At 40.0% G+C, this 144179-nt stretch overlaps 1 protein-coding gene across 1 annotated transcript; it reads left to right on the forward strand.

Moving 5' to 3' along the window:
* The first annotated feature begins 59238 nt into the window (after positions 1–59238).
* On the forward strand, positions 59239–118005 carry HTR2A (5-hydroxytryptamine receptor 2A). Its single transcript, XM_042917781.1, has 4 exons — positions 59239–59693; positions 60134–60871; positions 63660–63860; positions 117109–118005. The coding sequence occupies exons 2-4, from the start codon at positions 60460–60462 to the stop codon at positions 117906–117908; spliced, it is 1413 nt and encodes a 470-aa protein (XP_042773715.1). The 5' UTR covers positions 59239–59693; positions 60134–60459; the 3' UTR covers positions 117909–118005.
* Positions 118006–144179: the final 26174 nt, after the last annotated feature.

The raw sequence follows: 144179 nt of genomic DNA on the forward strand, positions 1-144179 counted from the left end.
TTGTCCCTCTCAAAATGCATAAATCATCTTAAAATTAAAAAAAGAAAATCCTAATAATTCCACTAAAAATAAATAAATGCATTCAGTGAAGTTACAGGATATAAAAATTACCATATAGAAATCAGCTGCATTTCTATACAGTATTTGAAAGAGAAACTAAGAAAGCAATCTCATTTGCAATAGCAAAGTCAATAAAATATTTAGAAATAAATTTAACCAAGGAGGGGAAAGATCTGCATGATACAACTATAGGACACTAATAAAAGACTGAAGACAACACAAATAAATGGAAAGATATTCTTGTGTTCTTGGATTGGAACAACACTGTAAATCATCCATATTACCCAAAGTGAACTACACAGATTCAATGCAATCCCAATGGCAATTTTTTTTAATAGAAAAACGTTTTACTAAAATGTTTTCAGGAGAAACTTAACAGAAACCCATGTGGGAGGGAAAGAAAAAAAAAATAGGTTAGAGTGGGAGAGAGCCAAAGCATAAGAGACTCTTAAAAACTGAGAACAAACTGAGGGTTGATGGGGGGTGGGAGGGAGGGGAGGGTGGGTGATGGGTATTGAGGAGAGCACCTTTTGGGATGAGCACTGGGTGTTGTATGGAAACCAATTTGACAATAAATTTCATATATTGAAAAAATAAAAATAAATAAATAAATAAACAAATAAATAAAATGTTTTCAGAACCACAAAAACTTTGAATAATCAAAGCAATCCTGAGAAATAAGGGCAAAGACAGAGGCATCACACTACCGTATTTCAAACCATATTATAAAGGCCTAGTAATTACAACAGTACTATACTGGCATTAAAACTGGCACATAGGTCAGTGGAATAAAAACCCCACACATAAATCTACAAATATCAGGTTAACTAATTTTTACAAGGTTGAAAAAAAAATCACAATGGGACTGAACAGTCTCTTCAAAATATCGTGCTGGGCAAGGTGGGTATCTGCAGGGAGAGGAATGAAACTGAACCCTCATCCTCCACTACTCACAAAAATTAACTTAAAATGGATCACTTAAATGTGAGACCTGAGATTGCAACACACAAAAACCAAAAGGAAACATTTCTTAACATTAGCCTTGTCAAGGATTTCTTGGAAAAGACACCAAAAGCACAGGCAACAGAAACTAAAATAAGTGGGATTACTTTAAAGAGCTCTGTACAATAAAACAAGTTGAAAAGGCATCCTACAGAATGGAAGACAATATTCACAAAATGTTTATCTGCTATGGAGTTAATATCCTAAATATATGACGAACTTATACAACTCAGTAACAACAAAGGAAAGAATCCATTAAGAAATAAGTGTAGAACCCGAATCGCCACTTGTCCAAAGAATATATGAAAATGGCCAACATGAAAAGATGCTCAACATCACTCATTGTCAGGAAGATACAAAACAAAACCATAATGAGCAATCACCTCACACCTGTTAGAAAGGTTAGTATCAAAAAGAGGTAAATGCTAAGAAGGATGTAGAGAAAAGGGAAGCCTTATACACTACTGGTGGAAATGTAATATGGTACAGACATTATTGAAAACAGCAGTTTTCCAGTTTGCATTCCCACCAATGCAAAAGAGATCCTCTTTCTCCACATCCTTGCCAACATCTGTTGTTGCCTGAGTTATTAATGTCAGCCATTCTGACAGGTGTGAGATGGTATCTCATTGTGGTTTTGATTTTTATTTCCCTGTTGAGTGAGGTTGAGCTTTTTCTCATGTGTTAGTCATCTGGGTGTCTTTTTGGAAAAGTGTCTATTCATGTCTTTTGCACATTTCTTCACTGGATTGGTTTTTGGGTGTTGAGTTTGATAAGTTCTTTCTAGATTTTGGATACTAACCCTTTATCTGATGTGTCATTTGCAAAAATCTTCTCCCATTCTGTCGGTTGCCTTTTAGTTTTGCTGATTGTTTCCTTCGCTGTGCAAAAGCTTTTTATCTTGATGAGGTCCCTTCATTTTTGCTTTTGTTTCCTTTGCTTCCAAAGACATTTTCAGTAAGAAGGTGCTGTGGCCAAGGTAAACGAGGTTTTTGCCTGCTTTCTCCTCTAGGATTTTGATAGCTTCCTGTCTTACATTTAGGTCTCTCATCTATTTTGAGTTTAGTTTTGTATATGGTGTAAGCAAGTGGTACAGGTTCATTTTTCTGCCTGTCACTCTCCAATTTTCCCAATACCATTTGATGAACAGACCGTCTATATTCCATTGGATATTCTTTCCTGCTTTGTCAAAAATTAGTTGGCTATACATTTGTGGGTCTATTTCTGTGTTCTCTATTCTGTTCCATTGATCTAAGCTTCTGTTGTTGTGTCAGTACCATACTGTGTTGACGATTACAGCTTTGTAATACATCTTCAAGTATGGGATTAAATCAAAACAAATAGTTATCTAGGAAAGGATATTTCAAAATAATGTTAGTTTCTTGTTTTCAACAATATTTGCCCTCTAATTTTAACATCTATTGATGTTATTCTGCTGGAGGTGCCAAGATAGAATAATGAAGTTAGAAAACCACTTTCTGCATTAACATGTAGTTTTTCTTTATCTCAATCCCTACATATAGAAACATCTACTTTTATGATAGTACAAATCTTCACCTAACTTAGAAGTCACACTATCTAGGCAGACACTAGACTTTTGACTACAGAGTGCTTAACTGTCCCACTTTCCCACACATTTTCCTGCAACAACACACAGGACAATTATCTGTTCACTTAGATGATCTGTTGATTGAGAGCACTGATGTTTGAATTATTTGCTCAGATTTCATTATTAAATAATGATCAATGGTTTTTGTTTTTATAAAAACCAGAACATAATTATTCCAGACACCTAGTATCAGGCTTTTAGAAAGTGGTAGGAAATAAATCAGGTTCTATCCATATATGGAATTAGTAAGCAAATAACTGTTCAACCCCTATTCTCTATACATGCTGAGAGCAATGCAATTTACCATTTGCTCTTTTATACTTCTTCATTTTCTTTAATTTCTGAGGTGTTTAATGCAAAGACTACATGGGGCCATATTGTTAAACTTTTGTGCAGGCACATTACTCTGTAATTTCTCATTTCCTGGGCTTTCTTGAAAATCAGCCAAAAATTGCTACAGGTGCACAATTCAGCAGCTTGAAAACTGCATTCAAGGAGCAGAGAGACAATTTAATTAAGTAAGAACACAGTATGTAGATCCTTCATTAGATTCACAAATAAGGGCCTGACTTACTTGACCTAAGCCAAGTCAAGAATCTGGCTGACCAGTTACAGTCTCGCCCCTTTGATGTTAACAGAAACATCAGTTAAAATAGAGGTTCCATTTCCTAGATATGCCTGTACAGAAGTGCTTAACAAGTTGTTTTTGTGAAGATTACTACTTAGTAAATTATCAAGTCTTCTAGTACAAATAATAAGAACCTCTTTACTGATCTGGGGTGATCTTCTCCAAAGCAGACCGACGGTAAGTATTTAAAATACAGCAGAAATCAGAGACTATTGTAGTCAATAGACCGTACCAACTTTCTGGATTATGCTAGGATTACTACTTTTGTTTTAATAAAATTTGAACGATAATAATGGAGTAAATACTTGCTTATAGGAAACACTAGCTTACAGGAATTATGGAAATTATTTAAATGAAAACCAATAATCCTTGGATGAAATTTAGGAATGACTGAAATTTGGGAAGGGATCATACAAAAGAGCTAATTCCTAAAACAGATGATGCTTTGTCCTTTTTTCAGAAAATCAGAATCAACACTATCCTATTATACATTTTATTTTCAAGTATATTACCATGTTTCCAACAGAATTCTTCTACCTAACAATCCAAATGTTGTCTAAGAAGTCCAGAAAATACATGGAAGTTTGCCTTGCTAAAAGCCAAAACACATTTCTTCTCTAAGTCTGTTGTTTGTGTAGCTATAAATGAGCATCATTCATTCAACACTAATATTCACCTTGGATCAGGAGAGTTATTACCTAAGGCTGTATCTATCACCTAGATTAAAAATACCCATGCTTGAGCACAACTCCAGACATTCTGGTTTACTCAAAATTTACTGGATTCAGGTATGTTCAGATTTTAAAACCTCTCCCAGGTGATTCTGATGCATACTGCCATTTGGAACCACTCAGTATAAAGTAGATATATATAGGTTTGCCTAACTAGTTATGCAGTATTGCAAAGGATAGTAATATCTCCAAACACTGCTTTATTCATATGTAATCATGCCATGTAAACATAGAAAAATAATGAAGTATCCTTTTATTTCATTTCTTATTTTTATAATGTTTTAGGTAAGAAAATCTATGCACACGTTTAACAGAATTCCGCACCCCCCCCCCCCACCACCAAAAGCTAGTCCTAAAGTCACAGTGAGTCTTAAGATGAATGATATCCTAGGATGAGCAAGCAGGGTGTGGATTCAAAGGCCATGGCCCAAAATCAATGTTGCCCTGGCAATGTTCTACCAGCCACATACTCCTCTACTATGTCAAGAAGGACCTTAGAACCTGAAAATTGAGTTTGCACAGTCAAATCAAACCATTTGAGTTCCTTCAAGTGTCAATCTCTATAGGTTGTGACAATTAAGTTTGGGTAATCAGGATCTATCATTTTAGTACCATCTCAGAATGTAAATATAACCTTAATAAACAAAAAAAGACCCACAATTAGTCCTAATCGAAACTCCAAGTGTCAATTTTAAGTTCTTATACAAATTCTTCCTCTCTTCATACCAACTTCAAAAGTCACATCTCTCTTGCTTCCTGGTCTTGTCTTTTTTGAATCACCCTTAGGGTGGATAACTATCCTTTCATGTGTTTGGGACCACCATTATTATTACTCTTCATCATTTCATTTTATTAAGGGAGAAGACCTAAGAACAGACCAGAATGTCTTGAGTAGGGGCCTCTCTACCACAGTAGGGGTTATTGAATTATGACCTATGTTAGTGTATTAGGAGTTTCTAACAAGAATTTTAAACTTTCATACCTCTCATCTTCCTTTCCATCCTCTCTATATCCTAGAGTGAAATAATGGTAAGCTTTCATGAAGGATAAAGTATCACACAGTACAGTGTAGGTAGGTAATCCTACAGCATTTTATTTTTTGTATCTAATCTCCTTCATATAGCCCTGAGAGCTTCTGATTTGGAAAACAACAACCCATAGTCCTTAGCTTTAGCTTTTATCAGTTCTTCAGTTATTCCATTATTGGTTTAATGTCTCTTCTGCAAGATAAGCTAACTAAAGGATTTTGTCTCATCATTGTGACTTGTCAAATGCTTAACAAAATGGTAGGTATATAACAGAGGAACATTACTACTGAATGAAAAAATTTTAAGCCTAATTATATTGAGTCCAGAAGCTACTCCTGAATCAGTCTGTGACTCTACCTTCCATCATATAAATATGAAGTAGCAGTTATTTTTGTTCCTTATTATAATATCCAAGCACCTCTCTCAAGCCATCTCCACTCTCTGTGAGGCTCTTAGGGGCCCACGTCCTCGTTCAAGATAGCAGCTGTGTCTGTGGTCAATAGAATGACTCACCAATGGTTATTTCTCATTTGGCCACATGAGAGGTTCTTTCTGAACTTGCTTCTGCCACAGAGTATCTGGGATTTTTCCTCCAATTAACTGGTTCTTCCATACTAACTGGGTGTCCAACAATTCAATTCTGATACCTACTCCTGGGATTAATTCAGACTCCACAGGTTAAGAGCTCAGTCCCACAAATCTAATCCCAATTCAGATACCAGCTGCAAATGGGTTTCCCAGGCTACTCACATTTCTGCCCAGCTAATATGAACGCATGCATTTCTCAGGTTTGATAGTTTAATCACAGAACTCGTCAAAACTTCAATTTACTATTACTGGTTAATTACAAAGGATATGCCTTAAAACAGCCCAATTGAAGAGATACATAGGACAGAGAATAGAAGAGGTACAGAGCTACTATGCACTCTCTGGGTCAACGATCCTCCTAGCACTTTTATGTGTTCACTAATCTGGAAGCCCCCCCACCCCAAGCTTCATTTTTAGGGGTTTTTATAGAAGTTCTATTGTGTTGGCATGAATGATTAATTGACCTGTCATTGAACTCTATCTCCAGTCTCTCCCTTCTCTAGATATTGAGGGGTAGAGTTGAATGTTCTAAGCTTCTAATCAAGGCCAGGTCTTTCCGGCAACCAGCCTCCATCCTGAAGCTATTTAAGGGACCCACCAAGAAGTGCCTTATTAACATAAACTCAGGTATGGTTGAAAGGAGTTCCTATCATCCTTTTGAGAAATTTCAAGGATTTCAAGAGGTCTATGCCAGGAATTTGAACAAAGTCCTACTATTTTTTCTTATTATATCACACACCATGGGTGTTGCCTCTCTGTATTTTACCTGTGGTCATACTGAAGGGAGAAATGCAACCCCCTGTCTGGGTTGAAATCTACTTTTAAGCTATAATATAGAACAATCTTACGTTCCACAGCACCAACACAGTCCTAAGACTATACATGGTTCTTTAACTTGCCTCCTTAAAGCTTTAATGTAGGTCCACCTCAGCAACCTGTTATTATTATCTCCCTAATGGGAATTTGAAAAATAACCCAAGGGATCGTATGTCCTGTTCGACATTTCTTCCTTCAAACTCACAGGGACTATCTCCAGACCAAATTTCTATGTTCAGACTATCTGCCTTACATGCAGCTCCTTCGGTATCCAGAAATATCCTTCACCTTGGTTGAAACCCAGAAGGCTGCCCTTGAGCTCCGTGTAACAAGATTTTTTTTTTCCCAAGTAGGTGAAACTTATATAGTGTCTACTACACAGCAGGCAATGTACTTAGTGCTTTCCTACACTAATTCAACCCTTACAACAATCCTTTGAAATAGGCACCGTTATCTTCTCCGTTTTCCAGATAAGGAAATTGAGGCAACAATATATTAAGTAATTTGTCCAAAGTAATAAAGTAGGGGACCCAAGATTCTAATCCTGAGACATTGGCACCACAATCTAAGCTCCTATCATCAATACTACTTTCATGCAAATTAAAACCCATACACTCAGGGTGCCTAGGTGACTCGGTTGAGCGTTCAACTTCAGCTCAGGTCATGATCTCGTTGTCTGTGAGTTCGAGCCCTGCCTCAGGCTCTGTGCTGACAGCTGGGAGCCTGCGGCCTGCTTCAAGTTCTGTGTTTCCCACTCTCTCTGCCCCTCCTCCACTCACGCTCTCTCACTCTCAAAAATGAATGTTAAAAAGAAAAAAAAACATACAGTCTACTGAGTGGTTGTAATGATTCAATGATACACTTTCAAGTATTAAGCTATTATTTTTAAAAGACATGTTGCTTTCTCAATTTCTTATCTCCACCTCTTCCTTCCTTCTCCCATTTCTTTTTTCCTTTTTCTTCTATCAGCTCCTCAAACAGTATTATGGCAAAACCCAATGCTCTTCAATGAGAGGTGCTGAGCAGAGGTAACAGAAATTCATTAGAAGTGTCAACAGGAACCCCAGGATACAGCCTCCCAACAGCTTCTTCTAGATGTGAAACCTTAGGCAGACCCAAGTAACAGAAACTCCAGGCAGGGATGCCTGCTTTTACCAGAGTAACCAGACTTCAGTCAGCAATACAGAATTGAAAATGGCAGTTCTGCCAAGAGGTCTTGTCTTCCCATACAGAAAAAAAGAAAAGAAAAAAAAGGACTTTCTGGGATAACACTTAGGCCTAGGGCCCATCACCCTCATAGACCCTCACATACATTTGTTTCTATACCTGCACGCTGGCTAAGTTTCTTTGGTCGAGATGTACTTCTAACTGGTTTGTGTAGCCTTGGAGAACGTCTAAGAGAAGGATTCTATTTAACCAGGAATAATATCAGCAATGTTTTGCATGGTAAATAGTAAAGCCTGTGCTGATATGCCCACTAGAGTTAGTTATACATGTCAGCCTTGTCCTATTAAAGCATCATGCCTGCTTGTCATCTTCTTGGCTGACACCTGCAGAGGTACTGCTGCCTTCAAGTATGTTTACAGAATCCAGTTCAGATAATGAGACCATTTGCCATCCCACCCTCATCCTGTCAAAAATCAACATTGAGGAAAGACATAGCTAACGAAATCTCAGACAAGAACTAAGTAGTTCTAAAGAACAAAAGCAAAGCAATGAGTGACAGGAGGAATGTAAGAGAACATTGTCTGTAATTCAGGAAGTAAATCTTCAACACTTTAATGCCCTACTTTAATGCAATGTACATTGCAACAGGTGGGAGTGTCATAGTATTTAATTCAGGATGAGGTAATTAACTTTTCAGAGTTATCATCCCTGCTAGATTTTCTCAGTGAGTTGAAGAGAGATTTTACATTTCCTATTATCATTCCACATTCCTAGTAAACATCCTTCCCTCAGTAAACAGTTCACTCATTATCTACAATGGAGATTGGCAAACTGTAGTCTACAGGCAAAACACCTGTTTTTATAAATAAATTCTTACTGGAACATAGTCATACCCATTCATTTATATGTTGTCTATGGCTGCTTTTGTACTAAAACCGAGTTCAGTAGTTGCAACAGAATTCATACAACCTACAAACCTAAATTGTGGCCCTTTAAGAAAAGAATTTGTCAACCTTTAATCTAAATTCTGGGCAAAAGTCTCTGGCCCTGGGTAAGATGGGGTAAAAGTACTCCTACCCCATCCCACCCTCAGCATTTCTCCCATTTGCTTCAGTTATAAAACGTGGAAAAAATGCACAGGGAAACTAGGAGAGGACTTTGAAAATTACCAGCAGGTGGATTGAGAAGAAAGAGCCTAATTCAAAGTACCACCAAACCTATGGTAAGTTTGCCATTTTTCTTCCCTCCTCTCAGAATTCCCATTTGTCCCCAACAAGTGGACACAGCTGCAGAAGACCATGGCCAACCAGGATAACTAAAGCCCCATGTATCTAGCCCGAAGACTGAAAAGGATATTCCCAGGAAGCTGGAAAGTACCGAGAAGATTTCAATGGAAGAGAAGTTTGTGACTTCAGCCAATAAATGAAGGAACAAAATAGAAATTTTACAACTTAATATAAGAAATTCAAGACAAATGACTAACAGATGAAGCTCTACCAGAGGCACTAGGATAATTTTTTTTAACCCGTATAAATATGCCTTCATCAGTGGGCAAGATGACAGAGGAGGAGAACCCTAAACTCACCTCATCCCAGATACAGCTAAGTAACACTCAGAGCAAACAACCCAGAAAAGGACCCGAAGCTAACCAAACAAACTCCACAACTAAAGGTAGATAAGAGGTCACAGCTAAGAGGGTAAGAAGGGTGAGGACTCATTGTGAACCTAAGTCCTGTAGGTCTGACTGCAAGAGGGAGCCATAGGCACAGAGAGAAGCCAGAAGCAGTATCCTACCAGGGATCCTGCAACGCGAAGAGCAATCCCCAGAGCATTTAGCATTGAAAATTAGAGGGGCTTAATTTTATGAATGCGTGTAACCAGCAGGACTTAAAGCCTAGCACTTTTAATATCAGCAGGCTTACCACTAAGAGCCTGAAGGGCAATAGGAAATTGAGTCCCTGCCCTTAAATAGACAGCACAGCAAACAGCCTGCATAAATACAAATACAGCTCACAAGCAGCAGTTTGAAAGGCACCTGGGGTTTAGGCAAGGGAGAGTTACTAATCTCAGAGTTCACTGAGAGACTTCTCCAGAAACCAAGGAGCTGGCTGGCACCATTTTCCTCCCCCGACCCCCAACATAAACACCCAACCACCTGCGGGAACCAGCAGGCCACTGGCATTCTTTACCTAACTTACTTACACCGTGACCCACACCCTCCGGCCAGGCCTCTGTCAGTCCCAGGGCTGAGGATCCCCTCCTCCACAAAACCGACACAAACCTTACCAACACTGGGTCTCCTGACCTCCCATGGAGGATGCCCTCACCTTGTTAGACCTATACTGCCCTGGGTGCTGTGAAGAGCAGCCCCAAATACCCCAGTCTCCGCAGTGGCTCCAAGTCTCCTGTGGAGGACCACCAGCACCATCTAGTTAGTAGTGCACATCTCACCCACTTTCAAGAGAAAGACTTGACTGACTTTCCTAACATGCAAAAACAGGCACAGGTAAAATGGGGAGACAGAGGAATAGGTCACAAATTAAAGAATGGCAAAACCATAGCAGGAAACCTAAGCAAAACAGTTATTAAAACTTCTTAAAAGCATAAAGTTGAACAAAAATCAAAATGGCTGTACTAATGCTTCAGTAAGGTTTCACTTTATACTAAGTATCCTTTTCCGTCCCTCCTGGAACCTCCCCTCCACCCTTCTTACACTTCGGTTTTAGGAATCTGGTACCAATCTAAAGACATGATAAATGAGGCTGGCAGCACTTTAAAAAAATCCCTGTGAAAAGAAGCTAGATACTTGACTTTCCCATAAACCTCCCAGCCCTTTCCTGTAGGTGGGCTTTAGTTTTCAAGTACTCAGCCTGGGGCAGTCTCCTTTGCCTGGGAAAACAATAAAGCTACTGGTCCTCTTTATACCCAACTCTGTCTTCACAGTAAGTATTTCAGCTTCAGAGCACAAAGGTCAGTTTTAGGCAACAATCTGAGTAACATGCCTGATAGAAAATTTAAGATAATGATCATAAATATAGTCACTGGACTTAAGAATGCAGGACCTCAAGAGACCCTCAAGAGGTAGAAAACTACTAGAGAGGAAAAGCACAATAAATAAGATTGAAAATACACTTGATAGATGGGGTGCCTGTGTGGCTCAGTTGGTTGAGTGATTCTTGATTTCAGCTCAGGTCACAATCCCAATGTATGGGATTGTGCCCCACATCAGGCTCTGCTGCACTGTGGAGCCTGCTCAAGATTCTCTCTCCCTCTCCCCCTAAACCCCACTCACACATGCTATCTCTGAAGAGAGAGAGAGAGAAAAAAAAATACACTTGGTAGAACAAGTAGACTGGAAAAGCAGAGGAATGAATCAATCAAATAGAAGACAGAGTAATGGAAAGTAATCAAGTTGAAATGAGAGAAAAAAAGATTATGCAAAATGACAACCATTTAAGCATCTCAGTGACTCCATCAAGCATAGTATCCATCACATTATAGGGATCCCAAGAAGGAGAAGATAAAGAAAATGAGGCAGAAATTTTATTTGAAGAAATAATAGATGAAAACTTTCTTAATCTAGGGCAACAAAGAAACATATCCAGATCCAGGAAGCACAGAGATCACCCAACAAAATCCACCTAAGGAGGTCCACACCAAGACACCCAGTAATCCAGATGGAGAAAACTAACGAAAAAAATTTTATCACAAAAGAAAAGAAGGTAGTAATGGAAAAGACAAACCACATAAGGGTACCAGCAGATTTTTCAGCAGGGATTTTACAGGCCAGAAGGGAGTAGCAGGATATATTCAAAGTGCTGAAAGGGGAAAATCTGCGACCAAGAATACTCTATATCCAGCAAGGCTATCATTCAGAATAGAAGGATAAATACAGAGTTTTCCAGGCTAACAAAATCTAAAGCAGTTCATGTGCACTAAACCTACAATAAATATTAAAGAGTACTCTAATATTTAAGCAAGAGCTTAAGTGACAGTATGCAAAGTAGGAAAAATAAAAGCAGTAAAATTAAGTCTGTGAAGAAAATCAGTCAAGGGATTCACTAAATAAAAGGATGTAAAATATAACACCATATACCTCAACTGTGAGGGAGGGGAGTAAAAAGTGGGTTTAAACTAAAGGAACTTAATATAGACTGCTATATGCAGAAGATTTTATTTACAAACCTAATGGTAACAAATCAAAAGCTACTAATAGGTATGCAAAAAATAAAGACAAAGCAATTCAAGTATATCACTAAAAGCCAGCATACCACGAAAGAGCAAGAGAAGGATCAGAAAAAAACAACAAAAACAAGCACAAAGTAACAAAATGGCAACAGATACATAACAATAATTATTTTGAATGTAAATGGACTAAACACTGCAATCAAAGGACATAGGGTGACAGAATGTTTAAAAAATATTTTTTAAAAAGGAACACCCATCTATTTGCTGCCTACAAGAGACTCTTTTTAGACATAAAGACATCTGCAGATTGCAAGTGAGAGGATGGAGAAACATCATGTAAATGTCAAAAGCACGCCAGAGAACCAATACTTGTATCAGATAAAATAGACTTTAAAACAAAACCTTTAACAAGGGACAAAGAAGGACAGTATATAATAATAAAAGGGATATTCCAATAAGAAGATGTAACAATTTTAAGTTTTTATGCACCAATATGGAAGCACTCCAATACATGAAACAGTAACAAAGAAACTAATTGATAATACAATAATAATAGGGGACTTTAACACCCCACTTAAATCAATGTACAGATCATCTAAAGAGAAAAAGCAAGAAAGAGTGGCTTTGAATGATGCTGGATCAGATGGATTTAACAGATATACTCAGAACATTCCATCCTTAAACAGAATACATATTCTTTCCAAGTGCATATGCAACATTCTCCACAATAGATCACTATTAGGACAAAGCAAGCCCCAATCAATTCAAAAATATTCAAGTCATATATACAACTTTTCTGGCCATACAGCTATGAAACTATCAACCACAAGAAAAAAATCAGATATAAAGACCACAAATACATGGACATTAAACAACATACTACTAAATAATAAATGCACCAACCAAGAAATCAAAGAAGAAATCCAAAAGTCCATGGAAACAAATGAAAATGAAAACACAATGGTCCCAAACCTTTGGGATGCAACAAAAGTGCTTTTAAGTTTGTAGCAATACATGCCTATCTCAAGAAGGAAAATCTCAAACAACCTAACCCCACACCTAAAGGAGCTAGAAAAATAAAACCCAAAAGCTGAAGAAGGAAGTAAGATGAGAGCAGCCATAAATTATACAGAAACTAAAAATCCATGAAACTAGGAGCTGGTTCTTTGAAAAGATCAAAGCTGATAAACCTCTAGCCAGACTCATCTTAAAAAAAAAAGGAGGGGGGCAAGAAGAGATGAACAAAATCACAAATGAAAGAGAACTATAAAAAACTGTATGCCAATTAGACAGCTTAGAAGAAAAGGATAAATTGCTAGAAACATAATCTACCAAAGCTGAAGCTAGAAAAAAATAGACAAGTTGAACAGATGATCAGCAAGGAGATTGAATCAATAATCAAAGAAAAAAAACTCCAACAAAAGAAACAGATGGATTCACAAGTGCATTCTACCAAAGATTTAAAGAAGAGTTAATACCTGTTCTTAAACTATTCTAAAAACATTGAAGGAATACTCTCAAATTCCTTCTAAGAGGCCAGTATCATCCAGATAACAAACCCAGATAAACATACCACAGAAACACCCTACAGGCTAATTTTTCTGGTGTAGATAGATGCAAAAATCAGTAAAAGTAGGAGCAAACCAAAATAAACAACACATTTAAAAAACCATTCACCACAACCAAGTGAGATTTATTCCTGGGATGCAAGGCTGGGGGGTTCAATATTTTCCAATCAACATGATACATCCCACCAATAAGAGAAAGGATAAAAACAGTATGATTATTTCAGTGGATGCAGAAAAAGCATTTAACCAAGTACATGCATGCATATTAACATCCCTCAACAAAGTAGGCTTAGACTGAACATACCTCAACATCATGAAGGCCACATATGAAAATCCAACAGCTAACATCATACTCAATGAGGAAAAACAGAGCTTTTCCCCTAAGGACACTGTTCACTTTCACTGCTTTTATTCAACATAGTAATGGAAATCCTAGCCACAGCAATCAGACAAAGAGAAATAAAAGCCACCCAAATTAATAAGGAACAAGTAAAACTTTCACTATTTACAGCTAACGTGATATTCCATACAGAGAACCCTACAGACTCCACCAAGAAACTACAACTGGTAAATGAATTCAGTCAAGTCACAGGATACAAAATCAATCTGCAGAAATATGTTGCATTTCTATACACTAATCATTAAGTAGCACAAAGAGAAATTGAGAAAACTATCTCCTTTACAATTGCAGCCAACTTAAGATACCTAGGAATAAACTTAACCAGAGAGTTGGAAGACCTGCATTCTAAAAACTATCAAACACTGATGAAAGAAATTGAACAAGACACAAAGAAATACAAAGACATTCCATGCTCATGGATTGGAATATATTGTTAAAATGTTTCTGCTACCCAAAGCAATCTACACACTTAATACAATCTCCATCAAAATACAGCATTTTTCACACAGTTAGAATAAACCATCGTAAAATTTGTATGAGGCCACCCAAGACCTCGAATAGCCAAAGCAATCTTGACAGAAAGCAAAGCTGGAGTTATCACAATTCTACACTTCAAATTTTATTCCAAAGCTGAAGTAATGACAAAAGTAGACACATAATCAATAATCAATGGAAAAGACTAGAAAACCCAGAAATAAACCCACAATTCTATCATAATATTCAATGTAATCAGTGGAAAAGAATAGAAAATCCAGAAATAAACCCACAATTGTATAGTAAATTAATCTTCCACAAAGGAGGCAAGCAAACCCAATTGGAAAAAGACAGTCTTGTCAACATATGGTGTTTGGAAAACTGGTCAGCTACATGCACAACAATGAAACTGGACCACTTTCTTACAGCATACAAAAAAAAAAAAAACCCACTAAAAATGAATTAAAGACCTAAATCCATAAAAATCCTAGCAGAGAGCAGAGACCGTGATATCTCTGTTCACAAGTGCTCAGTGATATCAGCCATAACATCATTTTCCTGAGGCAAAGGAAATAAAAGCAAAAATAAACTATTGGGACTACATCAAAAGGTAAAGCTTCTGCACAGTAAATAAAAAAATAAAACTAAAAGGCAACCTATTGAATGGGAGAAGATATTTGTAAATCACTTATGGAATAAAGGGTTAGTATCCAAAATACATACAGAACTTAAAATTGGAAGACAGGACCTGACATTTCTCCAAAGATGACATACATCCAGCCAACAGACACATGAAAGGATGCTCTGTATCACTCAGCATCAGGGAAATGCAAATCAAAAACACAATGAGGCATCACCTCACACTTAATGAGAATGGCTAACATCAGCACAAGTGTTAGCAAGGATGTGGAGAAAGGGCAACCCTCTTGGTGGGAATGCAAAGTGGTGCAGCCACTCTGGCAAACAGCATGGATGGAGGTTCCTCAAAAACTTAAAGGGGTGCCTGGGTGAGTCAGTTGAGCATCCAACTTTGGCTCAGGTCATCATCACACAGTTCATGAGTTCAAGCCCTGTGTCAGGCTCTGTGATGGCAGCACGGAGCCTACTTGAGACTCTCACTGTCTCCTCTTTCTCTGATCCTCCCCCACTTGTTCTTTCTCTCCCTCTCTCTAAAAATAAACTTTATAAAAGTTAAAAATCAAAGTACCTTAGGATCCAGTAATTGTACTACTGGCTATTTACCAAAAAAAACTCACAAACACCAATTCCAAGGGATACACACACACCCCCTACGTCAACAGCAGCATTCTCTACAATAGCCAAAATATGGAAACAGCCCAAGTGTACATCCACTGATTAATGGATAAAGAAGATGTGGTATACATACAAATGGACTATTACTCAGCCATCCAAAAAATAAAATCTTGCCATTTGCAACAACATGGTTTGAGCTAGAGTGTATAAGTGAAATTACTAAGTCAGAAAAAGACAAATATCGTACGATTCCACTCATATGTATAATGTGAGAAATGAAACAAAGGAGCAAAAGACAAAAACACACCAAGAAATAGACTTTTAGACAACAAATTAATGGTCACCAGAGGCAGGTGGTTGGGGGGATAGGGGAAATAGGTGATGGCCATTAGGGAGGGCATTTGTTGTGGTGAGCATTGGGGTGGTATGTGGGATTGTTGAATCATTTTATTATACACTTGAAACTAATTTAACACTGCATATTAACTACTAGAATTAAAATTAAAACATCCCTTCACCAAATAGCACAATTACAAGTTCTAGATCTCAAACTATATTTTCAAAAAATCTATCATTACTCCTTTGATCTACCTCTAAGATAAAGTTTTTGTAGCTGAGAAACTTAATTTTACAGATATATATATAGATAGATATATATATAGATAGATATAGATGTATATGTATATGTATATGTATATGTATATGTATATGTATATGTATATGTATTTTTGGCTTGTTAAATGAAACTGGTTTCACCGAGTTCAGTTTTCCATCAAATGCAATGTTTTCTGGCAAACACCTATCAAATATTTGGCACATTTACTGAAACACTTTGTACCCATTAACAAAAAAATATCAAAGACAAGTGTGTTGTGCCAAGAGGATATGGAAGCTTATCAGAAAGGGCTATCAAAGAATGAATGCTGATAGAAACACAATACTAAAACCCATGAATTCATAATGACAATTTAAAGAGAGCAAGGGAAAAAAACTGAACATCTCTGAAAGTAAGTAGGTCACCAGTGCCTTATTTTGGAGGTTGGCTATTGGAAATTAAAGAGGAAAGAATTTGACCATCAGGTTGCCTTCCCTACATGAACTGTGTTTTAGCATAGTTTTAGTTCATGATGGAAATTTTTATTTTATTTTTCTTAACCCAAATATTCTAGCTACAGTATGTAAGAGGGATACGAGATATAGAAACACACTACTATAGACCAATTTCCCTGACGAACATGGATGCAAAAATCCTCAACAAGATATTAGCCAACTGGATCCAACAATACATTAAAAAATTGTTCACCACGACCAAGTGGGACTTATACCTGGGATGCAGGGCTGGTTCAATATCCACAAAATAATTAACATGATTCATCACGTCAGTAAAAGAAAGGACAAGAACCATATGATCCTCTCAATAGATGCAGAGAAAGCTTTTGACAAAATACAGCATCCTTTCCTGATAAAAACCCTCAAGAAAGTAGGGGTAGAAGGGGCATACCTCCAGATCATAAAAGCCATATATGAACGACCCAACACTAACATCCTCATTGGGGAAAAACTGAGAGCTTTTCCCTTAAGGTCAGGAACAAGACAGGGATGTCCACTCTCGCCACTGTTATTCAACATAGTATCGCAAGTCTTAGCCTCTGCAATCAGACAATACAAAGAAATAAAAGGCATCCAAATCAGCCAGGAGGAGGTCAAACTTTCACTCTTCACAGATGACATGATACTCTACATGGAAAACCCTAAAGATTCCACCAAAAAACTGCTAGAATTGATTCATGAATTCAGCCAAGTTGCAGGATATAAAATCAACACACAGAAATCGGTTGCATTCCTATACACCAACAATGAAGCAACAGAAAGAGAAATCAAGGAATCGATCCCATTTACAGTTGCACCAATAACCATAAAATACCTAGGAATAAATCTAACCAAAGAGGTGAAAAATCTATACACTGAAAACTATAGAAAGCTTATGAAAGAAATTGAAGACACAAAAACATGGAAAAAGATTCCATACTCCTAGATAGGAAGAACAAATATTGTTAAAATGTCGATACTAACCAAAGATATCTACATATTCAATGCAATCCCTATCAAAGTAACACCAGCATTCTTCACAGAGCCAGAACAAACAATCCTAAAATATGTATGGAACCCGCAAAGACCTGAATAGGCAAAGCAATCTTGAAAAAGAAAACCAAAGCAGGAGGCATCACAATCCCAGACTTCAAGCTATACTACAAAGCTGTAATCATCAAGACAGTCTGGTGCTGGCACAAGAACAGACACTCAGATCAATGGAACAGAATAGAGAACCCAGAAATAGACCCACAAACGTATGGCCAATTAATCTTTGACAAAGCAGGAAAGAATATCCAATGGAATTAAGACAGTCTCTTCAGCAAGTGGTGCTGGGAAAACTGGATAGCAACATGCAGAAAAATGAACCCGGACTACTTTCTTACACCAGACATGAAAATAAAGTCAAAATGGATGAAAGACCTCAATGTAAGACAGGAAGCCATCAGAATCCTTGAGGAGAAAGGCAAAAACCTCTTTGATCTTGGTCCCAGCAACTTCTTACTCAACACGTCTCCAGAGTCAAGGGAAACAAAAGCAAAAATGAACTACTGGGACCTCATCAAAATAAAACCTTCTGCACAGGGAAGGAAACAATCAGCAAAACTAAAAGGCAACCGACAGAACAGGAAAAGATATTTGCAAACGATATATCAGATAAAGGGTTAGTATCCAAAATCTATAAAGAACATGTCAAACTCAACACCCAAAAAACAAATACTCCAGTGAAGAAATGGGCACAAGACATGAATAGACACTTCTCCAAAGAAGACATCCAGATGGCCAACTGACACATGAAAAGATGCTCAACATCAGTCATCAGGGAAATACAAATCAAAACCACAATGAGATACCACCTGACACCTGTCACAATGGCTAACATTAACAACTCAGGCAACAACAGATGTTGGCGAGGATGTGGAGAAAGAGGATCTCTTTTGCATTGTTGGTGGGAATGCAAGCTGGTGCAGCCACTCTGGAAAACAGTATGGAGGTTCCTCAAACAACTAAAAATAGAACTACTCTATGACCCAGCAATTGCACTACTATGCATTTATCCAAGGGATACAGGTGTGCTGTTTCGAAGGGACACATGCACCCCCACGTTTATAGCAGCACTATCAACAATAGCCAAAGTATGGAAAGAGCCCAAATGTCCATCGAAGGATGAATGGATAAAGAAGATGTGGTATATATATATACACAAGGGAGTATTACTTGGCAATCAGAATGAAATCTTGCCATTTGCAACTACGTGGATGGAACTGGAGGGTATTATGCTAAGTGAAATTAGAGAAAGACAAAAATCCTATGACTTCACTCATGAGGACTTTAAGAGACAAAACAGATGAACATAAGGGAAGGGAAACAAAAATATAAAAATGGAGGGGAACAGAAGAGACTCATAAATATAGAGAACAAACTGAGGGTTACTGGATGGGTTGTGGGAGGGCGGATGGGCTAAATGGGTAAGGGGCACTAAGGAATCTACTCCTGAAATCATTGCACTATATGCTAATTTGGATGTAAATTTACAATATAAATAAATATATATAATATAATATAATATAATATAATATAATATAATATAATATAATATATATAAAAGAAAAACACTACTTTGCAGTCCCTAAGTAAAATAATTGATTCTGACAACATTAAGAAGAAACCCTTAGACATATGCTAATGGCAACTTTACAATGGAAGAGTCAGGCTTCAGCAATTGACTCTTAATATCCCAAGGATTAAAACAACCAGACATTGCCTTCTGATGTGATACAATAAAAAGCACCCAAGATCCATTCTATGAAGTATTCTTGCCAAAAATGTTGAACAAAAGTCAGATCAAGTACCTAAAATTAGTATAAATAACAAGAAATATAGGTGATGGAAGCTATCATTTAGTTAAATGACACAAGGAAGCCAACTATTCTATACTTAGGACTTTTTACACGTTTCTTATAACAAGTCACTGACCTGGTGCTGTCACAAGTCAAAAGGTCATCCAGAGAAATAGGGAAGGAGTCAATATACATGAAAAGAGTCTTAGGAACCAATTATGAAATACAATGTATAGATCTTGTTTGGATTCTAGCTTTAGAGAAAGAGACCTCTTTGAGAACATGGTGCTGGGTTATAATGAATTATTAGGTATAATAGCATCGTAATTAAATTTAGAAGCACGAAGGTGTAAAATGACATGTCTGATATTTGTCTTCTGACACTTCAGAAAAGTTATGAAGTCAATATAGAAAAATCCTAACTCTTAAACCTTGATGTTGAGCATGTTCAAGTACTAGCCTGTGTACTATTGTATGTTTAATGTTTTTATGTTAAAAAAAAAAAAAACTTTTATTAAGAGTAGTCACTGAGATCATAAAGATATTTCCAAGTCTACCAGCTAAGTTCCAGAATTATCTCTGATAAAGTAATAGAAGATTTGGGTGCATCACCAGCCTCTTTTAAGCATACGGTTGTCTTCCCAAAGTGATTTTTTTTTTAATTTTTTTCAATATATGAAGTTTATTGTCAAATTGGTTTCCATACAACACCCAGTGCTCATCCCAAAAGGTGCCCTCCTCAATACCCATCACCCACCCTCCACTCCCTCCCACCCCCCATCAACCCTCAGTTTGTTCTCCATTTTTAAGAGTCTCTTATGCTTTGGCTCTCTTCCATTCTTTTTTTTTTTTTTTTCCCAAAATGATTATTTTAAAGGGACAACTGTCTTGAGTTGGAAATTGTCTTTTTTTAATGCAATCACTTGCATTTGTAGTTTCACATGTCTTGCTATTTACTGTAAAGTCAAATCATTCCGTCTCTGAAAAAAAAAAAAATTAAACCCCATATCTTCCATTGATAATGGAAAAGAAGGTCAGGTGGAAGAGAAAGCATCACTGGACCTCATAACCTTCCCTTTCAGAGATTTATCTTCTTACTGACCATAGCTTTCTCCCGGGGGAACACCACACCTTTAATATTTCAGCCTAAGACACAACATAGGAACCATCTCTTACAACTCAAGCTAAACTGAGGTAATGTGGCAAATTTACACACTAGATTTTAGTTGAAAATTGGGAATCAAAAGTGTACACTAAGAGTAATATAACCAGATCAGGGCTCCACAAAAAGTAGCCACTGAACCAGCATCATCACCACCACTTAGGGGTCTAATATACATGCAAACTCACGGACCCCACCACAAGTTACTGAGTTAGAGGATCTGAGGATACAGAGCACAATTCCATGCTATAAAAAGCTTTGATTTTTAACAATCATTAAACTTGATAGCCACCAGAGATTCTTATTTAGGTTGGTTTATGATAATCATTTTCTCAAACTTGACGACACATTAGAATCACCTTGGGAATCTTTCAAGTCCTAACACCCAGGCCTTACAATAAACCAGTTAAATGAGAAACTCTGGGAGTAGATGCCAGGCATCAGTAGTTTTTAAAACTTCCCAGAGGATTCCCATGTGCAGCTAAACTTGCGAATCATTGGTCTAGAATGGGACATAACCCAGCCATCGTTATTTAAGAATTCCCTTGGGGCACCTGGGTCTCAGTCAGTTGAGCGTCTGACTTTGGCTCAAGTCATGATCTCACCATTTATGAGTTCCAGCCCCGTGTCCGGCTCTGTGCTGACAGCTCGGAGCCTAGAGCCTGCTTCACATTCTGTGTCTCCCTATCTCTCTGCTCCTCCCTTGTTCAAGCTCTGTTTCTTTCTTGAAATTAAATAAACATAAAAAATTTTTAAGAATTCCCTAGATGACGCTGAAGAGCAGCTCAAATTAAGAACCAGTGAGTGGCTTACACACAAGATACATTCCATTCATCTTCAAAGAAGGCTCTAATGCATCTATTTGCTTCCATAGAACATTGATCCTTTTTTCCCTACACACCAGAAATACCCACAATCATGACTCAATGCCAAAGAAAAATCCAAGAAAACAAGAATGAAGGAAGTCATCAATTCCTTTTTCTAGCCTTAAGTGTGCTCCTTCAAAATTCTCATGAGCTTTTTCTTTAATAGATGGGTGACAGAAGCGATTTTATCCCCAAGACCTTAGTAACAACCATATCAGAATCTAGTACAATAATTTTAAAATGAAATTCTGATTTAGTATATTAGGTAAAACATGTAATCTGTATTACCAAAAGTAATTCAAGCATTTGAGCACCCAGAACAGACCATTAGAAGTCTGTTCACATGTGAACACATGTGAACTACTCTGGTTTCTAATTTGATTGTAGACCCTATGGCTAGAAATGACTTTAGATATTGATTTCCACGATTTCTGAAGGCTTTAGGGTTCCAAAGAACAATTCATCTGTTATTAATGCTATCCTCAACTACCACCAGAGGGATACTACCATGTTATGAACTTGTATTTGGGATTTAGACAGACCTGCATTTGAACCCAGATCCCTCAGTTACTATGGGATCTTGAACATGTTACTTTATTCTAACCTTGATTTCCTGATCTGTAAAAATGGGATTAACACGTGCCCAGAAGGACTTTTATGAGGATGCCTGGGACATGCTGAAATTTTGTAGCATATTTGTGTTCAACAATGGGTAGCTATTGTTTTCAGAACACCCCGAGTCCTTTTGATGCCTCCATGATTTTGCCACACTATTTCCTCTTCCTGGAATGCCCTTCCCTTATGTCAACCTGGTTCATTCATTCATCTGGTATTTATTAATTACCTGCTATGTATTGAACCTTTATTAGGCATCAAGAATAAACTAACCCACATCAGACATTCCATCTCTCATGTTAGCACAACCCAAGCTGATAAATGCTATGAGGCAAAATATAGAAATAAATTGAAGGGTATAAAAGAGCCTCTAGGGTATCAGAGAGCAGTACAATGTAGGGGTTGAAAGCATGAACTCTGGAGTCACACTCCCATTGCTGCTTAACGTGTGACACTGAGAAAGTTATTTCAGCCTCTGTGCTTGGTTCCTTTGTACCTACTACATAGTGTTGCTGGAACAATTAAATGCTGTTCAATCAACATAATACTTGGCATACAACAAATACTTAATAAAGCCTTTATCTGGTGAAAGCCATCTTGACTTAAGTGTTGTATTTTGTATGAAACCTTTCCTGTTATTGGCCTAAGGTACATAGCAGAAACACAATACTGTTTCTGGTTGCATGAATACAATGCACACGTGCTGCAAATAAGTCAGATGCTTTGATCAACTTATACTAGATTGTATTGCAGTTCAGCATGGCAGCATTTTAGCATCTAGTTTAAGGTTTGTCATTTTAACCTCTATGTAATAGCTCACATATTCCACTAACATTCCCTAAGATCTTCAAAGGGAAGCTGTTTTAGTATAGGAAATGGTTTATCTTTGTTAAAGTATAGCTTAAGTAAGTCTATCTTGGCAAGTATAGGAAATGGTTTATCTTTGTTAAAGTATAGCTTAAGTAAGTCTATCTTGGCAATTTTGCACCTATCCATATTAACTATAAGGTGGCAACTACAATACCCCCTATGAATAAAAAATCATATTAAGCACTTATTAATACAGTTGTATACACACTAAAAGATAATATTAGAAGAATAAACCCAGCTTGGAGGCTACTATGTCCATATTTGTAACTACTAAAAGATAGACACAACTCCTTCAAACATAGGCTTCCAAGCTCCATGATTTTTTACCTTCTTGCAGCTACAAACCACAAGATCCTTATTATATTTAAATCCTTTTTTTAAGAAAATGATTACCAATATCCCCTAGTAATTCTAAAGCCAACTGAGTCTGTGTCAACATGTACACAGAGGCCAATGTTTCACTGCAACCAAGCCCCACCTAATTCAATTTCTAACCCATTAGCTCCAATAGGTATTATAAACATTAGGAAGAGCGTACTAACATTTATGCTTCCTATGTGCCAGACACCATGCAAAGCACTTTACAGATATTATCTCATTTAGTTCTCTCAACATCTGAGATACCCAGTGCCACTGCCCTATTTCACAATGAGTGATTTGAAGGTTAGAACGGTTTATCTAGTCTATTTTCAAAGCTTTAATTTGTAGCCAGTTTTCTTTTTGGTGTTTTCAGCTCATCTGGGTTCTTGGTTATGGACAGGATACCATCTTAGAGTTTCCCATTCTTGTCTTCTCTGTTGCTTGGTATTATAGTTCTCTGCTTCAGGTTATTGTTCTTAAAGGTCATTATATCTCTGCCAAATTTTTCCTCTGAAAGGGTCCTCAACTAAGTCTGAGAGTCTGTGTTCAATCTATCAGCCTTCGTACCTACATGGAAGGATGTGGCAGAAGAGGAACGCTTCTATGCTGTTGGTTGAAATGTGAATTGGTTCAGTCCCTGTGGAAAACAGTTTCGAGTCTTCTCAAAAAATTCTAACTACCATGATTCAGCAATCCCACTTCCAGATATATATCCGGTGGAAATGAATAAAGGATATTCAAACAGTATTTCCACTTCCATGTATTTTTGTTTATTTTTATCTATAGCAGCATTATTTACAATAGCCAAGATATGGAAAAAAACTTATCAATGAATGAATGGCTAAAGAAGATATGGTGTACATGATAGGTATTTTTCTAATCATGACCAAGAAAAGGACATCCTGCCATTTGAAATATAAATTGGAGGGTATAACAACCAAGTGAAAAAAGACAACATACTTCATGATCTCACTTACATGTGGAATCTATAAAAGCTAAACTCTTAGAAACAGTAGAATGGTAGTTCATCAGGGCTGAGGGGTGGGATGATTGAGGAGATGATTGTTAAAGTGTGTAAACTTGCAATTATGAGTAAGTTCTGGAAACCTAATACCCAGTATCGTGTTTATGGTAATATTCCATTATATACTTCAGAGTTGGTAAGCATAGATTTTTGTCACACACACAAAAAAATTAACATGATCACTTCTTAGCTAATGGTAACTGTAATGGTTACCATATTACAACATAAAAATGTATTATAACACATCATACCCTTTAAATTTACAATGTTATAGGTCAGCTATATCTCAAAACAAAACAATACTGCAAACTCTATACATGGGTTCAAAATCCAGAGAACTTGGCAGCAAAGGAATACAGATGAAGCACTCAGAAGGTACTATCCTAGGGAGGTTCATGTGGAAAAAAATTCAGACTTGAGAGACTGAATTCGTGTTATCAGAAGAGCAAATGTGGGAAGCAACAGGGAAGAATTGGCTCCCTGAGGGAATGAGACAAGGAGTTTAAGGATAGCATTGAAGTAGAGAAGAGAAATGGCTTAGCCTCTTAAAAGATTACATCCTTGTCAAGTAAGGCCCTTGCGGTCAGGCAGGATTCCAAGCCACCCAGTCTGCTATCTTCACAAGGATGGTAACCAACAGCAAAGCCGTTACCAAGTATGTAACTACCAGCTCCTCTTAGACACCATTCATGTGGGGAAGATTCTAAATCAATTCTGGCACTGTCCAGCATATTGAGGGGTATAAACGTACACCTATTTCAGTTGTGATGAGAAGGAACACGTGCAGACTGCCACCACAAAGAAATATACTTAGTGACTTAGCCACGTGTCTTTATCAGAGGAAATCCTAAAAGAGATACCTAAGAGGGGTGGGAGGGAACCTACCCAGTGTTCCTTATCCTTTGCAGAGTAAGAGGAGGGTCAGATAACCCAGGTATGGTTGGATTCCATTTGAAGCAAACACAAAAGGCAGCCCAGATGGGGATTTCTGCCCCATCACTGGTGTGACTCAGTTTGACTCAATACTCAAATCCCCAGTCCCTCGTGTTCCCTAAGGCACCGGCTTACCTCTAAGGCACTCATCTGCCTGGGCAATGGCAGGAGAGCTGTACCCAGAGGTTAGAGCACAAATCTTCCCAGCACTTTAATGTCCAGGCTAAGGAGAGATACCTAATAAAGTTCCTCAGATTAGCCATGCTCAATCCTGAAGGGACAGGGAAGAGGTGGGTGGCTGGGCCTAAGAGATAGGGCTCAACTATGCATCTCAGTCAAAAGGGAAATCAAGGGACAGTGAATATTACATAGGATTTTTCCATCAATACTTCTGTCATCTTCCTCCTCTGCTACAAGGGGCTTAGCAAGAAGCGAAAGTTACTTTGTTTTGAAACTCAGAAGGGTAGGCAAACTAATGGGGACAGCCCATTCTCTTGAATAATAGGAGGGATTTTAGACAGATGGCAGGGCACACACATGAGAAAAAAAGAACATATTTGTGTAATGGGAAATGCTTAACTTTTTCTGTATGGTGTAGGATATAGAGGTCTCCTCTAATCCACTCCCAAAAAAATTACCTTCAGAAAAACTAAGCAAAGAGTACTCTGGCTGTTACGGTAACAATAGAGTGAGGTGAGGAAGTGCTAAGTCTGGCTGGAAGGTAGGAAGCCGTGAAGGTGAAACACATAGAGCCAGCCTCACCCAAGCTGTGTGAGGTCCTCCTATGGACCAATAGAAGGAGAGCTCACACTGTTTGCCCCTGTAAAATCAGACTTGTGTGCAGAACTGGCAGGGACATTGGCACTGAAAATCTGAGACCCTTTGGTTGCCAAAGGAAACAGAAGAACCAACACATCCTGAGGAAAATCAGAAGCCATTCCAGTTATAGAAATATCACTACATAACAACCTATGTCCAAAATTATGTGGCTTAAAACAACTGTTGTATCTCAATTTCATGAGTCAGGAATTTGAACGAGTCTTGGCTGGTCAATTCTGGACCATGGTAGTATCACCTTGGATCACTCAGCTGTATTTAGGTGGTGACTGAATAAAATGTCTAAAATGTCTGCACTCAATGTGCCTAGGCCTTTCAGATGAGGGAGGCTGGAAGGTTGGGCTTGGATGGGCCCCTCAATTTCTCCATCTAGACTCAGAGCTACTCCAGGGTACCTCCCAGCATGTTGATTTGACTGTGGACGTATGGCCCAGAACTCTCAAGGAGCACTCCAAGAGACAGTAAGTAGGAACTGCTATCCCCTTAGTAGTTAGGCCTACAAGTGACATAGCACTGCTTTTCCAAAATCCATTGGTAAAGCTATAGCAGGCCAGCCTGAATTCAGGAAAAGTAGACCCACCTTCCAATGGAGCATCCTTAAATCTGTCAGAGAAACAAGTTTAGCACACCAACAATTCTGTTTTCCAAGGAGAAGGATGACTGAATACATACAGTATGTGTTTCTCAGTCTGCACTGAGGCACCCAGGCATATACACCAGGTTTTACAAAAGGGAGCTGCAGTGCAGAGAGGAGATAAAAGAACATCATCTGAGTTTTAGTAGAAAACTGAGGAGACTGATTAGCCTGAGTTGGGGCAGATCACCTGTCAATGTCAGATGTGCACCAGGCCAGGAGCCACCAAGGCCCTGAGCCTCCCTTCTGTATCACAGCCTCAGAGAAGCCTCCACCACAGCCTAAGGAGAGGACAAGGGATAGTCAACACCCATGGCCACCACATACCCTCACACACATAATGTGCCTGTCAACTCCAGGGCATCAGAGAGAAGGGGACCAAGTCCCACGATACTGTAGGTGGAGAATGAGAGAATACTTGTCTATTCCTACTCTTGTGATCCCCTTTTTCTCCCGGACAAACAGATGCCACTTATTCATCCCATTTACTTGTGATCTGTTGCTGAGAAGGTGGAACGAAGGTTGGCCTCTATGGGGACTTCTACATACTGCATGAACACAAATAAGCAATTTCTGGGACACTTGAGTGGCTCAGTTGGTTAAGCATCCAACTTTTGATTTTGGCTCAGGTCATGATCTCATGGTTCCTGAGCTCAAGCCCCACATCAGGCTCTGCATTGGCAGTGTGGAGCCCGCTTCAGTCTCTCTCTCTGCCCCTTCCTCCCCACAACTCACACATGCCCTCAAAATGAACATTTACAGAAATAAGAGATTTCTAGTACATCATGACTTTCTTCCATATTTTGTCATTATTGCCAGTCCTTCTGTTCAAATACTGCAATAAATGTTAGGGATATAGAGTTTCTTGTTGCAGGACATTCCTTCATGTTCATGGCAATGCATCATGGTGGGCTTCCAAGAAGAATGTGAATATACTCACTAAACAGACATGGTCCACTTCCCTAGTCCCACAGACCCAATTACTTTACATACAACTCAGCAGCATAACCAAAATTGGGGCATATGCTGGCAATGAGAATGACAATGTAGTTTCTTTGTTAGAAGTAGGTGGTAAATAATCTGAACGAAGAAGCTCAACAATAAGATATAGGCAATGTATTTCTCCACTAATTTCCTTTCTTAGACTATCCACCCACATTCCATGCAGACATGGAAATCCTATCTGACAATCAAAAGATTTGATCATCATTGTTTTCCAATAGGCTCAGGATTCAGTATCTGAAAATATATAATTCTGTTACCTGTGCCATGTAGTATTAAGGATTATTACGACTTTTTCAGGTACAACTTGTAGAAATTCATCCAACGACCCTAAGCCAAAAAAGGGAATTGACTTAGGCAACTGGAAATTTCAAGGGAGGATACGCTTCAAGCACAGATAGATCTAGAGGCTTGAATGTGGTCATTCACACTGTCTCTCTCCCTGGGCTCTGCTTCTCCTTGTGTATTTACCTCATTCTTTCCTACCTCAAGCTTACAGATTATTCTTCAAAAGTGAGATGTTCTGTCTCCTAGAATCTGTAATTGTAATCTCACAGGACTCTACCTCAGTCTTCTTAGATGCTATGTCCACTCCTAGACCAAGCACAGTCCAGGAGTGTGAAGGAGATGGGCATCCAGATCACACTAGTTAGGTCCTGTTCTCACCCTAAAAGTGAGAAAGCCCTAACAACAGGTCTATCAGAACCCTGGACTTGAGAGGACAGTTTCCCCACTACTCAAAGAGGGATGCTGGGCTGAAAAAGGCAACACATGTCCATCTCACATGATCAATTGGGTTTGGTTAAACTGAAAAGCACGTGCTAAAAGCAATGATAAAACAAACTCTTGAAAGTAATCTAATATGCTGTTCTACTTTTATTGTTATATTTTTGTTAGATTTTAATTCCCATCTTATTCCACTTTATATTTAATGCAGTTATAGTTCTTCTTCCTTAGCACTTCCTGCTCCCTTGCTATAGCATTCTTTTTCTCTAAGCATAGAAACATACTGCAACATTTTCCATCACAGTCTCCCCCTTAAACCCCACCTTCTTTTCCAGCTCCCACACTGTTTCTCTGGTCCTATTTATGGCAAAACTCAAGAACTGCCTATTAACTACCTCTTCTTTTTCACCTCTAATCTTGTTCTCCATCTATGCCAATCAGACTTTCATCCCACTTCCTCAAACCTTTAGTCAACAAAGTCCTCAGGTGTTATCTCTTTTTTAAGACTTACAATCAATTATCAGTCTTCTCTTGATTCATTGCTCAGAAACATTTGACACTATCTGGTCACCTATGAAGATTTCCTTCTCTTGGCTTTCACAAGACTTTTCTTTCCTTAGTGTCCTCCCACCTCAGTGACTTCTCCCCTTGTTTCCTTTGCCAGTGATCCCTCATCTTCTGGACTTCTACCTCAGAGGTTGGCCTTTAGTTATCTTTTTCTCATCTATGTTCACCATTTAGGCAAGTCTGCCAATTCCATAGCTTCAAAGACTGTATACAATTTGAGGACTTTCAAATTTATACTCCAGTCTTAATCCCAATGCAAGACTCGTACATTCAACTGTATCACCATTTGCATGCCTAAGGGGGCACATCGAATGTAACATTTGCCCTACACCCCACAATAAGTTTCTCCTACAGTCTTTCATGTCTCAGTAAATGGTAACTCCATCCAATTGCTTAGGTCAAAAGCCAGAGTTGTCCTTGACTCCTGTCACACTCCATATTTCAATCCATCACCAAGTTTTATTGCTTCTACCTTCACAATATATCCTCAATCCAATGAGTACCTTCTCACTTTCACCAAAATCAGGTAGTCCAAGCTTGGATTATTTGCACAACTTCCATCTGGTCTTCCTTCTACCATCTAGCTTCCTACAATTTTCTACCCCACTGCCAAACACTCTTGTGTTCTGAAGCATCCACCTACTTGCCATGATCTGTGCAACCCTACATCATCTGATAGTTGTTTATTTCTCCCACCTCCTTAAACCATCCGCCTCTCACTTTCTCCCTTGTTAAACTGGACATTATTCTATTCCTCAAATATCCCAAATCCATCTCAAAAGGTCTTCACATTTACTTTTCCTCTGCCTGGAAAGCTCTTGTCCCAATTCTCAGAGCTCGATCCCCCTGGTTATTCAGATCTTAGCTGTAACATAGCATCCTCTGAAAGATGTTAACAACCCTCTCTAAATACTTCCCACCCACCTATCTTCCTACACTGTGTCATGGTCTTTGGCACTCACCATCACCTGGCCGAGTATTATATACTAATTTGTATACCGTGATTTATCTTCCCAAGTAGAATGGAATCTTTATACACATCTGTATACCCAGAATCTAGAGCACTGGGGAAAAAAATGGCAGACCCAGAATAGTTAGAAAGTGAGGCAAATGTCAGAGGCTGTTGGAGAGAAACTGGGGGAAAATGTTAGCTGTCAGGGTAACTGGAACTGGAAAGAGATTACAGAAAACATCTTTCTGTTTAATTAGAGAGTTTTTATTAGTGACAGAACATCACTAACCCAATTATGTTTGTAGGAATATAAGTGATTTTTAAATACTGTTAAAAAAAGTACCAACATTGAGAATGTCAAACTTCTGACAAGAAAATGACAGCTGAGATTTGTTAGGAATACATAATGAACATCTTCTGACTAAGTAGGTTATGATTAATAAATTGCATCTTAGAACTAGTATGTTTACGTAATGCATATGAAATTTGATAGTGTCCAGTTATCTTTGTAAATCCATATTGTATGGCATTTCTTCATTTAATATTAAAGACTATTAATATCTATGATTTATTTATCATTTAAATTTTGTCTCGATCTAAAATATTCAGTCCAGGGGTGCCTGGGTGGCTCAGTCGGTTAAGTGTCTGACTTCAGCTCAGGTCATGATCTCGCAGTCCGTGGGTTCAAGCCCGCGTCGGGCTCTGTGCTGACAGCTCAGAGCCTGGAGCCTGTTTCAGATTCTGTGTCTCCCTCTCTCTCTGACCCTCCCCCATTCATGCTCTGTCTCTGTCTCAAAAATAAATAAACATTAAAAAAATTTTTCAAAAAAATATTCAGTCCATTTTCCTATATCCATTCATACTTAATTTGTCCATTTATAAACAGTTTTCAGACTGCCCAAGTGGTGCTAAAGTGGCATCTTTTCTCACGAATGGCACACAATTAAGGACGAAGATAGTGGTTTTTCAAACCCTTAAAAAACCTATATAATAACTATCTCCTAGAGCAACAGCCTATTCTAATTCCCCTTTCACAAGCTCTGCTTCCAGCATGCCAACGGAGTAGGTACTAAGTCCCTAACAGTACTGCTCTCCTTATAGATAAATAGAACAGAAGTGGATAACTGGCCCTAACTGGGCCATTCAGATGGTCTTTAATTCTGAGATGGTCTTCAAAATCCTTCAGCAATAAAACTTCACTTCCAGGAACAGAGACATACTTTTCCTTATTAATTCCATGATGTTGTATGTAAAATGAATTTAAGACTATTCTGAATGGTGGAAAGGAGGCAGACCAGCTAGGGTCCTTGGAATCCAAGGAACACCACAGTGGTGAGTTCCTTGGGTTTTCTTTTTCTCTCGTCGATTCCAGACTGACTTCTAGAGAAGGCAGAAACCTGGAAACACCAATAGGACTCAACAAGAAAAAACTTTAAAAGCTTCTCTCTAGCCAAAGGATCAAAAAAAGGCAAGCCTAGGAAGATGTTTTTTCAACTAATAACAACTCTCCTCCAATCCAACATCAAAAGATTAAACTGTGGTCCCATCAAGCAAAAGCAGAGTGGAAATCCTAGACTTCCACTCTTTCCAGGCTATACTGAGGTACCTAAAGGACCTAAGATGTTATTAGAGAAGGCTGAGTAGGTTGCCAGGACACTTACCTCTACTGAGTGACAAACAGCCCTAACTCAGTGTCACTGGAAACTGCATGGGGAACCTGGACTTCTAATGTCCACACGGCAGTAACAGAGGCACTCCCCTCCACTTCCCTGCAAAAGCATGTATCAGAGGAAGCCAACAATAACAGAAGGTTTACTAAAGATCCCGAATCTCAAATCAAAATACCCAAATGTCAGATTTCAATTGAAAAAAATTATACAAAGCAACAAGATCTCTAATTGAAAAGAGATAATCAATAAACAGATAACAGCGTATTAGAATTTTCTGACAATGATTTTCAACTAGCCATTATAATAATTCTCCAAGAAACACAAACACACTTTCAACAAATGCAAAGTATCAAGTGTCAAGGAAGATATAAAGAAATGAATTAAAATTTCGTAACTGAAAACTACAAAATTTTACACTCTCAATGGGCTCAACAGCAGAATGGAGAAGATATGGGGCCAGGCAGTGAGTGGGCAGTATATGGAGAGAGCGAACAATATAAGTTAGCTAATATGAACACAGAATTTTTTAACATTAAAAGACACTGGTTGGAAATGAGGACAAGTCTCAAGTCAATAATCAAAACTCCCCTATCAAGGATCCAGAAAAAGCAAAAATAAACTGCAATATAGGAATGAAGTAATGAAATAGCATAATCAAGAAAATTGAGCAGAAAAAAAAAATGAGTAAAATCAATGAAACAAGTAACTGGTTCTTGGAAAATAAAAAAAAATTGACAATCCTCTGTCAAGATTGAAAAAAGACACAAATTACCAATGTCAAGGGAAAAAAAATCCAGCATATCACTAAAACCTTGTATATATTGACAAAGCATCCACTATGATAAGTCTACGCACATAAATTTGACAATTTAGATAAAATGGACCAATTCCTTGAAAAGTACAAACTACCATAACTCACTGTACCCTAAAAAAAAAAAAAAATGGAATCAAGGATCTGAACTGGATAGACATTCCATGTTCATAGAGTAGAAGTTTCTACATATTAAAGATGTCAATTCTCTCCAAATTTATGCACAAATTGAGTTAACTCCATCCCCACTTTCAACAACAATTTTATAGATACAAGTGAAGTTGTTGAACATTTCAATGAAAAGGCTAAGGATCTAGAATAGCAGTCATTTTTTTGAAGAAGAAAGTAGGAAATCAAGTTACTCAATTTCAAGGATTATTCATCTACAGTAATCATAATTGTGTGGTTTTGGTAGAGGAACAGGCATACCGATCAAAGAATAAAGAACTCAGAATTAGTCCCACACAATTATGCCTTTTGACAAAGGTGCAAAAACAATGCATGGGCAAAAGTTGCCTTTTCAATAGCACTGGAGCAACTGGTCATCTATAGCCAGAAAATGAGCCTCCACTTAAGTCCCACACCTTATACAAAAATTCCTTTAAAGCAATCCCGAATATAAAACTATGAAACTTCTTCTGAAAAAAACCCAGGTTCATCTTTGGGGTCTAGGGCTAGGTACAGAGTTTCTTAACTTGAAACCAAAGTAACAACCCATGAAAGGAAAACTATATAAATTGGATTTAATCAATTTATCAATTAATCAATACTAAAAAAGCTTTCTCTGTGAAATTGTGGATGAAGAGGATGAAAAAACAGTGTGGAATGAGAGAAAATGTTTATAAGGTGCACGTGTGATAAAGGGCTGGTTTGTAAACTATACAAAGAATCCTCAGTGTAAAATTAAAATTTTTTAAATTAAAGTTGAAAAACCCCACACAAACTGAAAATAGCCAACAGATATCCACAATTGTTTTACTGAAAAAGATATACAGACGGCAAATAAGCACTGGAAAAGATATTCAATGTTATGAACAACCAGGGAGCTAAAAATTAAAACAATGAGATCACTACATACTTGTCAAAACTCAATAAAGAATAGTGACAGCACCAAATGCAGGGAAGGAAACCAAACCAACTCACACCTTTCTCATGTGAATATAAGATTTTATAACTACTGTAAACATTAGTTTGGCCTTTTTGTAATAATCTAAACGTGCAACAACCTTACAACCCAGCAGTGTTATCAGATATTTATCCCATGGACGTTTATGTTTACACAGCTACCCGAACATCAATGTTTATAATTGATTCGAAACAGCAAAAAGGTGGAAACCTGTTGAGCAACAGGTCAGTAGGTAAACTACAGTACACTTTTACCACAGAACTCTATTCCACAATAAAATGAACTGCCAGTACACATAAAATCCTGATATACCTCCAGACAATTAGCTGAGTGCAAAAGCCCTTTTCAGTGCATCGCATTCTGCATGATTTCCTTCATGTACCATTTGAAATAACAAAATTACAATGAGGAACAGATTAGTGGTTGTCAGGGGATCAGGAGGAAGTGGAGACAGGAGAAATTGGGTGTAGCTATAAAAGGATAACGTAAGGAATCCTTGTGATGATGGAAATGTTCTGTATCCTGACTGTGCCCATGTCCATATCCAGGTAATATTGTCTTCCAAGAGGTTAGTTACCATGTTGAGGAAATGAGTAAAGGGTACACAGAATCTACTTCTCGAAACTGCATGTAAATCTACAATCATCTCAAATAAAACACAGCAAGTCTGTTGGGAGCTTGAGCTGAGAGTGGATTTAAAATGGAGGCTGGGAGGCCATGTTGGACCAAGTAAAGCAGGAAAAGAAGTTTGAAGTGATTGGAGAATAAAGCAAACAAGGCAGGTAAGAATGAGCAGCTATGAAAAAGGAGCTGTCTAAATAGACAGCTGCCTTGATTTCTCTTGACAGTGGAGTTCTTGGTTCCACATTAATGCAAGGCATAGCAGCACTTCCCAATTCTGAGATGTCTAAGACAGGTGTCCTTGTGTTTTCCCAGGTCAGGTTCCTTTGGCCTTATGCCAGTGTGGGTGGGTTGTATTACTTGCTATGAAACAATTCCTAACAAGACAGCCATGTTCAAATTACCTCAACTCTCCTAAGAAAAAAGAAATGTAAGGAAAGTGAGGATACAGGACATATACTTCCTTTTGTTTGGTTGCACCAGGGTTTTGTATTTTTAAGGCTAATAGAGTGTGAAGTATTAAGTGTATTCAAATATTGATGTTATAGGTTAATTTTAATTGTAAAAAGCCATCTGCCAAGTAACATATATAACCTTATAATGTCACTTATATGTCCCATTTCAGTGGGAAATTTTCAAATTGTTTTTCCACTAAAGCAAGGTGTTCTGATACGACCTGTTTTTCTCTTTAGATCAGCTCATATTCAATTGTTTTAAAACACAAAGAAATGGTTAAGAGAAACCACTGTTTGCTGGACATTTTTCAAGCTGGATAGCATAAACATTCATCAATTTATATTACAGGACTGTGTGCACTATGAGTGAAACATCATTAGGCTTATGTTCATTTTATGCTTTTAATGGGGACAATTAAATGCAACAGGTGATTCAGATCCCTTCTTAGCAAGCAGAGAAATCATTCAACTAAATAATCCTCTAAAAAGCACTGGTGTCAGATTTCTTTAAAATAGCAATTACCCTTCCATCTCCTAAAATTCAGAATTAGTAAAGTTAGCTGGAACTGTTTCAGAACACTTTTATTATAATGAGGATCCCTCACCCACCCATTTATCATTATTTATCTATTCAACACAATTATGGCACTCAGTGTTACAACCTCTCTCAACAGCAGAGTATCTCATGATTTCGAGGAAGCATATTCTGAGATGTACCGATATAGTCAACAGAAATTAGTCCATCCCAAGTAAAACCTTGCATTTTGTGTGTAAATGTAAGCACATTATGAAATTGAGCACAGAACCTCGGAGGACATGTCTCCTAACATCGTGGTGTGGCAACTAAAGGTATGGTGGAGACTTTACACAAGTATCAGAAACTATTTCTAAGAAGAATGAAAAATTCAAACCAAGATCAACACTGTATTTTAGAAATTAGACACTTTTGACCCTAAAAAGCACTTCTGATAGGGACAAAGTAAAATGCATTATGCCCACACAAACCATGAATTTAAGGATGAAAACATCATTTTATCTCCAACAGTCACAGATTGTCCAGACCCCAGAAAATATAACTTAAAGCAGCTTGGCATATTTTTAACTCAGCAAATTACAAACACACCATCCTTATTTTCTTTGAATGAGACAAGCTTTTAACTTGTCCTCTGTATGTGGAAATACGATTCATATAGAGTGAGCAAATGCTGCCTGAGAGTAAAACCTGAAGCACCTTCCTGACCTTCATCTCTCTTCACAGCAAAGCACTTATTGACTCTCATAATTCTAGTCCTAATTGTTCCATTTATTGAATGTCTGTTACGTGCCAGGTACCATACTTTGTACTCTCCAGAAACTGCGTTTATTCCTCACAATCTTCAAAGGAATTACTACCCCATCTTATAGAGGAAGAAGTTGAGGCTCAGAATGTTTGGGCTAGCCTAAGGCCACCATATTGCCAACACAAGTCCAACACCTCACATATGCTTGGAAAAACGAAGATGGTGCTCGCTTCTGGGAACTGAGCCTGACAAATGGTGGCTAAACAAGAGTTTGTATCTGCTGCTTTTTTTTTAAACAAGGAGAATGGTTATCTGTTATAATAAAAGCTATTGAATTCCTTGATCTGTTCAAACACATGCTGTACGAAAATTTCCAATCCCTGGAGAGCTGAACACAGAGCAAACACGAGGTATAAATAAAGTGGGTTAAAATGGATTCCTCTTAAAAATTGAAGATAAACAACTATACATACATCTTTATCATTTATGACGTATCATTATACTATATATGAATATACATAAACCCTTATATCAAATATAGTTAATGTGCCCAAAGAATATTTAACATTCTTCTCTCCTGAGTATGATTGATTCTCAACTTTCAATGCACAAGGGCATCCCCATGGACTTTGTTTTAGTGAAGAAAATTTGGCCCCACTCCAGAGGAGCTGAATCTCAACCTAAGGTAGAATTCAGGCATATGCATTTGTAAAAATCTCCACATATCTGTTGAATGGACCAGTGACTCAGAATCCCTACAAAAACAGAAACTCAGCAATTCCTCCTTCTAGGCATATGCCCGACAGAATACTCATGTTTACCAGAACACATGTAGTAGATTAGTAACAGCACGATCAACAAGAGTCCCAAATTAGAAGCTAACCAAAAGCCTGGTGACAGAATAAATAAGTGCTGTGGTCTATTCACACAATGGAATGCTATAAAGCAGTCAACAGCTACATGCAGTAAGGATCAATCTCACAAAATGTTGACAATAGCCAGACACAAAAAAGTACACCATGTGTAATTCCATTGCCCTAAAACGCATATCTGAGGAAACTCATTTTTGCTGTCAGAAGTCTAGATGGCAGCCACCTGTAAGGCTGCAGGAAGTGGAGAGTGACAGGGAGATTAAGGATTTCTTGTATGCTGCTACTGTTCTGTTTCTCCAACTGGTCACATGGGTACATTCAGTTTAGGAAGGTTAATCAGATGGTACAGAGACGCTATGTGCACTTTGCTATATTATATAGCACCTTAATGATAAATACAAAACACCCATAAAATAGCAGTCATTTGGCAGTTTAGAATTTAAGAACCAAGACCATTTAAAATATACAAAGAAAATGTGATGTGAGTAATAAATAGGGGTTCAAGTCCCAACAGGACCATCAGCCTATTGGACTTCAATGGACTATCATCCCTAAACTTCTGAAGACTCAGTCACATATTATATTTCACCTCTTGCAAAGGTTGTTTCTAGGATTATGTAACTCTAACAAAGCTTAATATTTGGCACTTGGTTCACCATACACATTCATTTCTCTTCCTTCCTTGATTTTATAACAAAATTTAAGCTTCATAAAAATCAACTCTTACCATTCTTAACTGTAGTAGCAATGCAGGAAAAACTACCAAGAAATTTTAAGCCAGTTCAGAAGTAAGTAATTGCAGAGTATTTTTAGATACAGTAAAACATTGGTTTGAGAGCATAATTTGTTCTGGTAACATGCTTGTAATCCAAAGCATTTGTGTATCAAAGCAAATTTCAACAACCATTGGCTCAGTTATGATCATGTGGCTTTTGGCATCATGTACTACTCAGATTGCAAGAAATCACTCATTTCTCAAATTAAAATTTATTAGAAATGTTTGCTCGTCTTGCAGAACAGTCACAGAACAAGTTACTCACATTTCTAGGGTTCACTGTAATTCTAATTTTGCATGCTTTTCTGGGGTGGGAAAGCAAATGATAGGTGATGACTAAGCTACCAGACAGACATCTCCAGCAACCAAATCCATGGAGTGCATAATGTGCTATCTGAAACACTGACAGTTTTCAACAACCAGGAGCTGTGATTCTAACTCAGTGGGATATCGCTAAAATGTGTCACTGAAGGAAAAAAATGATCAAATTCCAGCAGCCAAATTCAAATGCAGCAGAAAAAAAAAAGAGATCTGGGTATTGAACGATTTTGAGTTGAATGGCAGTTAGCACTAGCATGTTTCCATTTAAAAGGCAAATCATCAGATGTAGCACGAACTGGTCTATTGTTAGTCACAGCACACTGACAGAACATTTGCTGTGTATGGAGACTCTGGTCTCACCACCCAGTCCTCATCTGGGCTTTAGGGAAGGGCTGAAGATGCTTAACACCGGCAAAGGTTGATGACTAGGACATACAAGCACAACTCCAACTGACCAACATTACTCAAAGAAGAGAAAAGCAGGGGACAATTCAACAATCTGTGTTTGAATCAAAAGATCAGATTGAGAGAAGTTACAAATACATGGTCAGTAAGATCAAACCTATTTGTCATTCAACCTTACTGCATGTTTTTAGCACCATGCCTACTGGATCCCTTTCTGCCCCCCAGACAAAATGATGGCTCCTTCACTGGCCTTGTTTTAGAGTAGTATGTGCAGTTAGGATATCATCCCTTTAATTTCTGATTACAATAATGAACCCATGCCTGGAAATGGAGGAAGTAGAACGGAAGGGAAAGGAGTGACTGGGTGAATAGGGTGGTTTTATATCCCACTATCTTTATGTTACTTGGCTACCAGGTGAATTGCAAATGGCTTTGTAAGTCATGAATCATGAGCACCCCAAAATAGATCGTAACTAAATTGAGGGAATTATGGCATGTTATATAGCCATGAGAGATTGATATATGATACACACCTGAGTATCACAAAAGGTAACTCAAGAGTAAAATCCTGTAACTTTGCTCTTTACCCTTTAAATCTTTAAAATCTAGTTTTCTGTCCTCTCCCCAAAAATGAATGATGGCTTACAAATATGGGATCAGGCCCATGGCTAAGAAATACTTTAAAAGCACTGTTTATATGCCAAACTTTCACATGCCATCTACTCAGATAGGAGAGGAAGAATGGAAATTTGATTTATTGTTAGAGTGACTGTAATAGAAAAAATAAAAACTGAGCCTTGTAAGATGGAAGACAACTAGTTCTTCTCAAGTAGGGATCAGTTGTGTTTTTTTCCTGTAAAAAAAAAAAAAAAAAACAACAAACACTTTAGAATATGTAAGCTAAATGGTTTGCCACAACTATTCAACTCTGTTGTAGCTCAAAAGAAGTCATAGACTACATGGAAGAAAATGAGCATGGCCATTTTCTAATAAGCCTTGACTGAAACAGGCAGGGGGCAGTATTTAGCCTGAGAGCCATACTTTGACAATTCCTTCTTTTTTTTTTTTTAATTTAATGTTTGTTTATATTTGAGGGAGAGAGAGAGAGAGAGTGCACAAGCAGGGGAGGGGCAGCAAGAGAGATGGAAACAGAATCTGAAGCAGGCTCCGGGCTCTGAGTTGTCAGCACAGAGCCCGACGCGGAGCTCAAACCCATGAGCCCTGAGTTCATGACCTGAGCTGAAGCTGGACGCTTAACCGACTCAGCCACCCAGGTGTCCCTGTTTTTTTATTTTGAGAGAGAGAGAGACAGAGAGAGAGAGGGCGAGAGAATGAACACTCAGCAAGGCAAGCAGGGGAGGGACAGAGAGAGGAGAGAGAATCCCAAGCAGACTGTGCTGACAGCACAGGTGGCCCAACCCTTTCTTTAAAAAAAAGAAAAAAAATTAATGTTTATTTTTGAGAAAGAGAGAGAGAGAGAGAGACAGAACATGAGCAGGGGAGAGGTACAGAGAGAGAGAGAGAGAGAGAGAGAGAGGGAGACAGAGAAACCGAAGCAGGCTCCAGGCTCAGAGCCGTTAGCACAGAAGCTGACACAGGGCTGGAACCCACAAGGCAGGAGATCATGTCCTGAGCCAAAGTCGGATGCTCAACCGACTGAGCCACCCAGGCACCCCCAACCCTTTCTTTAGAATATTAAGATCTAGTTAGCAGAGGGGAGATGTTAAGTAGGTGTTGGGGCTTGAGAAATGCACTTGTGAGGAGCACAGGGTGATATATGCAAGTGCTGAATCACTATGCTGTACACCTGCAACTGATATAACACTGTATCAACTAAATAGGATTAAAATAAAACAAAAAATAGAGGCACCTGGGTGGCTCAGTCAGTTAAGTATCCTACTCCTGATTTCAGCTCAGGTCATGATCTCACAGTTCGGGAGTTTGAGCCCCACATCAGGCTCTGCACTGTCAGTGGGATTCTCTTTCTCAAAAATACATAAAAAATTTAAATAGAAAGATGTGGTAGAATATGGCAAACCACCCTTTTCCTCAAACTGGCCATGAATAGATAACAGTCCTCAAAGCCTTGGCCAAAAGCTTGAGCACACATACTTTGGAAGACATTAAGTTCTTCAAATCTCCTTACACTGAGAAAAATAAGACGACCTTCTCTTCTTGATATTTAAACACATTTCACCTGTTTTCATAAGCTCAGGAATTATAGAAGCAAAACTTTAAAACATAAGGCTTTGACACAATAGAATTGGTAGGAAAAGAGAATTCAGTCTGACTCCAACAGAATTCATCCAGTGCAACAAAAAGACAATTCCAAAATATGTACTTAAGACAATTTTGCCCCTTTGTTTTTTCAGTGGCACCATACAAACTCCAGGAGTTAGAAGCAAATACAGGCTGTATAGCTTATTGCAACCTTGTAACGCATTGCAACCATATGTGAAAAAAGGCTGCCAAATTCAGGAGAAAAGAGGTATGGGACATGCCAAGAGAATGCCTGTGGCTTCATATCTCAAAGCTGGCAGCATAGACGTTCCCAGGAAATGGTCCACTATGAGACAGAGGACCAACAAACCATTTTGGTGTTTGTTTTTTGTAATATGCAGGATAGAATAAGCATGTTAACATGAGCTTTCCTAATCCAATTTGGGATAGAGAAGGCAAGGCTGAATGAAAAATCTTCAAGTAGCAGTGAGGCAGGGTATCTACGGCCAATATTTGCATCATTGTCCTGCAGTATTCATCTCTCACAGCTAGAGAGAAGTAAGCTGTAAACCTCACAGTGTATGATCAGCAACTTGAGCAAACAAGATGTAAATTGCTCTAGACCTATGGACAAATTCTCTAAGCAAAGGGGAAGAATATAAGGGGAGTGGTTGAGGAAAAACTAGCAGACCAAGACTATATGCTCTTCTCAAAACATTTCCGTGGAGAATATTAAAATTTTGACCAAACATAGGTCATGAATGTAAAGGTATTAATCAATCTCCTCTATAATCAAGAGCTTGAAACAGTGATTCTAAGATCATGGGCGGTCTCAGGTAAGATTAACAGGGAAATCAAGAAATATAGCAGGAGCTGGCTCATGGCAACAGAAAATACGAAGTAGTTTCACAAATGTAGACCATACTGAAAATAGCAGAAATAGACACTGCTAAAACACTAAAATGGAGGACAGTCAAGATTAATCAAATTAAATACAAAGATGCATTACAAAGAAAATGAGGGCCATGAAATTAAAGCAGTAAGACAAACTCATAATTGGTGTCCTGAAGGGACAAATACTAGGAAAGTTTTTTAAGGATTCTCTCCAAGAGCCTTTGGAAAGATCACGGCCCTGTCATAACCTTGGTTTTAGGCATCTGGCTTCCACAACTATTAGAGTATTTGTTGTTTTAGGCCACACAAAAAAGATATTAAGCTATAATTCAGGAAAGTTTCAGGAGGACTTCAAGAAGAATTTCATCTATACGTTGAAAGGGCACAGTATGTTCCAGGAAAAACTGACAAGGATCAATAGCAGTACATCTCCAGGTAAACTTACTCGACATCAAAAAGCTTTAAAAAAAAAAAAATTTAAAAAAACACACCTAAGCCCTTTGAGCATTCCAACACGAGGAATCAAACGCTTAAAACAGTGAGAAAAATCTCACTAAACTCATATTTCTACACAGCCATATTCAACAGAAGATATTAAGAATATACATGGTGTCCTTTTATTGGCAATAGCCAAGACATGGACGCAGCCTAAATGTCTGTGATCGATAAATGGATTAAGAAAATGTGATATATACACAATAGAATGTTATTCAGCCTTAAAGCAAATCCCGCCATTTGGGATCACTTAAGTGGACCTGGAGGGCCCTGTGCTAAATGAGATAAGCCAGATACAGGAGAAATACTAGATGATACCACTTATGTGAGGAACTCTAAAATAGCTAAACACAGAAGCAGAGAGTAGAATCACGGATGCTACGACTTGGTGTAGGGCAAGGGGAGAAAAAGAGGGAGATGCTCAAGAGGACTAACTTTCAGTTATGCAAAATGACTAAGTCCTAGAGGTCTACTATCTGGCATAGTTCCTACAGTTAATAGCATATCGCATACTTTAAAATTTGCTTAGGGGGTATATCTTAAGTGTTCTTTTTTTTTTTTAATTTTTTTTTCAACGTTTTTTATTTATTTTTGGGACAGAGAGAGACAGAGCATGAACGGGGGAGGGGCAGAGAGAGAGGGAGACACAGAATCGGAAACAGGCTCCAGGCTCCGAGCCATCCGCCCAGAGGCCGACACGGGGCTCGAACTCACGGACCGCGAGATCCTGACCTGGCTGAAGTCGGACGCTTAACCGACTGCGCCACCCAGGCGCCCCATGTGTTCTTACCACAAATAAAAAGTGAGGAAACCTTTGAAGGTGATAATTATGTTTATGACAAAAATGTGTTCAGAGGTTCCTAGATGCGTACTTATCTCCAAAGTCATCAAGCTGTATCCATTAAATATGTACAATTTTTTTTTTTTTTTTGGTCAAGCATACCTGAATTGAGTGATTAAAGACTTTACGTACAATGTTCAAGAAAATGGCAAGAATCTGACTAAGCGTTTAAGTATACTTACAGAGGTGTTTTTTAACTTTTCAAAGTCAGGTCATATAGTTTTCAGGTGTCGTTTTTGAGTAAACTACTACAGAACTATCTTCTATCAACCAAAAGATAACTAGACAAATGATCAACTACATGGTGGTACATCCCAGCAAACCATAGGATTAAGCCTAGATTAGATATGGGGATTATGGTCACAAAATAGTATTTAACATTATAAACCCCAGAAATTCTTAGTATTGTTATTAACAAAACCGGAAGGAAAACCGGGGGGGGGGGGGGGGGGGGGGTAGTAATATAAGCATGCTGATTTTCTCTTTTTATAGTTTATTAAAGCTCTCTAGGAAAGGTATACACATATACTTAAAAGTTACAAAAGATGTAAAAACCTCAATCACAGGCACAGATCTTCACAAGTACTAGGTGTCACATTTTTACGTTGCCTGAGTAGGTTAAGTATTTTCTCCTGTCTTTGACTTTTCTTTGTGGAAAATGATCTAGAGAAAGACATTTGACCTTTGTTAACAAGTTATCTGGAACCAAGTTACTACAACAGAGTTAAAATTAACTTTGATGGAAATGGTACAAGCAGAGAATCCCCAACTAAGGAACAGAGATATTCCAAGTGAAAGTCAGGGTTTTTCAGTTACAAAGATTGCAGGTTCCCCAAATTGCTTCATTTTTAGGCCTTGAAAGTTTATATATAAACGAAAAAAAAATTGTAGGTACAATAAACATTTCTTAAATATTTTTATGTGTCACTTAAATTTTTTTGTGTCTAACAGTGAGGCACAAGTTTTAACAACTGGTGGTTCATAAGATGTATAAAAAAAAAAAGGTTTTAAAAATGTAAAAATGTTAGAGCTAACAATTTAAAGGAAACCTGTGTTTTCATCAATTCCACACTACATTTAGAAAACTAATACCTATCCTTCTCAAACTATTGCAAAAAATAATAATAACAATAAAAGGAGGAAAAAGAATGATTCCAAGTTTATTCTACAGAGCTAGCATTACCACTTCTGGGTGTTTGTTTGAAAAAAATAAAAACACTAATTGAAAATGATACATGCACCCCTATGTTTATTGCAGCTTTTTTTTTTTTATAATAGTCATGACATGGGAACTACCCAAGTACCTATCAATAGATATATGGATCAAGAAGATGCAATACACACACACACACACACACACACACACACACACACACACACACACAGGATTATTACTGAGCCATACCAAAGAATAAGATCTTGGCATTTGCAAGGGCATGAATGGACCTAGAGGGTATTTTGCTAGGTGAAATAAGTCAGAGAAAGGCAAATACTGTATGATTCCACTTACATGTGGAATCTAACCAAAAACAAACAAAAACAAAAAACAAAAAAAACAAGTGACTCAACTACAGAGAACTGGTTGTTGGCCAAGGGGTAGGAGTGAAGATGGAGTGAAACAGATAAAGGACATGAAGACATACAAATTTCCAGTTATAAAATAAGTCATGGATGTAAAATTTACAGCATAGCAAGTAGTTAACAATATTGCAATAACTTTAAATCTTGAGATGGTAATCATACTTATCATGAGCATTTTAGAATGTATATTATTGTCAAATCACTGTATTATACACCTGAAACTAACAGGATATGTCTATTTCAAAGAAATTTTGAATGCTTACAAAAACCTTTAGAGAATATTAAAAAAGGCCATAATTAGATATAAGAACATGATGAATGAAAGGATGTAAAATCTAACAGCATATACATAAAATGTAAAAGGAGTATGCAAGTTTTTTACAATGTGTTTAAACTTAAATGATAGTCAAATTAACACAGACTGCTATGTACTTAGGTTATTACAAATAAACCTCATGGTGACCAGAAACTCACAACCTGTAATAGATCCACAAAAAAAAAAAAAAAAAAAAATCAAGCCAAATGTAACACTGTAGAAAGTCAATCCCCACAAGGTACCAGAATAACTCAAAAAATAAACAAAAACTAGAAAACATAACAAAATGGCAATAAGTACATACTTATCAATAATTAACTGTAAGAGGCCTAAATGGTCCAGTCAAAAAACAGTTTGAATGGATTAAAAACAAGACTCATCTGTGTGCTGCCTCCAGGAGACTTACCTCAGACCTATAGACACATACAGACAACAAGTGAAGGGATGGGAAACCATTCACCCTGAAATAGAAGCAGAAACGTTTTGTTTTTTTCTTGGGGAGAGGGGAGGACACAAGCTATACTTTTAACCAATAAAAGAGACTTCAAAACTATACTAGAACAAGAGGGAAAAAAAGAGCACTACACAATGATAAAGGGATTGATCCCACAAGAAGATATAGCATTTTTAACTGGAGCTAAAAAAATGCATTTTTAACTGCATTTTATCTGGAGCACCTATATACATAAAGCAAAAATTAATCAACAGGAAGAGAAATGGATGGTAATGAATAGTAGGGGACTTTAACATCCCACTTCTATCAATGAATAGATCACCCAGCCAGAAAATCAATAATATAACAATGTCTTTGAATGGCACACTACACTAGATGGACATAACATGTATACAGAACATGCCATCCAAGAACAGAATATATTTTTTAAAAAGGAAATTTTTTTCATGTTTTTTTTATTTTTGAAGGAAACAGCATGAGCAGGGGAGGGGCAGAGCACTGTTTTTGCTCAATGAAGTTGCTCAGTGCTGATGGACAAGATGAAAAAGACATCCCCAAGCTCGTTTGTCCCTGGAGTGGGAAGTGTGGGCCACCACTCTTCAGGAAGCCCTCACCTCTCTTGTGTTCCCAGCTTCACCAGATCCCTGCCTGCATCTGACCGGCCCACCTGCCAGGTGGCACAACATACCTGTGTTCTGTCTCTCCAAATTTTAGAGATTCCTGCAGCACAGACCACATTGATCCTCTGGGAGAGCCTCTCACTGAGCTGTGCCAAGTGTTGGCTTGTCCAAGAAATCAGCTGTACAGCTGTGCAGTGGGTCAGAGTTTATGGTAAAGCACAGAAGGCTTACTGCCCTCAGCCAGTGTCCCTGGTACTGTGTTGAAGAGGGCAGCTCAGTGACACCTGCCGGGTCTTTTGCTCTCAGAGAGGCTGTGTCCCATCTCCCAAATGTATCCCAAACAGAGGAGCATCTCCCCCATGCAACCCAGGGGAGCCTCAGCCCATACTACCCACTCCCAGGTCTCTGCCCTCCTTCCCCACTGGAACAACACTAAACCCACCAGACAACATCCTTGATGGCCCAAACCTCCCCAATTTCAGACTCTGCACTCCACTGTTTATAGAAATTTGTGGTATTTAGCCCTGCTTTTTCCACAGTTAATGGTTTGGGGGAAGAGGCTTTTTTATTTATTTAGGAGGGAGGGAGGGAGGGAGTCAAATGAAAGCAGGGGAGGGACAGAGACAGAGGGATAGAGAGGGCGAATCCCAAGCAGGCTCTGCACTCTCAGTGCAGAGCCCAACACAGGGCTCAGACCCATGAACCAAGAGGATCATGACCTGAGTTGACATCAAGAGAGGGAAGCTTAACAACTGAGCCATCCAAGCGCTCAGAGGAAGATTTTCCTTGTGCAGTTTCCTTCATGTGCTTTTACTCTCCCTTTCTCTGATCAGGGTTCCCTCCCCATTACAGCACCTACAGCTCTTCTCTCCCCCAAATCAACTCCCTGTAGTTCCTACCTTCCACAATGGGTTATTTTCACCTTTAGTTGTACATTTTTGCTGAGCCCTCAGATCAGTTTCTTGGGTGTTCAAAACGATTTTATATTTATCTGTGCTCCAGGAACCAGACAAAACTAGGGTTTCCATACTCCTCTGCCATCTTAAACCCTTCTCTCTTGAAGGAATAATTTTAATGTACAGTAATATTCTTGTCCATTTCAATAATTTCTGGAACCCCATTGGAGGTTTTGATAAAAGACCCTGAGGGGTTTAACTGCCAGAAACAGCAATGTCAGATGGACAGAAGGGATATTTGGATTTAAAAAGTCACAAATTATACAAATTAAAAATGGGCAAAAGACATGAATAGGTATTTTTCCAAAGATGACAAATGGCCAACTGATATGTGAAAAGCTGCTCATTACCACTTATCAGAGAAATACAAATCAGTAACTCCAATGAGATATCACCTCCTACCTATCAAAATGATTAAAATCAGTAACACAAGAAACAAGCGTTGGCAGGGATGAGGAGAAAGGGGAACCTTCTTGCACTTTTGGTAGAAATGCAAAGGAATGCAACCACTCTGCAAAAACAGTATGGAGGGTCCCCAGAAAGTTAAAAATAGAACTTCCCTGCCATGCAGCAATCACACTAAGTATTTACCCAACGAATACAAAAATACTATTTCAATGAGATACGTGCACCCCAATATTTATAGCAGCATTATCTACAATAGCCAAATTATGGAAGCAACCCGTGTCCACTGACTAATGAATGGATAAAGAAGAGGTAAGATATATGTAAACATACATACCACACATGCATACATATACATACAAATAGTGGAATATTACTCAGCCATCAAAAACAATAAAATCTTGGGGCCCCTGGGTGGCTCTGTCAGTTAAGGATCCGACTTCAACTCAGATCATTATCTCCCAGTTCAGGTATTGAGCCCCGTGTCGGGCTCTGTGCTGACAGCTTGGAGCCTGCTTCGGATTCTGTGTCTCCTTTTCTCTCTATCCCCTTCCCCATTCATGTTCTCTCTCAAAAATAAACTTTAAAAAAATAAAATCTTACATTTTCAATGATGTGGATGGAGCTGGAGTGTATTATACTAAGCAAAATAAGTCAGACAAAGACAAATACCCTTTGATTTCACTCACATGTGGAACTTAACAAATGAGCAAAGTGGGGGGGGGGGGGAAGAGTCAAAGCAAGATTTAAGGTCTTAACTATTCAGAACCAATGGTAACCAGAGGTGAAATGGGTGGGTGAATGGCTTAAATAGGTAGTGGGAATTAAGGGGTGCACTTGTTGTGATGACCATCAGGAGATCTATTCAAGTTTTGAATCACTATATTGTACACCTGAAACTAATACTGCACTGTATGTTAACTGTAATTTACCTAATTTAAAAATAAAAATAAAAATAAACAAGGGCCTCATGAAGGTGAAAATTTGGCTTTTCTGATATACAGTTTTACTCCTGAGGAAGGTCAATAATTACTATTCACATTCACTAATCTATGATTATTGCAGCCATTAGAATACAGAGGAACCAAGGATATGGTCTACCCATCTTATTCTACCAAAATTCAAGATGAGGTAGAGATCCAATGTGGGTCAAACCCAAGGGCACAATTAGGCTGTAATGTGAAAAGATACAGCCTTCCCTGAAAGAAGCCAAGACATTAAAAATCTATCCTCTGAGCAATGAGCTGTCATGATTTGCTTTTTAGATGCATTTCCTCTAATAGGCTGCTTTTCTCATAATGCTCCTTCAGTAAAATTGTCCCCAAGGGTTTTTCCCCCTTGGAAAGTACCTCAACCATCAGCTACCATATTCCCTATTACCCCAAAATTGGAAATGGAATGGGGACACAGAAGGGAGGTCTAACAGGCTGTTAGGTGTGGCTCTGATCACACAAATAGAACCCTCACAGCTCACAAGGTCCAATGTGGTTCAGTACATGTCCTAGTTAGGAATATGTGTATTTGCCAGGAATATTCCTCCAGCACATATCACAAACTACCACCAGGGTAGCACCACCCTCAGTTGGTGCCAGAACAAAATTTGGGATCCTGCCCAAATGTCTTGGAGATTCACTTAATAGCATCTGCAAGATTTTATGAGGCAATCCTTTGGAACCGGCAAAAATATTTGCCTTAAATAGTTCTGTGCTCTTCATATAAGAGGTTATCCCCCTGCCGTATAATTAGTCTAAAGAATATATATATGTTTATCCCCAAACCTGCATTGTGTCTAGTTGTAAATTAGGTATTTCAGGAAGCACATCTAGTAAGAATGTACCAAGTGGATTCCTTATGACTTGAGATAAAGGCAATGCACCTTGAAGCACCTCAGTTAATCTGACTGAATAAAGACGAAATTGGCAAATCAAGTGCGCCATTCAATTAATAGGCTAGATAGTCATTTTACTAGTCTGAGTAGAAGTCCTTATTCAGGAAAGGGGTCCCAATGCACTGGTTGATCACATGTCCTGGTATCTCTGCACAAGGATGGTCGGGTGGCAGGACCCATACTGGCCAGTTCAAGTACTCAATTCTTCCAGCCACCATGATTGGTTCAGAGATGGGCATCTGAACATCAGGTCCAATCAGGATCTTCCCTCCGTGTGATAAAACGATTATGATAGTTAAATCCTTTTCGCAAGCTTCAATAATGCAAAAATTGGCATTGTCAGCAGCTATCTTTCACAACTATATGAAGGAAGCCATCTCAGTAAAAGAAAATCAATTCAGCCCAAAGGAAAGCCAGTTCTAGGGATAGAAATATTGTCTCCATCTTTTTAGCTCCTAGATGTTGCCATGCCTTAAGCTCCAGTTCTATTCCTGGACTTGTCAATTAACTGACTCTCTTTCTGAGGTTTCTTTGACTTAGATATTTTCCCCTTGCCAATAAAATCCTGAATACCACAACTACTATGTCTTAAAGGTACAAGCTATTTTTAAAAAATTTCACCTTAAAGTCAGTGTATCCCATAGTAAGAATGTAAGATCATCCCCAGCTCTCTTCCTAGGACATTTGATCATTAAGTAATATTTCTAGGAGCATATACATGGCTCAGAAAGCTTGTAAAGTCCAAAATATGATGAACTTCTTGGCCCAGATTGTTTTGACCATTTTAATGTGTTTGCTTTAAATTTAAGAAAGGCATACATGTTCTCAAAAGTAACAATAATATTCTAGAGAGGTCTTTATATCCTACTCTTGTTTAATGTTAACTTATGAGTAGTTTTCCACATGATGAAATACTCTTCAAGTGCATGATTCCTAGAAGCTTCATAGTATTTCACCTTCTTTTTTAAGGAAAAAATTCCATTTACCATTACACCAAAAAGAGTTCGATACCTAAGAATAAAATTAACTGAAGAGGCCAAAGACCTGTTATCTGAAAACGCAAGCACTGAAGAGGACACAAGTGGAAAGCTATTGCACATTCATGGATTGGAAGAACGTTGGGAACATGTCCATTCTACCCAAAGTAGTCTACAGATTCAATGCAGTATCAACAGCATTTTTCGCAGAACTAGAATACTAAAATTTATATGGAACCACAGAAGATCCCAACTAGCCAAGCAATCAAAGCTGGAGGTATCACAGTTCCAGATTTCAAGTCATACCACAAAGCTGAAGTAATAAAAACAGGATAGTACTGGCACAAAAACACATATGGATCAATGGAACAGAATATAGAACCCAGAGATAAAGCCATGCTTATCTAGTCAATTAATCTAGGACAAAGTAGCTAAGAGTATCCAGTGGGGAGAAGACAATCTCTTCAATAAACAGTACTGGGGCAACTGAACAGCTACATGGCAAAGAATGAAACTGGACCACTTTCCTACACCATATACAAAGAAACTTCAAATAGGTTGAACACCTGAAACCATCCAACTCCTTGAAGCAGGCAGCAGGCAGTAATCTCTTGGACATCAACGGAAACTTATTCTAAAGGTCTCCTAAGGCAAGGGAAATGAAAGCAAAAATCAACTGTTGGGACTATACCAACATAAAAAGCTTTTGCAAAGTAAAGGCCAACAACAAAATAAAGGAACATAGTGAATGGAATATATTTAAAAACGATGTATTTGATAAGAGGTTAATATCTAAAATAAAGAACTCCAACTCAACACCAAAAAGACAAATAATTTGATTAAAAGTTGGGCACAGAACCTGAATAGACCTTTCACCATACAAGATATACAGAGGACCACACATGAAAAGATGCTTAACATTACTCATCATCAGGTAAATGTAAATCAAAACCACAATGAGATATCACTTCACACCAGGCAGAATGACTAGCATCCAAAAGACAAGAAATAACAAGTGTTGGTGCAAATGTGTAGAAAAAGGAACTCATGCACAGTTGGTGGGAATGCAAATTGCAACAGCCACTCTGAAAAACAGTACGGAAGTTCCTCAAAAAATTAAAAATGGGAATACCCTATGATCCAGGAATTCTACTACTGGGTATCTACCCGCCCCCCCCCCCCCACAAAATGAACACACTAATTTGAGAAGATCTATCATCCCTATGTTTATTGCACCATTACTGACAATTGCCAACAAATGGAAGCAACTCACGTGTCCATCAATAGATGGACAGTGTTATATGTATTCAGTGGAATATTAGTCAAAAAAACTGAGATCTTGCATTTTCACCATGTATGGACCTAAAGGGTATAATGCTAAGCGAAATAAGTCAGACAGAGTCTAAAGACAAACCGTATTGTTTCACTCGTATGTGTAATCTCAAACAAAAACATAAAGATGGTTACAATACAGAGAACAAACTGGTGGTTACCAGAGGGGAGTTTGGGAGAGGGCTGGGTCAAACAGGTAAAGGAGATTAAGAGTACATTTATCATGAGTATCATTTATCATGAGCACTGGGTAACGTACAGAATTTTTTAAGTATTTTTTAAAGTTTATATACTTTGAAAGACAGAAGTGCATGCAAGCAGGGGAGAGGGGCAGAGAGAGAGAGCGCGCGCAAGCACGCAAGAGAAAATCCCAAGCAGGCTCTACACTCAGTGCAGAGTCTGACACAAGGCTCAGTCTTACAAACCGTGAGATCATGACCGGAAGCCAAAATCAAGAGCCGACGTTCAACCGAGTCACCCAGGTGCCCCTACAGGTTTTAAATCATACATCAATGTAAATAAATTTTTTAAAAAATATGTTCTATTGGGGCGCCTGGGTGGCGCAGTCGGTTAAGCGTCCGACTTCAGCCAGGTCACCATCTCGCGGTCCGTGAGTTCGAGCCCCGCGTCAGGCTCTGGGCTGATGGCTCGGAGCCTGGAGCCTGTTTCCGATTCTGTGTCTCCCTCTCTCTCTGCCCCTCCCCCGTTCATGCTCTGTCTCTCTCTGTCCCAAAAATAAATAAAAAACGTTGGAAAAAAAAATTAAAAAAAAAAAATATGTTCTATTGTCTTAGCTCCCAGGACACCACACTCTTGCCTTTTTCTCCTTCGTCATCACCTCCACCCCACTGTCCTTTGTGGGTTCTTCCTCATTTCCCTCACCTCTAAATGTTAAAGAATCTCTGGATTCTGTCCTTGGACAGCTTCTTACTCTCCTTAGATGGGATGATTTCTCAAGTATTTCATGACTCTCAACACCACTTACATATTCACAATATCCTAATTTGTATCTCCAACTTCAATCTCCCTCATTCTCCTCCAGACCTTTACATTCACTTGTGTTTTAAGACATTGTTATTTGTTATAATTCATCTCCAGTTTAACATGCCGCAAGCTGATCTGAAATTTTCTAAAAGTTGTACCTCCTAAAGCCTTCCCCACTTCGGTTAAGGACAACTCCACCCACCCAGTTGCTCAGATCTAAAACCTCATAGTCACCTTTAGACACTTGGTTTTCTCACGTGTCACATGCTATCCTTCCACCTCCCATTCACCCCCTGCTATCAGCCCATGTTGTTCGTGTATATTTTAACATTTTCAATGAAAGGGCTCTTATCAAGGTTATCACCAAACTCACGTTGCTAAATCCAATGGACTCTTCCGTGCTTTCATCTTAATAGACATCTCAGTATTCATGGACCTCTTAGCCTCTTTCTTGAGAAGACTTTCTTGTTTTGGGTTCCAAGACACCATACTCTCCTAAGTGGTCTTACCATTTCTCTAAAGATTTTTTGTTGAATCCTCTACCTCCTTAAAATCTTTAAAATCCATCCCTTGTCTCTAAATCAAAGCTGTCATTCCAGCAATTATTTCCTGCCTCTATTGCATGGTCAATTTCTTCCTTTCTTCTGGATCATTCCTATCACCACAAAAACACAGTATAATTCATCTTTATCTTGAAAAAAAAAATTCTCTTTGCCTCATATCCCGTCATTTGCAATTCCATTTAGATTATCAAAGTAGTTATCTCTGTCTATATTTATCACTTCTTCCCGTCTTCCTATTTTTTTTTTTTTTTTTTTGTATCCACATAGTTGGGCTCTTACTCCCAACTATTCCAGTTACAGTCAAAGCCAAAAGTTTCCATTTTGGCAAATGTGATTGTCATTTCTTCTATCTCATACTCAGCTAATCAGAGCATTGGACAGTTGAGTATATTCCCCCCTCACCCCTTTTTTTATCTGACTTCTGGGATAGTACTCTTTGTCCCTCCTAATTCACTGAGTGCTACTCATTCTGCTTGAGTAGTTCCCCCCTAGATTGCTCCAACGTCAAAATATTGGAATAATCCAGGGCCCATTCCTCAAACCTCTTTTCCCTTATGTTTCCACTCCTTCCCTCAGCGTTCCCACCAAGTTTCATACTTAAGTACCACCACAATGCCACGGATCACTAAGTTTATACCTCCTCCCTATACCCCTGAACTCCAACTTGCTGCCACCAACTATTTAAGTTTATGAATTAAGGCAGGAATCTTATCTTCAATATTCTACTCAGCACTACAACAGGGCTTGACATAGCACTCAAAGATTGTCTGTTAGGAGTATTGTTAAACTAAACACCACTGTGCAAATATTTAACAGAGAACAGTGATTAGCTAATTCCAAGTAATTGCTTCTTTTGACCTAAGTCAATGGTGTAAGGGAGGACAATTTAAGACCTTGCTTTTCAAGCATGCAGTCATCAAGTGGTCTGGTTTGTTCTAAACCTGAGAACTAGAGCATCCAAAGGAAGGGATGGATCATTTATCATTTGGGAAATCTTCTGTTAAAATTTGTTCTCGGGGCACTCGGGTGGCTCAGTCCGCTGGGCAGCCAACTTCGGCTCAGGTCATCATCTCATGGTTCGTGGGTTCGAGCCCCATGTTGACAGCTCAGAGCCTGGATCCCCCTTCAGATTCTGTGTCTCCCTCTCTCTCTGCCCCATCCCTGCTCACGCTTTGTCTGTCTCTCACTCTCAAAAATGTTAAAAAAAATTTCTAAGTAAAAATTTAAAGAAAATTGTTCTCATTCTCAGACTATTAGTAGGATTTGGACAACCTAAATCTCAAGGATATATTCTTAAGAACAGAGTTGAAGAATTCTAGGCAGCCATTTCAGAATAAAATCGGACATAGTCCACTGAGCAGAGGTGAAGGTTGACATGGCCCTGAAGAGAAACCTATGAAGACTGCAACAAGGATGTGGCCTAGGTTTCTTTGAACAAGAGGAAATAAATGACTTCCCAAACATACAGGTCATTGAACAGTTTTTCAGACTACGATCCACAGAAAGTTTACAGCAACATGGGTAAATCTCACATACTACTGAGCAAAAGAAGCCAGAACGAAAATCAGTATATACTACGGGTTACCATTTAAATCAAGGTGAGAAGAGCAGGAGGAGAGAAATTTCAGAAGTGATGGCAATGGTGGCTTTTTTATTTGTGGGATGGTCACACCGGTGGATGCTCGTCAAAACTTGAACTAAATGCTTAGGATCTTTACATTTTAGTTTTACATTCCTTAAATGAATGAAAGGGGCCTGAAATGAGTGTTGTGGGGGACAGATCGGAATTGAGAAAGGTAATTGTGAGCAAATCTCTTCACTGCACAGTCCCTCACTGCATATATTAGGTTTATAGTGCACTGCAGATATCTAAGAGGAGGCAATAGGATGCATTCTACTCCCGATTTACTTGCTCAACAATTTCCCTCACACATCTACTAATATCTGTAACGCACTCATGTTTCAGAAGCCACTCACTTTTGACTGTAGAAAAATTCAAGGTTGCAATACCACTGCAACCATTAAAAAAAAAAAAAAAAAAGTCAACATCTGATTTAGGCAATCATCTTTTGGTGAACCCTCCCAGAATAAACAGAACATTGCAAAACATATCCTGAAAGAAGGTCCAATTAGGGACTCAAGTAATTGTGCCCCAAGGAAGTTTCTTTTGGGGAGTATTGGCCTTAAATTCCGTGTGGAAGTATATAGTAAAGCCAGTTGTCCAATAAAGAACTTCTAGATTATGAGAATAATGTATTTTTATAATGTTTAATTTCTGAGAGACAGCACAAGGGGGGGAAGTGGCAGAGACAGGGAGACACAGAATCTGAAGCAGCTCCAGGCTCTGAGCTGTCAGCACAGAGCCCAACGTGGGGCTGAACTCACAAACCGTGAGATCATGACTTGAGCCAAAGTCGGAGGCTTAACTGAGCCTCCCAGGTGCCCGGAGAATAGTATATTCATCAACATACTTTTTTTTTTTCTATTTTCTCTAAGATATTAAGCTCATCCAGAGTGAGCATTAGAAACACAGGTTTAAAAACATAGGCCTTTCTTCCCCCACCCCCACCCATGATGGGCATAGAGGACGGCACTTACTGGGATGAGCACTGGGTGTTGTATGTAAGCGAATCTGACAATAAATTATATTTAAAATAATAAAATGGGATGACTAAAAAATATAAATAAGTATTAGAAAAAAATATAGGCCTTAAGGGGGTGCCTAGGTGGCTCAGTCAGTTAAGCGGCCAATTTGGGCTGAGGTCTGGTCTCGAGGTTCGTGAGTTCAGCCCCATGTCAGGCTCTGTGCTGACAGTGTAGAGCCTGGAGCCTGCATTGGATTCTGTGTCTCCCTCCCTCTCTCTGCCCTTCCCCTGCTCACTCCGTCTCTCTCAAAAATAAATAAACGTTAAAATTTTTTTTTATTTTTTATTTATTTTTAAATTTTTTTGTTTATTGTTTATTTATTTTTGAGACAGAGAGAGACAGAGCATGAACGGGGGAGGGTCAGAGAGAGGGAGTCACAGAATCCGAAACAGACTCCAGGCTCCGAGCTGTCAGCACAGAGCCTGATGTGGGGCTTGAACTCACGGACCGTGAGATCATGACCTGAGCCGAAGTCGGACACTCAACCGACTGAGCCACCCAGGCACCCCCCCAAAAAATTTTTTTTTTATTTTTTAAATATAAGCTTTAGGTTCCCTAGGAAGCCACACTTGTGTGCAAAAGACACACTTGTGTGCAAGAGAAGGAATGCCTAGAGCTCCAGATCCGTATCTGCAGGGCAGCGAGGGAGGCAGGACAAGGGAGAGGGAGGAGATTAACTATGGTGTAGTCCCTCAGCAGATGCCATGGAGGCTCTGGTATAGCAGGATGGTCCCTCAGCATCGTCCAGTCCCGAGGCAAGGGAGCCAGACTTTTGTATCCTCACAGCAGACCCCAGGGGAGAGGCAGGACTATGGGCAAAATGGCCTCTTTGGTGGAGGTTAATTTTCACAACGAGAATCCACTGAGAGCCATCAGTTATCAACACTTCCAGCAACAGGGAAAACGAGTACCTCTGAAGGAGAAGCCGGGCTGCACATCAGTGTTCACCATAGCAGCCAACCTACACCCCTCTTCCCAACTCAACAGTGTCTGACCTTTAAGAAACCATTCCTACCAAATCTCACTCCCACCCTATTAATACACAAGCTCTGCTTAAGCACAGTAGCCAAGGCTCTGAGTTTTACACAAGTGTTCATACAGTTGTGAATAACCCCAAAGGCTACTGACAATTATTTTGCAATATAAACCGTACACCAAGAAATTCATGGACTGGCTTTGCCATGATTGCAAACCTACCTATTCGTGAAGGCATGAAGCCTGAGATCAGATTTCCCCAAGAAAAACACAGTAATCCATAAAACAAAACGTATCATCAGAAAGCTTTAATTTTGTAACAAAGTATTTTTCAGTCACACTTGTCTTTGCCTTCTTGAGTAAGATTAAATTAGTATCTCATTGGACAAAGTAATGAAAAAGGAACTAGAGATTCTTCATTTCCCCCTGATTCTGCTTTTTAATACAGGCTGTCAATTCATTTATTCTTTCAAAATTCAGCGGGAGATACCATGCTTAGCCTTGAAGGTAGGTAAGAAGTTCACCCTTTAATAAAGACAGACGTGAACAGGTGTTTATCAGTCACATGTTTCTTTCAACAAACAAATCTAAGCACTATGTGTACAGCCATCAACAAGACAAACCTAGTCTTTGCCTACATGCAACGTGAGACCTGATAAAATAGAAAGCTGAAGGGGCCTACATATGGGAGGAGAGCCATGGAAAGCTTGCTAACCGTAAGCCAACAACTAGCCTTTACAGAGCTCTTAAGTTTACACGTGTCTGGTGATTTTTTGTTTAGAGAGAGCAAGAGTGCACGCGCACAAGCATGCATATGTACACATTTAGGGGAGGGGGCAGAGAGAAGGAGAGAGAATCCCAAGCAGGCTCCTTACCATCAGCACAGAGCCAAAGCAGCGTCAAACTCATGAACTGAGAGGTCACGACATGAGCCCAAATCAGGAATCGGATGCTCAACAGACTGAGCCACCCAGGTACCCCATGCCTGGTACATTTTAACTCTGACATCAGTTATCTAAGGTAGATACTATTTTTCCCCATTTACAGATGAGGCAATTCAGGCACAAAGATGAAGCAGCTTCTCAAGGTCACACAGGTAGTGAGTGTCAAGAGTGGGATTCAGAGGACTTACCTCTGGAACTGAGCCTTGACAATGGAGTAGGAATTTGCCAGGTGGATACTAGGAGGGGGGTGGGGAGCATTCCAGACACAGGGAACTGCAAGTACAAATGCTTCAAAAGGATCAAACCTGCAAGTTCACTCGCACTCAGGCTGCCTAGAGAAGAAAACAGGAATCCAGGCCCGGGAAGTGGGAACGGTGGGGGCAGAAGAGACCGGAGTTGTGCCTCACAAGGGAGAGACTGAACGAATGGAAGCACAAGTTGATTGGGAGTGAGGTCAATTTTGTTTTAATAAAGTCAACACTAGTATTAATAGGAGCCACTGACATTAACAACATCCTTTAAGCATGTTGGGTTAATTATTTATATGAATGACCTCCTTTTAGTTTCATTGCCACCTTGAGGGAGGTACTACAATTATCCCGTTTTTACAAGGGAAGATACGGAGTCTCCAGGAGGACAGCTGGATTGTCCAGGGCTCTGCTGTTTGAATCAAGGAGCTGGGATTCAAAACCAAGGAGTCATGACCCAGAGCCCAGGCTCTCCGCTGCCTGCTCTAGGTGCCCAGCATCACCCCCCTCCTTCTCTGAGGAACGCAGAGGGGGAGGAGGGTGGCAGAAAGGGAAAATTCCCACTAAGGAGACGCTCCAGCCCAGCAAGCTTGTAGGGCATGGGCCGGAGGATAGGACATCTGAGTCCACCCAAGTGGCATTGTGGACAAAGTTCTGGCAGTGAGAACAAACGAAGAGTCTTGCTAACAGCCAGCTGTCTGAAGAGATGCTGATTCTGTGACTAAGAGAATGGGTGGAGATAAGCACCAAGAAGTGGGCACGGGGTAGGGAGAAAGGTGCAGAGTCAAGGTCTTCTAGGGCACAGACGAAGGGGGTCAGGCAGCTGAATGTCTAAGTCAAGAGCTGAGAGAAACCATCTGCTAAGAAGGTACAGGTTTGTCCCAAGACATGTTGAAGGGACTCAAGTGATGGAATGTGTCCAGAAACAATGTGAAGACAATGGACAGAAACCGAGAAAACTGTGCTATTCAGCAAAGACTCATGTTTTCTTCTGTAAAAATAAGCAGATAGCGTGTGTATGCATATATACGTTTCTGCGTCTGCCATATAGCTGCTTTCTTTAGAAACTATAGAAGGCGCTTTTTTGTTTGGTTTACAAGGAAGGCAGGAGGCCTTCACAATTCTCTGAGAAACTAACTCTGTCTTCCACATGTGAGATTTTTAATTACTTCTAGGCGGTACAAGTCTGGACAAAGTAAGTTAGTTGAATGGTGTTATGCTTTTAAGAACTAAAAATGCTACAAACAGTTTGAGTATCGCCCAAGAGGTGCTTGGCCACTCTGAGCCCAAGTCACTGACGTCAGTAACTGCGCTTCGGGCATAAGCACTTACGGGCTCTGGACGGAAGCATGGCATGCTTACAGCGCTCCCGGGATATGCCATTTTCTAGCCTTATTTATGTTAGCTCTTCACCCTAAAAACACCACAGAGCAGCTTACCTGCTTTAGCCATCTGTACAGAAGGCGATTTCTCCCGTTTCTAACAACAGAAAACTTCCCAGTGTTAACATGTAGCAAAAAGGAGAAACAAGAGAAAAAGAAAAAAAAAAAAAAGCCTCTTTGGTCCGCCCTCCCTGGCTGTTGCTACCTTGCAGTTTATGACATGCAGATAGAGGGAGGTCTGGTGAAGTGAACAAGGCAGCCGGAGAGCTGGTCCATTCCCGTGGAAACCACGAATCCCTGGGCACAGGCAGCTCTCCCTACTTTCCTGCGGGATTTCTTTTGTGCGACTTTGAGAGGGGCTCATGAATGATCTCTCAACGTGTGCCTGGCTCAGGCAAGCCGCACAGGGAGGGAGTAACCCAGCTGAGTGGGGGCAGAGCCAGCAAACACAGACCGCGCAGCGCTGGAAGTGGTTCTACTCGTGCATGCAGTTTTTGAAGTCAGCAAAACAGAAATCAAATTACTATCCTATTATGCTGGTCGATGCTCAAGAAGGGACTCTATGCTCGCTTAATTACCATGAGAGATGCGGCAAGTCACAGAACAGCAAAGTATGTCTAACGTGGGGACCCTGAAGACAAATGTAAGTTCTCATGCTGCTGTATTTTACTGCCGTGCAATTTCTTTCTGGCTTGAAATCGTGCTTGGCCAAAATGTTACCATTTCCATGAGAATTGCTAGCGTGGAAAGTTGTCTGATCTTTGCTTAAGACTTTTTTTTTTTTCCTTCTTTTATTAACTAAGAATAATGCAAATGGAAATTCCCGACAGCAGCTGGGAAATTCCCGACATTCAGCCTCAGACTTAGAACTATAACCCCAACTAGATTCAATTACTATGGGATTAACACTGGATGTATTTTTAATGGATTTTCTTAATGTAGAATGCCTCCCGCCCCACTGTTTTGGACTGCATGCTATTTTAATACTGCTGTGGCTAAACTAGTGTGATCAACATAACCAACAGAATGAGATAGAGCTCAGGGAGATTCCTGGTAATCACCAAACTTTTCTTTTCTGGCCAGGATCACCTCGTTTCTTCCTGAATCCTCAAAACTCTGCAACCTCTGTTAAAAAGTTCATTCTGCTTTTTTGACCTTGCTTTGAAGGAAAAAAAAAAAATGCAACCAACAAGACTCCCCTAACACTGTGAAGGAAAGAAACAGAAGAAGCCACTGCAGTTCCTCAACAACCATTGTGATCATGAGGGGAAAAAAGGCAACCCCAAGGAGCCCAGCATGTACACCAGCTTCCGTGTGACAGAGCGTGAGGACAGAAAGATGAATGGCGGGCTGAGGCTCTGACTTGTTAGTTTTCCTTTACTTCAGCTGCTACAAATTCCGGCTTAGCAATGGATGTTCTTTTTGAAGAAAATGCTTCCTTGAGCTCCACTACAAACTCCTTAGTGCAATTACATGACGACACAAGGCTCTACAATAATGACTTTAACAACGGAGAAGCTAACACTTCAGATGCATTTAACTGGACAGTGGACTCGGAAAATCGAACCAACCTTTCCTGTGAGGGCTGCCTCTCACCACCCTGCTTCTCCTTACTTCATCTCCAGGAAAAAAACTGGTCTGCTTTGTTGACAGCTGTAGTGATTATTCTAACCATTGCTGGAAACATACTCGTCATCATGGCAGTGTCCCTAGAGAAAAAGCTGCAGAACGCCACCAACTATTTCCTGATGTCACTTGCCATAGCTGATATGCTGCTGGGTTTCCTTGTCATGCCCGTGTCCATGTTAACCATCCTATATGGTGAGTGGCGTTAGTTTCCCAGCTATACCCACCCTGGAAATAGCATGTGCATGTGAGGAGCAGATGAGCTGGGGCTCAAGGGACAAACTCAACACCAGGGTTTATTTATAGTCAAGGGTCTACGGTGTCAAACTCGTTAAATTTAAAGTGAACTTTCACATATTACACGATCTGACAACCTATTATTGGAGAGTTTGGGGCTTTGGGACACGTACATTTCATCTAGTAATTTTAAATGCCCCCAAAGAAGTCATAAAGCAGTAATCTGTCCTTCTGAATCCCCTCGATTTTCACTTCTGTAGATTCCCAAGTATTCCAGCCTCCAGGACAAAACACAGTGGTATCTTTGTCACAGTTTTCAGCACTTCTAATGGAGTGGTAAAACCTTCCCAGTTGCCTTAGAATATGTGCAGAGACAATCTCAGTGGTGCAGCGAGAGTGAGGTTAAAATATGCAGATTCTCCTTTAGAATAAATGAATTACTCCAGTTGTCAGTTGTTCCTACCCAGAGAAGCTAATTTGGAAGTATGCCTCTGAATTATGCCGTCCGCTCTTTAAAAACACAGCCACACCAACTCCTCCCGTCTGGTTTGGAGGGTAGAAAACAAACGGGAAGACATTAATCCTGCTGTCTCCAACAGTTTCAAAGAGTCAGACCTCTTAGCAAGTCAGCAAACACTGGGACGGCTTCAGCGGAAAGCAGAATGTGAGGTTTCCAAGTCAGGAGTAATACAGCCGGATTTCTCTTTAAAATAACATTTAGACTGACATAGGCACACAGTCACTCAGAGCTGGAAATACATTATGGTCAGTGTAAGAGGGGATTTTTCTGGCCAGGTCTTAGGGGCTATATATGTATCACCCCAGCGCCGAGTCTGGAGGAGGAGGGAGATGGGCAACGCAGAGCAGGCGCCGGTTTGCACAGGGTCGATAATGCTTCCTTGCAAGGCCAGCCTCCTTTTGGCCACTCAAATGTCACACCGGGATGATTTCGTTAAATTCGCAGTCATTTCCCAGACAGGCTGCAAAGGTTCTGGCTTCCTCAAACCCCACCCCCTTAGAAGGCGAACTCCGGGAGTTGCGCACGACTCCCAGAGGTTCTGTCAGGGAACCAAAACCACAGCGCGTGGGGGCGGGGGGGGGGGGGGTGACCCCAGTGGCAGGTGGGGGGCAGGCACCCGCCAGCTGGGTTAAGAAGCTAGGACCTGGCCAGGGCCTCCGGCTCGGGATCCAACTGCGCCCCCTGGCGGCGGCCACTCCGCGTGCAGCCTGTTCCAGCAGGAGTTGGACCTCTCCCCGAACCCATCACCGCAGGGTGAGGAAATGCTCCCTTCCTATCCTTGCCTCGGAAACCAGACTAGGCCCGCCCCAACTGCCTCCTCCCTGCAGAGCAAACTCCAGAGGCCAACATCAGTTCCGACCAGACGGAGCGGGGCTTCCCTCCAGGCACTGCAAATGAAGACGCTCCTGTTTTAGGTTTTCGTTGTTGGTTTTTTTCCCCCTCCAAATAATCAGAGTGAAAAGCATTATGTCAGGCTGGTATCCTGCACCCTTTACTTTCCTAAATATAGGTGATGGCATTTTCACAGAGTCTGTTTGCGAATGTAGTTCATTCAGCTTTGTCAGTCTGGAATATCGCAAAGAAAGGCAATCTTGAGGACTTGCCTTTTCACAAGCACACAGATGCAACATCACTGCTTACACAGCTATCAAAACTAATACAGGTTAACCTGTTTGAACCCCTCTCCAACAAAGACAGGGCACTTCAAATATGCCTTATGGACCCTCCTCCCGCAGAGCTCCTCGTATTGGAATCATCAGGGACAGATTTGCAACACTTTGTTGGGGGCCCACCTCCACCCACACCCGTAGGCCCCGGGGACGCTAGAGAAAAGCTCTCCAAGCTGATTGCAAAGTGCAGCGGGGGGCTGACAACCACTGCCGGCAGCAGCTGCTGCCCAAATGTGATCCTTCGACCAGCAGCACCACCTGGTGACTTGTTAGAAATGACTCTTCTGCCCCACTGCAGATTCACATCATCAGGACCTCCAGGTGGGGTCCGGCAGTACCATTTTAAGACCCCATCTAGGAAATTCTGAGGCTCCCTCAAGTTTGAGAGCCACTTCCCTGAAACAATGGTCAGGGCAAGAACACCATGCTTTTCTGCAGGTTTCCCCTACCCACAGGCAGGTCCCAAACTGGAGTTAAACATCCCCAAATATTATGTAATTACTTTGTCTTTCCAAATAAAAATATTGTCCATCTGGACCTTTTAATCATTTATTCATTCACACCAATAGCATTTATTGGGAGACCACCAAATGCAATCACTGTGGAAGACTGAGGGGTTCTAGTGATTCGCAGGTGGGTAGAACCTCCGGGAACCTACAACATGTGTAAGAGGTGAACTGAAGGCAGTGCACTACAAGAGGAGCTTCAATAAAGGGGCTCAAAATACATCGAGGCTGCTAGCTCATTAAAGACAATAAAGGTCGATTCCGTTAGGCAGAGGAGATAGATCAAGAGAAACCCTGAAGACAACCCACATTAAGCACAACACCCTGGCCTAACTGCAGCCACAAGAAATTTCCAAACCTTGTGCTCCTCAGCTAGTATGGGCTTATTGTAAACACAATTTTTTAAGGCTTTTTAATATATTGAAAATCTGTGGTATTGCCCTTTGCCAGCACCGGTGCCTTTCCCCGGAATGGAAACCCTTCCGGCACGGTAGGTGCCACCCACCAAGAGGCCTGAGGTCCCTTACTAACGCTAACCTTCTGCATCACAGGCTATCGGTGGCCTCTACCTAGCAAACTCTGTGCTGTCTGGATCTACCTGGACGTGCTCTTCTCCACGGCCTCCATCATGCACCTCTGTGCCATCTCGCTGGATCGCTACGTTGCCATCCAGAATCCCATCCATCACAGCCGATTCAACTCCAGAACTAAGGCATTCCTGAAAATAATTGCTGTTTGGACCATATCAGTGGGTAAGTTGGGTACAGGATTTCAGGGTCTCATTTGAAAGGACAGGTCACACCTTCCAGAGGGACTGGTCCTGTTTTGTTGCCCTGAAACCTGACACCCTGAATCTCTGGGTGTTTTTTGCTGCTGTTGTTGCGAGAGAAGGTATAATGTAGTCATTATCAGGTTTGCTTTAGGAAGCAAAGTCTATTAACGTCACTGGCTGACAATGTCAAGCTTTCACAGTTAAGACCATACATACCTACGGCGCCAAAATTAGACCTAACTGTGCCAAAGCCACTTCCAGATGCTTTTTCCCCATCTCACACTTTCAAACTCAGTTCTCTACAATTCCCCCGGAGACCTCAGCATTTGTCATCACCAGACTGTGGTCAGTTTAAGACTACAGATCCCCACGCTGAACAACACACAGCTTCTGGAGACTGGGGAAAGGTGCTGGATTCTGTAACTCAGAGGCAGAGGACAGAAGACTTGCAGAGGCAGTACTTGCTCAGGGTCAACACGTTTCTGCCTGCCTCATGCCTCTGTAAACCCTGGTCCTGTTATGTCACCACACCCCCAGAAGATCTCAACCCCCTTATGTTGATCATACACATTCACCGCTCACCAGGATTGATGTTCTGTCACACACCCAACAAACAGGAAAGCCCGGGTAATGGAAGCCAGAGGGACAGCTCCCAGGTAACTAAGTCAGTTGCACCTGTCACCTCAGCAGACTTGGTTTATAACCAGATTCCCCCGGGGTTTGCTTTAAAGCTGCAGAACTTTACAGGCAATAACACTGCACCTGCTTATGGTCACATGGGTACCAGCATCTACTAACATGAGAGACTATGGGATTTGATAGCAGGCTTGAGTCTACCCCATAGCGTGTAATAGAAATCCTAGTTCATAGCTAACACGAGGATGGGTTTTTTTTCAGTTCCTATTGTTTGCCTTGCTGCTACAGATTCCTCTGCAGAATAGGTAACTCCATCTTATGGATGAGGGAACTAGGGTTCAACAAGTGAAAAGACTCCTGCACAGCTAGCCAAAAGGACTCCCACAGCTAGCACATAGGACAGTGCCAAATTATGATGGAAATGCTAACAATCTGCATGATTTTTTAAGTTGTGTAGAGTCTTCTATTTTCCATTTTAAATTTCCTATTGCAGTTTGAACTAGATAGATCTCATTAAGCTTATTTGATCAATTAGGGAGCCAGAGCAATGAAAGGTCTTGTGGGCTTGCCGGATCAGCTCTCCAACTAATGGCGGGACTGGGACTCCCAACCTTCTGGCACCAAGTCCTGCACTTACTGCTGAATGACCACCTTCTTTATAAAACCATATTTGCTTTACCAAAGTTTGTTGTTTCTGCATCTATGCAATCTTAGACTCATTCTCTTTCAAGAGAAAGACTAGTGACTCTCAATCCCAGATGCACCCCTGGGGAGCATTGTGATTTAATTCTTCTATGGGAGGGTGATTCTAAGAGTACAACTAGGGTTGAGGAGGACCGAAACAAATAGCAAGAGGTAATTAGCAAAAGTAGGCAATAATGCAAATGAAGTAAACCATGCTATAGTCAAGTTTTACCCTTGTACACTGTCCCATTGGTGAGACAGACACTAGGAGCACTACCCATCTTTTACCTTCTGCTGTACTAACAGCCCTTGCCCCATCTTAGTCAAGCTCAATAGCCCTAGAAGTAAGGGCTGTTTCTGAGCAAAGACTACCAACCGGGCAGTGTGTAAAGCACCTTACAGGAAATCAAGTGCAGAGAGGTTGCACAGGACGACATCATTCCATTCAGCTATCACTCCAGGAGGAAGGCAGGCTGCAAAGGTGTGGGAGTGCTAGTAGGGGTCATCATCAATGAAGCCATGCTTACAGCATAGCTACTATGTGCTTAGCACTGAATGGACCAAGTTATGTATTTGAAGACCTCCAACAAGGTGGTGGGGGAAGGCAGGTAAGAAGACAAAAATGGAGTTTACCTAGGCTCTAGATCACAGGTCTGAGATGTAAGGCTGAGTAGAGGACAGTTGGGGAAAAAAATTCTTAAGAACCCAAAGGAGCTTAGCCTAACTATTCTGAATTTTCTTGTGTTTCCATTTCTATTTTATATTTAGATACTTAGTTGAGATGGAATTTTGTGTATACAAAATAACGGGTTCTTTGACTAATTTCACTTAGCATCATACCCTCCAGTTCCATCCACGTAGTTGCAAATGGCAAGATTTCATTTCTTTTTGATTGCCAAGAAATACTCCATTGTATATATATACCACATCTTCTTTATCCATTCATCCATCGATGGACATTTGGGCTCTTTCCATACTTTGGCTATTATTGATATTGCTGCTATAAACATGGGGGTGCATGTGTCCTTAGAAACAGCACACCTGTATCCCTTGGATAAATGCCTCGTAGCACAATTACTGGGTCATAGGGTTCTTGTACCAATGAACATAGCCTTTTCAGCATCTATTGATAGATCAATAAACTGAAGGGAAAAAACTGGTATCTTGTTTTCTTCCTAGATTTGAATTTGAACTGCCCTTGCATTCCTGCAATACATTCCTAAATGAAATTGTTTTTGGAGGACCTTGTTAGTGAGTTTTTCTTAGATTATTTTTCTAGCTACAGTAAGTAAATTTGGGGTATTACTCCCCCCTTCCACCATGGTCTTTATTTAAGTAGGAACATTCTTCAAAAGTTATATAGAATTTAATTCTAAATCTCTCTTCCTGCTACCTTTTCAAATGTTATCTTTAATTGCAACCCTAACCTTTCTTCAGTGGTTATTTACATTTTCTACCTTGCCTTGGGTTAGTAATTACAAAGTTAAAATTTTCTTTCATACTGATTATTATTAAATGCAATTCTTGCCTTAACATCAAAGTCAACTGATCTTAGTATAGCTATGCCAGTTCCCTTTTGGTTATCATACTCTGGATCTATCTTATTCCATCTTACTACTGTTACTTTTTTGATTTAATAAAGTATATTGCTTTTAAGCAGCAAATAGTTTTCTTTGTAATCCAATCTTTACCTTTTAATTGGAGTATTTACTCCATTTATATTTCGTGTAACCCATATATGCAGCATTTGGGTTTAAATTTACCCAGTTATTTTTCTTTGTATCTTCACATTTATTCTAAAAATATTTTTTTATTAGTTTTCTTTATTTTTGAGAGGCAGAGACAGACAGAGCATGTGTGGGGGAAAGGCAGAGAGAGAGGGAGACAGAATCGGAAGCAGGCTCCAGGCTCCGAGCTGTCAGCACAGAGCCCGATGCAGGGACCGAACTCACGAACCATGAGATTATGACCTGAGCCAAAGTTGGACGCTCAACCAACTGAGCCACCCAGGCACCCCTATCACATTTATTCTATATTCTGGTTTCTAACCTTGCTTCAGTGGCCTCATCAAGAATTATTCATTCATTATTCCCTTTATAAGCTTGTTATTTCTTTTAAATCCTTTTAGTGATTTAATATTCATTTTTTACCTAAAAGAGTACAACACAAATTACCTTAGTATTTGTTGGATAGTGGAAAACCTTTGGAATAGTTTAACCCACATACCCCTAGATTTCCTATTATTTTTTCCTATTTCCTAATTTTAAGAATCCTTTTAAAACCCCTAGGACTTAAGTGTTCTTCTCCCTACTTCCCATATACTAACCATTTCTGTTGCTGTTCATTACTTTGGTCATTTCCATGATTCTGCTGGCCTTCATATTCCTTACTTCTGAGGAATTTCTTTTAGCCTAAGTATGTAATTTTCTTTCAGTTTATTATTCTCAACACCTTTATTTTGCTGTCTTTTTTTAAGCAGGATTTTTGCCCAGTCAATAATTCCAAGTTTCTAGTTTTCCAGCAACTTAAAAGTGGCATTCTCAAATTCTAGCTTTTAGGATTTTGTTTGATTGTGAGAACTCAGCTGTCTGACTTAGCGGTGTTCCTTAGAAACCACCATATCTCTTGCTACCCTTTGCTGCTTTGGGATTTTTTCTTTGTATCTTAGCAATTTTACTATGATGGGCGTACATGAGATTTAGCTTTGGTTTTGTCCTGCTTGGTCTTTTTATCTATTCTTGTATTTGTTACTCAGTGTCTTTTGTTAATTTAGCAACACTATTGGCCATTGTCTTTTCAAGTACTGCTTCTGCCACATTCTCTCCCCCCAACACATTTCTTGGACTCCAGTTTCATGGATGGTGGAACTTTCATGGTTAGGACTCAACTTTTCTACTTTTCATCTTTAAGCCTTTAGTCTGGGCAGTTTTACTGCATTTTCTTCTGGATTATTAATCCTCTCTCCAGCTACTTCTAATTTGCTGTTCAACCTACGTATTATAGCCTTAATAGTTCAGTGTGTTTTTAGTTTTGATATTTCCAACAAATTCTTTTTGTATGTATTTAGTTCTCTGGAATAATTCTCCATGTTTTTAACAGTTTTCTTAAATACTGAATCACAGGTGTCTATATAGCTGAGTTACCTGGGGATTTCTATTTTCTGGGATCTTTTTTCCCTTTGGCTCTTAGTATGCCTGGTAATTTTTTTAATACTGGACACTGAGAAAAATTGTGAATATTCTCTCTTGATAGGGGTTCTTTAGCTTCAGCAGGCAGTTACAATAATCTCCTTAATCCAATCAGGGATTGAGTTTATTTTAGTCTGACTTCATAAGCACTTATTTTTAGTTTACCCTTATACCTAAGGGTATAGTCCTTCATGACCTCAAGTGAAAGCCTCAAGCGTTTTCCATTTTGCGCAACTCTGATCACCTATCTTCTCAGCACTTTAAGGACTGCTGCTGACTCTTCAACTACTCAGCCTCTCAGTCTATCCCTCTAACTAACTGGTATATGACTACTTGGCAGAAGTGGATCACGTTAATACATTCTTTGTGCTCCCTTCACTCCTGAATCTTAATTCCTGAAATCCTGGCTGCCTTGGTAGCCCTAACTCCAATTTTTGATCTCCCTAACTCCTGAGACAAGGCTTTGGGCCTTGAGTTCTGCTTTATTTCAAACTATTACCATACCTTTTCCTCATTTGAAATTGTCCAGTGCATCTTTTCTCCTCTCATTTTTGTCGTTGTTCCTTTTATATTTTCACAACTTGTGTTTAACACACCATCTGCCTACCTCTGCCTTTTGAGGAAGAAATTCAGCCTATGTTACTGTCACAATTGACAATTTTATTCTTCTATTTCACATGCTTTCCTTTGTAGTAGCTCATTTTCCCTATTTCTCAGGTTTACTCAATTGTACAAGGCCTTCATTTCCTTCACCCATCCCAGCAGTTTGGATTAGCTGGTTTTTCCATTCCTTTCATTATCCCAAATCATTTCACTGATATTTCTATTAATATATCATAAATAATCCTTCTAAGGTTGTTTCATTTCCTCGTTCACCCTGAGGCCAAAAATCACAGACTTTTCCATAACTTTAAAAGAACTTAGTAGTGAAATAGCTTTTTAAGTCAAAAAATGCACAAACTGTCAATATCCAGACATACCTGACTACCTGAGAAAAAATTTTATGGCTAAAAAATCAATATGAACAGTCAAAAGAAAAATTTGTGTATATGAAGAGACCAAGGGTTGACATTTCCAACCTACAGTAAGTACCTACATTTTGAAAAACAAAAAGACAACCCATAAAAAAAAAACTAGGAAAAATATAAACAGGAACAGGAACAAAATGGACGATAAATGCTGGGGAAAAAAGGACAATAAATCGACTGGAAAATGCTTAGCTTCTATAACAGTCACGGAACTGTAACTTAAAACAATGCATTACCATTGTTCACCTGTCTCAAAGTTAAAATGAGTAGGGCACCACACTAGGTGTCTCCACGTGTACTCACATTTGTGTGAATATGAATCGCTCTTGGACAGTCTAGCCAAAGTTATTAGAATTTTACCTACTTCAGATCATCTGTTCTACAGAAAAACCAAAGTAGATGTAAGAATCTATGCCTATAATATTAAGAGGTGCAACAGTCTTGGGAAGTAGCAGAAAAGAAGGTTGGATTATGGTTTGTTGTATTGTTTTTATCCTAATTACAGAACATTTTGTAGCTCTTAAGAATACAGAGGTGGGGTTATTGGATATTCAACTGGAAAACTGGCCATGGTTCTAAGTGAAAAAAGATTTCAGCATGGTGTGGACGATATGAGCCCCTGCTGGTAAAGTAGGAATTTATGGAGATCTATTAGCAAGGAGAATCTGAGGACTTCACATTTGCCAACAAGGTGAAATTAGGGAGAAAAAATGGCAGGATTATTGTATTTTCCCTTGTATTTTTCTGTATAGTTTTGTCCCAAATATTGTTCTGATGATCAAGAATGAAACATTTCCACCTGTGGCATGGGAGAGGCTTCATGGAGACGGTGGCGGACCTTCCAAGTTGGCTTGAATCTAGCATACGGCAAGCCTTGGGGACCACAGCCTAGATAGCTTGTTTTCTCCTGCACTTGGCGTTTCTGAGATTTGCTGCTGCCTCCCCTGCTTACTGCTACCAGCTTGGTCATTTTGCCGTTGCCAAGGCTTTCATCCAATTCTGAGGCAAATGAACGTAATTACAAATCAATTGCACTTTCTATTTGTGAGCTTCTTTGAGTCAAGAATTGATGACAGAAAAGATTGAGGCATTAGATTAAGAATGATCCCAGGGTTCTTTGGATTTCATCATCCCTTCATAAACCCAATTCCCATGATCAGAGGCAACCATGACTTCGCTACAATGTATAAAATAAGCAAACCCTTTCCCCTCAATGATTGCCTTGCTAATGTCATGTAACAAGAGAAAATACTTTATTCCCCAACTGTCTTTAACAAGTCTAAGTTAGATGGAAAAAGTGAAATAGACTCTTTTTCACAGTCATTCACGTGACAGGCAAAGACACCTATGTAAATTTTTTCTTGCATTTCAGAAATCTATTTGCAGCTCATGGAATCATTTTTTAGTATCATGGGTCCAAAAAGAAAGATTTTTTGCCTCCCTCCTCAAGGCTATGCCTGAATATGTATTCTCTACATTACTACTTTTATAGTAGGAGAAAGGCCAGCTGTGTCACATGTATTCAGAACCTGTGTTTTCACAAACTGACAGCAGGCAGAAATCCTCAAATTAAATGCCTCGGCCACTAGGTACAACCTCTTGCCTTCCAGCAAGTCAAAAATTTACCTTCTTAGTGCAGATTGATAAAGAAACTGAGGGACAGTGGAAGTATCTCGGTGTAGCCTTAATATTTTGTATAGGACTTTGAGTATCTTTAGACAATTTTCTATCTTGTTCGGTATGGTCGGTCGGTCACAGATCTGGGTTATAAGGTAAAAGCCTGGAGTATCGCTATCTGTCACTCCTAATCTCTGTGACAGAGCAAGTTTACTAACCTCTCTGTAGGTTCCCCAAGCACGATGACAGTAATAGTACCTATGTCCTGACATTTAGGGACTGAGTCAATATAGTGTTTGTGTTTTAAGTGTTACAACATGTAAACCTTTCTGTAAGGTTCTTGGGTTTTTTTCCTAACAAGTTATCGGGATTAGCATTTTGTTTCTTTTCAGGATTGATCTATGTATTCCCAGTACGTTACTACTGGTCACTTGACATTGGTGGTTTTTACCACAGGGATTTTTGGTTTTGGGTATGTTCTTTTCTTCTTTAGGTCTTCTGAATTTTGAGTTACTAAAATTGCCTAAGTTATTAACAATATAAAAATCAATAAAAGTAATGGAAGATTAAGTCTTTGAGCCATTTAGAGAATTTAACCTGCAATTTTATTCTTTCTACATTGCTACTTATGCCTTTTTTCCCCTTATTTGACATGCCACTTTATCATAATCTGAGTTCCCATATATGTATTTGGGTTTATTTCTGGACTTGTTTTGTTCATCTGTTTGTTCTTTTACCCAAGGTGTATTTTGGATTAAGAATACATAATAGCATTTATTATCTTATATCAACTCCCTCATCCTTTCAGACTTTCCATGACCATTTTCACTTGCTTTGAGTTTTAGAAATCACATCTAGCTCCAGGGGGAAAAAAAATACTTTTACTGAAATTGCATTTAGCTTAATCAACTTTCTAGAACTTTTGGGTGGTATACTTGTGTATCTTTTGGGTCTTTTCTACTTTTCTGTGTTTTTGTAAGCAGACTCCAATTCAATATGGAATGAACTGAACATATATAAACAAATATAACTATCTAAAATTCTAGCATTTGGCATTTTAAAAAGCCATATGCACATAGGTCCAAGAGAAACAGTAGTGAACTATGCTTCATTTTTCTATGAGATCCTATCTTCTGGGGGAAAAAAAAAAGTTGCAAAATACAAACTGAATTAACTGAATCAAATGAGCTCAACACCAGTGTTCTGCTGGCCTTTATGCTGGGGCCAATTCCCAGCTCCACTGCCTGAAACCAAGTATCTAAGGAGTCTGCCTGGGATTCTTTCCTCTGGAATCTGACGGGTTTATGCCCAGCTCCCTTACTGCCAGGAGTCAGCCCAGGAAGTGGGGTCCAGAGACTCAAGCAACCAGGACAGGAAGCCAATGGGTCACCTGTTCTGTCTCCCACTGCTGGGAGATCACAATGTAGGCTAGCACCCACCAGGACACAAAGGCAAACCTGACGAATTAATCTACATCTTCCTTCCCGTTGGTTTCTGCAGTCATTTCATCTCCTGGGTGAAGTGAAACTGCACCCCCCCCCAAACTTTTTTTTTTTTTTTTTTTTTTTGCCTCTGCCATCCTGCATTGTCTTAATCCAGGAGCTCTGGGCACCACCTCAGCCTGCAGGTGAGTGGGCCAGTGTCCATGAACAGGGATGCTCACCGCCACACACAGATGGCTGTCCTTCCCAAGAGGAGCACAGTGCCAGACAAGCTGCCAAGTGGCCAGCCCCCGCAGGGCCTCTACCCACTCAACCCACCTTCTCTTATCCCTTGAGTTCCACAGTCCTTTCCCTTTCTGCCCACAGGTGCAGAATTTAGGGACCTCTTCCCTGCTGACCAGCGCTTCTCATACTCAGGAACACCACAGAAAGGCTAGGCTTTTGGAGGACATGTCCTTGATTGTCCTCCAGGATGCTCGCCCATGGATAGGAAGCCATTTAATGGTCCACGCAGCTCAAAACCTGCCAGACTGACAGCTGACTTCTTTCTGCATGGCAGACTCAGCCATAGCTATGGGACAATATGCTCAATAAAATGGCACTTAGCATATACTCTCCAGGGTTACTGGAAACTGGTGAGAACATTAACAACTGATTTTGGTGGTAAAGAAGAAGGGCTTATACTTTGTCTGTCTGCTGCTGTGGCCTGCTTATGGACTTTGTTGCTCTTTTTAGCACTCCCTCAAGGAAAATGAGGAAGGAAAGGAGGGACAGGACTCAGACTTTTGTTGTCTCTGACCATTTTTTAAGTTTTACTTAGCGTGTGCACGTGGTGCGGGTGGCCTAGAGCAGGGGGGAAGATCCCAAGCATGGAGGCCGACACGGGACTTGATCCCGTAAACTGTGACATCATGACCTGAGCTGAAATTAAGAACCGCTCTGCCTTGGGTGACTGAGTCACCCAAGCACCCCACTTCTGGCCATTTAAAGCAGAGGACTAGCGTCCATTTACTGCCCCTCCATGCCCATGGGCTGTGTCAGGAAACTTCAGGTTATGGAGGCTTTTACTTTTTCCACATCTAACCATTCCTTCTGGGGTAGATGGTAGGAAGCCTCCAGTCAGAGACTATGGTAGATCATCTGATTGATAGGTTATCACCAGCCCCCTTCATGTCCTAGTACCTGCTTCTTCGTTGGCCCAACAAAACTCCAACCCTGGATCACTCAGACCACCAGCCCTCACTGTTGCTGCACCCACGTAACCAAGAGCTTTTGGAGAAAGTAGCCCACTGAATTTCATGGCACCATAGATCCCTGGTTTCCAACTTTGCCTGGACCCTCACTCTGGTCAGTGCTTTGGTTTGTCCCTAGTGGATCTTTCAAGTCTTTTCCTATTTAAGTTTTCTCAATCTCAGACATTCATTTTCCATATAGATAACCTTATCCCATCCTCCTCCAAGAAAAGGCCATCAAGCTCAATTCCCCCTTTCCCTACTTCTACTTCCCATTTCCAATTTCCAAATAGGCATTCTAGGACCATCCATGTTCTTCTGTACTTTGTCTCTACTTCCTGTCCTTCTCCAAAGTGTCTTCAACGCCTCCCCATCCTCTCTGATTTAGCTCCTTAACAATTCCACCCTTGCTTGTTCCATCTTGTCACATTGTTCACCCTCAAAGCACCATCCAGCTTTGGCCGCCCTCCTTTTCATTGTTCCCAAGGTCACCAAAGCCTTTCTCATTTCCCGTATCTGGAAGGCTTTAATAATATACTCAAGTAATATGTAAATACCTTCTCAATGTGAAAGTCAAGCAGTTCGGACTACGGAGAACACAAAGTCGCTTTCATCTCTTCTGCCTTTCCTGACCAGAACCCACTGAGGTAACCTTGAACCTCACCTTACCATTCAACGCAGAGCACAGGCATGAGAGGAGCAAGTGAGTAGTACCAAGCAAAGATCCCTCAGATTTCAGCCCTTTGACAATGCCCCTCAGTCCCCTTTCATCTGTCTCTCCTTGGACTCTGCACTTCAAGCTGTTCCTTCTAAACCCTGCTGGCCTTCGCTGCAGTTGCTCTGGTTTGGCCCTTTCTTCAAGTTCTGCGTTTTCTAAACCAGATCCCATCTGCTGTCCTCCATCATTTGTGAATTACTAATGAGTGTACATTCTTTACATGGGTTATTCCAGTTAATTTTGACCTGTGCGTTTTGTTTTTTAACCAAAGGAATTTTAGGGTTGTCTACACAACCCTGATTCAAAGAGATTTCTCATTCCTTGTCTACTCTTTTATGTATTTAATTCAGATTAATCTCTCCTTCAAAACATTCCTCTGTTCCTTTACTACCTCCCAGAAGAATCACTGTGAAGGTTTATATGAGGAATCATATTTACAGGCTACACTCAGATAGTTAAGACATGACCAATTCCTACCACATTTAAGGATACCACTTAGTTAACACATTTGATATTAGGAACTTTGGAAACCACCCAGGATATAGGAACCCAAGATCTGATTACTCAGGGATCCTTTTTGCTTCCGATACAGCAATTACCCCATCTAGTTTTGTTTTTGTTTTTTTTTAATTTTAATTAAAATTTCATTTCATCCAATGAAAGATACTCCACCACCCTATCTGGGAGAAAGTTGATGCTCATTGGTTGTCTTATTTGGCCCAGTGGTTAGTGTCTGCCTTACGCACTGGCTAATGAACCCCTCATAAATGCCCATGTTGTACTACAAACCATGTACCTGTGGTTTCTCTACTCAGAGGGAAAGGAGAGGGTCCTCTTACATTTCCCAACTACCTAAGTTCCCAGCACCTTCCTGTACATTCCTATCAGCATTCTATTGTGGCTCCCATCACTATTCAGGCATCACCATTCTTAGATGTATATTGAGGCATTACCTTTTGGATGCCATGATGAAAAGTCACCATGTCTGCCCTATCATTCTGGCTTAACACACATGCTCCCCCGACGTATACCTGAAGACATCATTTCTTTTGATTGGTCTCCTAAAGCCACCTATCAAGGAATCAAACACCTAGGAGACAAAGGCAGAGTCTATTTAGCCATATAGAGGAGCTCAATCATGTTGTTTCAACTAAGTAAATCAACTAGAAAAGGATGGAGGAAGACCTGGAAGAATGGATAGGGAAGCAAAGGGAGGGAAAGCAATAGGGTTTCTTCAGAGGCCCTTGTAGTTTTTCCCTGATACCAAGTCATATTTAAAGTAATAGGTCCCCTATGCCAGCTGTTTTACATACAGGACCTCAGTTAGCCAAGCGTAGCTTTTTTCAGTATTCAGATGTAAGATCTGTTACCATAGAAACAGGTTTGGCAAGCCGGGTCAAAGCAGCAGCAGAGACCTACCATGAGCATTACACTAACTTCGGGCAAATGTTAAAAGTCACACTTTGGTCTCTTCTTTAACTTGGTGCTTTAAACTCAGCAGGAGAGCTTTATTAAGTCAAGCAAAAAATAGTTATTAATGAGGTTTCATTTTTGACTTAGATTTCTCATAAAATTGATAGCAGTCACACAACAGTGTGACTTGGTAATGTTCCTCTAGGGAATGGAAAACTTTCAGATTCTGGGTATGTGTTCAGAACCGCCCCCCACCCAGCCCTTTTCTCCATGAGCTGTCATAGCCACCACTTGCTCATCTGCATATTTTGAGGTATTTTATGGTTTAGCTAAACACTTGGATTGTTAGAGAAAACTGAAAGACTCAAAGAAGATGACTGAATTGTGAAAGTGAAGTATTTCTCTAAGCATCCCTAGTAGCCATTCTCAGACCAGTTTCTGAAACTATGTGCAACAAAATTGACAACCCATAACTGAAGACCATTTCCACCCTTGGAGGAGAACTTCCTTTGTGTCTGAAGGAGGACTTTTCTGTAACCATGGAAGTACCTTAAAATTACTGTAAAATGCACGTGCTTGGGGCCCATTCCCAGATCGTCTGGTTCAACAGGAACAGAGAAGCCCAGGAATTGGTATACCTCAAGAAGCACTGCCCGGACTATCAGTTTGGCATTTGAATTTTTTTTAATGTATATTTTCATGTATCATACTGCATGTATTAAGATTTCAGATTGTATGTATTTGTCAAGAACCAGGTCAGCATTTCCACTGGTACACAGCCATTCAACCATGAAGAACATACGAGGCTTTTAACAAGGTGGGGGAGGGGCAGGGTCAGGTCTTACTGGTCTGTGTTCTTTACCAATAACAGTAGATAGTCACTAATTTCTTGCAAAACTGACCAATAATGAGCCAATCCCGATTTCCTCAGTTTTCCTTTCAAATCTGTCAAGGTAATAAAGTACTTTCTCACATCTAAAGGAAGATCATGATATTTTACAGATATCACGACCCATCAGTAATATTACCAGAATTTAAGAGGTAAAATACAATTAAGACCTAATTTCCCTGGAGCTCTTTTGAAAGGGTTTAGAAAATCTTACATCTTACATGGGATTTGTCTAGAATTAAATTACATTTTGATGATCCTAACTTTCTAATTCCACTTTCTACTCTTGGGTCTCAATACCTAGAATGGTCAGCAAGCCTCTGAACAAAGATGCTTTGGTTCCTGTAGCAAAGAATTCTATTTCTAGATCTGCATTCAACCTTCAGAATCATGCTCAGAACAAGTTGTGTGTCAAAATATGGAGGAGAGCACTGAAACCACTTACTGGCCTGCCCAGACAGTGTTACCTCCAACTATCTGTTCCCCTATTTGGAAAGTGTGTCAGCTCTTCATAATTATTTTGAAATGGGGATGGTTCTTGGGTGACTAATATACAGACCCTATTGAAAGAGTAATGCTAAATAGCCTAGCTTCAGAATGATTTGCTTTTCTTTTTCCATAAAGATTGAAGGCAGAGAAGACATCGCTTCTTTAGCAACCCAATCAGTGGCCCAGCAGCCAGAATATAAACAGGATATAAACAGAATTAGAGCAGGTGAGGAGTAACGAATCTAAAGGGGTTTTTTGTTTTGTTTAGCCCAGATCCAGTTTCAAGTAGAACTCAGTAGAGAGCAATCATAAAAGATAGGGTCTTGGGGCGCCTGGGTGGCGCAGTCGGTTAAGCGTCCAACTTCAGCCAGGTCACGATCTCGTGGTCCGTGAGTTCGAGCCCCGCGTCAGGCTCTGGGCTGATGGCTCGGAGCCTGGAGCCTGTTTCCGATTCTGTGTCTCCCTCTCTCTCTGCCCCTCCCCCGTTCATGCTCTGTCTCTCTCTGTCCCAAAAATAAATAAAAAACGTTGAAAAAAAAATTAAAAAAAAAAAGATAAGGTCTTACGATTGACATCTCTTGGTTTGTCAGGTCAAAATTGACTGGTCTAGGGGCTCTTAACAGATTTTTCCCAAGGATAAAATAAGAAGTCAGAATCAGATTGCTTTCAGAGTTCTTTAGGAAGATTGTTCCACATTAATACATGCTAGAAGCTTAAGGTCCAATTACTCTAAGTTGAAATAATTCTCACCACATCAAAGACCCCTACAAGTTAAAAAGAAGGAGAGTAGGGATGATGGGTGTGGCTCATAGCAAGAAGTTCAACATTTTATTTTTATTTTTTTTTAATTTTTTTTTTCAACGTTTTTTATTTATTTTTGGGACAGAGAGAGACAGAGCATGAACGGGGGAGGGGCAGAGAGAGAGGGAGACACAGAATCGGAAACAGGCTCCAGGCTCCGAGCCATCAGCCCAGAGCCCGACGCGGGGCCCGAACTCACGGACCGCGAGATCGTGACCTGGCTGAAGTCGGACGCTTAACCGACTGCGCCACCCAGGCGCCCCAAGAAGTTCAACATTTTAGAGCGGCCTTGCAGCACCAAGCCCATCTGTCCATGGTACATTGACATTCAGAGTTGAGCACCAACCAGGTAGGGAGCTTCACCGGCAGGATGAGCTGGGTATGGAGACCCAGGAGACCTAGGCTACCATCCAGCTTTCATCAGCATGTGAGCTGTGTCCATGTACTCGCGAAGTGCCAAGTTTGGACTACAGTCCTAAAGTCTGTAAAATTGAACCCTGAAGTCTTGGTATCAAAGGAAAATATTTAGGGAGAGCCCAAGTAAAGCTTAATTAGAATTTATTATCTCTAAACCACCGGTTTGGCTGTTCTTCACATTTTAGCTCAAATTAGATAGAATTCACCAGATTAAAATCGAGTATAACTGATATAGCTCTAAAATATGGCTCAAAACTCCAATAGGTAATTAACAGGTCATTATTAATATACACAAGGATTTGAGCCAGGCAATAGCTTTCCTCTTTAAAGAAAAAAAAAAAAAAAAAAGTTGAAAACAGTTGCAATTTTAATCCTAGAACTATTTTCATTGGTCTCCCACGTAGAAAGTATTTTAGCAAAGATAATACCCTTCATGCGATTCTATATCCTAATACTTTCATAATGTTGTTTTGAGGTTTTTCTTTTTTTCCATTACAGACTCTGTTATAGGGTTTTAGCAGAGACAAGTTATTCCCTCATGTTGGTAACGCATACTGTGTTGGCAATCTCCCCGTAGTTTCTAGTTTTGACCAACAGTAGTAGATTCAGGACATTCATTTGGCACTTAATAGCATTTACTATATTCTGTCCTTATGGTTGTCTACTTTTTAGTTTAGTACTTTCAGTTTCACTTGCCCATAATTCCTTCAGGTGCATTTACTCTGGTCCAAATGATTTCTTCACTGTTTTCCTATTTAAGCAAATCTGACCAAGGGTTTTTTTGTTGTTTTCATTTTTTTAAGGTCACGAAGGCATGTACTTTTCGAAACCAAGTTTTAACAACCAAGGTGCCATTTCACTATTAAGCATCTAATCTCACAGTTTCCCCTTCAGAATCTTGTGCAACCATCACAGCTTTCCATTTCCAAGCTTACCATGACAAGCAGAAACTGACCATTAAGCAATTATTCCACATTCCCTCCTACCCTAGCCCCTAACTGCTAACCTACTTGGTCTCTCTGAATCAGTCTCTTCATTTCATAGAAGAGGAAGTATATTCGTCCTTTTGAGCCTAGCTTACCTCACTTAGGTTTTCAAGGTTCATTACACTATGTATCTAGAAACTATATTCCTCCTTCTAGCTCAGTAGCCTATTGTAGGTACATTTTTTGTTGATTTATCTGGCGGTGGACACCTAGGTTATTTTCACCTTTTGCCTATTGTGCCAACTGCTGTAATGGACTTTGGCATTCAAGGTTCTGTCGGAGTCACATTCTCAATTCTTTTGTGTATTTACCAAGGAGTAGAATTGCAGGTCTTATTCTAGGTTTACCTTTTTGAAGAATTGCTACACTGTCTTCTACAGCATTACATTTCCATCAGCAACATGTAAGGGTCCCAGTTTCCCCATATCAAAGTTACCTTGTTTTTTATTGTAGCCATACCAGTAAGGGTGAAGTGGTATTTCATTGTGGCTTTGAAGTTTATTTCCCTAACGACCGATGTTTTTTCATGTGTTTGTTGACTTTTGTGTATCTTTGATGAACTGTCAAGTCCTCTGCCCATTTTTTAACGTTTTAATGTTTATTTTTCAGAGAGAGAGCAAGCACACATGAGCAGGGGAGGGGCAGACAGACACAGAATCCGAAGCAGGCTCTAGCCTCTGAGCTGTCAGCGAGGAGCCCAACATGGGGTTCAAACCCACAAACCACAACCTCAACAACCTAAGTTAGACACTTAACCAGCTGAACCACCCAGGCACCCCAACTCTTCCCCTTTAATTGGGATGCTTAGCGGTATCTGAGTGGCTCAGTCAGTTAAGTGTCCAACTTCAGCTCAGGTCATGATCTCACGGTTCGTGGGTTCAAGCCCCACATCAGGCTCTGTGTTGAACACTTGCTCAGCCTGGAGCCTACTTCAGATTCTTTGTCTCTTCTCTCTGCCCCTCTGCCGCTCACGCTCTCTGCCTCTCAAAAATAAGTCAATGTAATAAAAAAATTTAATTGGGATTCTTATCCTTTGATTTCTAGGAATTCTTTACGTATTTTGGACATAAACCTTTCAGGCAACACTTGCAAATATTTTCACTTATAGGTTGTCCTTTTGACAATCAAAATTACACTTGTGCATGGAAGGACATTAAATCCAATTTACCTTTTTCTTCTGTTGCTTGTCCTTTTAGTGTCCTGGTTTAATCACTTTTTATTCCTTTCATCTAGTTTCCTTCCTCCCTTCATGTTCCCTAAGGTTTATCACAAGCTATACTATTGTTAGTCAATCAATTATCAAGGTTTAAATAGATTTGCAAAAAGTTGTTTCCTAAGTGTTGAAATTGTGTGTGGCACTGTTAATAGAAGTGAACCCTTCCATTTTCAGACATGGCAATATGTCAGCAGTTGTCAAGTGTTGATGTTGGTTACAGAGCACTTTTGGATGCTTCAAGGATAAAGAGCCACCCTAGATTTCTTTGGGGAAGTACCTCATGATAGATCATGAAAATAAGGTATAGACAATGAAATACCCATGCAGTCAAATATAGAGAATTTAAGATATTCTACACCTGTGTGAAAACACTCTCAAAAGAACTAGGTATAATTACACATTTGATGGTGCTAATTCCTTCATCTAAGAGATAAAAAGAATCGAGCAATATTTTAGTCAAGTGTTAGGTAGTCTAATTCCTTCAGTCGGAGTTTGATTCTTCCCAATACATGATCTTCTGAACAGCTATTTGTTCTTGGCCATGGCTTCACCCTCCAAGACCTTATAGGAAGGTTAAATCTCAATACCAAGCTGTCAGAGCTTTGCCATCTAGTTCATCTACAGATTGCATTTCCAGCCACACCGCAGCCTTCAGTGATTCCATTCGGCTGGACTCTGACCCAGCTCTGGCAGCTTTGCACATCCAAGGATGCTGAGCTTTCAGATGATGCAAATGTTATGTGCTTCCTGAAGCCTGACCTCTCGAGGGAGAGGACATCCCCATGGCTTTAGAGATGGGAAGAAAACATTTTAAAATGGGAACGATTTCCACTGATCAGCTTTTAAATTCACAATTTATATCATTTAGGTTTCTAATTGCCTAAGGAAACAAACTACCTAAGAATTGACCATCTCTCTGCAATACTGAGACAATTAATGAAATATCCTCTTTATATTCTACTTTATGATCTGGTTATTTTGTACCTCAGGACAAATGAGGTGTAGATTCTTCTGTAACTTCAAGTTTATTATTTCTTCAATTTAACTATTCTGTTCTAGCAAAATCTAATTAATTCAAATAATAGATGTGAAGAATTAATGTGGATCTTAGGCTTACCTCTACGTACAAAGCTAACAAATTAGCTTGCCAATTTTATAGATGCTGGCAGAGGATATCAAACTCTTGGGTCAGAGATTCCTCGCACAGAGTATCCGAATATTCTTATACTAGTTGCCCGAGCCCTAGTTCCCCAAAGGAACTCAGGTTCATTTCCCCCATTACAGGAAATGAACCTGAGCTTAAACCCAAATCCTTCCTTGTGAGCAGTAAGCAACCCGCCCCTTGCTCCACATGAAGAGGTTAGCTCTGTCATCCAAGGCTGTTCACTTTTCAGACAGCCTTGAAGAGACGCTCTGGAGGAACGACAACTCGGAATTCTGTGGAGAATGGTCTCCCCAGTTTAATTTTTTTCTCCCTTTAAAATCTTAATTCCAGGGTAGTTAACACACAGTGTTAGATTGGCTCTTTTTTATGCTATATTGCACATCGTATGTACCAGGCAGTCGCAAAGTTGATCTAAATTGGCGAGCAAAAAAATGCTAAAACAAGACAGATTTCAAATTAAAAACGGCAAATTACCCGTATCAGGGGACAAGAGAGCTGCCTTCACTTTCTAGGACGAAGGTCACTTGGTACCAGCTTGTAAGCAGATCTACACTATTTTAGCTGTCATCTATGCCAGGTACTTCTGGGCCCTGCATGTAATAAGCATCTTGGAGGAGCTGTTTTCAAGGTCATTAGGTCCAGGAAAGTGTGGTTTAATACATTAAACTATATATAAAATACAGAAGCTATGAAAACTCATTTGTATACAACAAACTAGGTTTTGTATTTTCCTGTTTCTGGATCCAGAACTGTGTTACTTCGAAAGCTCCTCCCCAAATAGGAAATGAGCCAATAGGACGTGTACCTTCAAGCCTTTGCTCCCGTGTTCATTTTCTGGAGAAGCCTACCTGACCCCATCTGGAGAACTTCTCACATTCTTTCCTGCCTACCCTTCCATCCACCCTACCCAGCTTATTACCTTCTTTTTATGTGTATTTATGTTTATCTTCAGCTTCCCCCACTGGAATCTATGTTCCATGAGGGTAGAAGTTTGTAATGTAGTACCTGATCAATCTCCAGCCCCCAACAATGTCTATCCACCCACAGTTGATGCTCAGTTTGTTCAAGGAGAGAACAGAGGCACAGGATTTCCTAAAGAGGTAGGATTGGGACACAGATACAGATCTTCTGGCTCAGTTACTATCTCTACCTCTCCCTGTCCTCAGGCCTCTAGGCATGGTCTGTGCTAGCTGGACCTAGGAGCTGAATGACCCCAGGAAAAGGGGGGACTAGGAGGCGGCAGAAGGATAAGTCAGCTTTCCGGGTAAACAGACTACTTGATCCAGCCGTATGTATGCGTTGGCCTCCTGGGTTAGTAACAGATGCACATCTCTGAAATCTACAAAGGTGAGCTTTCAGAAGTCTAATCTCTCCAAGTCAGGACTGCCCAGAGTAATAAACACTTGATATTGAATTTTAATCTACAAAGCAATTTCTAAAGCTCTCCCAAGCGAATCCTCTTAGGATTCTCAGGATGTAGACAAAATAGCAGAACTTGAAAAGAATGAAGTGAGACCAACAGCAAAAAGGCCTCATGAGATGGCTGGAAAGCCCAAAGGAGTTTACCTCAGTCTGAGCATCCCAATATTCCCATCACTGCTAACAACTTTTAGAACTTCCACTCCAGTGTCTACATATCCTGCTGTCATTCATAGATCCTTACCAGTATCCTAGACTTATTTCCCCCTCATAACACAAGTGATGTATATTTTCACATATGCCCTAAGTGAACCCAAGATTTCCATTAAATCAAATAGTTCCATAAAGCTACCCATGAAGGAACCACTCGACCCGTGCATTGCTATTTAAACTTGAAAATATAAGAGGTAACTATTCACATTGCTACATTTTCAATTTTCAGTAGACACATATGGCCAGTGACAACTGTGTAGGACAGCAGATATAGGACACTTCCATCACAGAAAGTTCCAATGGACAGCACCATTCCAGGTACAGCCCATGTGAACAGGTATACTCTGCATGTCAACCTGGTAGAGCTACGATGGTTTTGTATGGCAGTCTGTGGGAAGTCCTGGTGCTAGAACTTGTGCCCAATAGTCCCTTCAACACTTTTCTTATCAATTTTGGGGCATTGCTTGGTCTCATACAGTCTTATGAGGCCAGCAAGAGTTTTACTCTCCATCAGGGTTTTCTTGTTGACCTTGAGTCCTCAACAGCTGAGACTGTTCCCTCCCCACATGCACTAGTTTTTGTCAGCCAGCTGGCACTTCCTGGCCACATGAGACTTAGGACAATCTAGTTTGTTATTCACCTTCTTTGATGCATCAGGGTCTCCATGCCCAAATTACAGGATTAGCTGTAATCCCAGAATATGGGGAGGGGTAGCAAAATCTCTTCCAGTAGCAAGTAGCCAGATATGGAAATAGGAGAACTCAAGTTTGGTACTCATGGTTAACCCATAGGCCAGTCTCCTAACATCTCTCGAAATCTCTTGTCATTTAAGTATTCACATCTGCTGGAGGCCTGGCAGAATATCTTAACAGCAGGAAATAGAACATCAATTTTAGATCTTGTTGAGAAATTAAACACAGATTCTCCCAACCCAGAAAACCTCTCCACAAAACAACCGAGAGTTCTTAACTAAGAAGCATTGGTCAGCACATACTCTGCATCACAGGCAACTTAAGACTGAGGAGACAGGGTGAATTTTCCTTTATTTAGCCAGGCAGGGACAGCCAGATACCCATGTGGTCTGAAGCAACTGGTCCTTAAGTATACAGGATTTGCCGGCAACACTTGTCTCACAAAGTTCATCCTAAACTTACCTGGTAATTGGCATGACCTGACTATCTGTGTTAGCTAATTTGTTGTATACAAATGTGAATTTCTCATCTTTACGACAGGAGGCAGTTTTGCAAATCAGTGGGAGGTATTGGCCAAACTTAAGATTCCACCTTCCTACAGAACCTGGTAGATGTAGCATCCCTCTTGTAAGATCTCCTTTAATAATTACATTTCAAAAGGATGGCTTCCTGATCCTTAAGATATCCCCTAGTTTTAAGACTCACAATAAGCTTGTAAGATGACTTAAAATTCAACAAGGCCAAGAAAGAATATACCATTACAATTTGATCAAAGAAAATGCCTTAAGAAAAGGAAGGGGAAGGTCTCTCCCCTTATTAAGGGGAATTAAGCCTTTTTTCACTTGTATTTGTCCTTCAAGTCTTCATAAGCAATAGGCTATTTCCAATTTGTATCTTGACTTATAATGAAACCTTATCTAATCGTTGGGAAAGCAAATCTGAATTAAAGCATCTTAAGTGCCTATTAATTTTACCCTCACGTGCACATAGTAAACTAGGGTTATACCAAAGAGAAGGCAGTGAACATAGGTCCTTGATATCTTCTCCCACTGAATTAAACAGTTGTGTAAGTAGTGAATTCACACCAATGCGGACCATGTACCTAAAAGCAGTGTAGACATCTTAATATTTCCCCCAATAACTTATTTGAGGTTATAGAAATGTCATTTTGTAGATTGCATATATGAGAAATGCTTGTGTGAAGTAGTGATAGTTTTATTATAGGAACTGAAGAACCTAATTTTTCTTGGATGGGTTGCATGACAGGCCTTACTATAGGTCTGACTTGTGTTATTGAAAATGTCGTATGTAAAAATGATGCACTCCTGTCAGCTTTTTCATTGTGTAGGCAAACTCAAACAACCCTATTTCTTAACAGTTGATTCCAGTACTTGATAAACATCAGTCAGGAGTCCTAGCATCATTCACCTCAAGAGCAGTCAGCTATGGTCCACATATTTCATGCTCCTAGAGATCTTAATGACAATCAAGTGGTCAGAACAGTACCAAGATTTTTATATACTCTTTAAATACATACACCTATTAACCCAGTTAATTTGTGGTTGAATAGTTAAATGTATAAACACCCAGAGGTTTGATTCGTCATTTTAGGTACTCAGAATTGAGAGGGAGGGGTTCTGAAAGAGCTTTTAGTAACTTTTCCAATGGCTTACCAGCCTTTAGGAGGAGTTTGAGAGGTGTTCACTAGGCTTAGATGCTAAGGAAGCCCTTCTGCCCCCCCGCCCCCCTCCCACACACACACCTGCTCATGTCTCCACCCTCTTTTTACCCAACTTGTTCCGTATCTCCCTTCAGACCTGCCTTGACTTTCCCACACCAGTCTTGCTCCTGCTTCAGAGGTCAAGGACTTCCTCCCCCACCCACTATTCACTTCACTTCCTATTCTTCCTTTAGGTCTGAACCCCAGATTTTTTAAACTACTAGGTTTTATTACTGGAGCCACTACTAGTTAGAGGACATGGAGTTATGAACCCAACGTAAGTCATCATCAGTTTAACAGAAACCAGTCACAACTTTACTTCCCCTCACTGGTCAGCCAAATTCGCATTCTTCTTCCTATTTCTGGGGTTTCTCACTAGGGGCTTCTAGGTCCCTGTATGCCACATTTAAAACCATAGTCAGTTCTACTTCTTTTCCAGCTAATTTTCTTTTGTTTATATTAGACTGTATAGTGAAACAGTTAATCTTCCCCATTTATTTGGATTGAACTGATCTTATGGTGGTTACCTCTAGACTCTTTGGTTGTGATACCTACCACAGTAGGCTCGAAATGATCTAATACACCAAATCCCTACCACCACTGCCCCCTAAGAACTGCTTGCCGCGAGTCTATTTCTTCCAATGTGTGATATGCTTGAGCTTTGAGCTGCTTGGTTCCCAACTCTATATGTAGTTCCTACATGCTGTGTAGTAACTGTTGAGTTTAAGTATACTTTCAGAAGGTACAGTAATTTCCTTCATTAGAACAGAGTCAGACAAGAAACTTGCCCATCTTCATCCAGTACTCTGTTGCATGCTTGGATAGAGATCATTTAAACCCCCAACTCATTTCTTATGAAATAAACTAGTAGGTCTTAGACCCCTGATCCAGAAACTAAAGGACAGGCAACAGCAACACAGAATCTTGTCTGTGAGGTTGCCTCCCTAATAAATTCAGTATTTACCATCTTAGGCTCTTCAGTAATATATCAAGGTATGACAACTGCCATCAGTAAGCCTGCGTGGCTCAGTTGTGTGTCCCAGTCTTGGGAGGGCTTGGGAGTTTTGGGAGTTTGAGAGTCTTGGGAGTTTGTGGGTCTGAGCCCTACATTGGGCTCTGCATCGACAGTGCAGAAGCTACTTGGGATTCTCTCCTCCTCCTCCTTCCCCTCCCTGTTCGTGCCCTCTCTCAAAGAATGAAAAAAAAAAAAACGGAAATTGACTTGAGTTGGGCAATTAGTGATTGGGGAAGTTGGCAGTAGAAACAGAGCCAGAGAAGGAGCCTCCTCTTCAGAGGAGAGCAGGTAAAACCGAGTTCTTTACACATACACGCACAGGAATACAAGAATAATTGTCGGTAAAGGAATCTGAAAGCCCAGGGTTGAATAGTGCCTCTCCCCACCCCACATTCACCTGCACCGAGCACTTCAGAATGTGACGGACTTTTCTGAGGTTGCTGTAACACACCATCACTAGCAGCTTTCTTGTGGATTCTGTGGGATTTTCTAAATATAGAATCCTGCCATCCATGAATAGACGTAGTTTTAATTCTCTCCAATTTGGATGTTTTTTCTCTTGTCTAATTGCTCTGGCTAGAATTTTCTGTACAAATATTGAGTAGCAGCAGTAAAAGCAGGCATCCTTGTCCTATTCCTTATTTTAAGGGGAAGGCTTTTGGTCTGAATATGTTAAGTGTGGGGTTTTCGCAAATGTCCTTTATCTAGTATATAATCATCATTTAAATATTTTGGTCCACACTGGGATACCGTTTATGCAGAATGCCATAGTTAAAAAAAAAAAAGCCAATGTGTTATGATACCAATAAAAAAGATTTTCATTGTATAAATAAATGCTCTTTACCATGAAAAGGAAAAATCCACTCTTCTCCCTTTGGAGTGTATTACTCTCCCCCTCTTTCATATGCTGATTTCCCGATCATCTATTCTACCTGCTTCAGTCCCCACAGGACTTCTATTTGGGTTAAGGTTTTAGTTGAGCTAGTAGGTTCCAAGTTCCTACCTCTTCCAGAAAGGAGCATCCAGGAACAAAGAACTAGGAAGTGGGGGGGGGGGGGGGGGGGGGGGGGGGGGGGGAATCAAGATGCTTGATACAATGAATCAACCTGATTGAAAAATTGTAGGAAGGTGAGAGAGCTCATTTGAGAACAGGCCTTTCCATGGTCTCCCAAACTATATCCTAGAAGCAGGTTCACTCCTTTGTCCACAGCTGACTGTGGGTTGTCCATGGAGGGAGGAGGCAAACCCGTTTAAGTACTTGTTGTTGCCGGTCATGTGCCTGGAGATAATCCAAGTTTAATAATGGCCTGGGGGATAAGGGAAGAAAAATTTTTACCATCTCGAAATATGTCAGGGAGGAGGAAGCTGCTTAGGAGAAGAAAATCGCATTCTTGTGTACAGCAGCCCAAGCTTCCGGACTTCAGAAACGCTAACACTCCACAGGATTTGATTTATTCTCCTTCTCACTTCTAAGCTTTTCTCCTCCATTTCCCTCTGAACGTGATTTCAGTTCAGTTTCCTACCAGCTGTTATGAAATAACTAGGACCTTTTGAAAGGATACATTCCTATTCCCCCCCGACTCAGTCAGCTCCCCATTCCTGCCTCCAACAAAAACATCTGGCAAGTCTAATTTTAAATCAACCTTTCCAATATGGTAATTAAAAGATATATATCTGAATTTGCATTCGTTTGTAGGAATTCTTCCTGCAAGCCATTCATTTTTCATCAAGCTCCCTGTGCTTTTCATTACTTCCTTCCTCACCTCCTCCCTGTGGGTTAACCTGAGTAAGCAGATGTATTTCACTCCAGGCTCGTGTGCTCTGCACAAGTCCAACTATTAGCATATGTTAATAGTAACCCATCATAGTTCATTATTTCAGTAATGGAATCTGTCAGTCAGCCCCTGATGGCCATTAATGACCACTTTGTTGATAAATAGGGGATAACTTCAACAATATTAATTTTAAGCAAATAAAATATGTTCTGATTAAGAACTCATTCTGCCCAGTGGGGATCCAATTAAGCCAGCTTCTGGAGGAAGGTTCATTCAGGATCTCTCAGTCGTAGAAACTTAAGCTTGACTGGGCTGCCTGGGTGGCTCAGTCCGTTAAGCATCTGACTTGGGCTCTCGTCATGATCTCGAGGTCCAGGAGTTTGAGCCCCACATGGGGCTCTGTGCTGACAGCTCAGAGCCCAGAGCCTGCTTCAGATCCTGACTCCCTCTCTCTCTGCCCCTCCCCTACTCACACGCTCTCAAAAATGAATAAACCTTAAAAAACTTAAGAAACTTGTACTCCATACAGCTCTCCTCTTTGAAAGCAAGGCAACTTTGTCCTTCTTTCAAAACAAAGGGTGATAGCTCTGCAATCCTCCCTGGCCACAGACCTCCCCATCTCCGACCTTAACACACAGACCCACCCACTTACCATATCTCACACTACAGGTTTTCTTCCGTTTTTCATGTTACCATTGCCCATCTCAAATTCTAAAGGTTTCCATGTATCATAAACCAACATAAAGCAGATTCTGACCGCAAATTAGGAGTGTAGTCACAGGGGACCGTCAAAAGATTTCACTGACCTATTCAACACAGACACCAAGGACTTTTCAGTAAGAATGACAACTATATAAACAAAAAGCAGGATTTGAAGCTGATGGAAGTGCTCTGAACACATAGTCCATAGTTCCCACTATTAGGATACTATTTAGAGAAGGTGTTCAAGGAAAGCTTTTCACATTTCAGCTGAAACTTTAAAAATAGATCAGCCATATAACATCTTGAGGCCTTGGACAAGTTATTAAAAAGCTTTTCTTACTGATATCTGTATCTGACTTGGGAAAGAAATCCGTCCTACCAATTCTAAGTCCTAGTACTTTTCCCTCTACGTGTTGAATACTGATACCTCTTTAGAAAACAAAGTAATTTGGGGCACCTGGGTGGCTCAGTTGGCGTAGTGTCCGACTTTGGCTTGGGTCATGATCTCGAGGTCTGTGAGTTGGACTGGAGTCTGTTTCAGATTCTGTGTCTCCCTCTCCCCCTCTCTGCTCCTCCCCTGCTCACACTCTCTCACCCTCTCTCAAAAAAAAAAAAAAAAAAAGAAAAAAGAAAAAAAAAGTAATTTTGCAGAGTGAAAATTCCTAAGCCTCAATATGGATATAAACAGGTAAAAAGGGACATCACTGCAAATTCTTTACTGCAGATGGAAGTACAAGTGGCTTTTTCTCATAGTGACTGCCACTTCTAATCCTTCAGTAACTCATGACTTGAGTCAGACGAAAAACCGAGGTTTGTGACCCATCTACACTGTTTTCCCTAAAACTCCCTCTTATCATCACCCATCTGGTGTCCTTACCAAGTGACCTGCCATCAGCCAAGTCAGAACCCGGAGCACCATTCTTGCCTTCCTGCCTCCCTGAGTCCATGGCTCCATCTACCATGTCTGTCTCAGTAGTGCCTGGATTCACCCTTTCTCCATCCCCTCTGCCTCAGTTTGTAACTTCTTTTTTGACAGGAGTAGTACTGTGTTCTAAGTAGTGTGACTTATTCCCATTTCCTGTACTCCTGCTAGTCACTTAGGTTTCTAAAGCACAAATAAGAGGAGGTTTCTCCCCTGTCTTAAACCTTACTGGCTCCTTCCTAGTCCCTTAGGCATAGAACAGGCCATGGAAGACCTCATGATTTCCTGCCTTCCTACTCCATCTCAATCCCCTATACCATGTACAGTTCCTCGATGCATTCTGGTCTCTTTCCCCAAACTGCTCCTTTCTGGAGCACCTTTACCTTCTTTACCACCCAACTACTACTATTCAGCCTTCAAAACTCAGCTCAGTACTGCTTTCTGGGGTCCTCCTCCAACAGCAGTCTGAGCGACTCCTCCTCCTGCAAGAGTCTCTAGCACCTTCCCTCTCCAGGTCTCATGAATCTGTTTACCTGAGAGCTCTACTTGGATATGCCCTGTCTCCCAATTAGTGTGTCTCAAGCTAACTTCCTTTCCTTTTCTCTAAAGCTGATCCTTCTCCTGGAGTTCAAGTTCCATGGGGGGGCGGGGGGGGGGGTACCACTCTATTAACCTTAACAGAAACACACTTCAGTCTTCCGCTTCTCATCCATACCCACTAAATTCTACCAGTTCTATTTTTTAGTAGCTCCCGTATCCCACACTGCCACTGTTGGTCACTTCTCCCCTTGTTTACTGCATCAGCCCCATTACGAATCTAATTCCTTTCTAATCCCTTTTTTTTTTTTTTTAACACTGCCAGGCAACTCCTCTGATCCTTTTCACTAAGATTTAATGGCAACCGGTTGCTCTCAGGATAAAAGTAAAACTTCAAATGGCTCACAATGCCCTTCTTGCATACCTCTCCAAGTTCATATCTCTTGAGGATCCTTCTAGTGAATTACTTTCAGTTCCTATTTCGTGCTGTGCTTTTCTGCCTCTAGGCAATTTGTCCGGTTTGCCTGAATATATACCCTTCTTATTTAGAGTCATAACTTAGAGTCCCTCTCTATAGAAAGCGTTCTTGATCAGTTCCCAAATTCAAGTCAAATGTGCTCCATGGTTTCTTCACAGCACCAGTTACCATGAATTCTTAATGCCTCCTACTGAATTATAAACTTCATAAGGCCAGAGACTGGCTGTTTTGGCCAGGTATCCACCCTGCTTAGCATCATGCCTGACACTTAGTTGACATCCAGAAAGTATTTGCAGGATGAATAAGTAATTAGATCATGAAATCCCTTTAACCTAAGTTATGAGGATTTTAAGAAGAAACTGATCCCAGGATCAAAGTACTTAGATCGTAAATATAACCATCACCATGGGGCACCTGGGTGGCGCAGTCAGTTAAGTGTCAGACTTCAGCTAAGGCCATGATCTCTTGGTTCGTGAGTTCCAGCCCCAGGCCAGGCTCTGCTGACAGCTCAGAGCCTGGAGCCTGCTTCAGATTCTGCATCTTCCCTCTTTCTGCCCCTTCACACTCATGCTCGGTCTCTCAAAAAATGAACATTAAAAAAAAAAAAAAAAAAAAAAAAAAACCACAACCATCACCCTACTATTCTAAGGCTCCTTTCTTCCTTGTGTTTTGTTACTAAGAGTTGAAGCCTGCTAAGAAAGAACACGTTTATCTTCCCTTTTACCAGCTTTAGGGTCTCAGACTCCTCTCCACTTAAAAGATTTCTATTCCATAAAGGAGAGGGATAACCAAGCTTCATGTCTACTTAGAGGACTCCTATTAAAAACTCTGCTGCATTTTAACTTCTTGTGTTTCAGAAGCTTGGATCAAAATGAATGAAGGAACACCTTACATCTTTACTTCTGACTTGTCTGCCCAGGAAAAATAGAGGCTACCTCCACTTATTGAGGGTTCACTGTCCGCTTAGGAGATAGTGCCTATATATGCACTTTCATTTCATGTCTTTTCTAAACTGCATATTTGATTACAAAGCCACAGGGGATTGCTGGGTTTTTGTTTAGTGAAAATTTTATTAATGGAGATCGACTACTTCAAGTGGGGACTCTTACAAAACAAGGAAGCACTGGCAGGGAGAAAGATCACCTGAATCTTGTTGCCAGCCCACTGTCACAACAGTCCATTTTCCCCATGTATCAGATTGCTTTATTCCAAGGATTGCTTTATTCCAGGTCTTTTGTGCTCCATTCACAAAGTCTCTCATCTCAGAGGTCAGTGTACGGGGGGGGGGGGGGGGGGGGGGGGGGAGGGTGTGGTAAGTGGTAGACAGCAGCAGCTAGAGGAGGAAAGACCACTTGCCCCGATGCCCAGGGCTGTTGAAGATTTTTGCTTACTGTTACATTTAGAGACTTCACCCACATCATAGCTTAAATAGGATTTCATGTGGTCTACTGATCTGGAATTATCTGAACCGATCTGGCTGGGTTATAGTTTAGATATTCAAGCGTTTGAGGTTCCATATATTTTGGATATTTTTTTCCAAGTCTTAAGATTTTCTTAGGCCCTTCAGAACACCAAAAGGTCCCCACCTCCCCACCCACCTCAGGCTCTTCCAGGGAGGGAAAGCTTTAGAGTTCTGTTCCTCCTCCCTTATCCCACCAGATTTTTACGTCACCATATGGGATAGGAGAATCCCACAAACAGGGAAAGCCTAAGAAATAGGTGGCCAGGATGTCCCCCAGTTCAGAGCACTTCCTTCCTTCACCCCACAGGAAGTGAAAAATCCAGAGAGCGCCCCCACCTACCCTGAGATTCTCAGGTCTCACAAAAGGGTCCCCCCACTAGAAAAGTCTTTAAGTGGATCATGGGATACTACCCTTCCCGAAGGTCAAATACCAGCCTTTTCACTTCCAACCTAGTTGTTCACTGAGGGTCTCTGAAGTCAACCAATTCATGGCATCCCTGCTCCTGAGAGGCAGACAGAAATAGCATGTTGGATTCCTAGGGTTGCCATAACAAAATACTACCAACTAGGCAACTCAAACAAGAATTTACGGTCTCAATTCTGGAAGCTACAAGTCCCAAGTAAAGATGTTGGCAGGGCCAATTCTGGATGGCTCGGAGAATCCATGTCATGCCTCTCTCCCCCAGCTCCTGCTGGTTTGCTGACAATCTTCTGCATGTCTTCAGTTGAAGGACATCATCTAACTTCTACCTTCATCTTGATAGTGTTATCCCTGTGTGGTCTCCATCATTTCACCTCTTGTAAGATCACCAGTTATATTGAGTTAGGGCTCACCCTAATGACCATATTTTCACTTGTTCATCTCCAGAGATCCTATTTCCAAATAAGGACACATTCAGAGGTGCTAGGGGTTAGGATCTCAACATGGTAGGTGGGGGGGGGGGGGGGGGGGGGGCAGAAAGGCATCTATGGTCTACTAGCCCCAATCAGTTTCAGCCTCAAATGTTCTTATCACATCTCCCCAGCTAAGTGTCCGCCGAGTTCTGTTAGGTCGACTAATAACCTCAGGGCAGATTCCAGCCTGCAAAGGCTTGAGGTCAGATAGGGCCAGACCTGGAACGGTGAGATTTTATTCCAATATATCCTAATACGGACTCAAAAACAAAAACCATTAACTCCAGACACAAAGTTTTATCAACTTCTACCAACAGCCAATCCAAGCCTGAAGTTACAGGAGCTTTAATGCCCCTCTTGTAGCCTAACAGAGGAATCTCATCAGCTAAATTCTAGCCAATTCTAATAAGCAATCTTAACAGAAGGAAGCACTGAGGTGTGGCTCACAGCCACTGAGGAACCCCTAAGTGTGCTTTTTTACCACCACCTACTAGATGGTTCTTCTCTTCTCAGATAGCTGATCCCTGGTCACTCATCAGTTAATGTTTCTATCCTATTCCCACCCCAACAGTTAACCTCCAGCTAATGTCTAGGATTACCTCCTGAGAGCCCATTGCTGGTGCATACTTCTCTGTTTTATCCCATTTAATCCTCACAAGAACTCAGGGATAAATTTGTTTTGTTAAGTATCTAATCCCAGACTTGGCACTATGTGGCCTGGGTCTTCTCCAATAACCCCTCAATTGGATAATGTTCTGAAGCAAAATATACAGGACACCGAAGACCAGGACCCTTCAGGCTGGTTTCCCTTCAGTTCTCCAGGTGCTGTCATGTAGGCAAGTGGATCAGGTTTACAAGAGGCAGCTGGCAATCCTAAGAGGGAAGTTGGTGAATCTTAGAACATAAAAGCTTTGGAAAAAAACCTTAGAGAAGGGGATTAGATCCATGCATGGCAGACACATAACCCAGATGGAAAAGCCAGAGAGCCACAGACAGGGTGGTTGGCTCCCTTCTGGAACCTCCACAAGGCCCTTGGCAGGGGCCCACCAGCCCAGGACCAAACCAAGACAAACAACAGTGGTGGCCCAGGTCCTCCTCCAGCTGGTTGAGCAACTTCAGGATAGGCCCAGAGCCACCTAGATAGAGCTTAGGCTCTGTGGCACATTAGCATCACCTGTGGAGTTTTAAGGCCTCCTTATGCCTGAGGCCTCACCTGCAGCTCCTAAGAGACTCGGTTCATTCTAAGTATCAATATTTTTAAAGCTCCCAGGTGGTCCCAACATGCTCCAGGGTCGAGAACCACAGAATTAAGGCAAGTGGAGAGTGAAAGTCCACCTGTCTGGTCTTAGCTTTCTCTCCTCCTAGCCCAAGAAATTGGAATCTAGAGTAGCAGCCCAGACAGGTGTCCGTAGAGGGATCTGGGAAGGATGCAGGTAAATGGGGAGTGCGGAGGTGGAGGGAGCCTTAAGCCCACATTTTAACTCTAGAGGTTCTCTGCCCTCATTTCCTCCTTCCACTCCAGCCAGAATCACCAGGAGGTGGACAGAGTAGGGCTTCAGCTGCAGCCCCTTCTTCGGTTATATAGACTTGGTTGTGGTAGCTTATATCCCCAGAGCAATATTAACACACAAGAAAAAAATATCTCAGCATAGGAAGATCAAGTCTCTACAAAAGACATGTAACAAGTAGACCAACCTCTACCCCACAATTCAGAAGTAATACACGACACAAAGGAACAAAATGAGCAAAAAGAAAAATGCAGCAGTACTGGATGTAAAGACAGGTTAACATAAAAACTTACAACATCTTTTTGGGGGGGAAAACAATGAAACCTTAAGATTATAGGACATCAAAGACTTAGCCTTTTCAATACAACACGTTTGTACTGGGATAGTTTAGTGTTGTATGTTACAGGACTAAGATATTTGTTCTCCCCCAAATTAGCCCACGGTTTTGATGGTGTCAAGTCAAATGCCGGTAGGACTTGAACTTGATGAAATTCCTGTAAAGATGTTTCTGGGAAAATAACCACAGCTTGCATGGGGCAGAGGAAGGAACAAGGGAAAAGCCAGGGCCCTCACCCCCCAGACTGGGCCTCACTTTACCCTACTTGTCTACAGCTCTGAGTTACATTTTAATAGACTAGTAAAAGTGAAAAACATTGCTTACTTACAGCTTGCTCACAGAAAAATTGCAAAGTTAATACAGAAGTCTGAAGGTCATAAAAACCCACCAAGTCCATCCCTTGAAGGATTCTCAAAGTGAAGATCACTCCAAACGCAAAGTAATGCCATTAAAAACAGTGGGAGCAGGGGAGCCCTCCACACAAGCAAACCTAGTCCTCCCAGGCCGAAGAGCACCCCCCCACCCTCTCCAGGAGTGTGCACACCTACAGCAACATCCAAACGTTGGAGCAAGAATGGGGCCAGCCAACATACATTTATTTTGCTGCTCTAAAACACTAGCACTTTTGTTAGCTAAAAAAACAAAACAAAACGTAAATTCAAAACTTACAGTTTCAGCTCAAGGTCCGAAACTGGTCTCACTGGGCCAAATTCAAAATGTCAGCAGGGCTATATCCCTTCCGGAGGCTTTAAGGGAAAAAGCGTCCACTTGAGACTTCCAGCTTCCAGAGAACACCCTCCACTCTCTGCAAAGACAGAAGCACTCTGACATACCTCTCGCCCTCCTCCTCCTCCACTTTTAAGAACGCTAGTGATTAAACCAGACCCACCCAGAAAACCCACGATCCTCGCCCTATTTGAAGGTCAGCGAATTAGCAGCCTTAATTACCCTTTGCTGTGGAACTCATCGTATTCAGTTTCCAGGAGACAGATGGAAACTTTGGGGGGGATCGTTATTTCTACCACAAGATGCATTGGGGTCAAATGTTTAGCGGGCTGAAGTTGGTTAAACAATGTCCCTGTTACTGTCACAAACTTTAGAAAAGTGATGAGTACATCATGAGTAAGTCCACAGCTTATTTAGCTGATCCACAACCATCCCAGGTGCCTAAAATACTGTTAAAAGGAGGACTTCTCTCCCAGTTGGCTTAAAACCATCCTAACTTTATAAGGCGAGGTGGAGAGCTGAACCAATTTTTCACATGTTCCTATTCCCATTAGATAGATATCCTGTGTGAAAGTATCTTTTGGGTTGACTTATTCTAAGTGCTTCAATTTTAACATGTGTCTAGCCTGGCAAGTTAACTTCTCCACAGGATACCAAAGTGAATGAATTAATGTGTTTTGTGGAGTGTGTGTCTGTGGATTTTAACCTGAATACACGACTCATAAAGGAACTCATTCTTTACCACTTTCCCACATTTCCTTGAAACTATCTGGCTCATTATATTTTGACTGTGAGTTGTCTCCTTAACGTCTTGCAAGGCTCCAGACTGCTTCCACATTTTCAGAAATGAACTATCCAGGGGAAGTAGAACTCTGGAGATGGTTTTTTGTTGTTGTTGTTGTTTTTTTCTTGGACACACACAACATAGCCTTTGTACACCCAGGCTCAGTGATTCAGAATCAATTTTGTTTTACAGAGTATTAGGGGATTACCTGTCTAATGAAAATTTTACACAGTCACAACAACATAAATTTTCTATTCATTCTCAGGGGGTTTCTGCCCCACTCTTACCCCTGAATTCATATAAAGGTTAAGTTGGAAGAAAAGCATTCAGCATCAGAACGGGTGTAGGACGCTACTCCTCTGGAACCCATGAAAAGAAAATAAGCATAGTAAGAAATCATGCCAACAAGTCTTATTCAATATGCCTCAAAGATATAGCATAAAATTCCATTAAAAAAAGAATATAATGGTTAAAATAGTAAATTTTATATTATGCATATTTTACCACAATAAAAAAGAGAATGCAGAGTGCCTTACGGGTATAAATTTCCATTTCTTCCAACACTTAGTGCCTGTAAACTCTCATTATTTTCTAAAATACCTGAAACCATAATAAGAGCGAGTTTAACACTTCGCAGATGTTTAAAAACATATCTTCCAAATATACTGCTAGTGAAAAGCCAAGCACAAAACAATACATGCTGAGTGACTCCAATATAGAGAGTTTACAAGCACACGAAGCTAATCTATTGCAGAGGAAGAAGACCCGGGATCTTCGGGCAGGGGGAGGGGGAGAGGAGGAGTGGCCACCGGGAGGAATCTCCAGGGTGCCTCTGAGGTGCTGGTAATGCTGTGTGTCAGGTACATGGATTCACTCACCTTCAGTAACTCAGCTCTACCCTCTGGTTATACACTTTTCTTTGTGGGTGTTACACTTCAATAAGTTTTAAGTGTCCACTTTAAACAAGTGGGGGAGGGGTGCCTGGGTGGCTCAGTCAGTTAAGCGACTGACTTCAGCTCAGGTCATGATCTCACAGTTTGTGAGTTCAAGCCCCGCTTCGGGGCCTGTGCTAACAGCTCAGAATCTGGAGCCTGTTTCGGATTCTGTGTCTCCCTCTCTCTCTGTCCCTCCCCTGCTCACTCTCTGTTCCTCTCTGTCTCTCAAAAATAAATAAATGTAAAAAAAAATGTTTTTAAGTGGAGGAAGTTATAATTTTTTAAATGTTAACATTGTTAATACTAATGTAAAAATGCTAAATTAGGGGGAAAAAAAAACTCCTGAGGGGTGGATATCAAAGGCTTACAGTACATAATGACTCCACAACCATGAGCCCCGCAACAGCACGTCCCATATCGTATCTCATTCATGACTCAGGGCCATGACTGGCCTTCCCGTGGAGAGCACCAATGTGACTCTAAATGTGAAACGTGTGCCCAAACACAGGAAGAAGGAGACTCAAGCTAGTTGCACTCACTTTATCAGTAGAGCACGGCAGGGATGTCAGGATCCAGACCTGAGGCTGCAGGGTGCAGGAACCAGGCCTGACTGATGGGGCTCGTCAAGCAGCAGATTCTGTGCATCGGGGTAGTTTGATCCCCCCGCCTCCCCCCCCACCACCACCACCACACACACACACACACACACACACACACACACACACAGGCCTGCGGGCCTGAGGGCTAAGCTGGGCTGAGGCCACACAGCAAAGCAGCTCACAGACTGTGGAGCCAGGCCGAGTGCATCTCAAAGTCCTAGTTCCTACCTAGGGTTGTGTGTCTTTAGGCAAGTTACTGTGTGACTTCAGGAAGGAAACTTCACTTCTCTGTGCCTCAAGTGTTTCATCAGCAAATGAAGAGACTGTAGTATGTACTTCACAGGGTTGCTGCTAAGGATCAAGTGAGCTAATTGGTATAAAGTGCTCAGGCTAGTACTTGGAACATCGGAAACATCACACAAGGATTTGCTGTTACTATTTTTACTATTCTTATCACTACCACCACGGCATAGTGTCCCTGAAGTAGTTAGGTTGTAAAGATCAAGTATTATCAACTCCAGGATATTAGAGAAAGAGTAATATCTGTAGAAAGCCCTCATATTTAATAACTTTACCTTTCACCTAAAAAGCCCTAATTTACCAGAATTTTTCCTGGCCCAAATGACCTCTTTTTTGGGCAAACTCTTACCCTTACCCCTATAACCAAGATAATGAAGATGTGTACCATCTAGTCACAATTTCTCTTTTTATTTCCCAAAGGCCTCTGAATTTGCCTGTTCACTTTTTCCACAGATCTTTATTTAGTATTTACCATTTAAACACTATGTGCCAGGCAGCCCTATCTTAGGAGAATGCCTTGATTTTATGGGGTTCACATTCATGAAACGAGACAGACAACAAACAAGCAAATAAATAGACCAACAAAAAATGTCATGGAGTCACAAATGCTATGGAGAAAACAAGTCAGGGAAATGTGCTATCGAGTGACTCGGGTAGGGGTGAGGAAGGACTAATTTATGTGAACGTCTCAAGAAGGGCCTCACTGAGGAGAGGGCATTAAAACTGATGCTGAAGAATAAGAAGGAGCCAGCCTTGGGATTGTCAGTGGAGGGCATGTTCCTGGCAGTGGGATCAGGAAAGTCTAAGGCCCTACTGTGGAAACCAGCTTTTGGGGTTGAAGGATCAGAAAGAAGCTAATGCGGCTCAAGCAATTCATCAAGAAGGGATAAGCGTAGGAGACAAGGAAGAAGAGGTAAGCAGAGCCTTATAACCAAGTAAGGAGTTCGGACATTGTTCTGAGTGTAGTCGGGGACCTCTGAGAGTTTTAAGCAGGGGTGGGGGTACATAGGTAAAGGTAGAAACAGTGAGGGTAGCTCAGGTTAGAAAAATGAGTTGCTAGTTGGGGACTCTCTGTGTCCCTTCCTCCACAGACACTGTCAGAACAAGAGCTTATCCACCCTCTGTGACACCTGTGTGACTGGATCTGAATCCAAGGGGATTGCATCTTGCTATAATCCAGTTGTGAGTCTTAATGGCTTGGAGTACTGAGACGGCAGTGGAGATGGAGAGAGGTGGACAGATTTGGACAGAAAATATATTTCAGAGGTAGAATTAATAGGATGTGGGTGAGGTTTTTCCAAGGGGAGGCTAACGGAAAGAACGACTTCTAAGTTTTTGAGCCGTGCACCTGGAAGGATGCTAGCACCATTAGCTAAGATGGGGAAATGATGGGAAGTGGGCATTCAGGGGATAGGGAGGCAGTGTGCATTCCAGAGTTCTATTGTGACCGTGAAAGGTTAGGGGTGCCTATTCAAGACATCCAAGCTGAGAGGCGACATAGGTAGCTAGATATTTGTTTACTCCTTATTAAAGAGTTGTTTGTGACCTTGAATAGAATACTTTTATTGAAGAGCTTCATGAGCCCTGCGGTGGAGGTTTGATTTGTTTTCCATTCCTTATCTCCAGTTTCTATTCCTACCTCCCATGTATAAGATCTCACATAACGTTCAAGTGCATCTCAACATCTCAAGTGTTACAAATAAACACTCGTAATCCTTAAAGCCTAACGAAGTATTTGTTATAAAATGAAAGCAAATGCAAAAGCTGACTAAACGCTGAGGTAGTCAAAGGCCCTCTAGACTAGGGATCACAAGGCCAAGGTCCTAACACAAAGCGAGGTACAGAAGAAAACCAATGAGGCCTATGTTGGAATCCTAGTCCATTCATTCACTAACTGAAAACCTAGAGCCAATTACAGAATATTTTGGAAACACAGTTTTCTCCACCTGAAAATGGGGATAATAACTCTTGCCTTACGGGTACCTTGTGGGGATGAAATTTGTTGAAGGCTTACACAGTGTCTGACATATGGCAGATACCTGTAAGTATAGGGTTTGTCACTCTTTTTGCCAGTACACTACTCTTTTATCAGTGTAAACTTGCGCAAAGCATTTAATATCTCTCTACCTTAGTTCACCAACTATGAAAGGAAGATGCTTCACCAGCTGATCATTAAGCTCCATGTTAGGTCTTTGAAAACAACAACAACAAATGATCATCTTGATAACAACCAGATAACACTTCTTGGTGAAGGCTGCTTTTTAATCTGATATCACTGCATCTTTCTGCAAAACCACTTAGACCAAAGAAGACAGGGCATTCAGAAGCAGAAATTAGACCAGAGAACTGTATCTCCGATGTCACAAAAATGTTCTCCCCCCAAACCACTAAAATTTCAGGATACAAACGACTATGCAGAAGATGGAGTAAATGAAATCTCACCACACAGTCTGAGAGGAATCAAAACCCAAAGCTCTTCATCTCAGGCTTCCTAAACTGGATGGGAAGTTTGGAGGTCTGGGCCAGACCATGTGGGAAAGGTGGAACTGCAGAGAAATTTCTAGAATCCTAGCAGCTCAAAGAGATGGTGGCTAAGACAGGAGGGAGATCCTGAAGTTTAGCTCAGGTTAGAAAAATGAGTTGCTAGTTGGGGACTCTCTGTGTCCCCTCCTCCACAGACACTGTGAGAACAAGAGCTTATCCACCCTCTGTGACACCTGTGTGACTGGATCTGAATCCAAGGGGATTGCATCTGACACCCATGCTGAGATCAAGACCCTGCTTGATCGATGGGCTTAGGAACCAAAACAAAAACGTGATTGAGCCTTGTGATAGAAATAGTGTCAATCTATCAATGCAGGACCAGTGACCCCAAGAGCAAAGCCAAGATAAGAAGCCCATAAGATATATGAATAAAGAAGAACCCCAGATAAAGTTTATTTGAAGTTCCAAACCTGTGCCAAGCTAACTGAATAATGAAAAATTTGTCTAGCCCAGAGATATGTGTTCTCTGGCTTGTATAATGTGTATTTTTTTTAACTGAACCTGATTGGCCTTAGACACTTCCCAGTTTACCAAGTACTGTTCTATCACCTTATACCCCACAACATGGCTCAGTTATATGACCACGCTAGCCCCACAAACATTTCACAGATACTGGTAGGTAATTTCCAGATTGGTTTATTTTAAAATATTAAATACTTGAACGTATGCTGACCACAGAGATGGCAGAGAAAAGAGAACAATCACAGGAAAAAAGATGAACATAGGAAAATGTCAGAAATTCTAGCATCGCCATCTTTGGGAGAAGCATCTCCCAGGCCCAGCTCAGTTACAGCAGCTACAAATCATGCCATATAAAGGTCAAGTTAAATGGGTTCTTGACATATTTGTGGCTGCCTGTCTCTTTCAACTAACCTTTCTATATTTAGGGAAATTCCCAAGTAGCAGAACTCAAATTCCAAGCCTTCCCTATAGCTAGAACATTGGCTCATCGCCTAGATTCACCCAAATAGCAGTACCCTGGCAAAACTGTGATGTAGAAAAGAGCAAAGTGAACAAATAGGTGAGCAAACCACCTCTATCTTTGCCAGCATGGAGGTGGCTGAGGTGTCCGGCTTCCAGCAGTTGCGTAATTGAGTCCCTGATGTAGAAGTGGCATTGGTGAGGCAGGACCTTCTGTTGTTGTCGCCTCTGGTGCTCAGAGGACAAGGAAAACAGACGTTTCCTCATCAAACCAAATTTGTAATGCAATTTTACTCCTGGAATTTCAGCCTGGAGCCCAGCCCTGTCAAGAATTCTTTGAACTACTCCGTATCATTTTATTAAACTCATTTTCTGCTACATCAGCCCAAATCAGCTTCTGTTGCTTCAAACCAAAGTACCCTGACTGATAAAACAAGCGACGGCAGACCCTCCTTTCATTGGGGGTGCCTTGGGAGAAAGCCAATCACGCTGATATCTGTGAACCCTAACACCTGTGAAAGAAACCCCAGATTTTGTAAGGCCATCCTTGTTCCCACAGAGGAAGTACGCAGTAGAAATCTCTCTTTATCCTTGCTCTGTGAATCCTAGCATGTACTTTCTAAAGCAATATCATATTACACACCTGTTACTCAGTACTCCTGGCAGTTGACTTAATTGTCACCATTCACAGAAGAGGCCATTAAATTTTCATCATTTGCTAGTCAGCTATGGAAAATTACAGCTTTGAGGAGTCCATTATCAACCATTCTGGGCAATGGTCTTGCTCTACGAGGCCTCTAGGTAAGTGATAACCAGGTTCCATATTAACAGACTTCTACATGAGCAAGCGAGGCACAGATTTTTAAGCTAAACTGTAAAGATGACATCAGGCTGGTTTGGATTTCTATGACATCCAAACAAGGGGCATTGGAGGTCTCAGCTACAGAAGGGATTTTTAGACAGAATAAAGAACTCAGCACATTAAGGAAGGCTGTGGAGCATTCTTCTCTATGATTTCCATCTACTAGACAATACTGTATTTATTACCTAGAGAACAGCAATTTTCATTGTCCCTCATGATAAGTTGTTAAAGGGGATACTATTAAATAATAGAACATTCCCCATTTTAAAGGTGAAAGATCTCACAGGGATTAAGTGGCTTGCTTAAAAGTCATAGGGAATCCAAACGTGGGTTTTCTGATCCCAAGCTGATAGTTTTCCTCCTACATCAGTGGGATTTCTGAGGATACCTGAGATGCTTTCAAGATGTCCAAGAAATTGATACTATTTTCATAACAACAAAAACAAGAACAACAATACTAATATCCAAGGAAAAGAAATCACTATCTCAAAGAGATATCTGCACCTCAATGTTTGTAGCAGCTGTATCACAATAGTCAAACATGGAAATAACCTAAGTGCCCAACGATGAATGGATGAAGAAAATTGGCTTGTATATCTATATCTATAGATAGATAGATATGTGTATATTATGTAGATATAGATATAGATACAGATAGATACAATGTGACATTATTCAGCCACGAAAAAGAAGAAATTCCTGTCATTTGTGACAACATGGATGGACTTTGAGGCCATTATGCTAAGTGAAATAAGTCAGAGAAAGACAAATACCGTATGACCTCTCTTGCATGTGGAATCTAAAAACATCAAACTTATAGGAACAGAGAAGAATGGTAGTTACCAGGAACTGAAAAGCGGGGAAAATGAGGAGGTGTTGGACATAGGGTACAAACTTTTACTTATAAATAAGTTCTGGGGTTTCCGAGGTACACATGGTGACGACAGTTAACAAAACTGTATTGTATATTGGAAAGTTGCTGGGAGAGTAGAGCTCTAATGTTCTCACCATAACAATAACAATGAAACGGGAATTGTGTGAGGCGAAGGATGTGTTAACTAACCTTATTGTGGCAAATACGTCTCAATGTATAGGTGCTTCAGATCATCACACACTACAGCTTAAACTTGCACAATGTTATATGTCAATCATATCTCCATAAAGCTGGCAAGAAATCAGGTGTTATCTTCTCTTTTCCCTTTCATCCTTTTATAAGGGTACAGTGGAGTTTTCTGGAGGATATGTTGTATGTGATATAACAGACTAAAACAGAAGCGTCTGTGAGAATCCAGCTGTGTCCTATTAAACCAGCCATAAGAGAAACTTTCAAAACTACAAAACAGTGCCATTCTTCTATTGACATTTGACATTTGCCATTCTTCTATTGTTCTGGAAAATATAATTCTTTTCCATAAAAATGTTATTTATGTTGGGGCGCCTGGGTGGCTCAGTCGGATGAGCGTCCGACTTCAGCTCAGGTCACGAGCTCACAGTCCGTGGGTTCGAGCCCCGCGTTGGGATCTGTGCTGACCTCTAAGAGCCTGGAGCCTGTTTCAGATTCTGTGTCTCCCTCTTTCTCTGACCCTCCCCCACTCATGCTCTCTCTCGCTCTCGCTCTCTCTCTGTCAAAAATAAATAAACATTTAAAAAAATGTTATTTATGTTAATATGGAATGGGTTTATTAGTTTTCTTTTTAAATGAATTGATACATCATTATTTTAAGTGCCCTCAGTTTTCATTTCTAATACCACAAATATTTATAGGTATAATCCACAGAAATAAAGATTCTTTAGAGTCCTTTATCATTTTTAAATGTGTAAAGGAGTCTTGAGACCAAAACATTTGAGAACTGCTATCTCTCATTATAGCTGCCTTTAAAAAACAAGAACCCAGGGGCACCTGGCTGGCTCAGTCAATTAAGCATCTGACTCTTGATCTTGGCTCTGGTCATGATCTCACTGGTTCGTGAGTTGTAGCCCCACGTAGGGCTCTGCATTGACAGCATGGAGCCTGCTTGGGATTCTCTCTCTCCCTCTCTCTCTTCCCTTCCCCTGGTCATGCTCATGCACATTCTGTCTAAATAAATAAATAAACTTTAAAAAAAAAATCCAGGCTAAATACAGATTTCCCTTGATTGTATTATTTTTAACCAACTGATGCCCCTGTTAAACCTAGTTTTTCTGCTTGCATCTCTGTGCCGTCTTTCTCCCTAGTCTTGGTTTGGACTGAGGAGTTCATGTGTGACAGCAAACAGTCTTGGAATGGAAAGCAGCGATTATAGACTCAAGCACCTCCTTCCTCTCAAATCCCTAAAGTACCTACTTCACTGTATATTCAATTAATATTTGATTAACGGGTGGATAACTGAAACTGATTGCTAACACAGAGAGGCCTGCTTGATGCCTCTGAGAAGTAACATGTGTAGTTCACAGGTGCATGCCAAACACAGCAGAACGAACCTAGCAAGGCCAGGTGCACCGGGGTCCTGGGTGCATAGCAATCATACACCTGTCTCCCCCATCCAGATCATACTGCCATCCAGATTCTGTTCACTCACAGGACGTGAATCAGCAACTCGTCTCCTACACAGCTTTTTCCCCCCGGAGACGGTAACCCACAATGAGCATCACATGCTGAGCTCACACATCCATCCATCTTTATCCATGTGGCTGCTTTTGTCCCTTGATCTCATTCTCTTTTTTTTAATTTTTTTTTAATGTTTATTTATTTTTGAGACAGACTGCAAGTGGGTTAGGGGCAGAGAGAGAGAGGGAGACACAGAATCCGAAGCAGACTCCAGGCTCTGAGCTGCCAGCACAGAGCCCGACATGGGGCTCGAACTCACGAGCTGTGAGATCATGACCTGAGCCGAAGTCGGACACTCAACCGACTGAGCCACCCAGGCGCCCCCTCTTGATCTCATTCTACTCCGCACCACTGTCTGTCTAGATTAGGTGTGTGTATTTTATCTTAGGAGATAAAGATCTTAGGCTCCATGAAGGTTCTCAAAGGCCTTTCGAGGTACCCAAGAGTCTAGCATAACACTAAGTAAATTATAATCACTGTCATCTCAAAAGTTTACAAAATAGTTCAGACACATGACCCTACTGTTTTCTCACCAAAGCCCTATATGTAAATTACGGAAGGTCCTCTGTTTATGTATCTGCACCTCACAGAGGGAGGCTTCAAAGTTAAGCAACCTAAGGTCACACAGTCGGTGATTGTCAGCCAGGGCGCACACGTGCCTCTTGGGGTGGCCCAGTCTGTACTTACCTCACTGCATCAGGCTCTTATTTGTCAACACACACTCATTCAGTCTATCTGAAAGAGAGCTTTGAGAAAAATAACAGCCCTACATCCAGACTATGAGCCAAAACATACAAGAATAAGCCCAGGTCTCCTGATTCCCACTCAGGCACTGTATTTTACAGCATCTTTCCCCTGGTGATTTTAGCTGTCAAAGTAGTCAGTGCATGTGCTAGTTAATCTTATATGTTCTTCTCTCCGAAAAGTACACAAATTATTAAGTATCATTGCAATACCCACTTTCCTTCTTTCTGCCCTCAGTGGCTAATTGGGAAGCCACATTTTATTGTGTTTTCCCAGCGAAAATGAAGGGAAACATTATAAAATAATGCAGTAAATTCAAGCTGTGTCACTAAAGTTGATTATGATTCCTTCTTTTTTTTTTTCTCCCTTTCACTGACTCACTCATCAATCCCACAAAATGCTGGAGTGGCTTCCAGTAAGTAAAAGATAACCCTGCCATTAATGAGATTATCGCCTCGTGGGTGAAATGACACTTCCAGAGAAAAATTCTAAGGTATTAGAAGTGTGAATTAGCACAGCATAAATTATTTATGAAGGTGATGAAGGAATATAGACTAAAAGAGCTCTTATTACAGGGAGAATTTTAGGAAAGCTTCATACAGGGCATGTCCTTAAAGAAAGATGTCATGAGATATATCTTAAATGTAGGGAGTGGTTTGGGCACATAACCTCCTTCTGCAGCCCCCCAAACCCAAACAATCATAGAGTCAAAGCAAAACCAGTATGCTTCCTCTGCAAATGGAGCCACAAAATGAGGTTATTTCAGTCTCCCATGCCCAGCCAGATGCCACCCATAGGGCCCTGCTACAGAGACATTCTGGAGCCCCCACTGGTTGGTAGAGTATTTCAGGAAAGAGGATGGAATCAGAACTGAACCAGGGCAAAATGGAGAAGTGAGTCTACCTTTCAGTTACTATTTACAGTACACGTTTCCCCAGAGGAAACGTGACATGCCATCGATACCACATCCTCTCTGACCTGCATCCCTGAGCTATAGCCTGTGTCTTCTCTCCTGTGACTCCTTTCCTTTCCAAGGGCCACGCCCCCAGGGTTCTTCCCGGCTGTGCATCTCTGTGCCACTACAACTTGGGCTTGGATTATTAGTTAACCGTCTGAGGTGTTACAGGTACAAAACAATGGGACCTCTCTCATTCTAGCAGTGGCACATTGCAATGTTCCAGCAAGCAAGCCACTGGGAAAAGACACAGGTGGGAGCCGGCAGATTTTGAGAGTTCTTCAGATCATATTATGTGATTGGCTGAGAAATCAAGCTATATGTAACTCCATTCTGAATCGTTCAAGAGATGGCATAAAGAAGAGAGACTGCCACCTGACTATGTCAAAAATTGACAACGTTGAATGATCACATTAAGGCCAGATCACAAAGACCTTGTAGGATGGGCTCAGTAGTTGGTAATGGCTTGAGCATTAGGGCAACTGTCGTCCTTCATTATGTCATATGGTAAATGCTGCTTTGGGAAAGTGTAAGAGAGGCTAAGGGAAGGAGAATTGACAACCTGTGGGCCTGGATTATGTGGTCACCTGCTGCAAGCCAACTTTCCAGCTACCATCCCTGTGGCTGAACACACTCTAGACCAGAGTCTCTGAAATGAGACGTTACATGTGAGACCCATTCCCCATGCTTTCAGAAAGAATCGCTACAAGATCTTTTAAAACAAATGGAGGAAAGGATGTGATACTTTAAAGATGAGGTTTAGTTAGGAATAAATCTAACCAAAGATGTAAAAGATCTGTATGCTGAAAACTATAGAAAGCTTATGCAGGTAATTGAAGAAGATATAAAGAAATGGAAAGACATTCCCTGCTCATGGATTGGAAGAATAAATATTGTCAAAATGTCAATACTACCCAAAGCTATCTACACATTCAATGCAATCCCAATCAAAATTGCACCAGCATTCTTCTCGAAACTAGAACAAGCAATCCTAAAATTCATATGGAACCACAAAAGGCCCCGAATAGCCAAAGTAATTTTGAAGAAGAAGACCAAAGCAGGAGGCATCACAATCCCAGACTTTAGCCTCTACTACAAAGCTGTCATCATCAAGACAGCATGGTATTGGCATAAAAACAGACACATAGACCAATGGAATAGAATAGAAACCCCAGAACTAGACCCACAAACGTATGGCCAACTCATCTTTGACAAAGCAGGAAAGAACATCCAATGGAAAAAAGACAGTCTCTTTAACAAATGGTGCTGGGAGAACTGGACAGCAACATGCAGAAGGTTGAAACTAGACCACTTTCTCACACCATTCACAAAAGTAAACTCAAAATGGATAAAGGACCTGAATGTGAGACAGGAAACCATCAAAACCTTAGAGGAGAAAGCAGGAAAAGACCTCTCTGACCTCAGCCGTAGCAATCTCTTACTCGGCACATCCCCAAAGGCAAGGGAATTAAAAGCAAAAGTGAATTACTGGGACCTTATGAAGATAAAAAGCTTCTGCACAGCAAAGGAAACAACCAACAAAACTAAAAGGCAACCAACGGAATGGGAAAAGATATTTGCAAATGACACATCGGACAAAGGGCTAGTATCCAAAATCTATAAAGAGCTCATCAAACTCCACACCCGAAAAACAAATAACCCAGTGAAGAAATGGGCAGAAAACATGAATAGACACTTGTCTAAAGAAGACATCCGGATGGCCAACAGGCACATGAAAAGATGTTCAACGTCGCTCCTTATCAGGGAAATACAAATCAAAACCACACTCAGATACCACCTCACGCCAGTCAGAGTGGCCAAAATGAAGAAATCAGGAGACTATAGATGCTGGAGAGGATGTGGAGCAACAGGAACCCTCTTGCACTGTTGGTGGGAATGCAAATTGGTGCAGCCGCTCTGGAAAGCAGTGTGGAGGTTCCTCAGAAAATTAAAAATAGACCTACCCTATGACCCAGCAATAGCACTGCTAGGAATTTATCCAAGGGATACAGGAGTACTGATGCATAGGGGCACCTGTACCCCAATGTTTATAGCGGCACTCTCAACAATAGCCAAATTATGGAAAGAGCCTAAATGTCCATCAACTGATGAATGGATAAAGAAATTGTGGTTTATATACACAATGGAATACTACGTGGCAATGAGAAAAAATGAAATATGGCCTTTTGTAGCAACATGGATGGAACTGGAGAGTGTGATGCTAAGTGAAATAAGCCATACAGAGAAAGACAGATACCATATGGTTTCACTCTTATGTGGATCCTGAGAAACATAACAGAAACCCATGGGGGAGGGGAAGGGAAAAAAAAAAAAAAAAAGAGGTTAGAGTGGGAGAGAGCCAAAGCATAAGAGACTGTTAAAAACTGAGAACAAACTGAGGGTTGATGGGGGGTGGGAGGGAGGGCAGGGTGGGTGATGGGTATTGAGGAGGGCACCTTTTGGGATGAGCACTGGGTGTTGTATGGAAACCAATTTGACAGTAAATTTCATATATTAAAAAATAAAAAAATAAAAAAAAATAAAAAAAAAAGATGAGGTTTAGTAATATGGAGCAGAGATGATTTTTTTTAAATAAACCTCTGTTTGTGAGCATATTGCTAAAAGAAACTTTTCCATTGTTGGTGAATAGTGTAATATCTGCGTATTTAAAGAAGGGTCAGTGGACGACAAGTTGAAGCATTTGAGAAGTTTCTCTACGAATTGTGATTCCAACAGCAAAATGAGGCTCTGATCATTTATCCACATGCCAACATATCATTCAGATTCTATGTGGGATACATAACACATTGATGGGAAAAGATGGTACATGGAAGTCAATCTGCCTTGGAAGGAAAGACATGATGGGCTGCCAGGTGTCAGAGCGACAGCTGACAATCCACATCCTGCAAGTCAGAATTCAGTCCCTTTACCTTTCAATGCAAGATCATCATAGTAAAGCACAACTTCCGGGCTACAAAACTGAAAGGAAACAGAATGACGGTCTGAAGAGCACGAGACCATCTTTCCAGGAATCCATGACAGGGCAGTTGGGCCAGTGGCTTTCGGTAGTTCCCGACTGGCTATACTTCAGGGAGACTGAGTATTTCTTCTGAGTATCTCCTATCTCCTGGGACAGAACACAAACTTTAAGCCTTTGGGGGCATTTAGCCATAACAGTCCAACTATTAAAACAAGGATGGGTAGCTTTATACAATAACTCACGCAACACATTTTTTCCCCCAGATAACTCATAGCCAAGTTGAGGGAGGGGTGGAGGCAGGCTTCTTTCCCTGGAAACTCTCCATCATTTCTCCACTTGAGGTCAGCCCGAGCCTTTTGGAAATTAATAGAGTTGTTTAATAAAGGCAAAGGGAGCAGCTGTAAGACTTTCCTCTATTTACTCTTCTTTCAAAATAAAGACATTTGTACTATGCTTTTCACCCTACACATCCCAGGTTCTCAGCACTAGTTGCGTATCAGGATCACCCAGGTGTTGTTTTGTTTGAGTAACAATGTTCATGTGGGGTCCGAACATTACCATTTTCTAAAAGTACTAGTATCAGAACCTCTGGGAATGGTGCCCATGCAATGTAATTTTTAAAAGCTCCCTGGGTAATTCTAATATGCAGCCAAATTTAAGAATAACTACCATACTGGGGCACCTGGGTGGCTCAGTCACTTAAGCGTCCGACTTCGGCTCAGGTCATGATCTCACGGTTCGTGAGTTCGAGCCCCGCATCGTGCTCTGTGCTGACAGCTCAGAGCCTGGAGCCTACTTCAGATTCTGTGTCTCCCTCTCTCTCTGCCCCTCCCCTGCTCATGCTCTGTCTCTTGCTGTCTCAAAAATAAATAAAACGTTAAAAAAATTTTTTAAAAAAAGAATACCATACAAAAGAGGAAACTAGGTGTTGATTATAAGGATTTTAGTTTTAGAATAGCTGTCTGACTTCAAAGAATAATGTCTCACCAGAGGAAACTTTGACTTTGAGATTAAAGAATGAAAAAAAGAAAGTATCAAAACACAGAGAATCATTAGAGTGTGTGTGTGTGTGTGCTCTTGACACAGGGCAGCGATATAATTTAGTGTTTATTAACTGCCTTGGGGCCTGGAACTTTTTTTGATAATCTGTGTCAAAAAGTAAGCACATATATGAAAATTGTGCAGATTTCAGAAACATCACAGACTTCCTGAAACCAATGTTAAGGACCTCTGGTATAGTCGCAGACTTTCGTAGCTACTCTTGTAAATAAGCAAGTAGGAAAAAAAAAATCATCCATAAGAAATGAGAAATTTACATAGGAGTCTGGATTTTGCCCCTAAATTGCTATGAGTGTAAATAAGTCACCTAAGCTTGCTAGCCCTCAGCTTTTCCACAAACTGAAATTTTTATCTACCCATAGGACAGTGTGGGTAATGTTTTTACGATTTTGTAAAAAAAAGAAAAAAAAAGTCGAGTGAATGAATACATGTGAAAGTACTTTGAGAAGTTATGATTTATTATTAGAGATATTAAGAATTAATCTAAAAAGAAACATAATTTCTTGGGTAACTGACATGTTGATCTAGCTCTCACTTTTATCTGCCTGGTCAGCAGACCATAGATTATAAGAAATTTAGCAACTCTTGAACTATACACTTCCTATTAGAAGGATGAGTCCCAGCCCCAGTTGCCCTTAGATACCCCATCTCTCTCTCCCTGCCGTATGACTGTCCTGCGGTATTCACAAATGGCGCTTTCTGTCAAACTGATAGTAAAACCATTCGTATTACTGGAGAACATTCGGTGTGAGTTAAAATACAAAGGAAAGGAAGTAGTTCCAGAGGAAATGAAACCCATGAACCCAAATTCAGTCTTTTTCACGATAGCCCTGAAGTATTTGTTTCTTTCCCCTCTACCTCCCACAAGACCTGAGGCCGTGCGGACTCCATTGTCGTGTTCCCTATCAGAGGATCATACCTAGTAAGGCAACCTTCTTATTTCCCAAGGAAACGCTCCTGCAGAAGCACACTCAGTCCCAAGATAATAAAGCGTAAAAAGCTAGGATTAAGAATAAAGCTTATCTTTCACAGCCAGTGCTCCAGAGTTAAGGCCATTCACCAGACCATGGTTAGATGTTAACCAGAGGTGCAAACTTAATGTGCAGAGTAAGCAGAGGCACCCTAAAACAAGACACCGGCCCAAGTCTTCATGCTCCTGGGTGTCAATATTTCCCACGCGTTTCATTGTCTGAATTTTCACGAAAAAAACAAAATGAAAATGTGCATGGAGGAGCCAGTACTGATATTGAATCTTAACAGCTATTTACCACTCCTCAGAAAAATATATTAAACAAAATGCAGAGTCTCGTAGTTTAAGCTACTGTCTATTCATAAAGGAAAATGCTTTATATGCAGAAATTTCAAGTGAGAGGAGATGTCAGGTCTCCAAAAGCAGCTATTATCAAACAAAGCAGCCAGAAAATTAATGCACTGCAGATGGCTGTGACCGCAACCTTGGATACGAGCCAGTGTCTTCGTCTCTCTTGGTAGGAGAGTTTTTGAACTCTCTCCTACCCACAAAGCCTCCTTAAATGTTCTAGTTCTTTGACATAAAATTCTTTCCCCTCTTTTACAGAGTATTGCTTTAACTGTCTAGTTTTTCTTTCCATAAACCCTTGCTGACCTTTACTACAAGTGAGGCACTAAAAAAGAATGGTAAATTGACAATAGTCAGGACATTCGTGTTAAATGTAAAGAGGAATGGGCCATTTAAAGAACAATCAGGTTGATTCTCCTCCTCCAAATCAAGGTCCCCCTTCCAGACAGCCTGCGTGTGTCTTCGTTCCATATCCGATTTATAAAGAGGGTTTTTTTTAATTTTTTTTAAATGTTTATTTATTTTTGAGAGGGAGAGAGAGAAACATAGCACAAGCAGGGAAGGGGCACAGACAGAGGGAGACACAGAATCCAAAGCAGGCTCCAGGCCCCGAGCTGTCAGCACAGAGCCCAATGTGGGGCTCCAACTTACAAGCTGTGAGATCACGACCTTAGCCAAAGTCGGGCGCTTAACCAACTGAGCCACCCAGGCGCTCCTTGCCATATGCATTTTAAAGTGGCTCTTTATCCCAGGCAGCTAAAAGAGGGAATCTCCACTTCGTAAAATGGCTCCATCATCCCTTTTTCTCCCTGGCTACAGAAGTTGAGCCATTCTGGAGGGTGTGTGTGCTTTTGTTCTTGCCAAACAAGTACACTCATCTGACTTCCAAATGACTGAAGAGTTTTGTGTTTTAAGTAGTACTTTATTCTGGTTAATTGAGAATTGCCACTTATATAAACCACCAACCAGGCTGCAAACAAAATAGGGCAAAAGACTCACAGTAGCAACTTCCTTTGCATTAGGAAAATGCACACCCAAGAGTTTAATAACAAAACCATATACCTTTTTACACAGTTGGTATTTTGTTTATGTGTAGCATGACTAATAGCAATGGCTGTAATTCATCACAGCAGAAAAGCAATCAACCGCTCTAGCTGTAGAAAATTAAAATTGATTGAGACCTTTTGTCTACCCTGGCAGAAGCTAATAATTACATCATTATTAACAATATAGCCAGTAGCCAAATTTTTTTAACTTCTTTTGGTTTAAGACAAAATAGAACAAAATCAAGTTAATGTATTCAAGTTGAGTAATTCTGTGGAGCAGGCTACTCCCATGTGGATCTACCACTGGCAGAACATCCACTCTGGACTAAGGACTGTCCTAGGTGTTTGCACGTTGGATTCATTTTATCCTCCCCACATCCACGGAGGCACGATGGTGATAGATGAGGAACTATGAAAATGAAGTAACCAGCCCAGGAGCACAGAGCTGGGACACAGACTCAAATCCAGGGCCTGTCTCACTCCAAAGCCTCCATTCCAACCAATGAGCAACTACACTGTCGAACAAAGACCTTCTAGATGAATACAGGAAACACCTGTCACAGGTACATACTCAAACACCTGGAAAACAAAACATTCTTCTTAGAAACCATCTGTTAATTTTTGTGATCCAGAGTTTTCTGAAGGCTAAACAAAACTGGTACGTATACAGTCTCAGAGGATGTCCCCGGGCCATAGAATGTTCCCAACAGGCCAGGGACAGAGAGGAATAAAGGAAATGAAGAGTCATTAACCACACTCAGCGTCCTTAAGACCAAGCTCTGATGTCACTTATTTCCACCTTCCAAGAATACTGGGATGGCCCGGCATGGACAAGTGACAAATACTTGTCAATTAAGTTTGTGAAGATAATGGCAAATGCCACTGAGAAAGACTTGCGTTAAACATTAACTCAAGCTAATGTCCCCTCCTTGCAAGGATGGCCAATGTGAGGTTAGGAGAGTCAGGGGCGTGGTTGGATGGAGCTGAACTGTGTTCTGAGTATGCACAAACTAGATTACAGAGCCTCAAAGGAAGTTTTTCCAGATGGATAGAAGAGTCCGACAAGCAGCAGCTCCCAAATCTGGAATGAACCTGTGTTCTTGGCTGGACTGTGGCCATTTATTAGGCTCTAACTGATGGTCAGAAGCAGTGAGCAAGATGCTCCCTGTCATACAGCTCTGAGGTAGAGGGTAGGAAGAAACTTTGTTCTGATGTTCTCCCAGGGTGCCCCTGTGGCATCAACCCTTTCATGAAAGAAGCCACCTTTAAGTTATACAAAGTAGTTATTTGATTCATGTTTTCTCTCCTTCCTCTCTCCCTGACTCTTCCTTTATGGCAATCACATGATTGTCTTGGTCTGTCCCAGGCCAGTAGAGGAAGACATTCCCAGTCCCCCAAAACTGCACAGTGGTGGTAGTGGCCGGCTCAATCTCCCTTAAATAAGGTCCTACATCATGGGGGAGAAATTAGCACCATTAGAGGCCAAGTGTTCCTTTAACTCACTTTGTTCTCTCTTCTGCCTAACCCCTGCGCCTAAGGGAGCTGCATGGGTTCTCTAAACTTCAATGATGGAACAGTCGACCATGGGCTAGTGTTCCCACGTATTCTCTCATCTCATACCTAACTCCCGTATTTATCAATAAAAGTTTGTGGCTGCTTATGATTTTGTATTCCACCCTTATGAATGTTCTACTACTAAAAACATATAACGATTTTTATGGACCAATTGGAAATTTGAACGCTGATTCCATATTTAAAAATATTAAGGAAATATTAAATTTCTATTTAGGAGTGGGAATGATACTGTGATATTTGGGGTTTTTTAAAGAATGCATAGCTTTTGGGGCGCCAGGGTGACTCAGTCGGTTAAGCGTATGACTTGGTTTCAGCTCAGGTCATGATCTCGCAGTTTGTGAGCTTGAGCCCTGTTTCAGGCTCTATGCTGACAGCATGGAGCCTGCTTGGGATCGTCTCTCTCTCCCTCTCTCTCTCTGCCCCTCCCCTGCTCTCTCTCTCTCTCTCTTTTTCAAAATAAATAAACTTTAAAATATAAAAGAATGCATAGCTTTTATATCTATATATGAAAATATTTACAGATTGGATGATATGCTGTCTGGGATTTGTTTCAAAATAACATGGGAGGAGTTGCAGCAGGTGGGAGTATGGGTGAAACAAGATTGCCCTTGAATTAATTATTGCTGGAGCTGGGTAATGGGTTCATTGCGCTAGGTTTGTTTTGGTTTTTCAGTGGTACTTTTTCTGTATGTGTGAGAACTTTTTGATAGTAAAAAGCTTTTTTAAAAAAGAATCAAAATTAGCTAGATTAAAAAAAAATAAAATATAAAATATAATTGGTGACTTACTTTTAATTCACATTAGAAAATTATATTTTTCAAAAATACTTTAAAATATGTACAATTTGCATGATTGAATGTTAAATGAAATAGGAAGATCTAAAACTGCACATAAAATACTGCATATACATAATTATTTACACATGCATATAAATGGAAGAAAAACTACATAAAATGTGTATCAGAATTTTCCCTGTCTGGCAAGAATATATATTATTATTCTTTATTGTTACTTTTTTCTATTTTTCAAGTGTTCTGAAAAGAAAATATGTTTACAATTTCATAAAGTTCTTTTTATAAACTATACTCATTATGTTAGGGGAAAAATAGTTACAGAACTGAATGTGAAACTCAGTTATAAAATGGGTGTGAATGGTTGTGTGTGTGTGTGTGTGTGTGTGTGTGTGTGTGTGTGTGTGTTTATCTAAAATAAATAGCATCATATTGTTAATAGTGATTATCTCTGTGTGATAGCATCATTGGTCATTTTTATTTTTGTTTGACTCTCTGTATTTTCTCCAATTAACAAGAATTATGTTATAATCAGAAAAAACATGAAAAATTAAAGCTAGATTTATTGTACTTCTTTATAAGTAAAGGACTATCTCTATAGGGCAAACAACATACAAGTTTAAGAAACCATGCATTATATATAGTAAATATATATTATATACATTAGTATAATATTATAACTACATATAATGTCACTATATATAACTATATATTATAACCATATATTAAATTTTATATAATAACCACATAATACCTATAAAGACAGGAGACTTTTAAATTCTCATTGAAGGTATATGTTGAGCTTTAAAACAATGTTAATACAGAATCCTTTGCACAGCCACCATGATGTAGCGATACTCACAGACAATTCCTTCATAATCATGTTTCGTTTTCTGTCCAACTCCAGGGATATCTATGCCAATACCAGTCTTTGGACTACAGGATGATTCCAAGGTCTTTAAGAAAGGGAGCTGCTTACTTGCTGACGACAATTTCGTCCTGATCGGCTCTTTTGTGTCATTCTTCATTCCCTTAACCATCATGGTGATCACCTACTTTCTAACTATCAAGTCACTCCAGAAAGAAGCTACTTTGTGTGTGAGTGATCTTGGCACACGGGCCAAACTAGCTTCTTTCAGCTTCCTCCCTCAGAGTTCCCTGTCTTCAGAAAAACTCTTCCAGCGGTCAATCCACAGGGAACCAGGGTCCTATGGCAGAAGGACTATGCAGTCCATCAGCAATGAGCAAAAGGCCTGCAAGGTGCTGGGCATTGTCTTCTTTCTGTTTGTGGTGATGTGGTGCCCATTCTTCATCACGAACATAATGGCCGTCATCTGCAAAGAGTCTTGCAACGAGGATATCATCGGAGCCCTGCTCAACGTGTTTGTTTGGATCGGTTACCTCTCCTCAGCGGTCAACCCACTTGTGTATACACTGTTCAACAAGACCTACAGGTCGGCCTTTTCACGGTATATTCAGTGTCAGTACAAGGAAAATAAAAAACCATTGCAGTTAATTTTAGTGAACACTATACCGGCCTTGGCCTATAAATCTAGTCAACTCCAAATGGGACAAAAAAAGAATTCAAAGAAAGATGCCAAGACCACAGATAACGACTACAGTATGGTTGCTCTAGGAAAACAACATTCAGAAGATGCTCCTACAGACAATATTAACACAGTGAATGAAAAGGTTAGCTGTGTGTGATAGACTGGTTGCCATAGCAACCATGGAGGGCACACTGGGCAAATTTTTACCTATCTGGGGGGAAAAAAAAGACAAAGGGGAGGCTGGAAAAAAAATTAGGCCGATCTAGTAGAACCAACAATATTTATATGCCTCATTTTATTCTGTCAATGAAAAAAAAAAAAAGGCAGGGTTAAAAGACACAAAATGTGCACTTCAAAAATGTTCTGACAGCATTTCAGCTGTGAGCTTTACGATACTTATTTTTAACATTGTAAATGATATACATCTTTAAAATAATTAGCTTTTATTGTAAAATTATAATGAGGCCATAAATAAGTCTAAATTAACTTCTATTCCAAGTGGAAACCTTGCTCCTACGTTAGTTGATGGCATGAGTTGGTTACCTATTGCTGTAAATAACAATAGCTACAAATAGTGAGAAGTTGGGTGAATATAATATAATGACCTCTTAAAGAAAAATCCTCTTTAAAACTTATCATGCTACATATTTTGAACAACAACAAAAAAGACACTAACGACGGTGTTATGAAATCTGTATTGTTAAGATAATTAAATGAAATACTTGACAACTTTTTCATTCCGGCTTTTTCACAGATGTCGTTTTGAAATATTCACAAAGTTGCTGACATTTGCTGCATTTCAACTTAATTCTTCAAAGAAGTGAAAAAGTTTTAAAATGTTATTTAATAACTACTGCTGCTTTCTCTTCTACTATTTGTGCTTTATTCTGAATTTCCAATGTGGTCTTGTTTAGTGTTTCTTCTCATAGGTAAACTATCAAAAGGATAACTTAACATTACCAAATACATTTCTAGAAATTGCTTCTCCTAAACGACACCATAGTGGTGTTTGGTAACTCGCTCTTTAATGACTGCACCGTGCATGCGCTCCGTTGAGCAGTAAGCAGTATTGATGTAACTGTGTCAAGATTGAGGAATAAACTCAGGTTTTTGGCTACTGCCAGCAGTACAGTCTTAGGAGATCTCTGTAAAATAAATACAGGTGACTTTCCCATTGGCACCCATCAGGTAAATTGATGCTTTCTGATCAATTAATCTCTATTATTTGCCAAAATTGTTCAGCTTTGGTCTCACGATCAGCTACTGAGTGTACATTATCTGTGAAGAAATTTCCTGGGTACTGAGGATATAAAAATAATTAAAACAAGATCCCTGCTTTTAAAGCAAATGACCTAATTGGAAGAGTCCTTGTCAAAAATATTAATTAACAGACATTTTGAGAATTGGTTCAAACTATTTCCTTCTACGTAGTTCAGAAAAAGGCTTGTTTTGACCCTGAGGGTAATTTTCTCAGTAAGTTTCCTGATTGGTTGTCAATGAACATCAACCAAATGACCGAGAGGGGAAATATTACGTGAGGTCAAAATTTGTAATTAGTTTAGAAATATACACCTCAACCTGGGCCCAACCTATGACTACCAAAGTTTGGAGCAAAATTTTGGTTCATTTCCATAAAAACTAACTTCTTTATTACTTACTAACACTGGACTCCATAAAAAAAAAAAAAAGCAATAATATAATGCTATGTAAAAAAGTTTGCTAAAGAGAGAAAGACTAACAGCAGTTAATTCACCTTGACGTCACTCGAGATTAAATTACATATCCTTACTAAAATAGAAGTTAGGTATGAGATTACAATACTGAAGCATTTCTATTGAATGAAAAATAGTGTTTTGCACTAAGCCATTTGAAAAATATTATGGATTTGAAAACTAAAGAATGTGGGAGATGCCACTGTGTAATTTGGAAATGTATTAAGGCTATCCAATTATGTCCTTCTAGATACATTGAAAGATACGTATTTCAAAGCTAGAATTTCTAGTAAGCCACTCGTATCAAGGCTGCATTTAAACTGAACTACTTTAATGATTACACCATACTAACTGATAAAACTACAAATGCTAAAAAATCTCTACTGTATTTTGCCTTAGTTTGTAACTCTGCACATCTCATTAAATATTAGAGAAAAAATTCCAGATTCTATCCCCATACACTCAATCTTGATCAGAATGAACATAAATACTGCCTGACAGGTATCTTTTGACTACATATATATTACAAATGTGTATGTGTTTTCTTTCCATAAGTATCTATTCAAGTGTATATAGACAACCATGTATCTGCGTACATGTACAGACATGTTCTCATGCACTTTATTCGATATTTATATATTTATATGGAGAAAAAGCAAGAAGTCATTAATGAAAACCTTCAATATATACACATGTGTGCATGTTTGTATCCTGTCCATTAAAATGTGAATTCATGTTCTAATGTTTCTATGACCTTCCATTGCGGTCAAAGGCAGATTAAAATGTAACAGAAGTATCAGCTCTTTAAATAAACTGGAAATTCACCTGATTTTATGGGAAGACTTTAACACAATTCTGTAAGGGTGGTGAAAACAATAGTCCTTATATACAGTTGAGTGATCTTGAATAAAATGGTACCTTTGGGCCCTTTGTTTAGTCTAGGGACTTTCTGACTACTAAGGATTTCAAAAATACCCCCCGGCCCCAGTGAAACACGGTGCTTGAAGGATTTATGGATCTGTGATTAAAGGACTCACTCCTAGTCAATACTATTAAAATACAGTGACCAACCTTACTCTACTTTAGGTTGAATGGTAGATTCTTCTATATTTAAAGAAAGGAATTAAATGCCATACCTAATTAGGGGAAACACTCAGTTTAGACATACTTAATCTACTTGGCCACAGCGCCACCTCATGGTCAAAGTGCTACCGTAGCCAAATTGAACTAAGTTACTGTACTGCTTTTGGCAAAGGGTGCTTTTCCCATTTGCGCATCTATGAAACATGTTCATAAAGTGTTAAATTATTCTGTGCCATATATAATAAATACGGTGAAGATTATTTTGTGTAATGATTTTAATCAAGGTAATTCTAAAAGATTTCAAGAAAGAAGGAATAATTATCAATAAAGTCTACTCAAAAATCAATGCAATTATGTGAGTCCATAGTTTTGTCTGCCAAAGGGAGTGACCCACACCTTTCGGATACTCACACTAGGAACTCTATGTATCATTTAGATATTTTGAGAGAACAAAGCCTGTTCTTCTGAAGTTCAGTGACTCAACTAGGACTTACCTGCTTATGATTCAGCTTCCAGTTATCTGCAGCAGAGACACTCCACATTTGGTCACTCTATCTGGTTGCACACAGCCCAGAAACATATAGAACTGCTGCTGTAACCCCAACACATGCACACAGGTACTGATGGCTACGCGTGTACACGCGTACCCCAAGACATGCACGGGTGCATTCACACAAACAGTACACACATTTTCACAGGAGATAATTTCAGGAATTAAAGTAAACCAAGAAGACACAGTATCATTGAATAAACTGGAAAGCTGCCTTGATTTGTCATTTCACCTCTAAATGTTGGAAAAGTTTATGAAATAGGGACAGCAGGTATCTTTTCCAGGTGTTTATAGCTCCCTGTATTGAGTACCTACCACATGCCAGGCATTAAGCTGTTTGATTTGTTTGCTTCACCTAATGGAATCTTCACAACAATCCTATAAAGTAGGTATTATTATGCCTTATTTTTCATAACTAAAGAAACTGAGATTCAGAACAGTTAGTAATGTGGCCAACGTCCCACAGCTGCCAAAAAAAGAAAAAGCGGCAAGTTCAAGCCTGGCTCATCTGACTCTGAAAAATAAGTTCTTGTTTCTACCCAATCTGGCAGAGAACAAAGAGAACTGAGTTTAGAACCAAAGGATGCGAGATCCCATCTTGGCTTGGACAAATCACTTAATAACCCCGTGTCTCAATTTCATTGTCTCTAAAAATGGAGCTACTAGCGCCTGTCCTGACTGAGAGCATCACTTAAATGAGGTCATGACTATAGCTGTGCTTGATAACCTGTGAAGCACTATGTAAATGTAATAACTGTTGTTATTAAAAAGAAAAAAACCCAAAGCCATTATATATTATTAGCTATCAGAGCAAAAAGTAGACAAATTGTGGGATAGTCAATATTATTATTCAATAGCTTCCACATTCTGTGAACACTCTCATTTTTAATTTTTTTTTTTTTTACTTCTGCTTTGTCCTCACCATGATGCAGAATTCCCTTTGCTGGTACTCTTTTTTCCTGCTCACATCAAAACTTGCCCATTCTATGACCCATTCCATTAGGTTTCTCCTCTTTGCTGGAGCACCAATAAGTAATTCAGGCTGGTAAACTATGGTCTATCACTGAGGTCCCTTTAGCTGTTCACCATGATACTAATCCAAAAGGTAAAATTTTAGCACCAGGCAGACAAGTGAGAAAGAAATTTAGGGACAAGAAATAGTCTCCTGGTATCACTCAAATGACCCACAGAAAAACAAGCACCTTCAGAAACTCCATAATTTATATAAAGTTTTATAACTTAATATTAAATTTCAATCCATAATAATAACAGCGATTTGAAAGAAAACATCTGATTTCTAAGATTTGATTTTAACTGAGAACACTAATAATATTAGTAAGTTTATCTCAAGTTTAATACCCAATGGACATTTGCCCCAGTCGCTATGCAGTAAGACAAAAATTTTGTTAAATTTTTATTATTTTAACAGGTGGCTTGCTAAAACAAATGGTTTCCCTATTTTCCCTAGTGGTATATACCCCAGTCTTAGCTCTATTCTTCGTTTTTGATATTTAACAACAGTATATCCACCTTAGCTAACACATGATGGGCGGTTTTCACCCCCAATTGGAGCCTCAGGATTTGATGTAACCCTATTGTCATGGAAGACTGAGGAAGGAAACCGAGGTTCAGTCTGCTGCTACTTTCTGAACCTGCACAAACAAAGCCTCTCTTCCCTTGAGTGTATACTATGGGACTAGAGTCACTGATCTTTTCAAAAGTTCTCTTCTAGGTTTATGCTCATCTCAATGCTACGGAGTCCAGTCAAGGCTTTGATGAACCAAGACACAGCTTCATGACCAAAGAACATTCTGGAACAATACTCACATTCTCTTAAATCCTTTTAGATGAATTGCAAATAAATGACAGTTTTAAGTTTTATAGGGGAATATTATGAGAAAAATCAAATTTTTAATGATCCAAGGAGTTTCTAAGATATGAGACCAAGAGTCAGACTATCAACACAAATGATCCCTAACGTGTCATTTTTCTTACAATCAGCCTCCCTTCTGCACAGTTTCTAGCTGCTACCAGATATCAGGTTGCACTTTATAACAGCCCCCAAGCTTCCTGAAGAACAAGTACTCTCACTATTTAAGTTCAATTTCCTTAAAGGGTTAAATTTTTAAAGCTCAAAAAGATTTAGATATCACGGTGCAGAGGAGGTCTCTTTTTAACTGCTAGATTTTTATTGAAAGTGAGCCAAGGTCATTTAAGTTTTTATTTATAATTAAGATTATAACATCTTCAAAGGTGTTTATTCTGGCTTCTGGAGAACAGCACAATCTGTACTTCCTGTCCTACATTTATCTCAGATATTGAAAGGTAATAATATGCTATTATTCTGATGATCTTGTCTACTTGGGGTGACCCCAAGTACAGAGCCAAGACAAGAACTTGAGTGCAGATTGTTTATGTGGAGCATGATCCCAAGAAGCAGATAGAATTTGGGAATAAGTAAAGTCTATTTAAGGGTATGGTACCAAGGATCCACAGACAGTTAGGGATCAATTCCCCTACAGGAGATGCCTTGGAACTCTTCACTGCAGATGGAACTAAAATCAAAGGTGGGCCAAAAGCAACCGGTTGAGCTTGCATGAAGGTTTTACTCAGTTGGTGATTAACCATAGTCTCAAAAATCAATATGCATCCTGAACAGAAAATGCTGTTATTATGGTTAGTAACAATACTTAAATGAACATACATTCATATTGTACAATCACATCTAAAATTATTACTGAGACCGTCAAACACATTTCTTATAGAATGAAACTCGGTAATTCCTTCCAGCTTTGCTAAGACAGTTCTGGTTAGCCATTACCATTCCCACAGGAGCTGCAGAAGACCTAGAAAAGTTCTCTAACATCCAAATACATAAATGACTAATTCTCTGTATGAGCTCTACTTATTTAGCCTATGTAATGGTTCTAAACTACTAAAATATAAGGAACAAAAAGAAACATACTCAATAAATTAAAAAGCTAGAGAAGCTTAGACATCATCTGATCCAGGATTCTCTTTTAGCAGAAATGGTGATAAAGAGCCAGGGAAATAAGAGAAATTATGCAAGGCTGCCTGGCCAAGCAGCTGATCAGAGCCAGCAATAGGATCAGGGCCTCACATCTTCCAATCTCTAGCTTTCTCCTTTGATATGAGAAAAGGATCTAAGAAGGGCCCATTGGTCCATGGTTTATATGGCGTATTTATTCATATAACCAAAAATATATTTAAATAAGGTTGAGAAACCAGTGCTGCAACACTCTCAACATGCTTGTCAGTGAGGGTCTACTATGTTTATGTTATATCTCAGACATCGTCTAGTGTAGGAAGTCTCAAGATGAAATTACTCCTGGGGTGCCTGGATGGCTCAGTCAATTGATCATCTGAATTCAGCTCAGGTCATGATCTCACAAGTCATGGGTCGGAGCCCCAAGTCCGGCTTCAGCGCCTAAGCCTGCTTGGGATTCTCTATCTTCCTCTCTCTAATCAACACACTTACCCATGATGCTTCTTGAGAGACTGCATCTGATAGGTGTCCCCAGGGCATGCCACCTCTCTCACGCTGATGTTTCAGTGACTGTAGACCCTAGTGAAAAGCAGATTCATGTGGGCCACTGGCAAAAGTGTTAAAAATATTGAAATTGGAAGTTAATTTTAAAGGGGGGAAAAATTAAAACTAGATATAATGTTCAATATCATTATCTCCAGGCTCTACTATCAATGTTCTGCATTCTACAACACAGGTTCACAATAGTTTATATAAAGAAGACTATCCAAAAGCTGGGAACTGAGTCAACATAGACAAGCAAACAGAGAAGAATTTTTTTTAATAAGAAAAAAAATTAAAAAGAAATAAAATGATGATAAAATTCAAAACTAATTTGCTCAGCTAATTTAATAACTTGTTATTTATAACAGTCATTTTATAACTTGTCTCTCTGATACTCTGAAAATGAGAAATATCTAGAAGTATTTAATTTCTAAAAATGAGACAGTGCGTTTTTTCTCTGAGTTAGCAGGAAATAGGAAATGTTCGTTATTCATGAGTGATTATGAGTATGACAAATTGAATTCAACTAAACATTTCCAAGACTGAAGAGCAAGAGTGATTTGCATGAAAATGTCATGCTATTCTCAGCCTTCAGTTCACCAGAGAAATCGTCTTTGATAAATTCATCCCTGTACTTGTCTACACCAGTATGTGAAGTTCTGACTCACATTTGGTCCTCCATCTGTCCACCAGATAGACCTAACCAACTTGCACCACTCAAAAGGAATCATTCTTGTCACCCTTAGAATTATAATGGTAATCATGATGCAAATACCATGTTATCTCAATTCATGTTAAGCATAATAAGTAAAACACTGAAGCTATAGGTGCATTTATATAATCTTCTGGTTTAGGAAATTTGCTTAATAATTTGAATTTGAAACACAAATTTGAATTTGCCAATGACTTTGAAAGACAAATTATTTCCCCCTTGGAGAAGAATTTTTTTTTATTTGAATTCAATAATAACTTGCATTGCTAAGGGTTTTGAGTGGTCCTACTTGGTTCTAAGAATTCGTGCAAAGTACAGCCAGCTAAGGTAGATGATAACGTGTATATGAACATAAACTACAGTGTTTTGCCATCTTTTTGAAATCATGGAATTAAACCCAGAACTATCCAATCTTTCTTCCTTACAGTAGGAAGGAAAGCAGAAGGAAGAATGTAAAAGGAAGACACTGACATTGCTATTTATTGAGCAACTATTTGGTACTAAGGGCTTTCACATATGTAATCATAGTGATACGTATGTCCATCTGTCTATAGTGTATCTCACTATAACCAGTGAGGAAACTGGGTCTCAAAGGGAAATTGGCCCAGTTTCCCTAAGCTAATGACTACAATCAGAATTCAAGTTCAGAGCTGTATGACTGTTATGCTTTTACTGTTTCCTCTTTCCACTAGGCCAAAGATCAGAAAACAGCTTCCACAAACAGCCAAGTAGTATATATCTTAGGTTCTGTGGACCATACGATCTGTTAGAACCATGCAGCTCTTCTGCTGTAGTGTGAAAGCAGACAAAGACAATAAGCAAATGAGAGGACATGACTGTCTCCCATTAAAACTGTATTTATAAAAATAGATGGCAGGCCAAATTTGGCTGTTGGGTTGGGCTAGCCACCCTCTGGAATACACCATCCAACAACAGTAATAATTACAACAAACACAATAACTATGACATATTCTACCATCACAACTATTCATTTGGACCCTTACTGAATGCTAAGTATTGTTTGGTCCTTTAATATATCATTTCATTTAATCCTTACAGCATCAACACTAAATGCTTGATACTATTATTATCTCCATTCTGCAAATAAGGAAATTCAAGATTAAGGGACTTGACCAAGCTCACACATAGTAAATGGTAGAGCTGGATTTTTGAATCAACAGTCCATATTCTCAGCCACTTGCTCTATTTCTTCCCTACTCCAGAAATGTAAGAGCAAATCTCCATCATGCCTGCATTATGTCCAAGATTGTTCTTCCTAAGTTAAATTAAAAAAAAAAAAAAAAAAGGTGAACAGAACTCTAACCTTGTCGAGGGACAACCCCTCCTAACTTCACTAACCTATGATGCAGAGTAGAGGAGACATTGCTGAATAAACATTTTAACCTGTGAGTATAGTTCATCATCAACATGATTAATGCTTACCTAAAGGATCATTCCGGATCTTATAAGATACAATCACCATATATTGATTGCTGTCTCTTCTCTTGGCTTACCTTCATGCCCAGAGAACGTATGTCACGTTAAGTTCCTCCCAAAGAAGGCTAAAATGAACAAACCCTATGTCCTTCATGCTAGTAGAATTATGCTTAAAAATACATTTCTGCTGTTTCCTTTCTATATCTTGCACTAATGAATAAAAGAATGAATTTGAACTAATGATAAAAATACTACTTAAAATGAGTGTTAGACATGCTGGTTTGTTGAAAAATGTCCTCAAATTCCTTCAGAGAACATGGAGTTTATTGTCAGGAGGCACACAAAATGAGTAAGGAGGAATCACAAATGTTAAGCAGACTTCCCAGAAGCCGAAAAGAAAAGCCCAGTTTCATAACAAATCTAAGATATGAGGTTACGCAGGCACCAGTTCTTCCACCTTGATTAGAGGGTTTGATCATCCATGGGGCCCAGCTACTCCCTCTCAGCCTGTTCCTCTCTGTGCTTCTTTAACTCCTCCTGCACCTACCAGTTGGCTTCTTTCCAGGTTCTCCTTACTTGTAACACTCTCACTCATGGTCCACCATAACCTCTCTCTACTTCATGGACTTCCATCTTCTACACCTGCCACTAGTTACTTGATCTTTGCTGTACTACCCTGTTCAGATTTCTAAAAGATGGTGATCAAGTTGGTAGTTGGTCCATACTCTCCCTATTTAGGCAGAGATTTTGTTCTGAGCCCCTCTTATGGTCCACTACCATGGTAAGGCCAGATGCCCATCCCAATCCAATCAGCTGTGTGGACTGTGCAGAATGTACCCTCCAACTTCCATTGGATCCCTGGACAGAATAAGAATTTTCACATAACAGGTTAAGAAGTGTTCAGTGCTGTGTCTAATCAGCACCTTATATGAAAAGGTAAAAAATCTATTGACTTACTATTCTGTTAAGGAAAGCCATTTCTTTCAAATAGGACTCCTATTTTTCCCCTTGTAATACAATAATTTCCAATTTCCTACCTGTTACCTAGTCTATAAAACAGAACAGTCACATTTTAAAGAATGTTACCAAAAAGCGAGCCAGCCAATTTTCTTCTATGGGGCAATCTGCAAAACAGTCATTGCTAAAAAATACAGAAGCTTAAATATGAAACCCAGAAAATACAATGGACAGGAGATGGACCAAACTCAATGACGCTTTTCCAGCACTCTCCCTAGGAACTGTGATTTGATGACCTCAACAAGTAACATAGTGTACTGTGATTAAAATAGCCATCTTACAATCTAAAGAAAATTAGACAACACAGAAGAATAAATCTGCCAAGCCTCAGTAGAGGAGGAAATCATTTAGTAGCTGAGTTGGAAACATTTGTGTTATTGACTGGGCTAGCAGAGTCCTCCAACCACCTGACCCTGACGTTATGAAGACAAACCTAGGAGAAGAAAGGCAAAGAATGACACAAGTGGCCTGCAGCCCTCAGTACGATGCCCAGCTTATACCCATGAGCAGAGAGGAGCATGGGTTTAGTTATCTGCAAACCAAGACTCTAAGAAGAAATGAGGGAATTAACTACAGGATGTTAATAAAAATAAGCTAATAAAATATTTTCCCCTCTAATGCAGCAAGCATTGTTCCGATTTATTCCATATTCCTTGGATTCACAATAACAAGAAGTTACACCAGAGAGCTAGGGGGCTTTATTTTAGTGAAAATTGCACCAATTCAAAGTTCATGGTAAGGCCATTAGGGGAGGTTGTGTTTTAAACCTAATGGGAAAACACTTAGGAAAATGTTAGAAAGGGCATGGGTTTAGGAGTTTAATATAGACATTACTTCAGATTCTGCCTCTACTATTTAATGGGGCTGTATGAGAAAATTACTTAACCTTTGTGATGCTAATCTGTTAAATGGGGATGCTACTACCTCATGGTGTTGTAAGAACTAAAGGTAGATCCTCAGACAGCATTTGACCTATTCTAGATGATGACTATTAACGTCACCAGCTAGAGAGCAAAGACACAACTCTGCTTATTAAGAGCATCTGCCTGCCTATCTCTCACACAAAGGAGGACCAAAATGAAGGCAAAGGGATCTCTAGAGCTACCAAGTCATAGGCAAAAATTACACTTGAGGTCTGGCAAGCCTCTCAAACCAATCTATCCCTACCCTGCTTTTCCTTTGGTGCTTATATAAGAATGTGGGTTAGCAAGGAAAAAAAAAAAAACAACCCACGATTGTTTGGGGCTTTTTTACCTGCAGGGATTTAAAAGGAATAATTTCATTTGCCTACTTCCACCCATCTCTAAAACTCTGTGGGTTCCTTGCCACAAGGGGGTTGGTGAACAGGCCTGTTTCAGACCTACCAAGACTGTGTTCTATCAGAAGCACAGAAGACAGAGCTAATGCTTTAAACTGCAGGTGGAGATGATGGTCTGCACCACAGGTTCCCTGAGTTTCGGAAAAGTGTAGGTTGAGCATTTCTATAAGTGAGAAAGATTTATCCTCTACCCCATCCAGGGCCCTGGGACTCAGGCACGCTTCTGTCTGGCTCCCAGTGAATGGCAGAGAACAGAAAAGCAGATGCCTTTGCAAAAGCACTCCAGGCCTGGGGCACCCGGGTGGCTCAGTCAGTTAAGCATCTGACTTCAGCTCAGGTCATGATCTTGTGGTTTGTGAGCTCGAGCCTTGTGTTGGGCCCTGTGCTAATAGCTCAGAGCCTGGAGCCTGCTTCAGATTCTGTAGCTCCCTCTTTCTCTCCGCCCCTCCCATGCTTATGCTCTGTCTCTCTCTGTTTCTCAATAATAAATAAATGTTAAAAATAAATAAATAAATAAATAAATAAATAAATAAATAAATAAATAAAAGCACTCCAGATCTGATGAAGGCCTGGGCGGTATATGCTTCCCACCCTCCCTCCTCAGCACAGCCATAGCCATGAGTGTCTCCAAGTTTCTGGACAATGACCTTTGGATTCTTACAAAGTAAAATAATCGACTCCCTGGCAACAGTGACCAAACTGGACTATTCTCCAAACCTGGGGGGTGGGGAGAGGGGAGGGAGAGGAGGGAGGGGAGCTCAGGCCCAGATTTGTTTTTATTTAGAAAACTAAGTAATTTTTTGTTGTTTTGTTTTGTCGCTCTTGGGGGTCATTATATAGAGTAGCAATAAGAAGGAAGAAGGAAGGAAAGTCCCATTTCCTTTTTCAACTCTGCCCTTTGATGATAAGTCTGTTTGTCCGTTGATGATGAGTCTGTGAAGACTATCAGTCCTGACTGTCCATGAGAAGGCCTCATTCCATTCTAGTGAAGCCATCTCTGGGCAGAATAATCCTGTTCTAATAAAGGAATTCTTGTACCACTGGCTGACATTTTCTTGGCATTAGCTGTCCAGCCACCTCAGATCTCCAGAACAGAGTTACAGAGAGAAATGAGTGAAAAGGACTTGAGGGGCCAAAGTAACCTCCATCAAGGCCATCGACATAAGACTGTTCTTTATTCCACAGCAAATGCCCTTAAACCCCGAAGCAGAGTAAATCTGTCTATGTAATAAGCAATATTATGTCCCTCACACCTTCATAAACTTGAGGTTCCATGTACCTTGGGATTGTGGCAAGGATCAGAAGATGAGGTGCTCTTGATTACTATTGTGTGGTTGCTTGTTATAAAACAGATTAGGAATCGAAGACTGGGAAATAGGAAGGAAATGGGATCTAAAGAACAGCCATGGCTGAGTGGTAGGCAGAAAAACTATAAAGCGGGTAGGAGAAGAAAATCACCTGAACAGTTTCTTTCTGCTACAATTCCCACATGCCTCAAAGACCCCCAAAATAACAGCTTTTAGCTTTCAAAACACCCCATGAGTTTGTTTAAAGTACAGATTTCAGAGTCTCCCTATGGAATTCTCTTTGGGGCCATCTAGGGTTGGGCCCAGAAACCTGAAGTTTTTTAAGAGACCTTGGGTATTTTTGTAATAGTAAGTCCTTGAATCACTTTTCAGAAATGTTGAACTGAAGGTATGACTGCACCCCAGTTATTCATTCCTTCAAATAATGTTTTTTTAAAAAGTACCAGGTCCTGAGCTGGATGCTGGGAATACAGAGATGATGGAGTCATGGCCTCTGCCCTCAGGATGCCCGCAGCCCAGGTGGAGATACAGACAGTAGATAAAATCTGCAACAATGCAATCGATACTCTGCTGGCATATATTTATACATATTCTAAGCACACTGGTGACAAAAAGAGAACAATCAACTCTACCTCGGCAGAGCTGAAAAGCCTTCCCTGATGAGGAGATGTTTGAATTGCACCATGAACATGTATGAATTCACAAAGCTGACCTAAGGGAAGGGAATTTAAATAACAGATGAGCTCCGAAGTTGGAAAAGTGAGGACAGCGAGAACTGTTAGGTCTAACCTTGAGAGTGAAGGAGGAAGAGAAAAACAGCAGAGGAGGTACAACTGTACAGGTAGGGGGCCGGTCAAAGCCAACCCTGAATTGCAAACTTGTCATGTTAGGACTGTCTCCTGTGGGCAGAGGGGAGCCACTGACAGAATTAGTGGAAAAACAACACATAGTCAGATTTGTACCTTTGATCATTCCGGTGCCAGTAGGCAGCCCACACTTGAAGGTTAAGGGTGCCGACGGCTTCAACGGTATAAGCCCGAGCCTTATATAAAGCAATAGTAGCAAGGGTGGAGAAGCCCAAAATGTTGAAATGTGCTAGTATAAAGAATAAATTAGAGATGGGAGGACTATAGCATCAAGCTTTCCTGGAACTATTATACAACAGGCACAGAGTTTTTTAACTGTAAGTCCCAAATCCATTACCCTCAATTCCAAAGCCAAAAAGCTCTGAAAACTAAAAAATAATTCCTAATAACTGATGTGGTAGCAAAACCTGACCTGATCTAGTCATTTATGACAAAACCAGCCCTGAGCTGATATGATAAATCTTGCATAATGTTTAGTCGTCCCCCTTGGTGTGACTTTATGTTTTGCTGCAGAAATATTAAAGGATCTAATTCCTCGTTGCTGTTCTAGCTCCTGCTGGTGATGTTATGGAATGTGTGCTTCAAGTTCCAGATTCCTTGTCTAAAATCAGGATAATCTGAATTCACAGACACATCTGTCGGGTCCCAAGGATTTTGGATAAAGGGCTGTGGCCCTATGAAACTAGAGCCAAGAGCCTGCCCTGACTTAAAACAGCCACAGCATCAAGAGAGAAAAGGAGATCAAGACTTGTACCTGCATGTGATGGAGAGAGAGAGATCTCATTTCCAGCCTGGGTCTAGGACAATAAAAAGTCTCATCATCCAGAATGATGAAGAGGGAACCAAGAGATCAAGGAACACTTGAAAGGAGCTCAGGAATACTCCAATTCAAGTTATTCATTTTGGGGGCACCTGGGTGGCTCAGTCGGTTGAGTGTCCGGCTCTTGATTTTGGCTCAGGTCATGATCCCAGAGTCATGGGACCAAGCCCCACATCAGGCTCTGTGCTGAGCATGGAATCTGCTTGAGATTCTCTCCCTCCCTCCCCCTCTCTCTCTCTCTCCCCCCCTCTGCCCCTTTCCCCCCACTTACACACTCTCTCCCTAAAATAAAAAACAAAAACAAAATAATTCATTTTTAAAATGGTGTCTAAATGGGCACATTACACCTATCTAGAAATCCATGTGTCTAGAATATCTCAAATCTCTTTAAAGCTAGATAAATGAAATCAAAACAATAATTCCTTATATTGTCGTGTGCTTTAGAGATTATGGAGCACTGTCCTATAACTATACCACTTAGCCCTCTGAACTACCCCAGGGGATTTTTTGTGTGAATGTACTCATAGACTTAGCTGAACTTTAAATTCAAAAAGAAGCACTCAGGTTATTTTTGCATCTGTAATGTTTGAAAACATGCACTGAATATCAGAAAAGCCTCTGTGTACAGGGAAAGGCTTGCTAATCTAGGGAAAAGAATCTATAGAGCCACATGAAGTCTAACTGGTGTACTTCCATATCAGTGTGGAAGATGTTGAAATCTATATTGAATTCATCAAATGGTACAGGATTATGGGACTTCTGTAGGGAAAAAAAAAAAGGCAGGCTGTACCTCTCTCTCCTTAAGCATTCTAACAATATGGTTTGATCACTATTTCTTTCAATCAGTAAACTTTTCTCCCTTCTAAAATATGCACCATGATCTATAATTATACATCTGTTAACCTCAACTGTATCTCAATCTCCTGAGTCAATAACGAATTTAATTGTTCACTCTTGATTGCATTTTTCTTTATAATTCTGTTTATCAGATGATTCCATGGCACTTTGCAGTGTTCTTGCCAATTGTAGGTGCTAACTATTTGTCTCAATTAACCTACATCTCTGATAAAACTCATGTTAAAATTGCATACATGTTGCCCAAATGAAGGGAGAAGTGTCCTTGACAAAAGTTGTCAGTCTCATCTGTAACTTTTTTTTTTTTATATCATGTAAGTAACATAAGACTATATTGTTGTTGTAAAAGATCCAAATACTCAGCAGCACACAGCAAAATGGGAAGGTTCCTTTCACAGCCATTTAGGCTCTTGTATTTCATGCCACTGACAACAGTTCGGTATAAGTTTTTCATGCTGCACACCCTTTCTGTGCTCGAAGAGTAGTTCAAACGGGATTCAATTGTTGTTCCTTTTAGATTCTCTCTCTCTCTCTCTCTGTACATTTAATGTCTTCTCCATCAGGAAACCCTGTCGACTCAGTCTTCAAAATATATCCATCACCCCATTCTGTCACCACCTTGGCCCAAATCACCATCATCTCTCACCTGAATGACTGCAGTAGCCTCCTTCCTGGTCTCCCGGATTCCATTCTTACCCTACCCTAAAAATCTATTCATAACAGAACAGTCAGAAGGATCCTTCTGAAAACGGTGTTCTGCTCAAAAGCCTCCAGTGGCTCCCCACCTCACACAGTCAAAGGTCTAGTCCTTTTGGAGCCCAGAAAGTTCTATAAAATCTGCCCCAGTTCTTACTTCTCTGAGCTCATCTTCTGTAACTCTCCTAGCTCTGTCCAGCCGCACTGGCTTCCCTGCTATTCTCAAATGTGCCAGACCTGGGTCCACTTAGGGTCTCCAGAATGAACACAGCTCCACCAACACTTTGATTTTAGGCCTGGAAGACGCAATGTGGATGTCTGACCTCAGAAAGTAGAAGATAATAAGTTTGTGCTGTTTTAAGTCACTAAATTTGTGATAATTTGTTACATAAATAATAGGAAACTAATATATAATCTGCCATTCTTTTACAGTAGCCCCAGGCAAGCATCCCTTCTAGACACAAGTGGTAAAAGTCTTCCAACTTTGAAATTTCACTAATTTCCCAGTGAATCTGTGGATGCTTATTTACTTATTTGCTTACATATTTGTTTGTTTATGCTTGTATAATATATGGCAACTGGAATTCTAGCCTATTCAGTAGATATAATGTATAGAAAAACAGGCATTCAAAAAGAGAAAGGGCAGAAACCTAAAAAAAAAATTTTATTTATCCAGAAATTACTGAAAATCCCCAATGGGCCAGATGCCATAACCATGGCAGGCAGTGTGCCCCTGAAAAAACAAAGGACAGTAATCATTCAAGGACTGAATTTGTGACTATGGTTACTGCTCATCCATTAGCCATCTAGCAATTACTGGCTGATCATCTACTACTCAGTACTATACCAGACACTGAGTAACACAAAGAAGCATTAAGATTCACAATTATGTATGACTAGACTGATAATAAACAATGTAAGGCACCACAGAGTTTACGTTAAATCATAAGGATGGCAATAGATCCACATATATGGACCAGAGTGAGGGCTGCATTCAGCAGGGCCTAAATGGAGGACTGCAAGATTAGGATGAGTGGAAAGGGGATATCAGGGCATCTTAGGCAGGAGAAAGAGCAGGAGCTAAAGTGTGAAAGAGGAAATGAGCATAGCACAAGTGAGGGAGAGTGAGGAAATTAGCTTGGTTACAGCACAGGGCTTGATAGGGAGCAGTGGAAATAAAGTTGGACAGGTATAGCACAACTTTTTAATTCTGAGTTTTAACAGCCAGGCAGAGGCATTTAGACTCAATGTGATAAAAGTAGGGAGCTGTGGCATAGATTTTCCCATCTTATGTGGAAAATTTTCAAACAAGAAAAACAGTTGAAAAAATTGTACATAGGGGCGCCTGGGTGGCGCAGTCGGTTAAGCGTCCGACTTCAGCCAGGTCACGATCTCGCGGTCCGTGAGTTCGAGCCCCGCGTCAGGCTCTGGGCTGATGGCTCGGAGCCTGGAGCCTGTTTCCGATTCTGTGTCTCCCTCTCTCTCTGCCCCTCCCCCGTTCATGCTCAGTCTCTCTCTGTCCCAAAAATAAATAAAAAACGTTGAAAAAAAAAAAAATTTAAAAAAATAAAAAAAAGAAAAAATTGTACATAAAAGATCCTATATGCATAATGTGGGTTCCACAATTCACCTGCTGCTATGTCCACTTTATTCTTATCTAATCATCCCTGTGCCTCACTAGCTATCAATCCATCCCATGTTTTAGGACTTTTTAAAAGTCTTAGGGCTTTTTAAAAATTTTTAATTCTTACTCTTCCAGATGAATTGTATCATTTTCCAAGTTCCACAAGAACACCTTTGGAATTTCGAGGGATATTACACAAAACTTGTCAATCATTTTGGAAGGAATTTACATTAAAAAAAATTTTTTTTAATGTTTATTTATTTTGAGAGAGAGAGAGAGAGAGAGAGAGAGAGAGAGACAGAGCATGAGCAGGGGAGGGGCAGAGAGGGAGGGAGACACAGAATCCATAGCAGGCTCCAGGCTCTGAGCCGTCAGCACAGACCTTGACACAGGGCTTAAACCCACAAGCGAGATCATGGCCTGAGCCAGTCAGATGCTCAAGCAACTGAGCCATCCAGGTGCCCCATGGAAAGAATTTACATTTTTAATTGTCTGCTTTTCTTCTTAGGAAAGTGGTTTCAGTAATTTTTTTCTTTTTAGGTTGATTTATTTATTTTTAGAGAGAGAGAGTGCACATGCAGGGGGCACGGTCAGGAGACAGGGAAAGAGAGAATCCCAAGCAGGCTCCACACTGTCAGCACACAGCCTGATGGGGTTGGGGGGAGGAGGAAAGGGGAGATGATCCCATGAACTGTGAGATCACAACCTGATCCAAAATCAGGTGTCAGGCGCTCAACCCAGAGACACCCAGGCTGCCCAAGTACTGTACTGTATTTTGTGTTTTCTCTTTGCATAGGTTTCACAAACTTACGATCAAGATTCCTTAGTAGTTTATCAACAATGTGAATACCTTTTCCCCCTATTTCATGTTTCTAACTAGTGGCCCAGACCTTTTCTTTCATGGTCATGCTTAGCCATTCTTTGCTCGTCTTGTATGTTTCTCTTACTGAGAACCCATTATCTCCTGGACTCACAATGCCTCATGCACGGCTGAGATGGGTATAGTCTATACACACAAACCAGCAGTCTTCTCAACAATCCATCAAAAAATATTCATAAGACTTGTTTCTCAGTACTTATATACTCTTTTGCTAACATTTGGGAGAACAATTTACTCAAAACACATTTAAGAATTTAGGGAACAGGGGCACCTGGGTGGCTCAGTCAGTTGAGCACCTGTCTCTTGATTTGGGGTCAGGTCATGATCTCATGTTTTGTGGGATAGAGCCCCATGTGGGGCTTCATGCTGACAGCACAGAGCCTGCTTGGGATTCTCTGTCTCCCTCTTTCTCCGCCCTCCCCAGTTTGCACTCTCTGCCCCTCAAAATTAATAAACTTTTAAAAAAAGTTAAGAGAATAAAAGATCTAGCAATTGACAAAAATTAATAGCCCAAAGTAAATATACATCCTTCATCAATAGTTGGTAGCATTTATTTCCTGAATAAATATTCTTCTGAGAGAATAAAAGGCCAGGATACACAAGATGGTCATTTAAAATCAAAGATAAAAGGTGGTGGATATGATCAAGTGAAAAGAAAGGGGAAAGCTGTGTGGCACATACCTTCAGCAGCACAGGGCCACCTTTCCCTGGAGTCATCATCTTTTGATTCAACACTGAATGAGCAGAATTCTAAATAAATGATGTATTTCTTTTACAGCTAACCACAGAACATAAATATTTTCATTTTGCTTTAAAATTAATTTTATAGTTAACAGATTCAAATGTTTTCAAAAACTCAAACCAAAATAATTAGGACTCCCATGGCTTCCTGTTTCCTCATTTTCTTCCTCATTTCCTTATTTCCAAAATTTTATTTATGGATAGCACACTTCAGTAGATTTGCGTATCCTCCCAGTATTTCTTTACATGAATACAAATACCTACTTATATTTTTCCACTTTTATATATGAAAGGTACCATACTACATGCATTAATCTACACCTTTCTTTTTCCTTGAACTACAGATCATGCCATATTTGTACACAAAGAACCTCTTCATTCTCATGTAAGGCCACACAGAATCCCATTTTGTGATGTGGCACAGTTTATTTAACCAGCCTTTTACTGACGGAGACTTAGGTTGTTTTCCTTGGTTTACCATTATAAACAATGCTGCAACAAATAGCCTTGGATGTATAATATTTCATATATTTGCTGTCATATCATGTGGTTTATAATGTATGTAGATGTAATATTAATGATTACAATAGCTAAAAGAATGATGGTGGAGAAACGAAAATATATGGTCACAAAATTCTCATTTCATAAAGTGGCATAATATTAAATCAAGGTAGACAATGGTAAAATGAGAACATACATTGTAATTTCTAAAGAAATCAATTTAAAAATATAGAGGTTGGGGTGCCTGGGTGGCTTAGTCAGTTAAGTGTCCAGTTTTTTGGTTTCATCTCAGGTCATGAGCTCAACTCAGGTCACAAGTTCTAGTCCCACATCAGGCTCTGTGCTGACAGCGCTGAACCTGCTTGGGATTCTCTCTCTCTCCCCCTCTGCTCTTCCCCCACTTCCTTGCACTCTGGCTCTCTCTCTCAAAATAAATAAACTTTTTTTTAAAAATACAAAGGTTATATTAAAAGGCAATAAAGAAAACTGAATACTGAAAATAGAACACTGACAAATATTCAATGAACCCAAAAGAAAGCTAGAAAAAAATATCAGAAAAATAAAAACCAGAGGGGACAAATAGAAAATGAATAGCTAACGTATAGATGTAAATTCAACCAATATTTACATTAACTGTAAATAGACTGAACATTCCTACTAAAAGACAAAGACACTTCAGGGGTGCCTGGGTGGCTCAGTTGGTTGGGCGTCTGACTTCAGCTCATGTAATGATCTCATGGTTTGTGGGTTCAAGTTACACATTGGGCTTTGTGCTGACAGCTCAGAGACTGGAGCCTGCTTCAGATTCTGTGTCTCCCTCTCTCTCTGTCTCTCTCTCTCTCTCTCTCTCTCTCTCTCAAAAATAAATAAACATTAAATTTTTTTTTTAATTTTTTTTTCAACGTTTTTTATTTATTTTTGGGACAGAGAGAGACAGAGCATGAACGGGGGAGGGGCAGAGAGAGAGGGAGACACAGAATCGGAAACAGGCTCCAGGCTCCGAGCCATCAGCCCAGAACCTGACGCGGGGCTCGAACTCACGGACCGCGAGATCGTGACCTGGCTGAAGTCGGACGCTTAACTGACTGCGCCACCCAGGCGCCCCAACATTAAAATTTTTTTAAAAAAAGACAGAGATACTTCAAAATGAAAAAGGGTCAATTTATCAGGAAAGTATAACAGTAAAAAATGTTTACCAGAATTTCAAAATACATGAAGGAAAACTGACAGATCTAAAGAAAAAGGACAAATCTATAATCATGGTTGCACATTTAAATACCCTTCTATGAAAAATTAATGGAACACCTTTAAAACTACCTACACAAAAAATAGTAAAGATATGGAGTAGCTGAACAACATTATTGACCAACTGGACCTCATCAATATTTATAAACAGTGCACTCAACACCACATCATACATATTATATTCAAGTGCACATGGAATATTCACTAAAACAGACATTATACTGGGTTGTATGAATGTCTCAATAAATTTCAAAAGTTTGAAAGCTTTCACAGTATGTTCCCTGACAGCAAGGAAATTAAATTAGCAATCAATGACAACAGACAACTAGAAGATAGAAAGGAGAATTACAAGTATGGAAAGGAGGGAACACTAGGCCTTGGCATTGGATAGGAATTGGGGACATCAGCCTGAACACATTAATCTTAATATGTATAGAAATAAATACAGGAAGGTATGCCTACAGGAATATGTGTGCCCATTCTAGTCTGGCTTCCTGAAAGGGCCCAGAAGCAATTACATGCCAGAAGCAATTAGCACACTTAACTCCTAAATCTTAATTTATAAAAACAGACCTCCTTGGAGAAAAGACTGACTCTGGCTCTGGGGCAGGGATAAGCCTAGAGTATCTTGTTGCTCCAGAAAGTAAGAAATTGCTCAAAAAAAATAATGGAAACATGTCAGAAAGACATGAGAGCCCCTCACAAAATCTGGGACACCTCAAGCATCAGAATAAATCATATTAGTAATGGATTACATAACCCATTGAAAGATACAAATGCATGAGTACATTTTGATATAAATAAGTGAATGAATAAACAAATAGAGGAGAAGGGAAACATCTTCCTTATATTAGAATGCCCACTAATAAAGACAGAAGAAACAAGAAAGCTAGAAAAGCATTAATGAATGCTAAAACTAACAGATAAAAACTCAGTAAGAAAGAGGATACTCTAAAATTAACTAGCCTGTGTTCTTCAAAAAAGGCAAAGAGGGGCGCCTGGGTGGCGTAGTCGGTTAAGCGTCCGACTTCAGCCAGGTCACGATCTCGCACTCCGTGAGTTCGAGCCCCGCGTCAGGCTCTGGGCTGATGGCTCGGAGCCTGGAGCCTGTTTCCGATTCTGTGCCTCCCTCTCTCTTTGCCCCTCCCCGTTCATGCTCTGTCTCTCTCTGTCCCAAAAAAAAAAAAAAAAAAAAAAAACGTTCAAAAAAGGCAAAGAAAACCTGAGGAACTGTTCTAGATTAAAGGAGACTAAAGAGATATATCAGCTAAATGCATGACTCTGGACTGTGAGGGGTAAAATACACACACACATAGATGCACACGTGTGTGCATGTGTGCGCACACACACACACACACACACACACACACTTTGAATATTCAAAGGGAAACCTGACAAAATTCAGACATGAACTGTGGATTAGATAATAGTGTTATATAATGTTAATTTCCTGATTTCAATAATGGCACTAGGTTATTTCAAATTTAAATAGTGTCTTTGATAGAGCATAAGTGGTAAAGGATGTACAAGACTTCCTTATGTTATTTTTGCAATTATTTTGTAATCTCTAAATTACATCATCATAAAATGTTACCCAAAAATGAATATCCCAAGCAGGTGAAATTCCTCTAAAATCTTTTCTACCACTCTTGTAATATACCTCCATAAGACTGTTTTCTCCACTATGGTGCTATTAAAACAAAACATAAAAACAGTTTAGATGTCTATTATCCCCTATGTGTAACACAAGTTATCAATCCACCCTACTTTAGATAAAGTAACACACAAAAGGCAAACTCATTTGTCAAATTGAAACTTCTTTTTCATGTGCTTTATATATTTTCGTTTATTTATTTATTTTCAAGTTAGTTAACATACAGTGTAGTCCTGACTTCAGGAGTAGAACCCAGTGACTATGTCATACATACGACACGCAGTGCTCTTGGGACTTCATCAAGACAAAAAACTTCTGCTCAGCAAAGGAAACAACCAACAAATCTAAAGGCAACTGATGGAATGGGAGAAAATATTTGCAAATTACATATCAGATAAAGGGTTAGTATCCCAAATCTATAAAGAACTTTCCAAACTCAACACCCAAAAAACAAATAACCCAGTGAAGAAATGGGCAAAAGACATGAATAGACACTTTTCCAAAGTAGACATCGAGATGACTAACACACACATGAAAAATGCTCATCACTCATCATCGGAGAAATACAAATCAAAAGCACATTGAGCTATCACCTTATACTGGTCAGAGTGGCTAAAATTAACAAGTCAGCAAACAACAGATGTTGGTGAGGATGTGGAGAAAGGGGAACCCTCTTGCACTGCTGGTGGGAATGCAAACTGGACAGTCACTCTGGAAAACAGTATGGAGGTTCCTCAAAAAGTTAAAAAGAGAGCTACCCTATAACCCAGCAATTTCACTACTAGGGATTTACCCAAAGGATACAGGAGTGCTGGTATGAAGGAACACATGCACCCCAATATTTACAGTGTGCTATCACCAATAGTCAAATTATGAAAAGAGCCCAATGTCCATCAATAGATAAAGAAGATGTGGTACATATATAATGGAATACTACTCAGCGATGAATGAAATCTTGCCATCTGCAACAACATGAGTGGAACTGGAGCGTATTATGCTAAGTGAAATAAGTCAGTAAGAGAAAGACAGATATCATATGACTTCACTCGTGTGGAATTTGAGAAATTCAACAGATGAACATAGGGAAAGGGAAGGAAAAATAAGAGAAACTTTTTTTTAAGTGTATTTATTTATTTAGAGAGAGAGTGAGAGCAAGTGGGGTAGGAGCAGAGAAAGGGTGAGAGAGAGCATGAGAGAAGATGAGAGAGAATCCCAAGTGGGCTCCACACTGTCTGCACAGAGCCCGGCCCAGAGCTCAACCTCACAAACCATGAGATCGTGACCTGAGCCAAAATCAAGAGTCGGATGCTTAACCAACTGAGTCACCCAGGGGCCCCTCATATTGAAACTTTTAATACTGATATGCACTATGCTCATTCAAAGTATGCATATAGGCATTTTATACGTGGGAATGACTATTTGATTCAACTTTTAGTTTACTTATGAATGTGGAATTTAAAAAGTAATTAGTGATTATCATCTATTCCCATGAACATATTCAATAAACATTTTTTCTGATTAGAGTTTTTTCTTCTTATATTATGCTAATTATATTTACCGAAATGTAGTTTTTATCTGTTTAAGCTACTAATTAAAAAATTGGAACTTACTTACGTTTTGGCCTTTGTGGGGGGTTTTTGTTTTGTTTTTTGAGAAATTCATTTTTATTATCTTGGTCCATAACACTGGGTATTATATGTGCGGTTATTCATCACAAACAGTTTAAGAGGCACTGGTTAAAAGACTGATTTATGCATAAACAATCCAGCCTCCCAGAGGTATCTGCTTACTGAAAGGACCTGATCTCTTTCACTAAGAGAATAAAGGATCCAGTGGATTGATAGGATTTCTTTAATTTGTTTGTTTGATTCAAATAAATATTCCCACTATAACTGAACTATGCTGTCACTTCTACCCACTTTGGTAATGGAAGAGTTCAAATATGTGGGTTTCATCTCTGCAAGGATCAGCTATCCTTACTCACAGAGGAATCATTCGAGACCACAGCCTCGTTCAAGAAGGCACACTTCCACGGCCATCTCACATCTGCAGTGTGCAGTGATTATGAGGGGACTGTATACTTAGCTCAGTATTTGGAAGGCTGGAGAATGGGAAGTGGAGCACATTTAGGAGGTTAAAATCCACTGACTAGTTACATCTATGTGGAAATTTATTTTTAGTTTTCTTTAATTAGGAAAAGTTTTTCTCTCATGTTCTCACAGAAAGCTTTAAAATTCCTGTCTCCAGTGGGACTATGCAAGGCCTTCACCTGGCAAGCTAAACCCACATAAATCCTTCTCTAGAAGTTACTAAACCCGGGCCGTGGCACCACTGTAGAAACAAAGTAACACAAACACTGATTAAATAAATACTGTCAGTGGAGAATTACTGACTGCTGAGAAAAAATTACCCAATACTTAAAAATAGGCAAAAAGATTACTGGGAGTGCCCTGGATGGAGATTGAGCATTGTCTAATGGACACTCTGGGTATTACCTGATTGTAAGGGAGCTTGCACCCATGATTGACTTTCTATTGGCGAGGCTATTCTACAATGCTACAGGGGTAGAGGTTAAGTAATAAAAAACTTGAAGCAATGCAAATGATTCTAGTTAGTCACAATGCAAATTACTCATATTTATAGTAATACAGATTAATTTTATCTAGTAGAAAATATAATCTCTGACTATAAAACTTTGAACCAATTTTAACATCTTACTAGCTTCTCCTTTAATTAATAAGTTGAACAAAGTTGGGGTGCCTGGGTGGCTCAGTCAGTTTAGCACCAGGTTTGGCTAAGGTCATGATCTCACAGTTCGTGGGTTCAAGCCCCACGTCAGGCTCTGTGCTGACAGCTCAGAGCCTGGAGCCTGTATCTCTTGTCCCTCCTCTGCTCGTACTCTGTCTCTCAAAAATAAATAAACATTAAAATTTTTTAAAAATAATAAGAATAAATAAATTTAATAAAGTCTTTGATTCATGTTACTCATTTTACTTGTATGAGAATCATGCACATGCACGTGACTTTTTAAAAATTACACTTAGCCGGACTATCAGGTAACAAATGTTTCCTCCAAGGAAACCAAAAAGGCAACATGGTCAAAAGAAGAAGGAGTGACATCTTTATCAGTAATAAAAAATCTCCTTGGAGAGAAATTAGGCCTGTTGAGGGGGCTGAAACAACCAAGGCATATGTTGATCAAAGCCCCTTCTGGGGCACCTGGAGGGGCTCAATGGGTCAGTTAGGTGTTGGACCCTTGGTTTCCGCTCTGGTCATGATCTCACGGTTGGTGAGATGGAGCCCCACATGGAGCCCCACCTCTGACTCCACCCTGACAGCACAGAGCCTGCTTGGGATTCTCTCCTCCCTCTCTCTCTGCCTCTCCCCTGCTCCTGCACTCTCTCACTCGGTCTCAAAATAAATAAATAATATTAAAAAAAAAAATCCCCCCTCTTGAGGAGGTGATTCCAGAAAATTAAAAAGTGAGAAATATTTGTGAAATTCTGGGAAGAAAACTGAAGTAGGAGTTGACAATTGGCTGGGAAAGTAGAATAAAAGGCAATCAAATATATAACTGCTTGGAGTTTATTGTTTAAGAAACAGGTGATACTATGATATTAAGAATGAAGAGACATCAAGTCGTCCTTGGAATACAAACAGTTAAGGACTTAGAAAAAGATTATGGGGTCTGATCCAATGGGAACATGGCCACCAGTGAACTAGACGGGAATTTCCCAAATTGTGTTTCAGATGATACAAATCTATCAGAATGCTCTAAGACAAAAACAGTACTATATCCCACAAGGGGAGATTTATATGTTCCCTAGAACCTTGAAGATTCAGTGAAGTCCTCTGTTTAA

This window comes from Panthera leo, chromosome A1, assembly GCF_018350215.1.
Source record: "Panthera leo isolate Ple1 chromosome A1, P.leo_Ple1_pat1.1, whole genome shotgun sequence".
Lineage (NCBI taxonomy): Eukaryota > Metazoa > Chordata > Mammalia > Carnivora > Felidae > Panthera > Panthera leo.

Coding starts and splice junctions, on each gene's coding strand:
- HTR2A (XM_042917781.1), top strand. CDS start 60,460: ATGGATGTTCTTTTTGAAGAAAATGCTTCCTTGAGCTCCACTACAAAC. Junction 60,872..63,659: donor CATGTTAACCATCCTATATG/GTGAGTGGCGTT, acceptor TCTGCATCACAG/GCTATCGGTGGCCTCTACCT. Junction 63,861..117,108: donor TGTTTGGACCATATCAGTGG/GTAAGTTGGGTA, acceptor GTCCAACTCCAG/GGATATCTATGCCAATACCA.